Source organism: Heterodontus francisci, chromosome 3 (assembly GCF_036365525.1).
Source record: "Heterodontus francisci isolate sHetFra1 chromosome 3, sHetFra1.hap1, whole genome shotgun sequence".
In the NCBI taxonomy this organism is placed as follows: Eukaryota; Metazoa; Chordata; class Chondrichthyes; order Heterodontiformes; family Heterodontidae; genus Heterodontus; species Heterodontus francisci.
Window position 1 is genome coordinate 107,515,320 of NC_090373.1, and position 144,179 is coordinate 107,659,498.

Genomic DNA, 144,179 nt, shown 5'->3' on the forward strand with positions numbered 1-144,179 from the left:
GAAATTTAATGTCCATGTGGCAAAATTAATGTGCTTCATTCTTGGTAAGTGGAAGCCTGCATGACACTGAAAAGTTTATTGAAAGTAACAGCAATAACATTGTGGAGAATTCACCTTGCTACCTCCATCAATAAAATGGTTCAAATTTACAACTTGTCAACTTCTAAGCTCATATATTGAAATGATGCAAAATGTAGGTAGGCATTTTCATCAAGAAGGAAAACATATACATGCATTTTTTGGTTAAAAAAGCTGTTAGGGGTTCCAGTTGAGGATTGGTCAGCTCCGGAAGGGGCAGATGGATCAGGGCTGGGGATGAAACAGAGCGGAAGTGGTGTGGGTGTAAACAAGCTGTCAGTCACTCGACAAAGCTCCAGCCGTTTCCAGCGCTAGGAGCCGGAGCAGCAGCAGCAACAATAATAACAATAATGGGTGCTGTGCTCGGAGCTTGTTCTTTAGCCAGCTGGGTAGGTGCACGGCTTCAGTGCAGTAGTCTGCAGATAATTAAGCGAAAGCGTTCTTCATAAACCGGTTGGAAATGAATTGCTCTGCGAGAGAATGCGCTGGCTGGGTCTCCGTTATCACTGCGGAGAGAGCAGATAACAAAGAGGGAAAGCAAGTCTTGTGACCAGATTCTGGTAGCTGGGCTTTTCTCTTTGTATTTCTGTCGGTAGCAGGATATAAAAAAAAAATCCTGTTATTGAGCCCCGGTGTATGATTTTTGTTTAGATGCATTGCCTCTGTGTAAAGAGATTTTCCTGGGCTGGTGATGTCATTGGCTTGTGGCACTGAAGAACTGAGTCATGGTGGACATCATGGCCTTTAAATAGCGAGCGGTCATGATCCGATCATGTAAAATTCTAGTTAGCTTTCAGAACCCGTTCAGTGTTTTAAAAGCTGTTAGTTGGTAAGGGGAATGTGCATGTGATCCGCAAAATGTCTACCAGATCCCCAAATTTAATGCCCCCACCCCAACCCCTCTGTGAGCAAGTTGTGAAGGAAGCTGGATTGAGTGTTGCAATATAAAGTGTGCCAAAGGGTTAAATTTTGAATGTATACAGTCCGTCCCGAAAACCTGACTGCCACGTAATTGCCTGCAGTAAATTGGTGAAAGCAGTCAAGTCTTGCTTTGAAGGGTGTTTGGGCAGCAAGATACCTCCTTTTAACAACGTAGAAACTATGTTGGATGTTAACATTGTTTCAAATTTTTATTTGGCCTTTACTAAAACTGTGTCGAATGAGTACACTGCAGCGAAAGCAGCAACAAGTGTCTCTAAGCTGCCAGTTAGGCCAGGTGACCTGGGTTTTTTGGAGTGGGTTGCTCTGGCCATGGAACCTACCTTGAAAATTCCTAGTTGATCTATTGACTTCCCTTTAATTTCCACTGTATGTCATATATATATATATATATATATATATATATATGTCATATATATATTTGAAAGATTAAATGTGATGGTTGGCCGAGAGATGTGTAAATGAGGTTAGCCAAATGTGAATTATTCACTTGAATATTGTGTTAAAATAGTGGGTATCAGTGGGTATCCAGGTATCAGTTGGACATTGTACTTGTCCAAAGGATGAATGAGACAAAAAAACTTTTGACTTTTGAATAAGAAATATGCAAAAGTGTTAAGGGAATGGAAAATGTACACCTGGGATATTAATTTAATTGCATTGCAATATTAGGTAAAGGAAACATAGGTTCAAACTAGTAGAAGGTCAGTTTGGGACTGATAAAAGGGAATTTTTCTTCTCACAAAGATTGGTCGATATATGGAATAGACTTCCAGACAGCAAAGAAAGCAAAAACATTGGGATCATTTAAGAAACAGATGGATGCTGCAATTGGTGGTGTCTTTTTGGATGGTGATGAACTTAGTTAGATTAATGGCTTTCCTTATCCATAACTCTCTTGTAGTCATGAGTCTGGTCTGCCCATTGGATAAATACCCTACCCAGTGCTTTCTGTTTGTAACTGGGGTGTAGGCTAGCCTTTAATCTTTGAAAGAAAGTCTTGGAATAGTTCGAATGCAACTTTTATGGTAGCAGTAGCCATATTATGTCTCTTTTTATTGAGGGAAAAAAGAAAATCATTGGTTCTGTCATTGCCATGGCTGTAAAAGTTGTTGCGATTGGCCAATGTATTTTTTTCCCCCTCCTTTGTTCACCTACCAACCAGAATTGCAAATATTCCCTTTTTGGTATATCCCTTTTTTCTAATATGTGGGTGAAGGGAACAGCATCAGTGTTTAAAGAGTGAGTATATTCTATAATACATTGAGCAGCATTAGAAATACATAGACGTTACCGTACAGAAAAAGGCCATTTGGCACAATCAGACTGTGCTGCTGTTTACCCTCCACCAAGCAAGTAAACCTAATCGCATTTACTTAGTGTTCTATATACTTGCACCCACCAATTCAATGTAATCTTGGATGTTTGCATAGTTTCTGCCAAAGCTACTATATTGGAAGCAACTTCCACAGCCTTGCAATTTTCAGTGTAAAGAAATTTATCTTGCCCTCTTGTTTTAAATCTCTTGCATTTAACCTTGTGTCTTTGACCTCTTGTTATTGACCCTTTTAATTACTAAAAACAGTCTGCTCTATCTACTTTGCCACATTCTTTCAGAATCTTAAACACTTCAATTATATCACCACATAATTTACAATAGTCTTATTTAAAAGGCCCAATTTTTCAAGTCCTGCTTCATATCACTCGGTAATATCCTAGTGAATCTGCATTGTATTTTCCACGGTTCTCTAGTATACTCTTTAAAGCCTCAAAATCCTTCCTTTAATGTAGAGCACACTGCTAATACACAGTACACGACTGAGGTATTTTTAAGGTTTTACATAGATTCATCATCTTGGCTTTTATGTACAAAGAACAGTACAGCACAGGAACAGGCCATTCGGCCCTCCAAGCCTGCGCTGATCTTGATGCCTGCCTAAACTAGCACCTTCTGCACTTCCGAGGCCCATATCCCTCTATTCCCTTCCTATTCATGTATTTGTCAAGATGTCTCTTAAACGTCGCTATCGTATATGCTTCCATCACCTACCCTGGCAGCAAGTTCCAGGCACTCACCACCCTCTGTGTAAAAAAAACTTGCTTCGCACATCCCCTCTAAACTTTGCCCCTCTCATCTTAAACCTATGTCCCCTAGTAACTGACTCTTCCACCCTGGGAAAAAGCTTCTCACTATCCACTCTGTCCATGCCGCTCATAACTTTGTAAACCTCTATCATGTCGCCCCTCCACCTCCGTCGTTCCAGTGAAAACAATCCGTGTTTTTCCAACCTCTCCTCATAGCTAATGCCCTCCAAACCAGGCAACATCCTGGTAAACCTCCTCTGTACCCTCTCCAAAGCCTCCACGTCCTTCTGGTAGTGTGGCGACCAGAATTGCACGCAATATTCTAAGTGTGGCCTAATTAAAGTTCTGTACAGCTGCAACATGACTTGCCAATTTTTATACTCTATGCCCCGACCGATGAAGGCAAGCATGCCGTGTGCCTTCTTGACTACCTTATCCACCTGCATTGCCACTTTCAGTGACCTGTGGACCTGTACACCCAGATCTCTCTGCCTGTCAATACTCCTAAGGGTTCTGCCGTTTACTGTATACCTCCCACCTGCATTAGACCTTCCAAAATGCATTACCTCACATTTGTCCGGATTAAACTCCATCTGCCATTTCTCCGCCCAAGTCACCAACCGATCAATATCCTGCTGTATCCTCTGACAGTCCTCATCATTATCCACAACTCCACCAACCTTTGTGTCGTCTGCAAACTTACTAATCAGACCAGCTACATTTTCCTCCAAATCATTTATATATACTACAAACAGCAAAGGTCCCAGCACTGATCCCTGCGGAACACCACTAGTCACATCCCTCCATTCAGAAAAACACCCATCCACTGATACCCTCTGCCTTCTATGACCGAGCCAGTTCTGTATCCATCTTGCCAGCTCACCTCTGATCCCGTGCGACTTCACCTTTTGTACCAGTCTGCCATGCGGGACCTTGTCATAGGCTTTACTAAAGTCCATATAGATAACATCCACTGCCCTTCCTTCATCAATCATCCTTGTCACTTCCTCAAAAAACTCAATCAAATTAGTAAGACACAACCTCCCCTTCACAAAACCATGCTGTCTCTCGCTAATAAGTTCGTTTGTTTCCAAATGGGAGTAAATCCTGTCCCGAATAATCCTCTTTAATAGTTTCCCTACCACTGACGTAAGGCTTACTGGCCTATAATTTCCTGGATTATCCTTGCCACCCTTCTTAAACAAAGGAACAACATTGGCTATTCTCCAGTCCTCTGGGACCTCACCTGTAGCCAATGAGGGTGCAAAGTTTTCTGTCAAGGCCCCAGCAATTTCTTCCCTTGCCTCCCTCAGTATTCTAGGGTAGATCCCACCAGGCCCTGGGGACTTATCTAAATGCTTTGCAAGACACCCAACACCACCTCCTTTTTGATAATGAGATGACTGAGACTATCTGCACTCCCTTCCCTAGGCTCATCATCCACCAAGTCCTTCTCTTTGGTGAATACTGATGCAAAGTATGCATTTAGCACCTCGCCCATTTCCTCTGGTTCCACACATAGATTCCCATCTCTGTCCTTGAGTGGGCCAACCCTTTCCCTGGTTACCCTCTTGCTCTTTATATATGTATAAAAAGCCTTGGGATTATCCTTAATCCTGTTTGCCAATGACTTTTCATGACCCCTTTTAGCCCTCCTAACTCCTTGCTTAAGTTCCTTCCTACTGTCTTTATATTCCTCAAGTGTTTCGTCTGTTCCTAGCCTTCCAGCCCTTACAAATGCTTCCTTTTTCTTTTTGACTAGGCTCACAATATCCTGTGTTATCCAAGCTTCCCGAAACTTGCCAAACTTGTCTTTCTTTCTCACAGGAACATGCTGGTCCTGGATTCTAATCAGCTGACGTTTGAAAGACTCCCACATGTCAGATGTTGATTTCCCCTCAAACAGCCGCCCCCAATCTAAATTCTTCAGTTCCTGCCTAATATTGTTATAATTAGCCTTCCCCCAATTTAGCACCTTCACCCGAGGACTACTCTTATCCTTATCCACAAGTACCTTAAAACTTATGGAATTATGGTCACTGCTCCCGAAATGCTCCCCCACTGAAACTTCGACCACCTGGCCGGGCTCATTCCCCAATACCACGTCCAGAATGTACTATTCCTCTTGTGATAAAACCTAGAATTGCATTAGCTTTTTTTTTAACCGTCCTCTAAACCTGAGGCCTTTAATGTCGTATGAACCTGCACGCCCAGGTCCCTCTACTGTTCCACAACACCAAGACAACTTCCATTCAGAGTATAATTACTACTGTTATTTTGTGGGTATCTATTAATCATGTGTTATGGACTAAATAATACATTATATGGTGAATATACATATGAAATTTAGTATGGTCCTGTATAATGTTTGCTGTATGAATGCTAACGGAACACTTTTTGTTGCTGCTTTTTAGTTTGTCTTTCATCTCCCTCATTATAGGTTATGCACACTACTGCATTTTCTGGGTGCCAGGGTGGGAGAGTAACCTATGGTATACCTCTGCCAGTGATGTCTTGAGCTGATTGACAGGTGGTTGTGGCAACTTGCTGTGCGATTTTATTTATTTTGAAGATTTTTCCTTCCCTGTTGGGAAATCACTGGCTGGCTAGCATTCCCATTCTCCCTGCTGACAAATGTGAAATTAAACATTCCCCATTGTATTGAATTTTTGAGTGACCTGCATTCTACCATTCTATGGTATTCTGCTGCACTCTTTCAACTAATTCTTCTGCTTATGCTAAAGTTAAAGATTATGCTTAATTCCCAACCTTTTCTTAGTGAATATTGACTGACTTATTGTGTTCGCTAATTTAAATTACTTTAAAGTTACAGTATGCTTTAATTTTACTTAAACTAAAGAATTATTTACTTTGTTCCAGTCGGCCTGTCTTTTTCTTCACAGATGCTGGCTGACCTGTATATTTCCTACCTTTAGTTTTTAGTTTCCATTATCTATTGGTTTATGACAAAAAATGGGTGTTATTTTTGAATAGACATGGTTTCTGATTCCTACTTCACAGTGCGTCACTCTAAACTGACCCACATTCCATTCCATGTGCCTTTCTTAGCTGAACCATTTAATGTGCCCAAACCTTTTAAAATATTATCAGTGCTCTCTGTGCAAGTCAACTGATTACTTAATTCTGAGTCATTATCTGGAGAGAGTTTGGATGAGCAGTGGTGGACTTGTGAGGAACCTACCTCCGGGGAGAGGATAAAGAGAGACCCGGGCTCAGGGCCTTCCACTTACCCGGAGAGAGTCGGGAGCAGCGGTGGACCTGTGAGGAACCTACCTCTACGTGCCAGAGTTTGGAAAAAAAAAAGGAAAAAATCAAACTGACACATCACAGGAAAGCAGTGAGTTGATTGGCTGGTGAGTATTTGCTGCTTAGGAACTCAGTCTAAACAACTAGAAGTTTAAAGACATTAAAAAAAATTCAGTATTAATCAGAGGTGATTCTTATCTTTTATTTTAAAATAAGGTTTATTACTATTTGTGAGGTTTTTATTAGTGCTTTATTATTGGTAGGGTATATTAATAATGATACGGTAGATTAGGATTGGTAAAGTTTAGTATTAGCAGTAGTAAGGTTATTCTTACTATTGGTAGGGTTATTAGTATTAGTAGTAGCAGGGTTTATTTGTAGTACCAAGGTTTATTATCTAATAGGTAGTGGAATGGCAGGACTGCTCCAGCCTCAGGGGTGTGCATCCTGTACTATGGGAATTCCAGGAAACTTCTTGGGTCCTGGATAACCATATGTGCAGGATGTGCCATCAGTTGCAGCAGCTTGAGCTCTTGGTTGTGGTTATGTTGAATTTATATAAGACGCTAGTTCGGCCTCAGCTGGAGTATTGCGTCCAGTTTTGGGCGCCACGCTTTAGGAAAGATGTGAGGGCATTGGAGAGAGTACAGAAAAGATTCACGAGAATGGTTCCAGGGATGAGGAACTCGGTTATGAAGATAGATTGGAGAAGTTGGGAATGTTTTCCTTGGAGAAGAGAAGGCTGAGAGGTGATTTGATAGAGGTATTCAAAATCATGAGGGTGGATAGACAGAGTAGATAGAGAGAAACTGTTCCCACTTGTGAAAAGATCGAGAATGAGAGGGCACAGATTTAAAGTATTTGGTCAGACTAGCAAAAGTGACATGAGGAAAAACCTTTTCACGCAGCGAGTGGTCAAGGTCTGGAATGCGCTGCCTGAGAATGTGGTGAAGGCAGGTTCAACTGAAGCATTCAAAAGGGAATTAGATAGTTCCATGAAAAGGAAGAATGTGTAGAGTTATGGGGGAATGGCACTAAGTGAATTGTTGTTTCAGAGAGCCGGTGTGGACATGATGGGCCGAATGACATCCCCCCCCCGCCCCCCACTGCCGCACTGTAACAATTCTGTGATTCTGTGAACAGATGTTACACTACAAGAAGTGTCCCCCTTTATATATTTTGGAAATAATAACTTATATTTGTAAAGCACCTTGAGTATGTAGATGCAGCAAGCAATTAGGAAGGCAAATGGTATGTTGACCTTCATTGCAAGGGGGTTTGAGTACAGGAGTAAAGATGTCTTGCTGCAATTGTAAAAAGCCTTGGTGAGACTGCACCGAGAGTACTGTGTACAGTTTTGATCTCCTTATCTAAGGATGGATATACTTCGTGTAGAGGGAGTGCAACGGAGGTTCACCAGACTAATCCCTGGGATGGCGGGATTGACTTATGAGGGGAGATTGCAGAAACTGGAGCTGTATTCTCTAGAGTTTTCGAATAATAAGAGGTGATCTCATTGCCACTTACAAAAGTGGGCGGCGCAGTGGCTAGTACCGCAGCCTCACAGCTCCAGCGACCCAGGTTCAATTCTGGGTACTGCCTGTGCGGAGTTTGCAAGTTCTCCCTGTGAACCGCATGGGTTTTCGCCGGGTGCTCCGGTTTCCTCCCACAGCCAAAGACCTGCAGGTTGATAGGTAAATTGGCCATTATAAATTGCCCCTAGTATAGGTAGGGGGATGTGGTAGGAATATGGGATTGGTGTAGGATTAGTATAAATGGGTGGTTGATGGTCGGCACAGACTCGGTGGGCCGAAGGGCCTGTTTCAGTGCTGTATCTCTAAATTAAAAAAAATAAATAAATTCTTACAGGGTGTGACAGGGTGGGCGTGAATAGGATGTTTCCTCTGGCTATTGAGTTTAGAACCAGGCGACACAGTCTCAAAATAAGCGGCAGGCCATTTAATACTGAGATGAGGAGGAATTTCTTTACTCAGAGGGTGGTGAATCTTTGGAATTCTCTTCCCCAGAGGGTCGTGGAAGCTCAATCGTTGAGCATGTTCCAGACAGAAATCGATAGATTTCTGGGTACTACTGATATCAAGGGATAAGGGTTTAGTGGGGAAGAATGGTGTAGAGGTAGATGATCAGCCTTGATCTGTTTGAGTGGCGGAGCAGGCTCGACGGGATAAATGGCCTACTGCTGCTCCTGTTTCCTATGTTTAATGTAATTAACGTCCCAAGGCGCTTCACAGGAGCATTATAAAACACAGGATGACACCGAGCCACAAGAGATATTAGGTCAGATGACCAAAAGCTTAGTCAAAGAGGTAGATTTTAAGGAGTGTCTTAAAGGAGGAAACTGAGGTGGAGAGGTGAAAAGGTGTAGGGAGGGTATTCATTTCAGAGCTTAGAGCCTAGGCAACAAGGCATAGCCACCAGTGGTGGAACGATTAAAATCGGGGATGCACAAGAGGCCATAATTAGAGGAGCGCAGATGTCTTGGAGGGTTAAGGGGCTGGAGAGATTAGAGATGAGAGGGGCACGGTTATTGAGGGATTTGAAAACAAGGATGAGAATTTTAAAATCAAGATGTTGCTTGACCGGGAGCCAATGTAGGTCAGTGAGTATAGGGGTGATAGGGGAACGTGGCCTGGTGCAAGTTACAACAGGGCAACAGAGTTTTGGATAACCTCAAGGTTATGGAGAGTTGAATATGGGAGACCAGTCAAGGGTTTTGGAATAATAACGTGAATACCTAGAAGCCCCGAATAAATCTGTGCCGATGAGTAATCTGCACAAATAGATAGGACTGAATTTTACGCCGTTCCAGCAGGTTGGATGGTGGTGTGGGGACGGCGTAAAATTGAGCGTGAGGCTCCGGGAGGCCTACCAGCCCCACTTCCACCTCTGGTCAAGTTTATGGCATCTGGGGGGGTGGAGGCTGCCACAGTGTCTCACTGCCGCTGGGAAGATCGGGCCCAGCCCTTCTGGTGTCGGGCTCCGTGGCAGGCTGCTGCCGGTACAGTCTACCGGCCACCCCCCCCGCCCCCCCATCATCACGGATCCTGACGTTGGGACCTCAACAAAATGCAGCCCTGATTATGGTCTCTTGCATGTGTTCTTACTTGCACTAATGCCAGCCTTCACTGACCATGCTATGCTATTTTTTGGCATTGACATGCTGAAAAATGTTGGCTTGGCAGAAATATAGTATAACTGCAGTGCCAATTCGATATCGTTCTGGTCTTTGTGCATGCAGGACCTGTTAAACTGTAGATTTCTTCATGGAATTTAAAGCACTTTTAAAAAGTTTTGAAGTCAGACTTCTCTTTCCTACCTCATTCAGAGCTATGGTACTTTATAAAAGAATCATAGAATTTTAAAGAATGATTCAAGCCTTTTGGTCCATTTCATCTGTACTAGCTGTCTGACAGAGGTGTTCACTTTGTTCCATTTTCCTGTTTTTTTTTCCCACCTATCCTTATTTTTTTCCTTTACAAATATTTATCAACTGTTGGTTTTAAAAACCTATACAGATTCTACTTCCTTCACTTTTTCTGGTAAGCCATCAGCCTTCATTCACCCTTCTGTTTGGCAATTTTGATTACCTTTAGCTTTCATAATCATAACTGCTCGAAGAATTGCAAATATAAGAGGTGGGCTAGAGGCATAAATTGCTATTGGGGGGTATGACATAATAGTGTTACTTCCCACTGCTCCCTGTATTTTTCTCGTTCTTTATGAAACTGTTCCAAGGTTTAAAAAAAAATGCCCTGTTTGTAGAGGCAAATTATTTATCCAAATGAGCCAATCTTCATTTCAGGAATGTCTGAAAATAATTATGTATATGCCCTTTTCAGTAAGAAAGGAGGGAGCATTAATTTAGTCTAGAGATACAGCACTGAAACAGGCCCTTCGGCCCACCAAGTCTGTGCCGACCATCAACCACCCATATATACTAATCCTACACTAATCCCATATTCCTACCACATCCCCACCTGTCCCTATATTTCCCTACCACCTACCTACTAGGGGTAATTTACGACGGCCAATTTACCTACCAACCTGCAAGTCTTTTGGCTTGTGGGAGGAAACCGGAGCACCCGGAGAAAACCCACGCAGACACAGGGAGAACTTGCAAACTCCACCCAGGCAGTACCCAGAATTGAACCCGGGGTGCTGGAGCTGTGAGGCTGCGGTGCTAACCACTGCGCCACTGTGCCGCCCTAATGAAAGAGTAAAAAAGTATACAATTTCTTTCTTCTTGTTACAGTGCAGAATGGCACATTTCACTTACAATTACTACCTTCAGTGAGGGTTAAAGAATGTTAATTGCAAAAATTCATATTACAAGTAGTTGGAAAACACCATCCAACATCAAATACTGTTATTATAGTCTGACTGTATGGAACTACAGTTCCATGGATTCTTTTCTCTCTTTGCAGATACCTTGTTTATGTGGCAGTGCACCATGCCTTCTATGTGGATGCTGCCCAAGTGGGAAGAATTCAACAGTGACTCGTTTGATCTTTGCATTCTTTCTGCTGCTTGGAGTTGGAGTGGCTTGTATTATGTTAATGCCAGGAATGGAAGAGCAACTGAAGAAGGTTGGGTATCTGTTGGCAGTTTACAGTATACTCCACTTGTATGTGTAACCTGGTTGACAAGTGCAAGGCACACAAATACATCTTTTATATTTTATGCGTAGGGAATTCAGAAGCAACTTCGTTACTCAGAGAGTGACGAGAATGTGGAACTTGCTACCACAGGATGTAGTTGAAGTAAATAGTATAGTTGCATATAAGCGGAAGCCAGATATTCACAGGGAATAGAGGGTTGTACTGATAGAATGGGAGAGGGCTTGAGTGGACATAAACACAAGGTACCATCCCACTCCCTGATCTAGCTACCTCTACTAGACTTTCTGATATCATAACAGTAGGGGTTGCCCTATATGCAACATTAGTGGTTTGGTTGCTTGCCATTGTCAGGCAAATATGGGAACTTCCTTCTGATCCCAGAAAATCTACTGGTATAATCAGCACAGGTTCTCTGGCTGCATTTGCCACATCAGATTTTCAGCACTTCAGAGGTCAGTTAAGAATCATCTATGTTGGTGTGGGACTGCCATCCCAGGCCACACTGGGTAAAGTCTGCAGATTTCCTTCCACACAGGACAGTAATAAACCATTTGTGGTCACTTCCACTAATTCTAGTTTACTTTATTTAAATTCAACTGATCAAACTGCAGTGCTGGGATTTGAACCCATGTTTTCTGGTTTATTAGTCCAGGCCTCTGCATTACCAGTTCAAGAACATAACCACTATGCTACCATGCTCCTTACTTACTAAGGGACACAGACATCCTTGTACTCCTACTTCATGCTAAACAGAAACAAAGGATCGAGAGTCGAGTTCCGTTTTATTAGTAAATGGACTTGTTTGAACTTTGCTGTAAGTGTTTTAAAAAAAATCTTAGTGTTAAATTTGTGTGTTGAAAGGGGTTCTTTTAGGCTACAAGGTAATCCTTGGCTTCTTTTCTCTACTAAAGCCATCTTCTTAAACTCCTCTCCCCTGTCTCCTCCGCTGTCACCTCCAACAAGTATGAGAAGCTCATGGATTTCTTTATTACTTCCTTTATCATTCTCCAGTTTCTCTCCTATCTCTGCTTATGTCCTCTCTGAGCTCATCTTGTCCTGCTCTCTTGACCCTATTCCCACTAAACTACTGACCATCCAGCTTCCCTCCTTGGCTCCCTTGTTAGCTGACATTGTTAATGATTCCCTCTCTTCGGATTTTGCCACTTCTTCAAATCTGCCGTCATCATCCCTCTCCTCAAGAAACCAACACTTGACCTCTCCGTCCTTGGAAACTATCCCCTCATGTCCGACCTTCCTTTCCTCTTCAAAATCCTTGAACATGCTGCCACTGCCCAAATCTGTGCCATCATTCCCAAAACTCCGTTTGAATCCCTCCAGTTAGGTTTCCGCCCCTGCCACAGTATTGAAACGGCTCTTACCCAAGTCACAAATGATGTCTTATTCGACTGTGGCAAAGGTAAACTATCCCTCCTCGTCCTTGTCACCCTGTCTGCAGCTTTTGATGTAGTTGATCGCACCATCCTCCTCTAACACCCTCTCCACTGTTGTCCAGCTAGATGGGACTGCTGTCGCTTGTTTCCATTCTTATCCATATAATCTTAGCCAGAGAATCGTTGTCAGTGGCTTCTCGCAGAGTTCCCTCTAGTGCCCTAATTCTTGGCTACCTTCTATTTCTCATCTACGTGCTGCCCCTCGGCGACATCATCTGAAAACATTACCTCAATTTTCACATGAACGCTGACAACAACCAGCTTTATCTCACCACCACCTCTCTCAACCCCTCCACTATCTCTAAATTGTCAGATTGCTCATCTGACATTCAATACTGGATGAGCAGAAATCTCCTCCAATTAAATTTTGGGAAGACTGAAGTCATTGCCTGTGGTCCATGCCACAAACTCCGATCCATCACACAAACTCCATCCCTCTCCCTGGCAACTGTCTGACTGTTTGCAGCCTTGAGATGACCCCGAGATTAACTTTCAACCACATATCCGCACTGTCACTAAGACCACCGATTTCCACCTTCGTAACATCACCTGACTTCGCCCCTGCCTCAGCTCTTCTGCTGCTGAAACCTTCATCCATGCCTTTGTTACCTTTAGACTTGAATATTCTAATACACTCCTGGCTGGTCCTCCACATTCCACCCTCCATAAACTTGAGGTCAGCCAAATCTCTGCTGCCCGCGTTCTAACTCTCACCAAATCCCTTTTACCCGTCACCCCTGTGGTTGCTGACCTACACTGGCTCCCGGTTAATCAATGCCTCGTTTTTCTTTAAATTCTCATCCTTGTTTTCAGTTCCCTTCAGGCTTGGCCCCTCCCTATCTTTCTAATCTGCCCCAGCACTACAGCCCTCAGATATTTGAGCTCGACTTCTGGCCTCTTGAGCAACTTGGTTTTAATCGCTCCACCCTTGGTGGCCGGGCTGTCAGCTGCTTAGGCCCTAAGCTCTGGAATACCCTCCCTACACCTCTCTGCCTCTTCACCTCGCTTTCCTCCTTTAAGACACTCCTTTTAAAACCTCACAGAATCACGGAATTGTTACATTGCAGAAGGAGGCCATTCGGCCCATCGTGTCACATCAGCTCTCTGAAAGAGCAACTCCCTCAGTTCCATTCCTCTGCCTTCTCCCCGTAACTCTGCACATTCTTCTTTTTCATATAACTGTCTAATTCCCCTTTGCTTCAATTGAACCTACCTCTTCGATCAAGCTCCATATATGGCTCCGTGTCATTTTGTTATATATTGCCTCTGTGAAGTGCCTTGGGACATTTTATTACATTAAAGGCAGTATATAAATAGTTGTTGTACAACAGCAAGACTTTTAAGTAGAACGCAGACTTGTATGAGTTCACCATTTCCATTTCAGATGTTGTTGTAGTGGCAGTGAGATGGATGCTGCCCGTACAGTGAGCATTGTGGTAACAATGCCTATCTATGTCCTGTTTCAGGCAGTTCATATCTTCCTCGCTGTTTACAGGCATCCTAGTTTGGTGTCATTGGCAAATTTTGAGATTCTACTCTGTATTCCAAGATCCAAGTCATTTATATATAGCAAAAAAAGCAGTGGTCCCAGCACTGGGACCCTTGGGGAACGGCACTGTCTACCATCCTCCAGTCTGAAAAGCAACCATTTACTACGACTCGCTGTTTTCTGTCATTAAGCTAATTTTTTATCCAAGTGGACAATTACCCTCCTATTCCACGAGCCTCAATTTTGTTAACCAGTCTTTTACATGGTACCTCATAAAACACTTTCTTAAAATCCATATAAACAACGTCCATCGCATTCCCTCCATCAACCTTCTCTGTTACTTCATCAAAAATTTCAATTAGATTAGTCAAGCATGATCTGCCTTTTATCAACTCGAACCCCTCAAAGTGTCAGTTGATATTTTCCCTGATTATCGTTTCTAAAACCTAACCCACCACTGATGTTAAACTAACTGGCCGAGAGTTGCTAGGACTGTCCTTGCTCCCTTTAACTACTTCCATACAAGAAAAGTGTTTTTAGTTATACTTTGTGCTAATGTGTTTTTTTAAAATACCACTTAAATACGTGTAAATAAAACAAGTCTGAGTAGTTTTAATTTTTCCCATCGCCTCTTCTTTCCTATGTAGATTCCTGGATTTTGTGATGGTGGAATGGCCACATCCATTCCTGGAGTCCATGGACAGGTGAACTGTGATGTGCTGGTTGGATATAAGGCTGTGTACCGGGTTTGCTTTGGCATGGCAATGTTCTTCCTCCTTTTTTCCTTGCTGATGATTAAAGTGAAGAGCAGTCAGGATCCAAGGGCTGCAATACACAATGGGTAATATGCACCATTCCCATTTTAAAAAGGGGTTGTGGGCTGCAAGCCAGTGCTTATTTCAGGGACTCAGTTACTAGCAATTTAATTTCATATAACAATTAGGTAATCAGCTAAAAGCTGTGTAATATGCTTATTAGTCTTGTGGTGGGAAGTAAATTTGTTATGGTTCTACCTGCAAATCTACTCTTGAGCCAAAGTTGGTTATCACATTTTTATTTTTTGGTGCCTTTGTTCTCCCAGGCCATATCATGACTGGAGTAAAAAGGGTAAGTGATCTGCTCCCAGGCTGTGCCAGTAGCACTCAGCTCCAGCTGTAAGGAGGTTTGTAAGTGGGAGTCTAGTGTAATGAATATTCATTCCAAATGTCGCTAAGAGTAGAAATATGATTTAATCTTGTTTTGTAATTAAGTTGCCTTGAGTAATGAAGATTAGTAGATTAACACAATAAATGTGCATGCTTGCCTCTGGCCTCTTGTGCATTGCCCCTTTCTTCGCTCCATCATTGGTGTTTGTCTTTAACCACCCTGGTCCCAAGCTCTGAAATTCTTTCCTTAAACCTTTCACCTCTTCATCTTGCTCTCCTTGAAACCCTCTTCTTTGATGGTTTTTGGTCACCCCATCCAATTTTATTTGGTTTGGTGTCCATTTTTTCTTTACACCTTTATGAAAAATTCTGGAACATTCTTTACATTAAAGGCACCATATTTTGCAAGTTGCTGTTGATTGTTTTGCATAGCGGGATAAGATTACCTCTAAGATCCCTCCTTTTCAGGTTGAGAAGCCCAAGTTTCTTCAGCTTTTCCTTATAGCTCAAACTTCTGACAATACTGATCAGCCTTGTGATTCTTCTAAGGGCTTCCTCCCAATGCTGTAATATCTGCCTTTATTTATCTGCCTTTATTTCTCAGTGACCGGAAGTCCAGAGCAGTTGTTGCCAGACTGCTTTGCCTGTGGCATTTTTCTTTTGATAATTTGACTTTGATATTGGTCAAGTAAGGTGTGTCTGGATGTGTTTGTGCCCATAATGTTTGACATCGTAGAGATCCTGAAGATCACTCCTAAGTTCCCTTCCCTTAAATGAAAGCTCTCTATTGATTGATCGGGTTTTACACTTGCAGGCATCTGCAAAGGGACAGAACTTTTATCTCTCCAGTAGCTGGTTGCATCTTTATCAAAACTTATAGAATGGGAAGACTTGACAGTTTTAGATCTGGGTGAACAGTATAATGAGACATTGAAGGGAATAGCAGTGATTAAAGATCAAGATGTACTGCTGACTACCAAATCTGTTATCTTCCTGTCCTCTTACATTGCAACAATACTGTCATGGTTCTATAAATGTATTTTACTATTTTAACAAAAGATGTATTATTGAATGGAATGAAACGTTGATCTGAGATACGGAAACATTGTGCAGACACATTAAAATACATTTTCCTTTCTGCTTCCAGTGTTTGTTGCAGCAGTGATAAGAATAATACATAGTCCTGTATTTTAGAATCATCCATTGCCAATGATAATCTGACCAACCTTTTTTCTTTTAGATTTTGGTTTTTTAAATTTGCCACAGTGGTTGCTATCACAGTGGGTGCTTTCTTCATTCCAGAAGGACCCTTTACAACAGGTTCGTATAATGGATGTACTGATAAAACTGCTAGTTTATATCACTCTGTTGAGATTTGATTTGATTGCCTTAGACTAAGCATTTTGATTGTGTATTTTTACCATGATATATCTATGGACTAAATCTTGATAGAATTACAATAGTACTAATGCAGCACTGTCATAATAAGTAACTGGGTCTACCAAATTTCACATGATGACAGGTGTTACCTCACATAGTGCAAAGCAACACAGAAAGGGATCTATGTAAGGTCAACCAGGAGTAGTGAAAATGATTTTTTTTTACCATTAATTTGCTGAAGTAGCAATAAGTGAAACTAGGATTAGAGCTACTTTTACCTGACTTTGAAGAGCTTGATGCTGACACTGAATACAACAACATTGATGAGTATATTTTTTTTTAACATAAAACATAGAAAATAGGAGCAGGAGTCGGCCCTTTGGGCCTGCTCTGCCATTTAAAAAAGATCATGGCTGATCATCTAATTTAGTACCCTATTCCTGCTTTCTCCCCGTATCCCTCGATCCCTTTGGTGTTAAGAAACATATCTATCTCCTTCTTGAATATACTTAATGACTTGGCTTCCATTGCCTTCTGCGGTAGAGAATTCCACAGGTTCACCACCCTCTGAGTGAAAAAATTTCTCCTCATCTCGGTTCTAAATGGCATACCCCATATCTTGAGACTGTGACCCCTGGTTCTGGACTCCCCAGCCATCGGGACCATCCTCCCTGCATCTAACCTGTCTAGTCCTGTTAGAATTTTATAGATTTCTATGAGATCCCCTCTCATTCTTCTAAACTCTAGTGAATATAGGCCTAGTCGACCCAATCTCTCCTCATACGTCAATCCTACCATCCCAGGAATCAGTCTCATAAATCATCTTTGCACTGCCTCCATGGCAAGAACATACTTCCTCAGATAAGGAGATCAAAACAGTACACAATACTCCAGATGTGGTCTCACCAAGGCCCTGTATAACTGCAGTAAGATATCCTTGCTCCTGTACTCAGATCCTTTTGCAATGAAGGCCAGCATACCATTTGCCCTCCTAATTGCTTGCTGCATCTGAATGCTTGCTTTCAGCAGCTGGTGTACAAGGACACCTAGGTCTCGTCGTACCTCCCCCTTTCCCAGTTTATCACCATTCAGATAATCTGCCTTTCTGTTTTTACAACCAAAGTGGATAACCTCACATTTATCCACGTTATGCTGCATCTGCCCACTCACCCAACTTGTCCAAATCATATTGGAGCCTCTTTGCATCCTCCTCACAGTTCTCATTTCCACCCCCCCCCCCCCCCCCCGCCCCAGCTTTGTGTCATCTGCAAACTTGGAAATGTTACATTTAGTTCCCTCACCCAACTCATTAATATATATTGTGAATAGCCGGGGCCCAAGCACTGATCCCTGCGGTACCCTACTAGTCACTGCCTGCCTCCCAGAAAAAGACCCGTTTATTCCTACTCTCTGTTTCCTGTCTGTCAACCAATTCTCAATACATGCCAGTATATTACCCCCAGTCCCACATGCTTTAATTTTGCACACTCACCTCTTATGTGGGACCTTATCAGAAGCCTTCTGAAAATCCAAATACACCACATCCACTAGTTCTCCCTTATCTATTCTACTAGTTACATCCTCAAAAAAACTCCAGTAGATTTGTTAAGCATGATTTCCCTTTTGTAAACCCATGCTGACTTTGCCCAGTCCCATTTCTGCTTTCCAGGTGTTCTGCTGTCACATCCTTTATAATAGACTCTAGCATTTTCCCCACTACTGATGTAAAGCTAACTGGTCTGTAGTTACCTGTTTTTTCTCTCTCTCCTTTCTTAAATAGTGGGGTTACATTTGCCACCCTCCAATCTGTAGGAACTGCTCCAGAGTCTAGAATTTTGGAAGATGACCTGCAGTGCATCCACTATTTCCAGGGCCACTTCCTTTAGTACTGTGGGGTGTAGATTATCAGGCCCTGGGGATTTGTCAGTCTTTAACCCCATTCATTTCCCTCGCACCTTTTTTTTTTACTAATACTGATTTCCTTCAGTTCCTCCCTCTCATTAGACCCTTGGTTCTCTAACATTTCTGGGAAGTTATTTGTGTCCTCCTTTGTGAAGACCGAACCAAAGTATGTGTTTAATTGTTCTGCCATTTCTTTGTTCCCCATTATAATTTCCCCCATTTCTGAACGTTTGTCTTCACTAATCTTTTTCTCTTCACATACTTATAGAAGCTTTTACAATCAGTTTTTATGTTCCTCGCAAGTTTACTCTCATACTCTATTTTCCACTGCTTAATCAACCTCTTTGTCCTCCTTTGCTGAATTCTAAACTGCTCCCAATCCTCAGACTTGCTGCTTTTTCTGGCAATTTTATATGGCTCCTCTTTGGATCTAATACTGTCCCTAACTTCTTTTGTAAGCCATGGTTGAGCCACCTTTCTGGTTTTATTTTTGCGCCAGACAGGAATGAATAATTGTTGTAATTCATGCATACATTCTTTAAATATTATCCATTGCCTATCCACCATCAGCCTTTTTAGTACGGGCGGCACAGTGGCGCAGTGGTTAGCACTGCAGCCTCACAGCTCCAGGGACCCGGGTTCGATTCTGGGTACTGCCTGTGTGGAGTTTGCAAGTTCTCCCTGTGTCTGCGTGGGTTTTCTCCGGGTGCTCCGGTTTCCTCCCACAAGCCAAAAAGACTTGCAGGTTAATAGGTAAATTGGCCATTATAAATTGTCACTAGTATAGGTAGGTGGTAGGGAAATATAGGGACAGGTGGGGATGTTTGGTAAGAATATGGGATTAGTGTAGGATTAGTATAAATGGGTGGTTGATGGTTGGCACAGACTCGGTGGGCCGAAGGGCCTGTTTCAGTGCTGTATCTCTAATCTAAAGTTTCCCAATCATAGCCAACTCGCGCCTCATACCTTCGTAGTTTCCTTTATTTAGATTCAGGGCCCCAGTTTCGGATTCAACTACTTCACTCTCCATCTTAATGAAGAATTCTATCATGTTATGGTCGCTCCTCCCCAAGGGACCACGCACAACAAGGTTGTTAATTCATCCTTTCTCATTGCACAATACCCAGTCTAGGATAGCCTGTTCTCTAGTTGGTTCCTCAACGTATTGGTCTAAAAAACCGTCACAGTTTTAAATTGAAGATCACATGCAAGCCAGCACAGATCTGTTAAAGGACAAATGGTGTTTAGCTAACTTGAATTAGTTTATTGATGAGGTAACAGAGGGTCAATGTGGTCTACATGGACTTACAGAAGATGTTTGATAAAGTGCCCTATATTAGGCTTGCCAGCAAAGTTGAAACTCTAGGAATAAAAGGGACAGTGGCAGTATGGTTACGAAGTTGGCTGAGTGACAGGAAACAGAATTGTGATGAATGATTGTTTTTCAGACTGGAGGAAGGTATACAGTGGGTCGGTACTAGGACCACTCATAGAGTCATAGTTATACAGCACAGAAACAGGCCCTTCGGCACATTGTGTCTGTGCCGGCCATCAAGCACCGACCTATTCTGATCCCATTTTCCAGCACTTGGCCCGTAGCCTTGTATGCTATGGCGTTTCAAGTGCTCATCTAAATACTACTTAAATGTTGTGAGGGTTCCTGCCTCTACCACCTTTTCAGGCAGTGCATTCCAGATTCCAACCACCCTCTGGGTGAAATAATTTTTCCTCAAATCCCCTCTAAACCACCTGCCCCTTACCTTAAATCTATGCCCCCTAGTTATTGACCCCTCTGCTAAGGGAAAAGGTTTCTTCCTATCTAATCTATCAATGCCCCTCATAATTTTGTATACTTCAATCAGGTCGCCCCTCAGCCTTCTCTGCTCTAAGGAAAACAACCCTAGCCTTTTCAGTCTCTCTTCATAGCTGAAACGCTGCAGCCCGGGCAACATCCTGGTGAATCTCCTCTGCACACTCTCCAGTGCAATCACATCTTTACTATAGTGTGGTGCCCAGAACTGTACACAGTACTCCAGCTGTTGCCTAACTAACATTTTATACAGCGCCATCATAACCTCCCTGCTCTTATATTCTATGTCTTGGCTAATAAAGGCAAGTATCCCATATGCCTTCCTAACCACCTTATCTACCTGTGCTGCTGCCTTCAATGATCTATGGACAAGTACACCAAGGTCCCTCTGACCTTCTGTACTTCCTAGGGTCCTACCATCCATTGTATATTCCCTTACCTTGTTAGTCGTCCCAAAATGCATCACCTCACACTTCTCAGGATTAAATTCCATTTGCCACTGCTTCGCCCATCTTACCAGCTCATCTATATCGTCCTGGAATCTAAGGCTTTCCTCCTCACTATTTACAACACCACCAATTTTCGTGTCATCTGCGAACTTATACCTCCTATATTGACATCTAAATTATTAAAGTACACTACAAACAGCAAGGGTCCCAGCATCGATCCCTGCAGTACACCACTGGTCACAGGCTTCCACTCACAGAAACAGCCCTAAACTATCACCCTCTGCCTCCTGCCACTAAACCAATTTTGGATCCAATTTGCCAAATTGCCCAGGATCCCATGGGCTCTTACCTTCTTAACCAATCTCCCATGCGGGACCTTATCAAAAGCCTTACTGAAGTCCATGTAGACTACATCAACTGCTTTACACTCATCTACACATCTAGTCACCTCCTTGAAAAATTCAATCAAGTTAGTTAGACAAGATCTCCCCCGACAAAGCCATGCTGACTATCCCTGATTAATCCCTGCCTCTCCAAGTAGAGATTATTCCCGTCCCTCAGATTTTTTTCCAGTAGTTTCCCAGCCACTGATGCTAGACTCACAGGCCTGTAATTACCTGGTTTATCCTTGCGACCCTTCTTGAATAATGGTACCACATTCGCTGTCCTCTAGTCTTCTGGTACCTCTCCTGTGGCCAGAGAGAATTTGAAAATTTGTGTCAGAGTCCCTGCTATCTCCTCCCTTGCCTCGCATAACAGCCTGGGATACATCTCATCTGGGCCTGGGGATTTATCCACTTTTAAGCCCGCTAAAACAGCTAATACTTCCTCCCTTTCAATACTAATATGTTCAAGTACATCACAATCCCCCTCAATGATCTGTACACCTACATTGTCCTTCTCCATAGTGAACACAGGTGAAAAGTAATCATTTAAAACCTCACATATATCCTCTGGCTCCACGCACAGATTGCCACTTTGGTCCGTAATGGGCCCTACTCTTTCCCTGCTTATCCTCTTGCCCTTCAGATACTTATAAAATGCCTTAGCATTTTCCTTTATCTTGCCCGCCAATGTTTTTTCATGTCCCCTCTTCGCTCTCCTAATTACTTTAAGTACCCCCCTATACTTTCTATACTCCTCTAGGGCTTCTGCTTTTTTCAGCGCTCTGAATCTGCCATAAGCCTCTTTTTTTTTTTTCCTGATGCAATCCTCTATATTCCTTGACATCCAGGGTTTCCTGGACTTGGTAGTCCTACCCTTCACCTAACGGGTACATGTTGGCTCTGAACTCTCATTATTTCCTCTGACTCCCACTGGTCTGATGTAGACTTTCCTACAAGGAACTGCTTCCAGTCCACTTTGGCCAGATCCTGTTTTATCATCCTGAAATCGGCCTTCCCCCAATTCAGTACCTGTATTTCTGGTCCACCTTTGTCCTTTTCCGTAACTACCTTAAATCTTAGAGTTATGGTCACTATCCCTGAAATGCTCCCCCACTGACAATTCTACCACTTGTCCAGCTTCATTTCCTAGGATTAGGTCCAGTACTCATAGAATCATCGAATCATATAAAGTTTACGGCACAGAAAGAGACCACTTGGCTCATTGTGTCTGTGCCAGCTGAAAAATGTTACACCCTTTCTTTGATGACTCTTTCAAAGCCTTCAAAAGCCTCCTTAAATCTGCTTTTGCCTAATATTTCTAACTATGTTACAATCAATTGGGTATCTGCTATATTCAATATGAATTTCCTTGGGATATTTTATTTTGTTAGGAGCGCAATATAAATACAAACTGCTCATCTTTGGGAAGGATGAATGCTGGATGCAACCCGTAGTTCTCCAATATAAGAAGCTTATTTTAGTGGCGTAATTTTCAAAAATAAGCTCTCGCGATCGACACTGTTGAATGTTGATCACGATTTGCGAAGAGAGAGGAGGAAAAAAGCTGGCCTTGTGTGATACTGGTTTCTGCGGGAGATGGGATCCGTTTTAAACCAGCCGTATTCCAGAGGGCCGGGTAAAGGTGGTGGAGACAAAAAAGGAAAACTGACAGAAAGAAGAGTCTTAAATCCAGCAGGGAGCAGGCCACTGTAAATGGTTCAATGTTAGAATAGGATTCGGATTTATCTCTATGACCTCTCGGGAAGGCACCCCGTTGGAAACGCCAGTGAATGTTTTCGTACACCAAAGCAAACTTTACATGGATGGGTTCAGGAGTTTAAAAGGAGAGCCTGTGGAATTTACCTTCAAAAAAATCTTCCAAAGGCCTGGAGTCAATACAGGTAACAGGTCCAGGAGGTACCCCTTGTTCAGGCAGTGAGAGGCGGCCAAAAGGGAAGACAGTACAAAAACGGAAGCCAAAGGGAGACCGATGTTCTAACTGTGGTGGCCTTGATCATCACGCTAGGGAATGTAACCTACCTCCTCAGCCAAAGAAGTGCCATTACTGCCAGAGCATCATGCACATGGTAGCTAACTGCCCCCTCAAAACTGTTCCACCACAGTCCCTTATTCCTCAGGGAAGATATGAAGCAGATCCTCAACCTTCCACCTCTGTATATGCTGCTTTCCCTAGAGAAATAGGAGGGGCCCAAGGCTACCCAGCTCTGTCGCATCTTCAGGAGGGAAAACCAGAGACTGAACACTCTGGTAAGACATCCCATGAAGCTTCATCGAGCAAGTTGTCTGCATTCCCTGAAGAACCAAGCAGAAAGGGGCCTTCCATTCAGAAATGGAAAAAAAACATAAAGGCAAGCTACATGATCACTTTTGACTTTTTTAATAGGATCCCAAACTACCTCATACTTGCAAAAGTTCAGGGGAAGTAAATTCACATACTGCAGCTCCTTTTTTGGGGGGGGAAAAAAAGACCTAGTGAATCAGTACTGCCCCTTCTCTTGTTGGACTTTCTACGTACTGGCTCAAAAAGCTCTCCTGTATACATTTTAAGAATTCTGCCCCCTTTACGCCTTTGGCACTAAGACTATCCCAGTTGATATTAGGGAAGTTGAAATCCCCTACTATTATTACCCTATTATTTTTACACCTCTCTGAGATTTGCCCCTACATATCTGCTCCTCTATCTCTCCCTGACTGTTTGTTTGGAGGCCTGTAGTATACTCCCAGCCAAGTGATTGCCCCTTTTTTGTTTTAAGTTCTACCCATATGGCCTCATTTGAGGAACCTTCGAAGATATCATCCCTCCTTACTTCAGTAATTGATTCCTTGATCAACAGTGTAATACCACCTCCTCTTTTATCCCCTCCCCTGTCACGCCTGAAGATTCTATATCCTGAAATATTGAGTTGCCAGTCCTGCCCCTCGCTCAACCATGTCTTTGTGATAGAAATAATATAATAATGCCATGTGCTAATCAATGCCCTCAATTCATCTGCCTTACTAGTAAGACTCCTTGCATTAAAATAAGATGTAATCCAGCCTTGCATTTTTCACTTGTGCCATAACAGGTCGATATTTTCTCTGCCTTCCAGACTGACACTGTTTCTCTTCTATATTTGACTGTGAATCATTTGACTGCTTTTCTTGATCTATATTAAGGACTTGGGTGTACAGGGCACAATTTCAAAATGTGCAGATGGCACAAAATTTGGAACTGTGAGGAAGATCGTGACAGACTTCAAAAGAACAGGCTGGTGGAATGGGCAGACATGTGGCAGATGTAATTTAATACCGGGAAGTGTGAAGTGATACATTTTGGTAGGAAGAAAGGGGCAATGCAATGTAAGCTAAAGGGTACAATTCTAAAGGGGTGCAGGGTCAGAGAGATCTGGGGGTCTATGTGCAAAAATTGTTGAAGGTGTTGGGGCAGGTTGGGAAAGTGGTTAAAAAGACAGATGGGCTTTATAAATAGAGGCATAAAGTACAAAAACAAGGAAGTTATTATGAACCTTTATACAACACTGGCATGGACATGTTGGTCCGAATGGCCTTCTGTGCTGTAATCATTCTGTGGTCTGTTTCTCTTCATATTACCTATTTGATATTCAATATTCAGTGCCTGTGAATTTGTGTTTTTACACAACCACTAAACATACCTATTGTAAAAAGATGCCCAATTTTTCTCAGAACACTTTAACGTGTATTGCTGTCAAGGCCTTTTACTTTTCACTTTAAAATTTATGCTTAGTGAGCTATGATTTTTATCATAAGTGATTCAAAATATTTTCATGCTATAAATATGTGCTAAAATGATTTTACATATTCCCATACCTTAAATGAAATGTAAGCTAAACCAACTTTTGAGCCTTTTGTTTATTTGCAGTCTGGTTCTATGTTGGAATGGCTGGTGCATTTTGTTTCATCTTGATCCAACTGGTTCTACTCATTGACTTTGCCCACTCCTGGAATGAATCATGGGTTGAAAAAATGGAAGAGGGCAACTCTAGGTGCTGGTATGCAGGTAGGCAAAGCAAACTGAGGATCAGTAACTCCTGAGCGTGATGCTGTAGTGGTGTTGATGTATAGTTTGGGTTTGGGAAAGGCAAGTTAAGGGTTTTTTTGCTGAATACTGATATTCCGTGTTTTCATTGGCTTGTTTGGTTAAACTGTTGTTTCCCATGGGGATCCTCTTGAAGAACATTTGCTTTGTACCTTTCTTACCACCAAGGCTATGTGCTCCTTCCCTTTCTTCAAATCTTGAAAAATGTCTACCCTAAAACTAAATTGTTCTAAAATGGTGATTTAAAAAAAACATAGTTTGCTGAAGTTACTGTTCTGGAACCTAGAGAACTAGTTGGCTAAACAATTTACATAATCTTTCTTATAGCACTGCTGTCTGCAACGGGCATGAACTACCTGCTATCGCTGGTTGCCATAGTTCTCTTCTACTGTTATTACACTCATCCTGAGGGCTGCACTGAAAACAAGGTCTTCATCAGCTTAAATATGCTCCTATGCATAGCTTCCTCTGTCATGTCCATACTCCCAAAGATACAGGTATGACCTAGAAACTTTGGAACAATTGACCTGAATTTTGGAGCTTGAATCAAAAAATACAGCAACCTAATTTTTTTGTTTTGCCTAAATAAATGCTGTCTCGACCAGATGAGAATGGTGTCTAGGGGTCTTTTCAGCCTTCACCTGGTCTTATTCTAACAGGGTTTAATTTTTAAGCACACTGTGACTTGAGCTCTCCCTTGGTGAATCCTTGTTCACCATTTTTCAATTATACAGCAAAGAAATGAGCATAAACAGTCTTTCTTAGGTTTAAAGAAGAAAGATGAAATTCATTAAAACTTAAACTCTAATACGGTTAACGCCTAGGGATATATGATGCACCCATGCTAGCATACACACGCGATACATGCATGCAAATAGGAACAGAAAAGAGCAGAAGAAAAAAATAAAATCGAGAGGTTTGAGGCAATATCAGATGAGTTTCTTGCTACTGTGCTTCGAGCTCACTGTAGTCCTTTTTGTAAGTAGTCCTGATTTTTGTTGGGGCCCAGTATTCTTCTTAAACCTTGTTCACTGTAGGAAACTTTTCTCTCTTGGGGTTCCTGTGTCTTCAATGGGTCTTCAGTTCCATGAGAAAGAGATGAGAGCAGACAGGAGAGAGATCTTTTCAGTCCAGGAGCAAACTGCTTTATGCAAGTTCAAATTCAAAAAAACTCCAACAGTCAGTCATGTGACTAAACTGGTCTGACCATGTCTGTTTGTGTATTTGGCCATCTTAGCAGTTAACCTGGAATGCTAGCCTCTCCACCTTCAGTGTCTGGTAATCAAAAGTCCATTGTGGATTAAATTGGAGCAGGGAGTGACCACTTTATCCATTCCAAGTACGGTCTTGCTATGCAAAAATGATCTTTCCGGTGAGGGGCCTGGTAATTCCTTGTGATAGGCCCTCTTTTCGTCCCTACAGCAATTTTAAATGTTAGTGTTCCTGTGGTGAAATCATTCTTGGCAGGTGGGGGCCTGCATGACCCTGTCCCATGGTCTTGTGTTGTAAATTTATTTGCTACTCTAAGATAGACAACAAAAAAAACTTTAATGGAAAAAATTAAAGCAATGCCAAAGGAATTGTGTTCAAAAAAGGTACTTAATCAGTTTAGTTTTAGACTTTTTATTGCAACTACTTTCAAACGTAGCCCTTTATTATATTTTGAAATCCCAGTGAACTGAGCTGTGACTGATGGTCACCAATGTTTATAGGAACAGGAGTAGCCCATTCAGCCCTCAGAGCCTTTTCTGCCATATTATATTGTGGTTGTTGTGTACCTCAACACCATATTTTTATCTATATTCCTTTATACCTCTACCTTTAAAAATTTCAGTTGACCAGAATCCACAGCATTTTGGAGTGATGAGTTCCAGATTTCCACTACCTTTTATGTGGGGATAAAAAGCTTCCTTATTTCACTCCTAACTAGCCTAATTCTTAGATTACGTTCTCTTGTTGTGGGTTCCCCACCGGAGGAAATAACACTTCCTTGTTCACTCTATCAAATCCTTTTTAATTTTAAATACATGTACACTAGCTTTTGGTAATTTTTTGTACATTGACAACTAAATCCCTTTGCTCCTCTACAGCTTCCAGGATCCACCAGAAGAACATATTGAATGCCATCTGCCACGGTTTTGCCCACTCAATTAATCTGTATACTCCTTTGGAGCTTCCTTCTCCTATCTACACAACTTACTGTGCCTCCTAACTTAAAGACAGCTGCAGATTTTGGATTCACAACCCTATTCCTTCATCAGTCATTTTATATGCTGAATAACTGAGATCTTAGTAAAGATCCCAGGGGAACACCATCTGTCACATCCTGCCAATTAAAGAATGTTCCCTTTATCCCTGCTTTGTCTCTGATCTCCCAACTAATTGTCAACCCATGTTACAAGTTTACTTCAAATTCCATGTGTTGCCATTTTTGACAAACTCTTGTGCAAAACCTTATCAAATGCCTTCTGGTAATTGAATAGAAAATATCTATAAACACTTGCCTATCTATTGTGCCAGTGACCTTCCCAAAAAATTAAACTAGATTAGCCAGACATGGCCTAATTTTCACAAAATTGCAAGTGAGATGTGTATGTGAAACGTGCACAGATCTCCTGAGGAAGACAAAGCAGTGGGCCGACTGACAAGTTAGGCTATTAGAATCAGATGGCAAGTGTATGCTGCCTGTATCAATGGAGCATGCATATAAAAACACAATTGAAAATAAATAAATGATACACCTCGTGTGAAATGCATATTTTGTAAATATATTGAAGAGATTGCTTATGTATTTTTTTAGGAGTCCCAGCCTCGATCTGGTTTGCTGCAATCCTCCATCATCACCTTGTATACCATGTATCTAACATGGTCTGCTATGACTAATGAACCAGGTATTCATTTTTGGTTATTGTGTTTTATTTCCTGCTTTTCACCCTCCATAAATAATGTCATATAGGAGATTATTTTTGTGTGTATTATAAATATGTCCCATGATACAATCTAAGCCAATTTGAAAAAAATTGCCTCTGAGGTCCAGTGGTCCTTTAGTAGTGAAGGACAATGTTTTCATTGTATATCATAACACTGGCTTCGAGAAATTGTACCAGACTGAAAATGAATGGGAAAGTGCAGCTCATGCTGCCTCAGCCTGCTGCACTGAAAATGGTGATTGATGGAGTAACACTGTTAACATTTTTTTCAAATTTAATAAAACTGTTTCTTTTGGCAGTTGCTGATAGGATTACAGTTTTGCTGCCAACATTCTCAGATTAAAAGCTTGTTGCCCCAGTATTTAGGTTTAGTTGTTTGGCTGATTAGAGCTGTTCACTTGGGTAAATTGAATATTAACCTGCTTCTGCTTATTACCCTTTAATATGATTACACAAGTTTATGATAATTTTAATTTACATCAGCAGAGTGAAAATTCTTGAATAATTCATTAAAAGGAACAGGATGGTGGCTGAGATTTACTATGCTTTGTACATTATAAATGAATAGAAAATGCATCTGAGACTACTGGAAGTCAGAAGCACTTCTCAAGATTATATAGTAGCTAAAATTGCTGCACTGAACAGGAGTGAGTAAAGCACAGATGCCCCCTCAGGCTTTCTTCATGGTCCATGGCCTTCTGTGTTCATCTTTAAATTATTCATGAAGTTTGTTAATTTAGTTGATTTTTTTTTTGTGGTCAGCTTGGAAACACTGGCATAAGGAGAATGCTTTGCCTTCTTTGTAATTCAGTTGTCAGTCTTTAAAGCACATTGCTTTCAAAAATGGTTCTTAAAAGGAAATGTTATGTACTTGAATATCTAGATTTAATGAGAAGTTAAAGAATAGAGGGCAAGTTGAGAATTCAGTTAATCATATCAAGGGGAATTTACTTTGCATGTTTAATGTCTTACAGACCGAAAATGCAATCCCAGTTTGCTGAGCATGATTGGGTACAACAGCACAGGAACTCATGTCCCTGGTCAGGTCATCCAGTGGTGGGATGCACAAGGAATTGTTGGACTGGTTCTATTTTTGCTTTGTGTTCTTTATTCAAGGTAACCATCAGATCTATGCTTTTGTTAATAGTGGTCTTTTTCCCCCAATGATTTCACTTTGATTAGGAGGTGGTTTTTTTTTTTAAAATCTACTTGTCCGAAGGATAACAACAAAGTAAATGTTAGTTAAAGTCATATTGTGCATATGAATTGTACTTGCATTTTATAAAATAATGTGGGGGTTTCAGTTTACTTGTCATTTAGATGCTCAGATGCTGCCATAGTCGACTTGTGTTGTCACTTCCTCAAAGAAATCGAGGAGTATATCAAAAGGATCTTCTCCATCTGAAGCCATGTTGATTGAATCTTAGAGTCATTGCAGCATAGAAGGAGACTATTCGTCTCATCGTGCCCATGCCAGCTCTCTAGAACAATCCAGTCAGTCCCATTCCCCTGCTTTGTCCTTGTACTTCTGCAAGTTTATTTCCCTCAAATAGAATCATAGAATGGTTACAGCACAGAAGGAGGCCATTCCTATGTTCCTTCCTAGCTTCAGCCATTGTGTCTGTAAGTGCCTATCCAATTTCCTTCTGGAAACATTGATCTTCTCCACTTCCACCACCCTTGTAGGCAGCAAGTTCCAATTTGTTACTAACTTCTTAAAAAAATGTTCTTCCTCACATCCCCCTTGTATCTTTTGCCCAAACCTTAAATCTATGTACCTAGTCCTTGTACCATCAACTAATGAGAACAGCTTTTCTTTGCCTACCTTATCTAAACATGTCATAATCTTGTACACCTCTAGCAAATCTCCCCTCAATATCCTTTGCTCCAGGGAGAACAACACTAGCTTCTCCAGTCTAACCTTCTAGCTAAAATCCCCCATCCTTGGCAACATTCTGGTAAATCTCCTCTGCACCCGCTCAAGGACCCTCACATTCCTCCTAAAGTGTTGTGGCCAGAACTGGACACAATATCCTAGTTATGGCCTAACCACAGCTTTATAAATGTTCAGCATAACTTCCTTGCTTTTGTACTCAATGTCTCTCTTTATGAAGCCCAAGATCCCATGTGCTTTGCTAACCAGTCTCTCAATATGTCCTGCCACCTTCAAAGCTCTATGCACATTAATTCCCAGGTCTCTCTCTTTCCCTGCACACTCTTTGGAACTGTGCCATTTAGTCTATATCACCTCTCCCTTTCCCTTCTACCAAAATGCATCACCTCACACTTGTCTGTTAAATTCCATCTACCATTTGTCTGCCCATAATTCTGGCCTATCTATGTCCAGTTGCAGTTGATTGGTATGAACCTCACTGTTTGCCACAACTTCAACTTTGGTATCATTGGCTAATTTTGAAATTTTACTCTGTATTTTAATATCCAAGCCTATATATCAAAAAAGCAGTGGTCCGAGCACTGACTCTTGGGGAATACCACTGTCTACCGTCCTCCAGTCTGAAAAACAACCATTTACCACAACTCGCTATTTTCTGTCCTTGAGCCATTTTTTTTTTTAATCCAAGCTGATACTGACCCTCCTATTCCAGGAGCCTCAATTTTGTTAACTAATCTTTTATGCGGTACTTTGTCAAACGGTTTCTTAAAATCAATGATAAACTGGAAAGGGAAGACTTCTTTGAGTCAGAGTAAGCAGTTTTTTTTTAGACAGACAGCCCACATTCTCAGCTCTCCAAAGACCCTGGTTTATCGGAGTGCGAGGCAGGCATCAAGCGGCAATGTGTTTCTGTTCCCGGTGCATGGGGAGAGTGGGAGGACATAGAGGGGGGAGCGAGAGAGAGATGGTGGGACACAGAGGGGGGTACAGAGGGAGGACATGGAGAGAGAAGGTGGGACTCAGGGATGGGGGTGGCACGGTGGGGGGAGGGGGAAAGAGAGAGGGGGGCGCAGGGAGAGAGGAACACTGGGGAGAGAAGGCCACAGTGAGAGGAGAGGGTGGAGAGGAGGGGTTGGGGGTAGAGAGTGGGGGTGGGGGGGAAACGAGTTGGACGTGGAAGAGAGAGAGATGGACACGGGGTGGGGGGGGTGCGGGGAGGGGGATGAGAGGAGAGCGGGATGGACAGAGTGGTGGGGGTGGGCGGGAAGAGAAAGAGATCAAGATCACTCCTGACAGATGGACATCTATCCGAATTCTCTGCATTGCTATATCAAGTGTGTGGGCAGTCATTGACTACTTTGCAAACAAAAACAATGAAGGTATCTCACTAAATAGAGAGAAATGTGTTTTAAATTGGAGTGTATTTTGATATTAGGTTTAATACAGATTAATTTCCCCCATATCCATGGCTGATTCAATAATGTTGTCAAATGTCTGCAGTGCAACATGTTGGTGCCTATCCCTGCTTCCATATTGTTTAATGTTCTCACCATTTCTGTGATTGTCCCCTTGCTACTGTCATACTGGAGTCATGTTTTACTGTTATACTTTGCTTCTGCTGGTCTCTTTTTTTTTCTAAGTCTTCCTTTGACCCTCTTATCAACCTTTTTAACTTTTTATGTGATCCTAAATTCATCTCAGTGAGGCCCTTTTTCTCCCTGCAGGATTTATAGAGCTCATTTTTCCTCTTTATTTCATTTTTAATTTGCTAATCCATCTTGGGACATGCTTGTTTAGTCTGAGTGTGCCTAATTTTAGACAGGTACTTTTTTTTTTCTTAAGTTTAATTCCTGGTAAAATTGTGCTGCAGAAGTAAATTATAACATGCAATCTTGTTAATTAATGACTGGAGGGAATAGAAATGACTGACTCCTCTGCAATTTTCCCCTCCTGTGCACCAAGTGCAATCCTTTTTTATTTCAGTAGTAAATTTGGTCTGTAACATTTGCTTGGTTATCCTGCAGAGGTGAAAGTTAGAACTATTTATTTGTAGAACATTAAATGCAGCAGTTTTTTGTGTGGGAGTTCCAAAAGCTGATTAAATTTCTGGCGTATATGGCATACAAATCATCCGATGAAGGGAAACAGCAAAGTTCTTTATTTTAAGCCAGTTACCTATACTCGAACTACTCATCACCAATGAGAACAAGGAGAAACACTGCGGGTGGGCAACCACAATACAGACCAAGGCACTGTGACTCAGAAGGCAGTCTGGAGGGGAGAACAGGGGGAAGAACAGAACAGAATAGAAATGTGGTAGTGATAGGGAATTGTATAACTATGGGAATAGATAGCATCCTCTGCAGACGTGAACAAGAGTCTTGAAAGATGTGTTGCCTACCCGGTACCAGAGTTCGGTGGTATCTCGAGGCAGCTGCAGAGGAATTTGGAAAGGGAGGGAGAAAATCCTGTTGTTTGTTCCAACATGGACCACAACAACACACGTAGAACAGGGAGGAGGTCCTGCTGAGGTAGTATCAGAAATTAGGAGCTAAATTAAAAAGCAGGACCTCGAAGGTAATGATTTCTGGACTATTGCCTAAACAATGTGCAAATTAGCATAGAGACCGACAGATCAGGAGAATTAACGTGGTTAAAGGACTGGTGTGAGAAAAAGGAGTTCCTTTTCATATGACAACCCCACCAATACTGGATCAGGAAGGAGCTGTACTGAAGGGAAGGACTGCACCCTGAACTGGAATGGGACCAGTGTCCTAGTGGGAAGGATAAATAGGGAGGTGGCAAAGACTAGTACGATGGGGCGGGTGGGAGAGGAGAGGGATCTGCAAGAATTGAAACAAGCTTTAAAAAAAAAAAATAGGAAAGGACAGACTAAACTAAGGGAGGACATAAATGGCCAGTTAATAGTTACAGAACAGGAGTGTAAAAAGGTGTTTAAAAATGTGAGAGGAAGTTTTGGGTCAATGTCCTGGAAAACCATCCTTAACAATACTATGGATATACATACACCAAACAGACTGCAGTGGTTTAAGAAGGCAGCTCACCTTCTCAAGGGCAGTCAGAAATGGGCAAAATATGCTGGCCTTGCCAGTGATGCACACGTACCATGGAACAAATTTTTAAAAAAAGTTCAATTGTCTGTACAATAATGCACAGAGTCCATAATAAAACCGAGAACTGGAGGCAATGATACTTGTGAGGAACCAGATATATAAGGAATTACTGAGCAATGGCTACAGAAAATCAGGATTGGGACTTAACCATTACATGGTATATTTAGAAATGATAGAGAGAGAAAAAGGGGAGATGGAGTAGCTCTAATTATTGCAGATAACATAATGGCAGTAGAAAAAAGCAACACAGCCATCAGTAAGACAGAAATGTGGATTGAGATAAAAGATAATAAAGAATCAATCACACTCGTAAGAGTAGTCTACAGATCATCTAATAGTGGAAGGGAGGTGGAGGAAGAAATATGCAACAAATTAGGGAAATGAGTAAAGGAATTTCAACTACCCTGAAATTAATTGGCCAGAAGAGGTAGGTAAAGAGAATAAGGGAATGGAGTTCCTACAATATGTACTGGACTTCTTATTAACCTAGTATGTAAGCAGGCCCACAAGGGAGGATTTGCTACTGGATATAGTAATGAGGAATGAACCAGAGCAAATAAGTAAAGATAGGGAAACATCTAGGCAATAGTGACCATAGTATATGCTTTAAGATAATAATTGAAAGGGACATATGCATGACAAAGACCAGAGTAATAGATTTGAGAAAAGCTGATTTTGTGGGGCTGAGAATAGAACTTGGGGAAATAAAATGGACAACAATATGGACGATGTTGTAGAGCAACAATGGGAGACATTTAAAATGGTGTTCAACAGAACCCAGAAAAATTATATTCTGCTAATAAACAAGAATAGACAAATAACTAATGGATGAATAAAGACATAAGGGGAAAAACTCAGGGTAAAGAAAGGGACAATACACTAACTATATGGCCAGCAGAGGAAAACATGACTAGGCAGAATACAAAGGGCTGGGTTTTATAAATGGTGGCCCGCCTGTGTGAGCTGCATGCCGAAGAGCTGTCGCGATCTCAAGTGTGGCAGCTAATTTAAATAGCTGGGGTGGGCTGTCCATCCCCAGCAATGGCATCAGTTGCCTGTGTGCAGGCATTGATGCCATTTTTAAAGGGCAGTCAGCCCTACCTGCTTATTTTAATAGTTAAAGGAATATTCAATAAAATTACATAAATACATTTCTTTTGCCCCTCTCCCATCCCCCCCCCCAGCAACAATTAAATTAACTATTTACTATTTACCCTTCCCCCCCAAAACACTTACCTTTACCATCTGACCTTCTCTCCCCCCCCGCCCACCCCTCCCCAAACTGTGCAAAGTTTAAAGTACAACCCTTCCCAGCATTCCCTACACCCATGACGTTAATTTGACCCCATCCCCCCCTGCACTGATAAACTTACCTCCTCCCCCCTCACCACCAGTGTGGCGCCACGGTTCCCCGGACGGGGATCCGAAAGCGTGGGAGTGCTGGCCGCTGGGCTAAAAGTGGCGGCGGGCCATCAAAATTAAGGGTAAGTACCTGTAAATGTAATAATTTTCTTCATTTGCATATGCTGATTGTGGTCCTGTTGCCGAGCGGCAGGGAGGGCCGCCACAGTGCCTCGCTGCCACCGGGAGGATTGGGCCGAGCCCTGCTAGTGCCGAAGTCCGTGGCGGGCCTCATCTGGGACCATCTTCAGGCACCCCCCCCCCCCCCCCCGCTATGGATCTCGATGTCAAGAACTGCTTAAAATCCAGCCCAAGGAGATGAGAAGTCAAAAAAGGAAGGCAAGAGAAAATATAAAATTACTTTATCAAGGAACAGAAAGTAAAATAATAAAATATTCTACAGGCACGTAAACACTAGGAAAGTTGGGATGGGAATAGGTCCACTAAAGGTGGAAAGGAGAAAATCACAAGTGGCGATAGCGAAATGGCAGAAATATTTAAAAAAAAAATTACTTTGCTTCAATATTTACCAAGGATGCGGTTCAGGTGGCCATGACATTGGAAGCTGAGATTAGAAATGATATAACGTTTACAATAATAAGAGGAGAAATATTAAATAAACTGATAAAACTCAATAAAATCCCTGGTTTGGATAGATTGCATCTGTGCATTTTAAATGAATCTAGAGAAGGGATAGCAGTGGCACTATTGCTCTTTAAATAATTCATTAGAAAAAGGTGTACCAGAAGAATGGTAGATAGCTAGTATTATACGTATATTTAAGGGAGATGGAACGTGTCCAGGAAACTATAGACCAGTCATCTTAATAACAGTAGTAGAAAAAATAATGGAATCCCAACTAAAGGAGAAAATAGAAAAACATCCAGAAACCAAAAATATAAATGCTTGTCAAATCTTATTTAAGAGAATAGTCAAGGCTAATGCAGTACATGTAATTTATTGAGATTACCAAAAGCGGTAAAGCCAAATGGGATCCAGGGCTTTATAAATAGAGGCATAGAGTATAAAAGCTTGGAAGTTCTGATAAACCTTTATAAAACACTGGTTCAGTCTCACATGAAATATTGTCAAGTTCTGGGCAGCACACTTGAAGGATGTGAAGGCTTTAGAGAGGGTTCAGTAAAGATATGAGACAGGTTCCAGTTACTTGGATAGATTGGAGAAGCTGGGGCTGTTCTCCTTAGAGAAGAGAAAGTTGAGAGGTGATTTGATGAGAAGTTTTCAAAATCATGAGGGGTCTAGGCAGAGTCGATAGAGAGAAATTGTTTCCCATTGGCAGGAGGGTCGAGAATCCGAACACCAGCAAAAGTTAAATGGCAAAAGAACCTACGGCAACATAAGGAAAAATGTTTTTATACAGAGTGGTTGGAATCTGGAATGCACTGCTTGACGGTGTTGTGGAGGCTGATTCAATCATGGTTTTCAAAAGGATCGGCACTTGAAGAGAAAATAATTGCAGGGCTACAGGGAAAGTGCAGGGTTGTGGGACGAGTTGATTTTCTCTTGCATGGATAGGCCGAGTAGCTTCCTTCTGTGCTGTAACCATTCTGTGAACTCTGACACATGCCTGGAGCTGCTAGCAAAATAGAATTTCAGCTGTTTCTCATCACCTTCCGCAAAGTACCCATCTTCCAAAACAAGCTTCTCACTTATTTCAATTCCTGTCCCTTTCATCCTCCAAATAAACTGTCCTTAAAACATTAATTCTGGATCCTTATTTTGGGTTGTAAAAGTAATGGGTGAGAATGCCAGGTTTTCCATAAAGGTCCCATGTCATACAGCTTGAACACCAAGGTGAATGCTGCAACCCACGATGATAAATTATTTTTGTTAGTTAATATTTCCCTATTTAGAGTGAAGTGTTCATGAGTAATTACAAGCAAGAGAAAACTAATATAGGGTACCCAAGCATAACTACTATTCAGTAACTGCTCAGTTGCACGAAGTGATTTTGTATGTTGATTTTATATGATCCCTTAATGTGATTTTAAGCTTTTAAATTTTCACACAGCATCCGGACATCAAACAATAGCCAGGTCAACAAACTGACTCTTACTAGTGATGAATCTACACTGATAGACGAAGGAGTTGGTCGAAGTGATGGTTCCTTGGATGATGGTAACAATGCACATCGTGCAGAGGATAATGAGAAAGATGGTGTCACCTACAGCTACTCCTTCTTTCACTTCATGCTGTTTTTGGCTTCCCTTTATATCATGATGACACTAACCAACTGGTATAGGTATGTAAGCATTTTAAGTTTAAAAAAAAATCTTTACTGCTACTAGACTAGTACCAAAAAAAAGGTAGTTTTCTGTACATTATTAGTTTAGTACTTTGTATGTTGCTCGTTCTCCTAAGCAAAAAATGTGAGCAGTGTATATATGTAAAACATAATTTAAGATGCACATTACCAAAACAACCATTTATAGCAGTTGGTTCAACATTTAAAACAAATATAAAAATAAACTCTATTCTGACACCAAAGAATTTAAGATTATAGGCAAATATTTAAAAATATAAACTTTTTTGTTACATTAGGAAGTGTTTTAGAATGAAATAAATGAAATGTCTCAATGAGATAAATTTTGTGTTTGTATCTTTGACTTAGTTGTTAAATTTGCTGTCCATTGTGAAACTAAGCCATAAAGATGAGGTAATTTTAAGATTTGATCTTAGTTTGTGCTGAATACTTGCTTTCATCTTGGGGTTGTAGTGGTGATGCTATATTTTGTCTCAGTGGCCCTTATCAGTATGGTTCCTAGTGTTGATGACTACTTGGTTGCTCTTGCTAGAAAGTATGCATATGTGGAATTCGGTGACAGTGTCCCTCTTACAGCTGATCAGCATCATAATGCTCACCATCTGAGTTTACATGAAAGGATAATTTGCTGACTTTGTGCTCCTGGTGGTAACCTTTCCAGCTGAGAGCACATAACAGAAATTCCAGTGTGTTCTGTACACCATCTTCTAAACATAAATACTTGGAAAATCATCCTTAGAATTTCTGAAGTCTGCACTCTTGGGGGAGGGGTGTAGGAATCTGAATAGCCACTTGGCCAACATAGTGGAGGGAACTTGCACCTGTTGCCAAAGACAAGGAGGGGATAGGAGTTAGCAGCTGGATACGTTAGTAACTTAATTATTTACTGCTCTTAATGCATTATTTTTTTTTCTGCTTCTCAGCCCTGATTCCTCATATGAAATGATGACTAGTAAATGGCCATCAGTTTGGGTGAAGATTTCTTCCAGCTGGCTCTGCATCATGCTCTATGGGTGGACCCTGATTGCTCCACTTATTTTGACAACTCGTGATTTTGATTGAAGAGCCTAAATTTGAGAAGCATGTGGTTTTCTGTTGCCATGCCTAGGTTTGTCTTGTGACTAAAATTCAAATTAAACACTGTATTTGAAGATGACTATTATCATAAGTATGGGTGTGCTACCATGTGGTAGAATTTATTTTCCTTCCATTTTATTGCATAACTCATGATTTGAAGGGGATTTTGCTGAACTCTTACCTTAAATGCAGATAATCCTTGTGATGAGAAATATGGAAAACACAAATGTTTTACATCTGTAAAGATAAAGTGTGACTGTTTCCAAATGAAGTGAAATGTGCACATTTTAGTAAATATGTCTTTAGAAGTGGAAGGCAACTTATTTGTTTGCTTTAAAATAGCTAAGTCTTGAGAAATGTGTAACTGCTGTCAGTATTGTGGAAATTAGATGACACTGTGCAAAATAAATTTGACTATTGGTATGCTTTTACAAATATAACACTTTAAATATTATAGGAAGTTTCACTGGCTTTTTGAGTGCACGAACTTAACCTACATGTGAATTTAGTAATTGACTGGCCTTGCTTTAATCTAACCTGAGCTTGATGCAGCTATTTAGCAGAAGATCCCTTTTACTAAGTGAATTTGGTTGTGGATTTTATTGTAAACAATAAATCTTGCTTGTTATGAACTGTAGTGAATGAGTTGATAATGTCTACACAGATCACTGGACTCTTGGCTTGTTAGCTTCAGTATAAATTTACAATCTATATTAGTTGGTCAGTTTTATTTGTATTACTGGATTTCCAGACATAGAAACTCCATGTTGCTTACTGCCTGTCTAATTGTCAGTGTGCTTTGAAGTTCCACCATCCTTGCTACATGCATTTGGTTAATTGAGACACCCTTCATAATCACATGAAGTAACTCTACATCTGCTTACAAGTGATGAGTTAGACTTTAGTACTATAGTTTAAGTTATTGATCCTGGTGAGGCCTTTTCAGGTCCTGGGATAAAATGTTGGCATTGAATTGATGGTCTTGAAAGCATCCTTTCCATTTAAATTTTAAAAATTCAACATTACTGTTTCAATTGACCTATTTTAAAGAGAACAAATCTTATCACCTGCTCAGTCTTGTCTGAATTTAATTGCTGCTGTATGTGATTGCATTGTCACTTTGGAGGGGGGATGGATAACTAGATAGATGACTGGACAAGGATTTTAATTAAAAGTTAGACTGTATTAGTCACTTTGAAATAATGCAATTTAGTTAAGTATTTTTGCAAGACTAAGTGTTGATTTATGTGAACCATGTATTGTAACTGTTTCAAATAAACTTTGACAAAGCAAAGTGAGTGTGTAACATTGTATCTCTCTGAAGCACAATATTAACTGCCGTGTGAGAGTACAACCATTTTATAATTACTACTCTGCTGTAGCATTGCTCACTAGTAGTTTTAGCTTAGAACTGCAGCTGGACTAAATCATGTACCTAGCACTTAATGATATGCCACCAATGCTTGTATTATATTAACCTATTTTATGCTAATAACCTTATTTCCAATTTACATTGAGGAAGATCAGTCACACTCACTATAAACAGTCTTTGTTCCCATTATTTTACATGATTAAAAGGTATATATACAAGTTTTCCTCTACTGCCAGGGTGGATGATGCATAGTTCTTACTGGTGGAAGAGTACTGCCCATAACTTTTTGTGCAAGTAATAAGCACTGGACCAAGTACACACATGGTCCAAACTTAGCTGACTGCCAAAAGACACTCTAGCAAGAGTTGTCTTTAACAAAATTAACAAGACACAAGGGCCAAAATAATCACATTTTACTATGAATAAAAACAGAGATTTCAGAAGTGTGACTGTTTAGACAAGACAAAATAAAGTCTTACTATAGCACTCTAGCCCAACATTAAAGGGAATACATTATTCTTTACACTTTAAGTAATCTATACCTATTCTAATTTCCTTCTTGCCCCTCAAAATAAAATTTAGACACTAACTACCTTTAAGAAATGTAAGGAATCTTTTGTAGGTGAGATGTAACATTTCTACACTTCAAAAATGATTGCTAAGGTGTTCATGAATCTGATTACATCAGCTATAATACAAATGAACAATGCCCAAGCTTCATCTAAAATATAACCGTATAGTTGTAAATTTTTTTTAAATGGTCATGGAATGTCAGTTTTCAGTTGTCCCAAGATAGTTTTGGGGCAAATGTGATGATTTCAGTTTGCTGTCATCGGTAACAAAAATAAAACAATGCAATGTAATGTAACAGCAATAGTACAAAAAGGTCACTTGACAAACTTACATAAATAAAGCTGCATTTCTGAAGCAATTTTTAGAATGCAGGAACAAGGTACTTTGTATATATTAGCAAAAAAATGAATACAACATATTTACAAGAATCATAATACAGGACATGAACTACACAAACCAATATTACAGTATAAATTAAACATTTCAAGTTTTAAGTCAGTCATTAGCTGGATGTTTGGATAAGAACCTTTTAACTTTTTGGCTAACTGTCCAGTAATGAATTTTCACCATCTAGAGTATTTGAAGGAGCCAATTCACACAAGTAAAACAGTGTTTCTTCTCTTGCTTCTTCTTCTGTTAGAGGTTCTAATTTAAAAAGTTGACTTGTCTTTTTTTTCTCATTTTCCCCTTCTAACTCATTTTTCTGTAGATGATTGTCTTCATATGTACACTTAAGGCCTGAAATAGTGTGTTCTTTTTCCAATATAGATGTATTTCCGTCCATGAAAGTCAGTACAGGGTACATATTATATTGCATCAATTGCTTTCCTGCAAATAAAGCAAAAATAAATGCAGCTTTTATTTTAAAAAAGGACAGAAAACCAAATCGAGCAATCTTCCAACACACCTTTTGTACAAAAGTATTCTGTAATAAACTAATGCCAGTGTTTAAATGTTTTTTCTGAATAGATAATTGTTAAACACTTGTAGGAGGGAAGTGTTTAGATTAGATAAGAGATACAGCACTGAAACAGGCCCTTCGGCCCACCAAGTCTGTGCCGACCATCAACCACCCATTTATACTAATCCCATATTCCTACCAAACATCCCCACCTGTCCCTATATTTCCCTACCACCTACCTACACTAGTGACAATTTATAATGGCCAATTTACCTATCAACTGCAAGTCTTTTGGCTTGTGGGAGGAAACCGGAGCACCCGGCAAAAACCCACGCAGACACAGTAATTACTGGCCCAGTAATTTAGAGGTTTAGATTAGCGCTCCAGAGACACAAGTAATGTTCTCTTTACAAATTAGTTGTTTGGTGGGACCCATTTTTTTGCACAGCTATGCACACGTGTCGTTTAGGAAACAAGGTCTACGCTGCAACTTTCAGCTTAACAGGAACATTGGACATAAGTCCAAATACTGCCATGGCAGCTGAGGAATTTAAATTCAGTCTGACATAAATCTGGAATAAAAAGATAGCATCAGTAATGGTGACCGTACAACTATCGGATTGTAATAAAACCCAACTGGTTCACTATAATGTCGCTGAGGGAAGGAAATATGCTGTCCATACCTGGTCTGGTCTGTGAGATTCCAGACCAACAGCAATGTGCTTAACTCTTAACTGCCCTAGCAATCCATGGAGTTGTATCTAATCGCTACGTAAAACTAATTAAACCATTGAGTCACCTGACATTGACCTAGGCACTGGACACAAGGGCATTACCAGCCCAGTCAATCCTGCAAAGTCCTCTTCACTATCAGGGGATTTGTACCAAAATTAGAGGGGTCCCACAGATTAGCCGAGCAACAGCCTGACAAATACAGAATCATACCTTTCAGCCAACGTCCCAAATTTTTCCATCACCATCCCGCCAGAGGTGTTAGCACAGTGGCCCTGAGAATCTTTAACATTGACTCTGGACCCACAATGTAGTGATGTAGTGGGGACACACAATGTCAATCACCAACAATGCCTCAGTAGCACCACTATTGACCAAGCCCTCAAGGACACAAGTGGGGATTATGGCAAGAATTAAACGAACAGGAGTGAATAAGCCTGTGACCAGTGGTGTACCGCAGGGATCGGTGCTAGGACCCTTGCTGCTTGTAGTGTACATTAATGATTTAGACGGGAATATAGGAGGTATGATCAATAAGTTCGCAGATGACACAAAAATTGGTGGTGTCATAAATAGTGAGGAAAGCCTTAGATTACAGGATGATATATATGGGCTGGTAAGATAGGCAGAGCAGTGGCAAATGGAATTTAATCCTGAGAAGTGTGAGGTGATGCATTTTGGGAGGACTAACAAGACAAGGGAATATACAATGGGTTGTAGGATCCTCAGAAGTACAGAGGGACCTTGGTGTACTTGTCCATAGATCACTGAAGGCAGCAGCACAGGTAGATAAGGTGGTTAGGAAGGCATTTGAGATACTTGTTTTTATTAGTTGAGGCACAGAATACAAGAGCAAGGAGGTTATGATGGATCTGTATAAAATGCTAGTTAGGCCACAGCTGGAGTACTGTGTACAGTTCTGGCCGCCACACTATAGGAAGGATGTGATTGCACTGGAGGGTGCAGAGGAGATTCACCAGGATGTTGCCTGGGCTGGAGCATCTGAGCTATGAAGAGAGACTGGATAGCCTAGGGTTGTTTTCCTTAGAGCGGAGAAGGCTGAGGGGAGACGGGATAGTTATACAAAATTATGAGACGCATAGATAGGGTAGATAGAAATAAACTTTTTCCCTTAGCGGAGGTGTCAATAACCAGGGGGCATAGATTTAAAGTAAGGGGCAGAAGGTTCAGAGGGGATTTGAGGAAAAACTTTTTCACTCAGAGGGTGGCTGGAATCTGGAACACACTGCCTGAAGGGGTGGTCGAGGCAGGAACCTTCACAACATTTAAGAAGAATTTAGATGAGCACTTGAAATGCCATAGCATACAAGGCTACAGGACAAGTACTGGAAAATGGGATTAGGGTAGGTGCTTGATGGCCAGCACAGACACGCTGGGCCTGTTTCTGTGCTGTATAACTCTATGACTCTAATAATCTACTAGACCTCATTCTCACCAATCTACCTGTCGCATTTGCATTGTTCCTTGACAATATTGGTCAAAGTGACCAAGTCCCATCTTCACACTGAGGGTGAACACCCTCCATCATGTTGTCCAGCACTACCATTGTGCTAAATGGGATGGATTCAGAACATATCTAGCAGGAAAGAGCGCACTGTGGGAGCACTGGGAGGTCCGAAAGCAGAGCAAGGTTAAAGCAGCAGTAGGGAAAGAGTGCGTGCACTGCAAGAACAAATTCACAAAATAAAAGGAGTGATGTCACAGGACAGCACAAAAGTGATTGGTTGGCGAGTATAAAGTTCTTTCCCCTCTCTAAGCTTGGGCAGTGGTTTACCAGTAACAGGAAACTACAAAGTACCGTATTAAATTTACAGCTTAGCTAGTTTAATTAATTAAACTACAAATAAGTAAAACATTCAAGTTAACTCCCTATAAAATAGTGACACCAGCACAAGGGAAGCAGCTGGGGAGTTCCTAAGTCTTAAATTTATTTTAGTTAAGGTCAGTTAATAATCTAATAAATAGAGGCATGGCAGGATATGGGTGTCGGTGGCTAGGCCAGCATTTATTGCCCATCCCTAACTGCTCTCGAGAAGGTGGTGGTGAGCTGCCTTCTTGAACCGCTGCAGTCCATGTGGTATTGTTACACCCACAGTGCTGCTAGGAAGGGAGTTCCAGGATTTTGACCCAGCAACTGTGAAGGAACGGCGACATAGTTCCAAATCAGGATTGTGGGTGACTTGGAGGGGAATTTGCAGGTGGTGGTGTTCCCATGCATCTTCTGCCCTTGTCCTAGGTGGTAGAGGTCGTGGGTTTGGAGGTTGCTGTCAAAGGAGCCTTGGTGAGTTGCCACTGTGCGACGGTGGTCGAGGGAATGAATGTTGAAGGTGGTGGAAGGAGTGCCAATCAAGCAGGCTGCTTTGTCCTGGATGGTGTCGAGCTTCTTGAGTGTTGTTGGAGCTGCACTTATCCAGGCAAGTGGAGAGTATTTCATCACACTCCTGACTTGTGCCCTGTAGATGGTGGACAGGCTTTGGGGAGTCAGGTGGTGAGTTATTCACTGCAAATTTCCCACCCTCTGACCTGCCCTTGTCGCACAGTATTTATATGCCTGGTCCAATTCAGTTTCTGGTCAATGGTAACCCCCCAGGATGTTGATAGTGGAGGATTCAGCAATGGTAACGCCATTGAATGTCAAGGGGAGATGATTGGATTTTTTCTTGTTGGAGATGGTCATTGCTTGGCACTTGTGTGTGGCGAATGTAACTTGCCACTTATCAGCCCAAGCCTGGTTGTTGTCCATGTCTTGTTGCATATGGACATGGAATGCTTCAGTATCTGAGGAGTCGCGAATGGTGCTGAACATTACGCAATCATCTGTGAACATTCCCACCACTGACCTTATGATGGAGAGAAGGTGATGAAGCAGCTGAGGATGGTTAGGCCTAGAACACTACCCTGAGGAACTCCTGCAGTGATATCCTGTGGCTGAGATGATTAACCTCCAACAACTACAACCATCTTCCTTTGTGCTAAGTATGATTCCAACCAGTGGAGAATTTTCCTCCTGATTCCCATTTGCTCCAGTTTTGCTTGGGCTCCTTGATGCCACACTCGGTCAAATGCTGCCTTGATGTCAAGGGCAGTCACTCTCACCTCACCTCTAGAATTCAGCTCTTTTGTCAATGTTTTGACCAAGGCTGTCATAACGTCAGGAGCTGAGTGGCCCTGGCAGAACTCAAACGGAGAGTCAGTGAGCATGTTATTGCTCAGTAAGTGCTGCTTGATAGCATTGTTAGTGCCACCTTCCATCACTTTGCTGATGATCGAGAGTAGACTGATGGGGCGGTAATTAGCCGGGTTGAATTTGTCCTGCTGCGTGTGTTCAGGACATACCAGGGCAATTTTCCACATTGTGGGGTAGATGCCAATGTTGTAGCTGTACTGGAACAGCTTGGCTAGGGGCACAGTCAGTTCTGGAGCACAAGTCTTCAGTACTATTGCTGGAATGTCAGAGCCCGTAGCCTTTGCAGTATCAGGTGCCTTCAGGCATTTCTTGATATCATGTGGAGTGAATCGAATTGGCTGAAGACTGACATCTGTGATGCTGGGGATTTCATGAGGAGGCCGAGATGGATCATCCGCTCAGCACTTCCGGCTGACGATCGATGCAAATGCTTCAGCCTTATCTTATGCACTGATGTGCTGGGCTCCCCCATCTTTGAGCATGAGGATATTTATGGAACCTCCTCCTCCTGTTAGTTGTTTAATTGTCCACCGCTATGCATGACTGGATGTGGCAGGACTGCACAGCTTAGATATGATCTGCTGGTTGTGGGATTGCTTAGCTCTGTCTATCACATGCTGCTTCCAGTTTGGCATTCTTTTAGTCCTGTGTTGTTGCTTCACCAGGTTCACACCTCATTTTTAGTTATGCCTGGTGCTGCTCCTGGCATGCCCTTGTGCACTCATCATTGAACCAGGATTGATGCCCTGGCTTGATTGTAATGGCAGAGTGAGAGAAATATCAGGCCATGAGGTTACAGATTGTGGTTGAATGCAATTCTGCTGCTGTTGATGGCCCACAGCACCTCATGGATGCCCAGTTTGTTCGGCGGAGAGTTCATCAGTTGTGACTTTTTTTTATTAAAATAAATCCAGCCAGTTTGCATATTCGAGATCTGTCCCATTTAGCAGGTGGTAGTGCCACACAACACGATAGAGGGTATCCTCAATGTGAAGATGGGACTTGTCTCCATGAGGACTGCAGTGGGCACTCCTACCAATACTATCATGGACAGATGCATCTGTGACAGCTAGATTGGTGAGGACGAGTTTAAGTAGGACTTTCTGCTTGTATTCTCTCTCATCACCTGCTGTAGATCCAGTCTGGCAGCAGTGTCCTTCAGGACTCAGCCAGCCACCCTTGTGCCAGGGTTAAGGATGTCACTGAACGGCTGCAGAGCACTCTGAGGGGGGAGGGTGAACAGCCAGCAGTTGTGGTCAACGACAAATAGAAAAAGGATGAGGTCCTGCATACAGAACGAGCAACCAGGGCCTCAAAGGAAGTAATCTCTGGATTACTCCTGTTGCCACACGCTGGTGAGTATAGAAATAGGAGGATAGAAGTAGATGAATGTGGGGCTGGAGAGATGGTGCAGCAGGGAGGACATTAGGACCAGTTCTGGGGCAGATGGGACATGGGCAGGCTGGACTGGTTAGACCTGAACTGAGCCAGGCACTAATGTCTTTGCAGGGTGATTTGCTAGTGCTTTGGAGGAGGGTTTAAACTAATTTGGCAGGGGGATGGGAACCAGGAGGTAACATTAGAGAGGAAAAACAAGGTGCAGAAGTCATTGGGTGAGACACATAGCACTATAGTAAGAAATAGTAAGAAATAGTAAGATATTAGATGGGGTCAGAAAGAGAGGGAAAGCAATAGGTATCTAGTAGGTTTTCAGTGCATGTATGTGAAGACACGGACTGCGATAAATAAGGTTGGTAAGCTGCAGGCACAAGTAGCCAGGTGGGAGTTTGATGATGTGGTGATAACGGAGACCTGGCTCAAAAAAGACTGAGTTTTTTGATGAGGTAACAGAGAGGGTTCATGGGGTAATGTGGTTGATGTCATATACACAGACTTCCAAAAGGAATTTGATGAAGTGCCACATAATAGGCTTGCCAGCAAATTTAAAGCCCATGGAATAAAAGGGACAATGGAAGCATGGATACAATGAGTGATAGGGAACAGAGAATAGTGTTGAACGGTTGTTTTACGGACTGAAGGAAGGTATATAGTGGTTCCCCAGAGGTCAGTATTAGGACCCTTTTATTCTTGATCTGTAGTAATGACCTAGACTTGGGTGTACAAGGCACAATTTCAAAATAAGATGACACAAAACCTGGACATAATGTAAACTGTGACAAGGATAGTGATAGACTTCAAGAGGACATGGATGGACATGTGGCAGATGAAATTTATGCAGAGATGGGTGAAGTGATACATTTTGGTATGAAGGAGGAAAGGAAATATAAAATAAATGATACAATTCTAAAGGGGGTACAGAAGCAGAGGGACCTAGGGGTATATGTGCACAAATCATTAAAGGTGGCAGGACAGGTTGAGAGAGCAGTTCAAACACAACATAAAAAATGGGAGCAGGAGGAGGTCATTCTGCCCTTCGAGCCCACTCCGCCATTCAATGAGATCATGGCTGATGATCTACTTCAATACCATTTTCCTGCGCTATCTCCATAACCACTGATGTTTTTAATATGTAGAAATCTATCCATCTCAGTCTTGAACTTGCTCAACGACGGAGCCTCCATAGCCCTCTGGGGCAGAGAATTCCAAAGATTCACCACCCTCTGAGTGAAGAAATTCCTCCTCAGCTCAGTCATAAATGGCCTTCCCCTTATACGGACACTGTGTCCCCTGGTTCTAGATTCCCCAGCCAAAGGAAACATCCTTCCTGCATCAACCTTGTCTAGTCCTGTAAGAATTTTCTAAGTTTGAATGAGATCACCTCTGATTCTTGTAAACGCAAGAGAATAAAGGCCAATTTATTTCATCCTTCCTCATAGGACAATCCCTCCATCCCAGGAATTAGTTTTCTGAACCTTTGTTGCACTCCCCCTATGGCAAGTATATCTTTCCTTAGGTAAGGAGACCAAAACTGCACACAACACTCAAGGCTCTATATAACTACAGTAAGACATCTTTACTTCTGTGCTCAAATACTCTTGTAATGAAGGCCAACATACCATTTGCCTTAATTGCTTGCTGTACCTGCATGTTAGTAAGCCATAGGGTTTCCTGGGCTTTATAAATAGAGGCATAGAGGAGACAAGAGACTTCAATTACAAGGATTGATTGGCATAGCTGGGACTGTTCTCTTGAGAGGAGATAGGTGTCAAAATCATAAGCTGTCTACAGAGTAGATAGAGAAATTGTTCCCATTGGCAGAAGGGTCGAGAACCAGAAGACACCGATTTAAGGTTATTGGCAAAAGCAGCAACAGCAACATGAGAAAATACATTTTGATGCAGCAGGTGATTAGGATCTGGAATGCATTGCCTGATAGTGTGGTGGAGGCAGATTCAATTGTGGCTTTCAAAAAGGGAATACAATAATTATCTGAAGAGAAAACAATGCAGAGCTATGGAGAAAGGTTAGGGGAGTAGGACTAGCTAAGAAGCTCTCACAGAGAGCTGCTATGGACATGATGAGCCAAATCATCTCCTCGTGCTGTAATCATTTAACAGTGATTCCTGACAACGCTGGCCACCACTGACGTCATCAGGCTGCGTTGCGGTGCGCACATGACGGTGCAGACGGGCTCCTGCTCTCTGCGCATGCGTGGAGTTCCGGCTTGCCAGGACTGGTTAGCGCACGCGCCGATGACGTCATCGCGTGACATGTGCATCTTCGCTCCGCTCCCCCCCCCCCCCGCTGCTCTGTCCGGCCGCTCCGCTCTCCACCCCACCGGACCGCTCCGCTCCCCCCCACAACCCCGTCCCCGGCCCGCTGGGCTCCGCTCTTCACCACCCCACCCCCATCCCGCTCCACTCCCTGGCCCACTCGCTCTCACTCCGGCCATCGTGTGCTGCCATGTGTTTGTTAGGTTGCCTCCGTGTGATTATTTGAGCAGCGCCATCTTTAGTCCTGGCAGCTGCCTAAAGTCGCAGACTGTGACGTTTTAGTGGCATATGCTGCATTTGCGCATGTGCCACAGCAGCGCCAGCTAGTGGTAGCATTTACAGCAAATGCAGCTCCTCCTGTGCTGTAATCACTTTATGATTCTAGTTCAAAACTAGGCATCAGAATTGTATCCCACCACAATCTGTAATCTCATGGCCCAGCGTATCATTCATTTTACCATTAATGGTTTAATGAGTGTAGAAGAACAGCACCAGGCATACCAAAAAATTGGGGGCCAACCTGGTAAAACACAGGACTACATGCAGGCTACCAATAGAAGAAGCAGCATGCTGTAGCTAGAGCTGAGCGATTCCACAATCAATGGATCAGATCAAAGCTCTGCAGTTCTGCCATATCCAGTCGTGAACAGTGGGGGACAATTAACAAGAGGTGGTGATTTTAAAAAAAAAATTAATTTATGGGATGTAGTTGTCACTGGCCAGGCCAGCATTTATTGCCCATCCCCAATTGCCCTTGAGGAGGTGGAGGTGAGCTGCCTTCTTGAACCGCTGCAGTCCATTTGGGGTAGGTACACCCACAATGCTGTTAGGAAGGGAGTTCCAGGATTTTGACCTAGCGACACTGAAGGAACGGCGATATAGTTCCAAGTCAGGATGGTGTGTGACTTGGAGGGGAACTTGCAGCTGGTGGTGTTCCCATGTATTTGCTGCCCTTGTCCTTCTCGTTGGTAGAGGTCGCGGGTTTGGAAGGTGCTGTCTAAGGAGCCTTGGTGCATTGCTGCAGTGCATCTTGACCACTGTGCGTCAGTGGTGGAGGGAGTGAATCTTTGTAGATGGGGTGCCAATCAAGCGGGCTGCTTTGTCCTGGATGGTGTCGAGCTTCTTGAGTGTTGTTGGAGCTGCACCCATCCAGGCAAGTGGAGAGTATTCCATCACACTCCTGACTTGTGCCTTGTAGATGGCGGACAGGCTTTGGGGAGTCAGGAGGTGTGTTACTCGCCTCAGGATTCCTAACCTCTGACCTGCTCTTGTAGCCACGATATTTATATGGCTACTCCAGTTCAGTTTCTAGTTAATGGTAGCCCCTAGGATGTTGATAGAGGGGGATTCAGCGATGGTAATGCCGTTGAAGGTCAAGGGGAGATGGTTAGATTCTCTCTTTTTGGAGATGGTCATTGCCTGGCATTTGTGTGGTGCGAATGTTACCTGCCACTTATCAGCCCAAGCCTGGATATTGTCCAGGTCTTGCTGCATTTCTAAACGGACTGCTTCAGTATCTGAGGAGTCACGAATGGTGCTGAACATTGTGCAATCATCAGTGAACATCCCCACTTCTGACCTTATGATTGAAGGAAGGTCATTGATGAAGCAGCTGAAGATCCCATTGACCTCAGTTTTGTTGGGGCTCCTTGATGCCGTACTCGGTCAAATGCTGCCTTGATGTCAAGGGCAGTCACTCTCACCTCACCTCGAGTTCAGCTCTTTTGTCCATGTTTGAACCAAGGCTGTAATGAGGTCAGGAGCTGAGTGGCCCTGGCGGAACCCAAACTGAGCTGAGTGATTCCATGAAATCTTCATCCTCAACGATGCAGAGTCCAGAACGTGACTGCAAAAGGCAATACTGATGTGTTCGCAGCCATCTTCAGCCAGAAGTGCAAAGCAAATGATAAACCTCAGCCACCACTCGAGGTCCCCACCACTGAAGCCAGTCTTCGGTCAATTCAATTTACTCCACGTGGCATCAAGAGATGCCTGAGCACATTGGATGCAGCAAAGGCTACAGGCACCAACAACATCATGACTGTAGTGCTGAAGAATGGTGCTCCAGAACTAGCTGCACCTCTAGCCAAGCTGTTCCAGCACAGCTACAACGCTGGCATCTATCTATGAAAAATTGCCAAGGTATGTCCTTTCTACAAAAAGTAGGACAATACAATTAGGCCAACCACCACCCCATCAGTTCTCTCTCAATCAGCAGCAAACATTATTGACAGAACACAAGAAATAGGAGAAATGGACCATCGGGCCTATCGAGCCTGCTCCGCCATTCAAAACGATCATGGCAGATCTTAAGATTTCAACTCCACTTTCCTGCCCACTTGCCATATCCCTCGATTCCCTGAAACACCAAAAATGTGTCTATCTCAGCCTTAAATGTATTAAACGACGGAGCATCCACAATCCTCTGGGATAGAGAATTCCAAAGATTCACATTCCTTTGAGTGAAGTAATTTTTCCTCATCTCAGATCTAAATGATCGTCCCCTTATCCTAAGCCATGATCTTATTGAATGGCGGAGCAGGCACGAAGGGCTGAATGGCCTACTCCTGCTCCTAAGTCCTATATTCCTAGATACAACAAATCCTACAACCACTAACCAGTATCAGAAGACTTGCTTTCATCCACTTTAGATTCTGTTCCATTATGGTTTTCTTTAGCTCCTGATACCTGGCATTAGAAAAAGAGATCCACACGTGAACATAATATTAAACTTAAATGATGGCATGTCTGTGAAAATTATATGTATCTCTAACATGTTTAGAAGTACACAGTTTATCTTCCTCACCATCCTTTCAGTTACATTCCATTTTGTTCAGGAGAGACTTAAATTTGCATTTAAGGTTCCCAATGTGACCCTAATACTATTAGGATTAATATTGTACCTGCAAATCTCAGTTTTATCTACAACAGGCTCATCCTTTTTGAATCATTATTACCAGAGGTGAAGAAAAAACTTCAGAACTATGCTTTAACTTCATTACGTTAACAAATCAGATGGTATTCAGTGCACAGCACATGATCAAATGCTCATGTAGGACAAAAATAAAGTTTACAGATGATTTTATGTAAAATATGAGAAATCAAGAAGCTATTCTCTCAACTGGTAGACATCAGATGCACAACTCGAAGGGGTGGTGGTGGTGAGATTTAGGAATAAGCATCACATTCCACAATTTTTCCTTTGGAACTGGATTCCAGAACCCAAGCATCACATAAACAAAGTTACAACCAGCTTTGTATATGATAACAAAACCCAAGAGGCTATATTTTCCTATATGCTGATGGTAGGCACGATGCCTTGCTGCTTCAATGTACTCAGAAAATTATCTCTCGAATGATTTGATTTAGGTAAACAATATGGTATATCAGTAAATTATATCCTAGTTCCACAAGAAACCAATTGATATGAAAGGTGATCATAAGCAACATAGATACTTATCCATCTATATGTACAAAAGTACAATTTGTCAAGAGGAATGCAGTCATCTTGACTGTACTTTTTATAACTGTTGAAAACCTTGACATTCAACGCCATATTTATTTATATATAATGGGCCCACTGCTTTCCTCAGTTACTTCCACAAATCAATAGTATTGCATCTTTTTCTAAAAAAAAATGCTCCACTGTAGGGAAAATTCAGCTATGCAACAAACTTGTACGCATGGTTTACTTTACATTTCTCAATAAGAAAACAAGTAGTTATCTTAAAATATATTTCCAAGAGTGAAGGCAGCATGGTATTTCAATACCCAGTTATTTCCAATTTGAGCCAGAGGAAACACCAAATCAGAAGTGGCAAAGTCACTTTCATCCAGTTCTTTAGAGGTGTTTTCAGAGCACCGCTGGTAGAACCTGGAAATGGATTAATTATCCTTATTTGTGAATGGCATAAGCTCCCTCCCCCGCAAATAGGAAACTGCTATACTCCCTCACACCAAAAACAACAGTGTGATGAGTTGCTTAGTACCAACTGGCCCAGCTGCATTTTAGAAACTTCCAAGTCATCAATAAACACTTAATTGGTAATTTAAAAAAAATCTATAATCAAGGCATTCTTGGGTGGCTGTTGCGCTGGATTATCTAGACTGGATCAAAAACACTGGGAAAGGGTATGTGTTGTAACCAAATCCTTCAAATTGGGTTGCTTATGCATCAATTGGAATCTATGAGTCTGATTGGAGGGGCATTTATATTTGGAATGTGTTCTGGATACAAAATGTTATTAATTTCAATTGTAGAAGTAATTGACTTTGCTGTACCTGAAAAGTTAGGAGGAATGCATATGTAATTAGAAACCCACTTGAAGCCTGCAAGGCTCCACTAATCTTTTCTGGGGAGGATTCGGTCTCAAAGAGTTGCAATTTCTCCCATATGATTGTTGACTACCTATGACATGGGCAAAGCCAACAAAAATATTTGATGAGCAGATAGGTCCACCTCAAGCCTATGAAAGCAGCCAGCTGGACTTCTAGATGAGACATCATAAACTCATGTGTACTAAACCTCTGCCAGGTCTTATGAAAAAACAAGCTCCAACATCACCCAACTTAACTGAAATAATCATCCTTCTCATCTAGGAAAAAGGGTAACTCTATGAAGTCCTCCTAAACAGGGCCAGTCATTGACCTTTTGGCGGACAGAGTCTCCAGTGCATTAAAGTATCCTCACCATCAGTTAACATTAACTTTTGACATGAGATGAAAAACACAATGAAGCAACCCTGCCAACCCAGTATTGAAGATAAACTGACTATGGGAGAAATGAAAACCTACCTATGGATTTCTGAGCAAGACCCAGTAAGTAACGAGAAAGCAATGTGATCTACTGTATGAAGTTAGCAAATTTATGATATAAATGATATGAAGCTGGTTATCAGCTCACAAAGGGTTTATGAAACAAGATTACCACTCATCAGCATAAAATATGGCAAAATTCCATTCTTCCTCATTTTGTGTTTATGCATTCGAACTGAATCACATCAAGCTTCTATATACATATTGGGTAAAGTGACAGACCTTTGCAACAATAGGCAAAAAACATTAAATGCCACAAACTTAATTAAAAAAAATAAGACTGTGAAGCAATCATCTAGGGTGCAGTTTTAGCTCATATACAGAAGATGAAAACCCAGTTCAGATTTGGATTTTCAAATAAATCAAAGGCCTAACTCTATGACGGATACTTACATCTGACAGAACATCTGGATCCATGTTGAACTGCTTTCCTGATAACGTAGCCTGAAAATCTTCTAAACTACAGTCAATACTGTCCAAATAGTCCATAAGTTCAATCCTGCAAGACCAAAGATTGTTTAATACTCATTAAAAAGTTAATTGCTTACTGAATCGCATGGCAGCTTTCAAAGAACTGATTGACTGGCTATATATGAACTGTAGCCAGAATGACTGTTAACTTTGATTAAATAGCAACATGCAAGAGTTTATGCATGCACACATCATCTACAGAAAAATTACACTCATGAAGCGATTTAGAGTCAGTTGTGTACAGTTCAGCATCATGCAATCCACTGTGCTGATCTACCCAATAAGTTCAAATCCAAACAGACTTTAGCATGTTATATTAAGATAAATTACACAATAACAAAATCAACCCTCAGGTGATCATTTATAGACATTGTTCTTAACATGAACATACTTTCAGACTACATACAGACTTCTAAATATGATGGTGCAGGCTGATACTACATTGCACAGAAAGAACAAACTTGAATTTACATACCAATTTAGGACACCACAAAGCACTTCATAACCAATGAATGAGTGCAAATCATTTAAGCAGGAAAATACAGCAAACAATTTGCACATAGCACGATCTTCCATTTAGTAAATTAATGAATGACTAGATAATTTATTTTCAATGATGTTGGCTAAATAGAAAATATTGGCCAGGACACCAGGAGAACTCATAATACATCAAAATGGCACATCACAACATTCCTCACATTTACTCACTTGCCAAGAAGGTTTATGTTCTGCGAAATAACTGCATTCTCATTCAAAATAGAGTCCATCATGGAGATAGGATCTTCAGAACTGATTGATGATTCAGTGTTTGTTGTTTCAACATTGTCATTCATTATAGTGTTCATAACATGGTCGGTACTGCATACATCCATTACCTCAGATGATGAAAGTTGTTTCCGATTTTTAGCATTCTCTTCACGCAAAGAATTGTCCTGTTCTACGACTCTGGACAGGTCACAAAGTACACAAAATTTGATTTTAACAGTTGATACAGGGAACATTTCTTTATGCCATGTATGAAAAACTATATACTAAAACTACAAAATAGAATTTTTTTATATGAACAAATCCCTTCTTCCATCAAGAGCTATAGAAGTATCCATAACCTATCAAGAACTCAGTCTTTAAACAAAAAGTAACTAACACGATAATAAGGTTAGTCAATTTAAATGTCATTTAGCAGATTTCACAAGATTCCCCTCCCCGCTGGTCCATAGGTTTTGTTGAGCCTTTCTGCAAGTTGTTGAATATTTTTCTTCCCACATACCATTACTAGCACCATTGAGTTTCCTCCATTTGAATTTTCAGAAGGAACAGATTACTGAAGGAATGCTCAACAGTATAAGAGATAACCTGTGCCTACTGCAGAACAGTAGACAGAAGCACCGAATACCAAAGAAAACTGGAATGGCATCAGTAAGACGTGGAAACGTTTGGCAGTATTCTCAGAAGCACCCGAGATACAGTAGGTTACATTTTCAATGATATACTGCATGAAACCTGGCATACAGCCTACTGATTGGCCACATTCACCAAGACTGCACCGACCAATTCTGTCGGCCCCAGCACACTTCTCAAATGACTGTGGGAAACAAATTTTTAGTCTAGGTCAGACAGCCATCTGCAGAGTATCGACATTGGCTGTAGAGACACCTATACCACCGAGCAGTACAGGGCACACCCATCAACAATTAACAGTCTGCTACTGCCTGAACTATTCTGATGCTGATAGTAAGTTAGAAAATGTGCACTTTTACAAGGCCATTATACCATGCAAAACAATGTTGGCAGGATTCAGCATGTTTGTGCTCATTATCCTGCAGTTTTCGACCCAATCTGAAAGACTGAAAATTATCGCTGGTGAATGCAGAAGTGGAAAACCCTGGCCTACATGCTTACTTGCAGTTATGTGTTCTTTTAAGGTATCGCAAGCACTTTGCAGCCACTTATGCAGCAAAACACAGCAGCTGATTTGTGCAAAGCAATGTCCCACCAACAGCAGAGGTGATGAATGGCCAGTTAAACCTGTTTTTGTAGTGTTGCTCATTGGAGGAATTGCTGGTTGGGGCATACTCAAAGAGTAGCGCAACTTTTGTATCCGCCTAAATAGGTGGACGCACCCTCAAGCTAATACTGCTTCCAAAACAGTACGCTTTCAAAACAGCCTTTCATTACTGCACAGAATTATCAGCCTAGATTGTGCTCAATCATGGAGTGGATCTTGAATTCATGAACTTCTGACTAATGTCTGCTGAAGGCACAAACCTTATAATGTACTGATAAAAGTGCTACCAACCAAGTCATGCTGACACTGATTACATTAAGTTGGTAATCAATCATGCAACTCTACAAGAGGCAGATTATTGATAAAAACTAAAGCTGGATCATGAGACAGATCCATTTATAGGACTTGTTTCAATCCAGCGAGTCAAGTGCACTGCATAGACTCCAAGATAAAAAAAAATTAAAACTTTTAGGAATTAAACAGTATAAAGGTAGTCGATGAAAACAAGAAAACCTCAGCTTACTAGTTAGACAATGGTATGAATTAATCAGAGAATGGGATACCAATAGCACTGTTTCTTTAAGGCAATATTCTACCAACAAAATTATAGTGCAATGGCATTTCTACTTGAGAAATTATTTCTATAATTGAGTGCTGTAATTTGGTGGTTGAAGTACAAAAGACATATCAAAGCAACCAGGAACTGAATTCATACTCATTAACAGTAAAGGTAGATACTTCCTCCTCTTCAATTTTTTCTGTTTGTGTGTCTGTGATGTCACAAATAACAATGTCATCTAAGGTTCTGACACACTGCTTTACACCATTGGGTCCATGCACAGGTACCTACCAGGAGAAAGGATATGTATTGTAACTTCAAGTCACATCTTTTAAAAAAAAAAATTAAAACTACAAAAGGTTTTTATTTACATGGGTTGTATCATCTGGTTCTTTTACTATGTGATGAAAATATTTTGGCTTAGAAGGTCCAGTGGTATTAATCATTATTGGCCTAGGAACAAAGAAAACATAGTTAAATATGTATAACCTCTTAGAGATAACGAAGCACATTCAACCATGCGACACCCTATAGTTGTACCTCAGTCAAAATGAGCTAACCAGGTTAAATGATTTTTGCTTCCTGATTAATAGGCATATGGGAAAACCCAGAAACTGCAAGGTAAGTGCTACACTGGTCTACAATGATCTTTATCATTTTTTTCCCCATTCATTCATGGGATGTGGGCGTCACTGGCAACGCCAGCATTTATTGCCCATCCTTAATTGCCCTCGAGAAGATGGTGATGAGCTGCCTTCTTGAACTACTGCAGTCCTTGGGGTGTAGGTACACCACAGTGCAGTTATGAATGGAATTTCAGGACTTTGACCCGGCGACAGTGAGGAAACAGCGATATAGTTCCAAGTCAGGATGGTGTGTGGCTTAGAGGGGAACTTGCAGGTGGCGTTCCAATGCATCAGCTGCCCTCGTCCTTGTAGGTGTAGAGGTCGTAGGCTTGGATGGTGCTGTCGGAAGAGCCTTAGCGAGTTGCTGCGTGCATCTTATAGATGGTACACACTGCTGCCACTTTGTAGTGGTGAAAGCAGTGAATGTTGAAGGTGGTAAATGGGGTGCCAATCAAGCAGGCTGCTTTGCCCTTGACAGCGTTGAGCTTCCGGAGTGCTGTTGGAGCTGCACCCATCCAGGCAAGTGGCAAGTATTCCATTACACTCCCGACTTGTGCCTTGTAGATGGTGGACAGGCACTGGGGAGACAGGAGGCGAGTTACTCACCACAGAATTCCCAGCCTCTGAACTGCTCTTGTAGCCACAGCATTTATGTGGCTGGTTCAGTTCAGTTTCTGGTCAATGGTAACCCCCAGGATGTTGATTGTGGGGGATTCAGCAATAGTAATGTCATTGAACGTCAAGGGGAGACGGTTAGATTATCTACTTTGAGATGGACATCGCCTGGCACTTGTGTGGCATGAATGTTATTTGTCACTTATCAGGCCGAGCTTGAACGTTCTCCAGGTCTTGGTGCATCTGGACATAGGCTGCTTTAGTATCTGAGGAGTCGTGAATGGCGTTGAACCTTTTGCAATCATCAGCGAACATCCTCACTTCTAACCTTATGGTGGAGGGAAGGTCTTTGATGAAGCAGCTGAAGATGGTTGGGCCTAGGACACTACCCTGAGGAACCCCTGGAATGCAGATGATTGACCTCCAACCACAACTATCTTTTTTTTTTAATATAGAGAGGTACAGCACTGAAACAGGCCCTTCGGCCCACCGAGTCTGTGCCGACCAACAACCACCCATTTATACTAATCCTACATTAATCCCATATTCCTTACCACATCCCCACCATTCTCCTACCATCTACCTACACTAGGGGAAATTGACAATGGCCAATTTACCCATCAACCGGCAAGTCTTTGGCTGTGGGAGGAAATCTTCCTTTGTGCCAGATCAGATTCTAATCTGTGAAGAGTTTTCCCCTGATTTCGATAGACCCTAGTTTTGCCAGGGCTTCTTTGAGGCCATACTCCATAAAATGCTGCCTTGATGTCAAGGGCAGTCACTCACCTCACCTCTGGAGTTCGCTCTTTTGTCCATGTTTGGACCAAGGCTGTAATAAGATCAGGAGCTGAGTGGTTCTGGCAGAACCCAAATTGAGTGTCAGTGAGCAGGTTATTGCTGAGCAAATGCCATATGATAGCGCTGTTGACGACCCCTTCCATCACTTTGCTGATGTTCGAGAGTAGACTGATGGGGTGGTAACTGGCTGAGTTGGATTTGTCCTGCTTTTTGTGTACAGGACATACCTGGGCAATTTTCCACATTGTGGGGAAGATGCCAGTGTTGTAGCTGGACTGGAACAGCTTGGCTAGCGATGCGGCTATTTCTGGAGCACAAGTCTTCGATACTATTGCCGGAATGTTATCAGCCATTTCTTCATATCACGTGGAGTGAATCAGATTGACTGAAAACTGGCATGTGTGATGCTGGGGACCTCAGGAGGCGGCCAAGATGGATCATCTTCTCAATACTTCTGGCTGAAGATTGTTGCAAATGCTTCAGCCTAGTCTTTTGCACTAATGTACTGGGCTCCCCCATCGTTGAGGATGGGGATATTTGTAGAACGCACTCCTCCAGTTAGCTGTTTAATTGTCCACCACTATTCAAGACTGGATGTGGCAGGACTGCAAAGCTTAGATCTGATCCGTTGGTTGTGGGATCGTTTAGCCCTGTCTATTGCATGCTGCGTCCGCTGTTTGGCATGCAAGTAGTTCGGTGTTGTAGCTTCACCAGGCTGCCCTCCTGCACTCTTCACTGAACCAGGGCTGATGCTCTGGCTTACTGGTAATGGTAGAGTGTGGGATATGCCGTGCCATTAGGTTACAGATAGTGGTTGATGTTATGACCAGGTGAGAAAGGGGTCTAGGGCTCCCCTATCAGCCTTTTACTGGTTTGGCCAGAACAGGGTTTAATTTTTTAAAACCATGTTTTATCTTCCCTCTCAGTGAGTCCTTGCTCACTGCAAATTGTGATTGCAAAGAAATCAACCAGACAGGTTTTCTCACATTTAAACAAGAAAGGTGTAAGTTTATTAACCTTAAAACTCTAATTCAGTTAAAACTACTACAAATATGCACGCGACCAGCTACCATGCATATGCGCTAAACACACACGCAAATAGAGACAGAGGAGGAGAAAGAAGAGGAAAGGTTTGATCTAATAGCTGGAATTCGGTTACTGGTTTTGGATTGGATGTAAAGTCTTTGATTGAAGTTAAATCTTGCAGTTCTCGTTGGGGCCCAGTGCATACTTTCAAACTTGTTTCGCTGGTCTTCTGCCTTGACGCTCGAGTTACTTCTGTGCATCCCTGGAAATTTGCTAGAGACAGGGAGAAACTTTCCTGCTCTTTTGTCTTCAAATTGCAGTCTGTTCCTTTCCGTGTGATACAATTCAAACAACCCCCAGGTTGGCTAGCAGGTTAGTCATGTGACTAGCTCCTTATTTGGAACAGTCTCTCCTGCGAGGTTTGTGGATTCCCCCAAGCTTATTAGACACTAGGGAGGGGGGGATGGAATGCTGGATCTTACACATTCAATGTCCCTTGATCATCACTTTTGACAAAAATCCAGCTGGCTAAATGAATCAGGGAGGCACTCCCATTGTCTTCTTAATGCAACTGCCTTTTAGAATGCAAAAGTGCAGTCATATTTTCAGCCACTGGTGATGGTTGCATCTGGGATATTGTCTGTAAAGTATGATTCCATGAGTATGACAGTGTCGGGCTGTTGCTCGACTAGTCTGTGGGACAGCTCTCCCTATTTTGGCACAAGCCACCAGATGTTAGTATGGAGGACTTTGCAGGATTGACAGGGCTGGGTTTGCCATTGTTGTTTCCAGTGCCTATGTCGATGGCGAGTAGTCCGTCCGGTTTCATTGCTTTTCTTCGACATCGTAGCGGTTTGATACAACCGAGTGGCTTGCTCAGCCATTTCAGAGAGTATTTAAGAGTCAACCACATTGTTATGGGTCTGGAGTCACACGTAAGCGAGACCAGGTAAGGAAAGCAGATTTCCTTCCCTAAAGGACATTAGTGAACCAGATGGACTTTTACAACAATCGACAATGGTTTCATGGTCACTGTTTGACTAGATTTGAGTTCCAGATTTATTAATTGAATTCAAATTTCACCATCTGCCGTGGTGGGATTTGAACCCATGTACCTAAAGCATTAGCCTGGGCCACTGGATTACTAATCTAGTGACATTACCGCTACTCCACCGTCTCCCCCTATCCAGTGAATATAATACATTCTAATGATAAAAGTGGTTGAACATCTTTTAGGTCCCTGCGAAGGTCCGTGAGACACCAAAGTGGTTGCACAACTTGGGATCATCCGACTCTCAAGCACTGTGAGGTGAGCATTTCACAAGTAATTTAACTACAGCCTGATACGCAACATAAAGTAATGCACAGATAATCTATTAGACCTCTTGGAAACTATAAATTTGCTTACAACCCTCTAATTTATCAGAAGATACATACCTTCCACCAAATTTCTTGTAATAATTTCCATATAAACATTCAAAGATGCAAGTTCTCACCTAGCCCAATGGAATCCAAATATTGTGCTGCCAACTGTGCAACCTGGGTCTCCTAGCTGTGCATTGCATGTTTACAGATTCCAGCCTTGGGCCAATCTGTAATGCAATGGCAGCCTAACACACAGCCTTTCAAATCTCATTAACATTTTAGAAAAATCAGCACCAAATTAGTGGCAGGAGGCAGAGGGTGATGGTTGAGGGTTGTTTTTGTGATTGGAAGCCTGTGACCAGTGGTGCACCACAGGGATCGGTGCTGGAACCCTTGCTGTTTGTAGTGTACATTAATGATTTGGACGTGAATATAGGAGGTATGATCAGTAAGTTCGCAGATGACACGAAAATTAGTGTCGTAAATAGTGAGGAGGAAAGCCTTAGATTACAGGACGATATAGATGGGCTGGTAAGATGGGCAGAGCAGTGGCAAATGGAATTTAGTCCTGAGACGTGTGAGGTGATGCATTTTGGGAGGACTAACAAGGCAAGGGAATATACAATGGATGGTAGGACCCTAGGAAGGACAGAGGGTCAGAGGAGCCTAGGTGTACTTGTCCATAGATCACTGAAGGCAGCAACACAGGAAGATAAGGTGGTTAGAAAGGCATATGGGATACTTGCCTTTAATAGCCGAGGCATAGAATATAACAGCAGGGAGGTTATGATGGAGCTGTATAAAATGTTAGTTAGGCCACAGCTGGAGTACTATGTACAGTACAGTCGCCACACTATAGGAAGGATGTGACTGCACTGGAGAGTGTAGAGGAGGAGATTCACCAGGATGTTGCCTGGGCTGGAGCTATGAAGAGAGATTGGATAGGCTAGGATTGTTTTCCTTAGAGCTGAGAAGGCTGAGGGGGGATCTGATTGGGGGATACAAAATTATGAGGGGCATGGATAGGGTAGATAGGAAGAAACTTTATCTCTTAGCGGAAGTATCAATAATCAGGGGGCATAGATTTAAGGTAAGGGTCGGGAGGTTTAGTGGGGATTTGGGGTAATATTTTTTCACCCAGATGGTGGTTGGAATCTGGAACGCACTGCCTGAGGGGGTGGTAGAGACAGGAACCCTCATAACATTTAAGTATTTATACGAGCACTTGAAACGCCATAGCACACAAGACTATGGGCCAAGTGCTGGAAACTGCGATTAGAATAGATAGGTGCTTGACGGCCGATGTGGACACAGCGGGCTGAAGGGCCCGATCCTGTGCTTTTTAGCTCTATAATAGGAGGAATAGGAGGATAGAGCAGATGAATGCGTGGCTGAGGAGATGGTGCAGGAGGGAGGGCTTTAGGTTCCTGGATCACTGGGTCTGTTTCTGGCAAAGGTGGGACCTGTACAAGTTGGACGGGTTGCACCTGAACCGGACCAACATCCTTGCTGGGAGGTTTGCTAGTGCTGTTGGGGGATGGTTTAAACTAATTTGGCAGGTGGATAAGATACAGAGTGGAGGTACAGTAGGGGGTGAGGCACAGCCAAATATAGAAGAGAAACTGAGTCAGTCTGGAAGGCAGAGCAAATATAGACCTGTTGAGGCACAAGTGAAAAATGCAAGGTTGGATTGCATATATTTTAATGCAAGGAGTCTTAATAATAAGGCAGATGAATTAAGGATATTGATTAGCACATGGCATTATGATGTTATTGCTATCACAGAGACATGGTTGAAGGAGGGGCAGGACTGGCAACTCAATATTTCAGGGTATAGAATCTTCAGGCGTGACAGGGGAGGGGATAAAAGCGGAGGTGGCATTGCACTGTTGATCAAGGAATCAGTTGCTGCACTAAGGAGGGATGATATCTTAAAAGGTTCCTCAAATGAAAGCGCTGGAAAACGATAGTTCAGCCACAGCTGGAGTACTGTGTACAGTTCTGGGCACCACACTATAGGACGGATGTGATTGCACTGGAGAGGGTGCAGAGGAGATTCACCAGGATGTTGCCCGGGCTGCAGCGTTTCAGGTATGAAGAGAGACTGAAAAGGCTAGGGTTGTTTTCCTTAGAGCAGAGAAGGCTGAGGGGCGACCTGATTGAGGCATACACAATTATGAGGGACATTAATAGGTTAGATAGGAAGAAGCTTTTTCCCTTAGAAGAGGGCTCAATAACCAGGGGGCATAGATTTAAGGTAAGGGGCAGGTGGTTTGCAGGGGATTTGAGGAAAAAGCTCTTCATCCAGAGGGTGGTTGGAATCTGGAATACATTGCCTGAAGTGGTGGTAGAGGCAGGAACCCTCACAACATTTAAGAAGTATTTAGATGAGCACTTGAAACGCCATAGCATACAAGGCTACAGGCCAAGTGCTGGAAAATGGGACTAGAATAGTTAGGTGCTTGATGTCCGGCACTGACACGATGGGCCGAAGGGCCTGTTTCTGTGCTGTATAACTCTATGACTCTATTTGCAATTCAGGTTAAAAGAACTGATTGTGGACAGTTGTACGGTGTGGAGAGCTCTGTACTTTTAGTCTAGGATTTTTAAACATTCACTGGCTATTTTACAATGCAATTCATTAATAACGAGCACTCAATCAGGTTTCTAAAAGTATAGCTCAAATTTATAAAGTTCTAATTCGAATCAGTATCAGATTTTTAAAAATTAGCAGAGCTTACAAAACACTTTTAAAGATGAAGCTTTCTGTTTCCAACTTTATTTATTTATATTTAGAGATACAGCACTGAAACAGGCCCTTCGGCCCACCGAGTCTGTGCCGACCAACCACCATCCATTTATACTAACCCTACAGTAATTCCATATTCCCGACCACCTACCTACACTGGGGGCAATTTACAATGGCCAATTTACCTATCAACCTGCAAGTCTTTGGCTGTGGGAGGAAACCAGAGCACCTGGCGAAAACCCACAGTCACAGAGAGAACTTGCAAACTCCACACAGGCAGTACCCAGAATCGAACCCAGGTCCCTGGAGCTGTGAGGCTGCGGTGCTAACCACTGCGCCGCTGTGCCGCCCATATTAATATTAAACTGCTTTGGCATTTGTTCAGTAAAGTAACATACACAAGAAAAGTTAATTTATAGATGTGTATGTTTCATAAACAGCAAATTCCAATAACAGAGTGACTGATTGAGTTTAACAAACATTTACTCCAGAACAAACCGTAAGACATGCAAGTAGATAATTTCAGTATTAGAAGGCAGAACATAACCTAACTGGAAAATTGCAACATATTATAGTGCTGTGATTGTTGAATTTTTATAATGCAATTATTTGAGTGTTTGAAATGTGACAACATCTGCAATTACCTTGAAGAGTTGCAGATTAATGTTTAACTTTTAAATTTAAAATTAGCTGTGAACATGTATATTGTGGTCCTTTCAGGAAATTAACCAACCTTGAGCAATGTCACAATGTTTCAAATAATGTACAGAATGCTTGCTGTACAAATACTTTGTATTTTCTTAAGGGAAATAAAGTAAATTCATTAACCACCTCAGGAACTTGAATGACAAAAGAACCAAATACTTAATAAAGCCAGATGAATTAAGTTACCAGTATAACAATTGCTGTTTGCAATCTAAAAGCTCTACTTACAAAGGCCATCACTTTTATTATATTTACAAATTAAATAAGTACATCAGTTGTGTGGAAACTCAATGTTTCCAAACAGCAAAGAAAATCAGACACTACATTATTAAACATCAATAGTAATGCATACCTTTTCCGCTTCAGGGTAACAATTTGGTTATTCTGGACCAGACTAACGATAAATTTAATAATCTGAAAACAAGAAGTATAACCATTTATAATCAAAAATCCAAAATGCAGTCTGAAATGAAGTCAACATCTTTGTTCTAATAGAAAGTCATACAATAGGTCAGTCAAGCAAGTAGAAACATACTGAAAATAACAGTGAAGAAATTAACATAGTTTACCAAATATCAATCCATTTTTTTGTTTTCAGTACCCAGCAGAACTCAATGATGCCGAGTTAAAGGGACGTTAAACAGATCTCAAAAATACAAGACCCCCCAGACAACTTGCATTCATACACTGCCTTTAAGGAAGGAAAACATCTCAAGGCAATTCAAAGGACTGTAATCAGACAAAAATTGACACCAAGCCAAAGTAGGTGGTGATTAAGTTTAGTCAAATAGGTAGATTTTTTCCCCCCTTCATTTCCTTCAAGTGGCCATCCAATTTCCTTTGAAGTCATTGATTGTCTCCACCACTCGTAAGCAGCGAGTTCCAGGTCATTACCATCTGCTGCGTAAAAAGGTTCTTCCAAGACTTTCAATCTGTGTCCCCTAGTCCTTGTACCATTAGTTAATGGGAACAGCTTTTCCTTGTCTAACTTATCTAAGCCTGTCATAATCTTGTACACCTCTATTAAATCTCCCCTCAATCTCCTTTGCTCTAAGGGGAATAACCCTAGCTTTTCCAACCTTGTAACTAAAATCCCCCATCCCTGGAACCGTTCTGGCAAATCTGCTCTGCACCCTCACATCATTCCTTAAGTGTGGTGACCAGAACTGGCCACAATACTGCAGTTGGGGCCCGACTAAAGCTTTTACAAAGGTTCAGCATACCTTCCCTGCTTTTGTACTCAATGTCTCTATTTTTGAAGCCCAAGATCCCATTTGCTTTACTCACCACTCTCTCAATATATCCAGTCACCTTCAAAGATCGATGCACATGCACCCCCAGGTCCTTCTGTTCTGGCACTCTCTTTAGAGTTGTGCCATCATGGATATATTGCCTCTCCCTAGTCCTTCTGCCAAAATGCATCACCTCACACTTCTCAGTATTAAATTCCATCTGCCATCTCTCTGCCCACTCTGCTAGCCTATGTCCTGTTGCGTTGTTGGTTATTTAACTATAGGCAGAGTGGGGAAACACCGGACTGCACAATATGAATATTTTCCAAGGGCATTTTTCTCCAGTCAAATGTCCAAATTGTAGGTGAAAGTTGAGCAGATGAGGAAAAACCTTACCTGACGGATTACTTGCTGTTGCTGTGCATGTTTCTGTCTAAGATCTGCAATCTCTCTCCAAAGTGTTTCATTCTCCCTGTTGGTACACAAATAAAAACAAAACCTCTTGACTGACCAAACTGATGCTACCTTAATAGTTGAGGACTAAAATGGAGATAATCAAATATCCATGGAATATCACGGCTTGCTGCAGCTTGAAGTGGAAGGAGGAGAAAGGCAAGGTAATATTGATAGATACTGGCTCCTCTGTATAAGGCTTTGAATTTTTACCTCCAAACTTAAACAGTGAAAATTCTACCAGCTGCACCAAGCTGCCATTAGGCATTTAGCACCTTTTACAGAAAGTTTTTTGTTATTTGATTTAAAATTTCCATTTCACAAGTTTATAACTTATGGTCTCTCTAGCCTGCCACGCTTTGAAGTAATATTTTGCTTCTCGAAGGCATTATACTCTGTAGGCACTGGTCATCCTCCAGTACATCATCCAATCATCATTCTTGTGTCAACCTTGACAATGAGTGCTGGCGGTATATTTGACAATGGTGGGGACACCATATTCAAGCCCTTGACCACTGTCCACATGCACATATCCTGGAGGCATCACTTCAAAGCAAGCATGGAAATTTTGGTAAACAACTGATCCAGAGGCACAGTTTTAAATTCAGGCACCATACTGCTAGCCTGGCTGAGAATACCTAACTCAATAAAGACTAGGGATCGAGTCTGGGACTGACTGTCTGTCTGTTACTGATTTAACCAAATCACTGAGCTGTCAGCAATCACCAGGCAATGTACCTTAGGTGATCTGGAAACAGATACACAACAAATGGATCCTATTCTAAAAAGGGATTGTAAATTGTACGATGACGAAACAAAACCTGCAAGATGCATCAAGATGGGCGGCACAGTGGTTAGCACCGCAGCCTCACAGCTCCAGCGACCCGGGTTCAATTCTGGGTACTGCCTGTGTGGAGTTTGCAAGTTCTCCCTGTGTCTGCGTGGGTTTCCTCCGGGTGCTCCGGTTTCCTCCCACAGCCAAAAGACTTGCAGGTTGATAGGTAAATTGGCCATTATAAATTGCCCCAAGTATAGTTAGGGGAATATAGGGACAGGTGAGGATGTGTAGGGACAGGTGAGGATGTGGTAGGAATATGGGATTAGTGTAAAATTAGTACAAATGGGTGGTTAATGGTCGGCACAGACTCGGTGGGCCGAAGGGCCTGTTTCAGTGCTGTATCTCTAAATCTAAAAAAAATGTGCCTCCGTACTGGAAATTCAGAAAGAGCTCAAACTGATACTTCAAAACAATTTTTGAAATCGTAAAATTCAGGCAAATACAAAACATTTCACATGGTGCCCAATGGTCATTGAAGCATTCAGGGAAATCTAACACTTGTAAGGGAGCCCAATTTTCACTTCATTTTTGTAATTGCTGCACCAAAGTGAACCAAGCCCAGGAGCAGAAAATTCTTCCCCTATTTTGGCTGTCTAGCTAACACAAGCTGCTTTTTATTAAGAATGCAGTTGCAAAAGAACAGAACATAGCAATACCATTTCAAGGAAGTTAATCTTGAATCGAGATTTTCTTGTTTTCCTTGTATTTCTTGAACACTGGATAAAATTGCATTCAAGCCTTCTTGCTGGATTTTAGCTTCTTCTGGCTTAATTGAAGATACCTAAGATAATGTAAGCACAGTTAAGTAAGCTGAGTAAGCACAAGCATCAAAACAGACAAATGGTTAACTGTTGCACTTCCATTGGCATATCTTCTCTACTGGCCACTGAGATCCAAATTCAATTGGAAAAAGATACTGGGATAGTTAGAAGCATTAGAGCATCACTAATAAAATGGAGAATAATTTGAGTTTAAGGCATAATATTGGATCATGTAGAGTTTTATACCACCTCTAATCTACACTATACAAGATATGACCTACTTAAACACAAAATTGAAATGTGCAAATGTTCAAATAAACTTATGTATGCTCATTTCGCTGGAGGAAGACTTATAGCAAACTTCAAACTCAAATCTGCCCAATTTTTTTGACAGATATGATATTGAGCTAAGTAGAGTAATATCCCCATTGTTCATGCACTCATGGAATTGTTAAAATTATGCATCCACTTTGCTCTTGCTGCAGCTGGTCTAGCAAGGAAGCAGGAGATTGAGTAAGCTACTTTTTTTTTTAATTAAAAAAAGGATAGCGGTAAATAAATCATGTTAATTTCACTATAAATTTGTACAATTTTGCAGACACAAAAAATGCAAAATAAAAGTTTAAGAAGTGATGCAGAACGCAAGCGCACAAAGTTAAAATAGATGAGGTGGCAAAAAGCTGCAAATGGTGGTTTCTGTAGATTACAGGGGAAGGCAAAAAGACTGCAGACAGCCAAACTAAGAGAAAAGTGTTACAAATAAATAAAACTGGACTACAATAAAATGCTAAAAGGTTGGTGTTTGTCTATTTCTTACTTTTACAGTTTCAGTACCTTGATCGAGGTGCAGTAGGATCATAGGAAATAGGAGCAGAAGGCCATTTGGCCCGCTGTGCCTGCTCCGTCATTCAAACAGATCATGGCTGATCATCTTCCTCCACGCCATTTCTCCCCAGTATCCCCATATCCCTTGATCTCGTTAGCATTCAGAAATTATCGATTACTGTCTTGAACATGCTCAATGATTGAGCTTCCACTGGCCTCTGGGGTAGAGAATTCCACAGATTCACCACCCTCTGAGTAAAGAAATTCCTCCTCATCTCAGTCTTATATGGCCTGCCCCTTATTCTGAAACTGTGCCCCCTTGTTCTAGACTCACCAGCCAGAGGAAACATCCTATCCACATCCACCCTGTCACTCCCTGTAAGAATTTTGTGCAAATCCAAACTATAGATTCATGGGAAAGCAGCTTAAAAGACACATTTTGATTTTTTTTAACTCTCACGGGACGTGCGCATCGCTGGCTAGGCCAGCATTTATTGACCATCCCTAATTGCCCTTGAGGTGAGCCGCCTCCTTGAACCGCTGCAATCCATGTGGTGTACGTACACACACAGTGCTGTTAGGAAGGGAGTTCTAGGATTTTCATCCAGCGACAGTGAAGAAACGGCATGTTAGTTCCAAGTCAGGATGGTGTGTGGCTTGGAGGGGAACTTGCAGGTGGTGGCGTTTCTGTGCATCTGCTGCCCTTCTCCTTTGAGGTGGTAGAGGTCGCAGGTTTGGAAGCTGCCGTCAAAGTAGCCTTGGCGAGTTACCACAGTGCATCTTATAGATAGTACACACTGCTACATCTGTGTCAGTGGTGGAGGGAGTAAATGCTGAAGGTGATGGGTGGGGTTCCAATCAAGCAGGCTGCTTTGTTCTGAATGGGGTCAAACTACTTGAGTGTTGTTGGAGCTGCACTCATCTAGACAAGTGGAGTGTATTCGATCACATTCCTGACTTGTGTCTAGATGACGGACAGGCTTTGGGGAGTCAGGTGTCGAGTTACTCACCGCAGAATCTCCAGCTTCTGACCCGTCCTTGTAGCCACAGTATCTATGCGGCTAGTCCAGTTCAGTTTCTGGTCAATGGTAACACCCAGGATGTTGATAGTAGGACATTCAGCGATGGTAATGCCATTAAATGCCAAAGGGAGATGGTTAGATTCTCTTGTTTGAGATGGACGTTGCCTGGTACTTGAGAGGCACGAGTGTAACTTGCCACTAATTAGCCCAAGCCTGGATGTTGTCCAGGTCTTGCTGCATATGGACACGGGCTGCTTCAGTATCTGAGGAGTCACGAACAGTGCTGAACATTGTGCAATCAGCGAATTTCCCCACTTCTGACCTTATGATGGAAGGAAAGTCACTGATGAAACAGCTGAATGTGGTTAAGCCTAGGACACTACCCTGAGGAACTCCTGTAGTGATGTCCTGGGACAGATTATTGACCTCCAACAACCAGAACCACCTTCCTTTGTGTTAGGAATGACTCCAACTGGAGAGTTTCCCCCCAATTCCAATTTTGCTAGGGCTTCTTGATGTCATACTCTGTCAAATGCTGCCCTGATGTCAAGGCCAGTCACTCACACCCCACCTCTGGTGTTCAGCTCTTTTGTCCATGTTTGGACCAAGGTTGTAATGAGGTCAGGAGCTGATTGGACCTGCTGGAACCCAAACTGAGCGTCACTGAGCAGATTATTGCTGAGTAAGTGATAGCACTGTCGACAATGCCTTCCATCACTTTGCTCATGATCGACAGTAGACTGATGGGCGGTAATTGGCTGGGTTAGATTTGTCCTGCTATGTATGTACAGGATAGACCTGGGCAATTTTCCACAATGTTAGGTAGATGCCAGTGTTGTAGCTGTACTGGAACAGTTTGGCTAGGGGCGTGGCCAATTCTGGAGCACAGGTCTTCAGTACTATTGCCAGAATGTTGTCAGGGCCATAGCCTTTGCAGTATCCAGTGCCTTCAGCCGTTTCTTGATATCACATGGAGCGAATTGGATTGGCTGAAGACTGGCATCTGTGATGCTGGAGACCTCAGGAGGAGGCCAAGATGGATCATCAAATTGGCAGTTCTGGCTGAAGATAGTTGCAGATACTCCAGCTTTGTCTTTTGCACTGATGTACTGGGCTCCCCATCGTTGAGGATAGGGCTATTTGTGGAGCCCTCTCCTCCTGATAGTTGTTTAATTGTCCACCACCATGGACAAATGCATCTGTGACTAGTAGTTTAGTGAGGACGAGGTCAAGTAGGTTTTTCCCTCTTGTTGGCTGTTCTACCACCAGTCACAGACCCAGTCTAGCAGCTAAATCCTTTAGGTCTCAGCCAGCTCAGTCAGTAGTGGTGCTGCCGAACCACTCTTGGTGATGGACATTGGAGTCCCCCACACAGAGTACCACTGTGCCGCCACCTCTGGGTACATACCCAGGGATGGCGACGGTGGTGGTGTCTGGAACATTGTCTGCAAGGTATCAGTATGACTATGTCAGGCTGTTGTTTGACTAGTCTGTGAGACAGCTCTCCCAATTTTGGCACAAGACCCCAGATGTTAGTAAGGAGGATTTCACAGTGTCGACTGGGCTGGGTGTGCAGTTGTCATTTCCGGTGCCCAGGTCAATGCCGGGTGGTCCATCCTGTCTCATTCCTTTCAGATTTTTCTCCAGCAATTTAGTACAACTTATTGGCTTGCTGGGCCATTTCAGAGGGCCTTTAAGAGTCAACCACATTGCTGTGAGTCTGGAGTCACATGTAGGTAGACCAGACCATGTAAGGGCAGCAGATTTCCTTCCCAGATGGGTTTTTATGACAATGCAACAAAAGGACTCACTTAAGAGACCCAGGACCAAATTTATGAAATGGATTTAGGACATAAAAGGGAAACTTACATCACTTCTGAGTAAGTAGCCATATGAAGACATTGATATTTCAATTATTGACACAGCGATTTGACCACTTCCTCATCTACCTTTCCACCCAGAGCCCCAAGCCTCCTCAAATTTTCTCCCATCCACCACTGGAAAAACTCTCATTCAACTCCTAAAGCCTTTGGCCTTCAACCCACTTTACCTCTGTTACTGAACTATTCCCAAGCCTCTGCATTTGACATTCATATTCTCAGCAAGTAAATCACCATCGTCCCTCCTTGTTTCTCTCCTGGTAAAGTTCAATATTCACCTCAAGTCAGAAAGTTTTAGATTTGGACTTAGAAGCTAAATTCATGTATTACAAATTTAGGGGTCAAATGTGACACCAAGGCTGCAAACAATCTGCCTCAGCCTCATACAGTTGCCATGGAGAAGGATGGAGTCAGGGGGTTAGCGAAAGCAGTTTGTGGCGGGACCAAAGACAGGGGCTTCCATTTTCCCAATATTTAGTTCAACGAAATTTATGCTCATTCAGTACAAAATACCAAGCAAGCAGTGCAATAATTGAGACAGAGAAGGGGATTGAAAGAGGTAATGATGAGGTAGAGCTGGACGTTGTCAGCGTACACATGGAAACTGATGCTATGTTTTCAGTTGATGTCGCCAAGGGGCAATATGCAGATGGAAAATAGGAGGGAGGCCAAGGATAGATCCTTGGAAGACACCAGACATAACAGTGCGGGAGCAGGAAGGGAAGCCATTGCAGGTGATTCTCTGTTTACAAGTGGATAGTTAAGAACAGAACTAAGCGAATGCAGTCCCACCTAGTTGGATGATGGCGGAGACATTGGAGGAGTATGGTGTGGTCAACCATGTCAAAGACATGCACACATTGGTTGTGTGTGTCCAACCAGAATAGAAACTTGGATAGCGTCAATGAGATAATGATGTTTAACGACCCACTTGTACCCACCCCTGTAGTGCAAAACAAATTAAGGCAATCTCAGAATTAGTCCCATTGTGTAACCGACCCCAAAAATCATTTTTTTTTTTAGATATTACATACAAACAAACATATGAATTAGGTACAGGACTAAGTCCCTCAAGCCTACTCGACCATACAATAAGATCATGGCTGATCTGATTGTAACCTCAACTCTACACTCCCGCCTACCCCCATAACCTTTCACCCCCTTAACAAGAATCTATCTACCTCTGCCTTAAAAATATTCAAAGGCTCTGCTTCTACTGTGTTTTGAGGAAGAGTTCCAAAGACTCACGACCCTTTGAGAAAAAAATTTCCCATCTGTCTTAAATGGGCGACCCCTTATTTTTAAACAGTGACCCCTAGTTTTAGATACTCCCACAAGAGGAAGCATACTTTCCACATCAACCCTGTCAAGACCTCTCAGAATCTCATATATTTCAATCAAGTCGCCTCTTACTCTTCTAAACTTTATTTTACAATAAAGGCACACATAATTTACATGCACAAGATGATTCAAATTTCAACAGGCTATAGGTATCATCTGAACTCCAGGCGTACTTTTAGAAACACCTTCAGTTCCTTCAAGCCTTTAAATCTTCAATTATCTGCTCAAAAGAATGACCCTCCAGTATTCAGCAAACAAAATACAGTATACTCCCAATTTAAAACCTTTTGGTTAAAGCTCACAATGTAGCTGGCCTACTCACGGGAGATACTATCATTTCAGGTTAACACAAGTTCAGATTAGTTGCTATATCTCTTTAGCCTCAGGTAACACTTTCTTCTATTTCCAACCCCAACCTCCCACTACCAACTACTTGTTTCTTAAGCTGCTCAATATCACAAGCTCCTGAAAGGAACATAAGGAGAACAGTGAAAAGTCAGCAAAACATCCTGGCAGGCAAGCAAGCAACAAATTAAATGGAAAACAAAAAAAGGACAAGGCACAAAAGAAAACTAACAAAAATGTTTTCTGCAGTACACTTCAAGCAATGGAACTCACCTTTCTTTTTATGTTTTCCAGTAACTCATCTTGCCCTTGCTTGAAATAAGGATGTTGAAATTCTACAGGTCCATCACGTTCCTGTTTAACTATACCTGCGTCAACATTCAGTACTTTACGAAAGCCATCTGTAAGGCAATTACAGGTTACTTCATCTTTAGTTAGGATTCCTCTAAGTTTCATTACGCTACTTTGTTCCTGATAGCTGGAGGCAGACCAGTGGTGGGTGGAATTTAATACAGAGAAGAGTGAGGTGATGAATTTTGACAGAAGGTATAGGGAGAGGCAACATAGACTAAATGGCACAGTTCGAAAGAGTGTACAAGAACAGAGGGTCCTGGGGGTTCATATGCATAGATCTTTAAAGGTGGCAGGACATATTGAGAAAGTAGTAAGCAAAGCATATGGGATCTTGGCTTTCATAAATAGAAGCATTGAGTAGAAAAGCATGGAAGTTACGTAGAACCTTTATAAAGCTCTGGTTAGGCCACAACAGGAGTACTGCATCCAGTTCTGGTCACAACACTTTAGGAAGAATGTGAAGGTCCTTGAGAGGGTGCAGAAGAAATTTACAAAAATGGTTCCGGGGATGAGCAATTTTAGCTACAAGGTTAGGCTCGAGAAGCTGGGGTCATTCTCTTTTGAGCAAAGGAGATTGAGGGGAGATTTAATGTAAGTGTAGAAGTTTAGACAGGTTTAGATAAGGTAGACAAAAAAAAGCTGTCCCCATTAGTTGATGGTACAAGGACTAGGGGACAAATTGAAAGTTTTAGGCAAGTGACATAGGGGTATGAGAGGAAGAACTTTTTTTTTTTTACACAGCAAGTGGTAATGACCTGGAACTCGCTGTCTGCATATTTCAAAAGGAAATTGGATGGGCGCTTGAGGGAAATAAATTTGCAGGGCCACAAGAATAAATCAGGGAACGAGACTGATTGGATTGCTCTACAGAGAGCTGGCATGAACCTGACAGGCTGGATGGCCTCCTTCTGCGCCGTAATGATCATGACTCAAATAAACTCACTTGTTACTTGAGTCATCCCAAAATTAACAGACTCCACAGCCATGAAGATTTTTGGGAAAACTTGTCAGACATGTAACAAATACAGTTATATATTTAAAAATCTACATAAATGGTAGATTTTAAGAAAAAAAACAGAACATTAATGCATTAGTTGTTTTTTTTAAAATCTTCATTCTTTGGCTGTGGACATCACTAGCAAGGCAAACATTTATTGCCACTCTGAAGGTGGTGGTGGGACGACTTATTGATCCATTGCAGACCCTGCAGTCAAGGTGCTCCCACAATATTGTTAGGTATGGATTTTGACACAGTGACAATGAAGAATAGCAAATAAATATCCAAGTCAGAATGATGTGTTAATTTGGAGGGAAACTTGGAGATGATGGTGTTCCCATGCGCTTACTTCCCTAGTCCTTCTGGGTTGATGACTCCTTCCTCTGTTTTCTGATGATCATTGACTTACTCAGGGAGGTAACTGTCCTGTCTTTTACGGACTGGGAATTTTTCACATTGTCAGGTAGTTGCCAATGCTAGCTGTACTTCAACAGCTTGGCTAGAAGTGCAGCTAGTTCTGGAGCACGAGTCTTTTGCATAATAGCTGAAGCACTGTATTCAATTTGAGGCACCACAGTTTAGGATGGATGTCAAAGTTTCGAGAGGGCGCAGAAGAGATTTACGAGAATGGTACCAGAGATCAGGAACTTCAGTTACGTGCAGAGACTGAAGAAGCTTCGGTTAGCTTCTTTGTTCCAAGGAGAAGAGAAGTGATAGAAGTGTTCAAAATCATGAATGGTTTTGACAGTTTCTCCTCATTTACTGTTTCCAGTGGCAGAAGGATCAGCAACCAGAGGACACAGATTTAAGGTGGCTGACAAAAAAAAGAGGGGACACGAGGATTACTTTTTATAAGCACAGTGAGCTGTTGTGATTTTGAATACAATACCCGAAAGGGTGGTACAAGCAGATTCGACAGTAACACTCACAGATTTGGATAAATATTTGAGGTGAAAAATTTACAGGTTATGGTGAAAAGAGCAGGGGGCTGGGATTAATTGGACAACTCCACCAAAGAACTAGCACAGGCAAAATGGGTCAATTGCTGCATCCAGTGCACTCAGACGTTTCTTGATGTTTGATGGAGTGCATTAATTTTGCTGAAGATTGCCATCCATGAAGATCAGGAGGCAGAGATGGATCATCCACTTGATACTTCTGGCTTAATATGGTTGAGTCCCTGATAATATTCAGGATTGGAATGTTTATGGAACTTCCTCCGCTCATTAGTTGATCAATGTCCACCAACATTCATGGCCGGATGTGACAGGGCTGCAGAGCTTTGATCTGATCTGTTGGCTGTGGGGTTACTTAGCTTTGTCTGTACCATGCTGCTTAGCATGCATGTAGCCCTATATGTGCCAAGCCTGCTATACTCTCAGCACTACATGAACTGCTATGCCTGTGCTGGGACGAGGGAGCAGTACCCCAGGACATGCGCGATGCCAACATCATCACCCTCTATAAAAACAAAGGTGACCGCGGTGACTGCAACAACTACCGTGGAATCTCCCTGCTCAGCATAGTGGGGAAAGTCTTTGCTCGAGTCGCTCTGAACAGGCTCCAGAAGCTGGCCGAGCGCGTCTACCCTGAGGCACAGTGTGGCTTTCGTGCAGAGAGATCGACTATTGACATGCTGTTCTCCCTTCGTCAGATACAGGAGAAATGCCGTGAACAACAGATGCCCCTCTACATTGCTTTCATTGATCTCACCAAAGCCTTTGACCTCGGCAGCAGACGTGGTCTCTTCAGACTACTAGAAAAGATCGGATGTCCACCAAAGCTACTAAGTATCATCACCTCATTCCATGACAATATGAAAGGCACAATTCAACATGGTGGCTCCTCATCAGAGCCCTTTCCTATCCTGAGTGGTGTGAAACAGGGCTGTGTTCTCGCACCCACACTTTTTGGGATTTTCTTCTCCCTGCTGCTTTCACATGCGTTCAAATCCTCTGAAGAAGGAATTTTCCTCCACACAAGATCAGGGGGCAGGTTGTTCAACCTTGCCCGTCTAAGAGCGAAGTCCAAAGTACGGAAAGTCCTCATCAGAGAACTCCTCTTTGCTGACGATGCTGCTTTAACATCTCACACTGAAGAATGCCTGCAGAGTCTCATCGACAGGTTTGCGTCTGCCTGCAATAAATTTGGCCTAACCATCAGCCTCAAGAAAACGAACATCATGGGGCAGGATGTCAGAAATGCTCCATCCATCAATATTGGCGACCACGCTCTGGAAGTGGTTCAAGAGTTCACCTACCTTGGCTCAACTATCACCAGTAACCTGTCTCTAGATGCAGAAATCAACAAGCGCATGGGTAAGGCTTCCACTGCTATGTCCAGACTGGCCAAGAGAGTGTGGGAAAATGGCGCACTGACACGGAACACAAAAGTCCGAGTGTATCAGGCCTGTGTCCTCAGTACCTTGCTCTACGGCAGCGAGGCCTGGACAACGTATGCCAGCCAAGAGCGACGTCTCAATTCATTCCATCTTCGCTGCCTTCGGAGAATACTTGGCATCAGGTGGCAGGACTATATCTCCAACACAGAAGTCCTTGAAGCGGCCAACACCCCCAGCTTATACACACTACTGAGTCAGCGGCGCTTGAGATGGCTTGGCCATGTGAGCCGCATGGAAGATGGCAGGATCCCCAAAGACACATTGTACAGCGAGCTCGCCACTGGTATCAGACCCACCGGCCGTCCATGTCTCCGTTATAAAGACGTCTGCAAACGCGACATGAAATCGTGTGACATTGATCACAAGTCGTGGGAGTCAGTTGCCAGCATTCGCCAGAGCTGGCGGGCAGCCATAAAGACAGGGCTAAATTGTGGCGAGTCGAAGAGACTTAGTAGTTGGCAGGAAAAAAGACAGAGGCGCAAGGGGAGAGCCAACTGTGCAACAGCCCCAACAAACAAATTTCTCTGCAGCACCTGTGGAAGAGCCTGTCACTCCAGAATTGGCCTTTATAGCCACTCCAGGCGCTGCTTCACAAACCACTGACCACCTCCAGGCGCGTATCCATTGTCTCTCGAGATAAGGAGGCCCAAAAGAAAAGAAAAAAGAAAGAAAGCCCTATATAGCTTCAATGGATCAGCATATCATGCTCAGGTATGCCTGGTGCAGTTCCTTGCATGCTCTTCTACATCCCTCATTGGATCAGGGTTGGTGATCTGGCTTGATGACAGTGGAGGTGCTAGGAAATGTGCCAGGCTAGGAAATTACAGATTTTAATAGTATACAATTCTATTGCTGCTGGTGGCCCATAGTGCCTCATGCATGCCCAGTTTTGAGAAAATGAAGTAGACACAAACAAAAAAGGGGGAAACAATTTCAGTCTGTGTACTCAAAAATGACCTCTGCTTTTCTTTGGCCAACACGTAGCCCAAAATAGGAGAGTAAAATATATTGCTAGATAACAGATTTACATAATCCCAAAAAACAACTTTACTTCATAACATAATGAACCAAATGAAAAACAGGAAAAGACTAACTGGTCCACTTAGCCTGTCCCATGCAGACACATTACAGCTTACATGCATCCTTAATCCACCAGCATCCCCAACATCTCACCACTTCAATTACAGTATCTACTAGGAGAGATGAAAGGAGAAAAAGTTTTAGGCTATTCAGCAGAAAAAAAAACACACTTGGAAATTCCCCTCCAACCATTCCAGTAGTTGATATCCTAAGTACAGCTAAACCTCATCCACTTTTTATAACTTGAGAACTCTTCAGGAACTCACCTAGCTTCCTTTTGAAAGCCTGTAGTGAATCTATATCTATTGGATGTTCTATCTATTCCAGAGGTCAATGATACATTGTAAAAAGAATTTGTTTCCTGACTTCTAACCTAACTGTTTTTGTATTTTGATGGTGATACCCTCTGGTCCTCTCCTTCCCACCTGCTGCAAATAAACTATAAACCAAACGGAATCTAATCAGAGTCATAACAACACAGAAGGAGGCCATTCAGCCCATCGGGTCCATGCTGGCTCTCTGCAGACCAATCCAGTCAGTGCCATTCCCCCGCTCCATCCTTGTAGCCTTGCAAGTTTTTAGTCCCATTATTATTTTAAAGACAGGGATCATATCACCTCAAAGCCTATATTCCTCCAATGAAAAGGTGTCCCAACTTTCAAGTCTAACCTGCTAAGCAAAAGCTCAAGACTACATATCAATTTGATAGCACTTCTCTAGTACCACAATGCCTTTCCCGTGAGGGGACCCAAACTAGGCACAGTATCTAAGAAGCAGCCATACCAAAGCCTTATATAAAAGGACAATCATAACTGTCCTGGCTCTAACCTGTTTTGTGACCTCCTCTAATACCCACTTTAACAGGCCTCAGAGAAGAACAACAACTTAAATGAGATTCCAATTTTTTTCCCCCAGCTCCCACTCCTGAGATATCGTAGCTTCACAGGAACATAGAAACAACAGTAAGCCATTGAGCCCTTCTAGCCTGCTCCGCCATTCGATAAGATCATTACCGATCTGGTTGTGGCCTCAACTCCGCTTTCTTGTCTGCCCCCCATAACCCTTGATTCCCTAGTCTATCAAAAATCTAATTTAGTCTTGAATAAATTCAATGACTCAACTTCCACTGCTTTCTGGGGAGAAGTCCACAGACTAACGATGCTTTGAGAAAAAAAATTCTCATCTCAGTCTTAAAAGGGAGGCTTTTTATTCTTAAACTGTGTCCCCTAGTTCTAGTCTCCCCCACAAGAGGAAACATCCTCCTGGTATCCATTCTATCGAGGATCTTATATGTTTCAATCAGATTACCACTCATTCTTCAAAACTCCAATGGATATCGGCCCAATCTGTTCAACGTTTCTTCATCTGATACCTTTGCTTGACTCAGATTCAGAACTTAGTGAAGGGGGATTAGCTTCAAATGAATTGCAATTTTACTGCACTACATAACATTACCATTACTATATCAACTTATTTTAAAGACACAACCATTGATTACAGCTTGAACTCACCTTAGCTACATCATACACACACAAAATTCAGTGCGTGGGCTCCTATCTACATTATAATGCAGGTGCCTATTTTTCACTTCTAAACCCCACTGTTATGGCAATCCTTCAAATTCAAACTCCCCTCGGTTTCTCAAAATACTTCCTTTCTGGCATTTTCAAGAAGTAAAAGACTAAGGCCATGATTTCTGCAGCTTTTTAGCACCTTGCCACATTATCCATTCTACTTCTAAAGTTGATCACTTTTGGCCATCAATCTCTGTTAACTACAAGTACTTGAGAGCAGAATGCAAAAAAAAAAGGGGTTGCGTACTGCTCCAGATATTAGAAAACAGAAATATTCATTTTCTTTTAAAACATTCGCAAGAAAATCTTCAAAACAGGTAAATTTCTTGATCTTCCTTTCTTTATGGCTGAAATATTTATCAGATTATGCGTGACAGATAAAAGAGAGCGAGCGTCATCCACGAAAAGATGCCACCACCGCCTCTCTCCAAACTTGTGTAGGTGAGTAAAGTTTTGGGCGAGAGGGTCTTGAAAAATGAAATCACGGGTGCATCGTCCCTCAGCAATGTGGTCAAGTTTTGATACCCAAGCAGCAAATAACGGGTCAAGGCGCGTTTATACTTACACATATTCAGCTGCCGCACGAAGCTAGCCATGTTGTTGTGTTTGAAATACTTGGGCAGGATTTCTTTGGCGAACCTCTGCTCGTCCAGAACCAGGAATCCGTGGCCATTCTAGTGAGGAGAAAGGAAGCAACAAAAAAATGAACCATCAGCGAGGATTCAGGGCCTCATTCCGCAGCGAAACTTCAGGGAAACTCCTGCCGGCAACTGATGCCGCCTCGCTGCCCAGCCCAGCCCAGCACAGCCCGCCCGCTGCTCTGTGAAGGGCCGCCTCCACCCGCGGACCAGAGCCCAGGCTCCTGTAGGCCGAGGCCGGCCCTCATTGCCTTTGTTTTCCTTCCGGGCCCTCGCTCCATTGCAGGGAATGAGGCCGAGGAGCCGCCGCTACCAATCAGCGCAGCCTGGGGGCCCCCGGTAACTGAGGGAAGTGGACAGTGCTGCTGACCGGTCCAGTTACCTGGTTCCAGCAGATGAACTCGTTGGTGTCAAGATCCTCCACCAAGGCCCACAGCTTGGTGAGAAAGGCCGGAACAGGCACCGACTGCTTCATCCCCGCAGCCTTCGCTCGCTCCCGCCCGCACACGTGACCTGGAAGCGACAGCAGACAAACCGTTGGGGCCGCGCGCGCGCCCTGACGTCACAATCAGCGGCTCGGGGAGGGGACAGGGAGGGAAGAGTGGATGCTGGCTGACGTCACAATCAGCGGCTCGGGGAGGGGACAGGGAGGGAAGAGTGGATGCTGGCTGACGTCACAATCAGCGGCTCGGGGAGGGGACAGGGAGGGAAGAGTGGATGCTGGTGGGAGTGAGAGGAGGGGCTAAGGGGAGTATTGAGGGGCGTTTAGCGGAGGAGGGATTAAAAGGGGGGGTTAGTGGGGGAGGGGTTAGTGAGCTGAGTGAATTCATGCACAAATTCATGCACCTTTGTGGATGTGATGAAGGGATAGTCTCAGAATCAGCACAGAGGTAGTGGAGGCAAGGTGCAGAGAGATAGGACTGGGAATCAAGAAAAGGGAAGCTACGCTGACAATTGTCCACAAGTACAATGCCCCACTCTTTGAAATGGGCAGATAGGTGGCAGGTGAAATTTAACAGTGTGAAGTGATTCATTTTGTTTGGAAGAATGAAGAGAGGCAACAATCATGATAGAATAAATAAGGAGAAACTGTTTCTAGTGGCAGAAGGATCAGACACTAGAGGACACAGATTAAAGGTAATTGGCAAAAAAAAAACAGAGGTGACCTGAGGAAAAAGACATTTTACACTGCGAGTTGTTGTGATTTCAAATGCGCTGTCTGAAAGGTGGTGGAAGCGGATTAAACAGTAACTCTGAAAGGGAAATTGGATAAATACTTGAAAGGGAAAAAAGTGCAGGGTGGGGGGACGAATTGCATAGCTCTTTCAAAGAGGTGGCACAGGTATGATGGGCCAAATGGCCTTGTGTGCAATATCATTCTTTGATACAATGTAAATATTTAGATTTAAGAGCTCCACCCACTATCCATAGTAAATACTCACTGCAGACTGATTTCCTCAACAGCTTCCAAAAATCTGACACAGCCCTCCCAAATGGTCAATAACTCGAACAGCCCTGAATATAAGTCTACACAATGTCAAAACAAGTAATTACACTGAAAGTGATGGGGACAGAGACTTGTAAGTTAAGTAGATACATCCAACATTCCTTCGCTCGGGGTAGAAAAAGCATTATAAGCACATGAAACCTGAAAGGGGATCAAATGTTGACAACAGGTTTCTTTTCCAGTGATATCTGACTTGCCAATGCTCTGAATAATTTGATTATTGACACTTTTATGTGATGCATTTTAGAATCTACAATGAACATGGACATTGCATTTGTTTCATCTAAAAAGGAAAGTATATAATTTCAAGTCTCAAGTCAAGCTGATACTTCTGCAATCTTCCTGCCTTCCCCTCATACCTGTGCTGCTGTCACTTTGCTGCTCCTCCCCGAAGCGTCTACTTTCCAAAAGTGCTGCTTCTGGCCCTCTTTCCCTGCCCCCAACTCTGCTCCCTGCATTTTCTTCCCTATTCCTCAAAATACCAATCTCTATCTGCCCATCTTCCTCCCGCAAAGCATCACGTCCAATTGTCGGCTTGTCTTAGTTGGTAGCACTGTTGTATTTGTGTTCTAGCTGCACCATTCTTTGCACCTTCTCTTTCTCCCCATCTCCCAAGTGATACTCCCAGCTTTTGCCTTCTTGTCCTGTCTCCCAAGTTTATGCACAAAGTATCCATCCTCTTTCCCCCTCCCCCAATGCCACTCTTACCTGAGTCCTACTACTGTATACTGAGGGTGGGAACTCTTTAGCGATTTTCATGGGGCCAGGAGGAACATTAGTATTCTTCATGGCCCCATAATAATTGCCCTGCCCATTACCCAACCCTCCACACTCCTTAACTTTGGCTCAGCTCTTGGAGGAGCTGTTGGATTTCTCACCTTTCAACCCCCATCCCCCACCCTCTGCAATTTATTAGCTGCTCAGTATGCAAATGCTTCACCATTACAAAGGCTTAGGCCTCCAACGGCTGTCATCGAGTAGGTGGTGGCCTCACTCTACCTGATGAAAGGGGCCACATCAAAATTGGTCTCCTCATTCCCAGGTTGCATAAACTTGGCTTGTATTCCATTGAGTTTAGAAGATTGAGGGATGACCTAATCAAAGTGTTTAAAGTGATAAAGAATTCAATAGGGAAGATACAGAGAAACTATTCCCTTTAATGGGAGAATCCAGAACAAAAGAACATAATCTTAAAATTAGGGTTAGGTCATTTAGGAGTGAAAGCAGGAAATATTTTCACATAAAGGGTAGCGAAAATCTGGAACTTGTTTCTCCAAATGTTTGTGGATGCTGTGTCAATTGCATTTTTCAAGACTGAGATTGATGGATTTTTATAAAAGCAAAATACTGCGGATGCTGGAAATCTGAAATAAAAACAAGAAATGCTGGAACCACTCAGCAGGTCTGGCAGCATCTGTGGAAAGAGAAGCAGAGTTAACGTTTCGGGTCAGTGACCCTTCTTCGGAACTGACAAATATTAGAAATGTCAACAGTTATAAGCAAGTGAGCTGGGGGTGGGGCAAGAGATAACAAAGGAGAAGGTGTAGATTGGACAAGGCCACATAGCTGACCAAGAGGTCATGGAGCAAAGGCAAACAATATTTTAATGGTGTGTTGAAAGACAAAGCATTCGTACAGATAGGGTGTTAACGAACTGAAGATTGAACAGCAGCAAGTACAAACATGAAAAAAAAAACAGTGGGTAAGCAAACTGAACAAACTACAATGAAATGAAATAAACAAAGGAAAAAAAATTGTAAAAAATGTAAAAAAGAAAAAATAACTAAAAATAAAAATAAAATGGGGGGCCCGTCATGCTCTGAAATTATTGAACTCAATGTTCAGTCCGGCAGGCTGTAGTGTGCCTAATCGGTAAATGAGATGCTGTTCCTCGAGCTTGCGTTGATGTTCAGTGGAACACTGCAGCAAGCCCAGGATAGAGATGTGAGCATAAAAGCAGGGGGGAGTGTTGAAATGGCAAGCAACCGGAAGCTCAGGGTCCTGCTTGCAGACTGAGCAGAGGTGTTCCGCAAAGCAGTCACCCAGTCTGCGTTTGGTCTCCCCAATGTAGAGGAGACCACATTGTGAGCAGCGAATACAGTATACTACATTGAAAGAAGTACAAGTAAATCGCTGCTTCACCTGAAAGGAGTGTTTGGGGCCTGGGATAGTGAGGAGAGAGGAGGTAAATGGGCAGGTATTACACCTCCTGCGATTGCAGGGGAAGGTGCCATGGGACGGGGACAAGGTGGTGGGGGTAATGGAGGAGTGGACCAGGGTGTGGCGGAGGGAACGATCCCTTCGGAATGCTGACGGGAAGGGAGGGGGAGATGCGTTTGGTAGTGGTATCACGCTGGAGGTGGCGGAAATGGCGGAGGATGATCCTTTGGATATGGAGGCTGATGGGGTGGAAAGTGAGGACAAGGGGAACCCTGTCACGGTTCTGGGAGGGAGGAGAAGGGGTGAGGGTAGAGGTGCGAGAAATGGGCCGGACACAGTTGAGGGCCCCGTCAACAACAGTGGGGGGGAATCCTCGGTTGAGGAAAAAGGAAGTCATATCAGAAGCACCATCATGGAAGGTAGCATCATCAGAGCAGATGCGTCGGAGACGGAGAAACTGGGAGAATGGAATGGAGTCCTTACAGGAGGTAGGGTGTGAAGAAGTGTAGTCCAGGTAGCTGTGGGAGTCGGTGGGCTTATAATGGATATTAGTAGACAACCTATCCCCAGAGATGGAGACAGAGAGGTCGAGGAAGGGAAGGGAAGTGTCAGAGATGGACCATGTAAAGGTGAGAGAAGGGTGGAAATTGGAAGCAAAGTTGATAAAGTTTTCCAGTTCAGGGCGGGAGCAGGAAACGGCACCGATACAGTCATCAATGTACCGGAAAAAGAGTTGGGGGAGGGGGCCTGAGTAGGACTGGAACAAAGAATGTTCGACATATCCCACAAAAAGACAGGCATAACTAGGACCCATGCGGATACCCATAGCAACACCTTTTACTTGAAGGAAGTGAGCGGAGTTGAAGGAGAAGTTGTTCAATGTGAGAACAAGTTCAGCCAGGCGGAGGAGGGTGGTGGTGGATGGGGACTGGTTGGGCCTCTGTTCAAGGAAGAAGCGAAGAGCCCTCAAACCGTCCTGATGGGGGATGGAGGTGTAGAGAGATTGGACGTCCATAGTGAAGAGGAGGCGGTTGGGACCAGGAAACTGGAAATTGTCAAAATGACGTAGGGCGTCAGAAGAGTCACGGATGTAGGTGGGAAGAGACTGGACCAGCGGAGAAAAGATAGACTCAAGATAGGAAGAAATAAGTTCAGTGGGGCAGGAGCAGGCTGACACAATGGGTCTGCCGGGACAGTCCCGTTTGTGGATTTTGGGAAGGAGGTAGTAGCGGGCTGTCCGGGGTTGCAGGACTATGAGGTTGGAAGCTGTAGATGGATGGATTTTTGTTGGGTAAGTGTATCAGAGAATATGGTACAAAGGAGGGTGAATGGAATTGAGATACAAGTTCTCCATGAACTAACTGAATAGTGGAATATGTTCAAAGGGATGGAAGGTCTATTCCTGTTCCAATACTCCTATGTATTTGTGACAAAATCCATTATAAGAATGGAGTTGCCTGGACACTATGACAGCAGTTTCCAATGTAATGAACTGTTCTGTTTGAGAATGAATTTTATGTAACAGCCTAACTCTTTATAATGTATTTAAATTTAGTGTATATATATTATGGTTAAAAAAGCTATCATTGTATCTGCAATTTTGGACTCTGGACACTGAGTGGCACTGTGTTGCGACAGTGGCCTCTGATACTGATTCACCTACCCAATCGTTCTCTTTCTCTACAAAAGCAAAATACTACAGATACTGGAAATCTGAAATACAAACAGAAAACGCTAGAAACATTCAGCAGGTCTGGCAGCAACTGGACAGAGAAACAGTATAAATGCTTCAGGTGGATGAAAGGTCACACCAATGACTATAGGCCTGTTTTGGGCAGAAGTTGAAGATGAAATCTGGGAATAATACTTTTAATCCTCAATTGTTTTATGCTTGGTTATATATTGTGTAGTTGTCACACAAACGTGCTATTTCGAATTATGTTTTTAATCCAGTGGCTAGAAACCTGAATTAAATTTAAAAGAAAAAGAAATAGATAAAAGGTGACTCTACTAGCAGGTAAGATGGCCAGCCCAATTTGCATCACTATACCCCACGTTCCAATGCATCGAGGTGGAGACGAATTTGTGTGCACGGTCCCAGCAAGAACAATGACCTGAGGAATCTGAGTGAACTACCTATCCTGCTCCCATTGGCAAGACATTAAGGTCATCATTTGCACATTAAACTGGTGGAGATGAACTACTCAAACCTAATCATTTTAACAAAGGGATCCTGGTTGAGAGAAGGCAATTCTCAGCCATGGATTGTTTAAGTTGCAAGAGGGAATACACACTGGTCACCATCATGTTGAATCACTGGGTGATGGTCATGTGACAGGCCCACTATATGTGTGCTTAAGCTGGTGTTGTCTCTTCCGTAACCAGACAAGCAGCTAGAGACTGACAAGAGAAGACCCAAGTGGGGTCCCTCCTCCCTCTCTCTCCAATCCACCTTGCAAGCTTTGAACCCTGCCTGCTGGCGAAACCACCTGAGCATATCACTGCTGTAGACAGAGACCCTTTGAAGGAAATCATCCGCATCACTGTCACCAGGAGAACCTCTGGACTCTAATTCGACCAATCTATCCTTATCCACTCTGTAACCTATTTGTGTATGTGTGTGAACCTCAAGTGTGCCTGTGTGAAAGTTGGAGCGTAGTTTATTATTTTAGTTAATCGGTTTAAGTACAATAAAGCTAACCTCTTTCTTTGTTAACATTTAAGAATCAGTTAGATGGGTGATTGAAGGAAAAGAGAATGTGCAGAAAAGGCAGGCACGTGGGTTGAAGGACTATTGCTCGTGTAGAAGAACATCAACTTGCGCTGAACAGCTTGTTGCAATATTGTGATTTCTATGTAATTCTGAGCTACTTTCACTTGTGCATTATTTTTTGTGTTGCCAACTTTTTTGAAGCAATTTTTTGCGATTTGGAGGCTGGTATGTATGTACCACAGCCTGTGCTGGTTAACTTTGGGGTATTCCTATAAAGAATTGACTTTTGTCAACCCACATTTAAATTCTTCAGGTTGGAGTAAATAATCTATGTCACTATTGGGAGAGAATATGTATTCTATATCAGGCAAAGAGAAGCTCTTACCATGTGGCTTTTCTGCAGCTTAATTTGATGATAGGTTTTTGCACAATCTGCTGACAAAAAAAGTCAAATCTTAAAATAAGAATGAAATTATTCCTGCCATGTAGGATTAAATTGCCTCCTCATTGAATATATGTAGCCAGATTAGTCCAGTACTGTGTCAAATTTCATTTGTTCAGATTGCTGCAGTGAAATAGTCAACCAAATAGTCAAGCTTGGATATAACACCATGGGATAGAAATTGGTTAGCCCGGGGCTTTTTGGGTGCAGAGCTCACGATTCGCAACGTGCCTGTGCCTATTCAGATAGAGGTGGGCAGCACACAAACTTTGTGTAAGCATCTCATCTGAATGATTGTAACATTGGTCCAAGCAGCTCCCCACGCTTTCTACTCCTGAATGCTACCTGTGGTCCCTGTGCGCAGCAGGAGGGCCTGGTTGGGTTGTTTGCAGACCATGTGGTACAGCCAGCCAGCTCTTCTTAAGAGCCAGCTGTACCTTTAATAAAAGCTGCATTAAAATATTGCTGTAATGTAAATTATTGCAAAGTGAACACCAGGGAAGACAGAGGGATCCAGAGTGACAGATAGACCGCAGGAGGTATTAATGGTGCAGGTAGGCAGGCGGAGAGACACCATGGGTCTGTGACATCAGGGACCAGGAGACCCTCAAGGACCACTCTCAGAAGGGAGTGGGAGCAAGTGGCCAGGAAGGGCAGCACAGTGGCACAGTGGTTAGCACCACAACCTCACAGCTCCGGTGACCTGGGTTCAATTCTGTGTACTGCCTGTGTGGCATTTGCAAGTTCTCCCTGTGACTGCGTGGGTTTCCGCCGGGTGCTCTGGTTTCCTCCCACAGCCAAAGACTTGTAGGCTGATAGGTAAATTGGCCATTGTAAATTGCCCGTAGTGTAGGTAGGTGGTAGGAGAATGGTGGGGATGTAGTAGGGAATATGGGATTAATGTAGGATTAGTATAAAATGGGTGGTTGTTGGTCAGCACAGACTTGGTGGGCCGAAGGGCCTGTTTCAGTGCTGTATTTCTAAATAAAATAAATAAGGCCAAAACCTGGAGTCTGGACCCGAGGACCTGGCAGCAGTGCAATGAGAAATCTAATGACCTCAAGTTGGTGATCAAGATCAATGAATGCATCTTCACATGACATCTCCTACTGACCACACCACTGGCTTCTCACACTAATCAATGCACCATACCCCTTCACTCACCCAGCAGTACTCCCTGGCACTCAGGATTCATGCCTAACATCCAGATACTCCACCTCACCCTCACACATTTACCAATTCTGCCAGCCTCACACCCACCTCTCACTACCTCCACAACATATCCAGCTGTGGCAGGCACAGCATCCAAACATAGTGCGACACAACCATTGGCATTGTATTCCCTCTCTTGCAGGACAAGGTGGCAGACAATAGGAGGAAGCAGACTGGCAGGGGACAAGGATGCCTGCATCTCCAGAAGAGCTGGTGCCTTGCATCAAGGGGCTAGTTGCAACGGGGCCACTGGCATCTGATGTAATTGAAAACATTGAGTACAGCAGCATGTTCCTGACTTATATGCCTTCTCAACTCCCAGCACACCCTCATCCTGCTATCTGGCCTAATGAGCAAGCTGCTGATGGTATGACCATGGACCTCTTGCTTCTCACCCCACCCCACTTCCCTCACAACACCTTCCCCTTCTGAGTTGCTGCTTTCAGACACCCAAGAGCCGTCACCTTCCTAGCCACAGGAGCCCCAGGAGGAGGTAAGAGAGCAATAGCACAGCACTAATGAAGAGGCCCCATCACTTGATCTGACATTCGCAGCCACCAGCTCAGATGCTGGCACTGTGCAAACTTTAGAGGGTAGTATAGAGTCAAGATTAGCAGGTGGTGAGTTATCTGGGCGCAAGTGGCCTGCAGCCACGCCAGAGGTAAAGGATGGTTCATTTGCCAGCTCACCTGAGGGCGAGGTGGCAGACGGGCCCTGCTACAGACAATTCAGGTGAGGACCTCAATGGGGAGCATACAGGAAAGTACAGAATGGGCATGCACACCAAGATGTTGGGTGCATTGGTTGGCCAGCCAGCAACCTCCTATCACTGTCAAGAAGTATGGAAGAGTCTGGCTCCAACTTAGCAAAGGGGATGGCACAGAGTTTTCTCTCTCTGCATCCTCTGCTCCATCCCCTGGTTGTGTTGCAGACCCAGAGGCGCTGTCTCTGCTGTCCCCGCCCCCTACCTGTTCCAGCCTTTGTGTGCACAAGTCGCCTACTCCGCTGGCCACCCCTGCGGGAATGTAGAAACACTCTCTGGCAAATCTAGGAACTCATTAAAACATCCCCAAAAACACTTGAGATACTTACAGACCTTACTTGCAATAGAAAAAGTTCCAAAGATTTAACTTACCTACAATCATGGTGCCTGGCCCCTAAAATAACCTGCTGCAGGGCCCATCTTGCAGCTTCACGTTTGTTTTTTCTTATGTAAATAACAGACACTGTCTGGACATTCATTGACCAAATTTAGGATCCTGGCATCACAGCAATCAGTTGGGCTGAATCAGAGTCTTCCAACGCATGCAGGGTATGCACCTGCGTACATCCTTATCCTAACAGAACACTGCATAGGCCATGCAGGAAGCAGCTGGCAGTGCGTGGGACATCGGTTCAGTCCATATGTTAAACTTATTCCTAAGCAAAATCTTGAAAAAATTGTTTAGCACACAATTAAAGTGTGTGTTCTTGCATGGGAGTGCCCTCTGCTGACAGACTCAAATATTTCTTCTCAATTATCTACATTTAGGACATTAACCAACTAGTTTTTACCCATTTCAATTTTATTGGCATTCCATGTATGTGGCCAGAATGATTTATAACACCTTTAGTAGATTTTATTTTCCTTTTCTTTTTGGTTATTCTTGATGTAGAGGTTAGATTTATACTGTGATATTGAAATGGCTTGAACTGTGCAATTCCACTCTGGAATAGAACTTTACACACCAGCACTATTATAACTAGAAAAGAAACCTTTACACATACATCTCATCATTTTACTTACAGGAAGTCCAGAACTAGTATATGTTTTTTGATGTTTACCATGGTTCACTGCTGTTGAAGTTACAGAGGGAGTAGGGAGGAACCCCATGCAATTTCAGGGCTTGAGCTCCAAAAATCAGCGCCATTCACTATGCTTTGACCTGGCTTGCAGATAGCAGTTGTAGTGCCAAAGGTCACCATCAAAGCACCTCATTAATCCCCTCCGGCCCCAGCACAAATTAAAATTGTTTTCAGAAGCACAGAATAAAAATTCATCTTAAAGAATTTCATCCATCTAGATCTTTGATTAATAGCTTACATCAGGTGAACTACATGCATAACAAATGATGGAAATCAATTTCTACTTTTTTTCTACTATCTGATCTTCCACAATTGCTGCTTCTAAATTTTGATGCCTGATCATAATACTCTTCAGGTTTTACAAAATTGTGTTTCTAATAGGGAGCCTCTATGCTGGAAGTTGTGATATCCTTGGGACTGGAATGAGGTTTAGCCATGTTTGGTATAAGACATTTGAGACAGAGGCAACAAGCTGTTGAACATAATGGAATCTTCTCTATTCTGGTTTACTTTTGCTTTCCTTTTGTTAGCATGTGTGTTCTACATCAGCCCCAAGGGTACAGAATGCACAATGCAATTACAATTTTCAAAACACTACAACATTACATCCCTCCCCTTCTTAGTAAATGAGAGACATCGCATGTTTCAATGGTTTGTTTCCAAAAAAGTAAACAGTAAACTTAAACAGAAATAGTTCACTTCGTAACATAGTCACTTGGTGGGCGTTTTTCTGTCGCAGGTAGGATATTGTCTGACATCAGATGTCTCATTTGACTCATGTTCTTCATTTGAAGTGTCGATGTTGGAATCGGATTCAATGCTTGCGAGTGATGTTTTCAGTGCTTTGAAGAATGATGCGCTTCTTGAGATGATTTGTGAATAGCGCTTAGCAGTGATCAGTAATCCTTTTATGTTGGTCACAACAAATGGTTTGATGTCATAAGGGGTTGTTTGTTTTCCAACGTGACCATTACGTTTCACAACTACTTTATCTCCTGGCTTTAGCAGTGTAACTCTAAATTTCATGTTTTGTTCTGCATTTTCTTTCATTCAATTCTTCTATTCTTGATCATGTTCGTGTACATGTTGATCATTAGCTCCACAGGGTAGCTCAGGTAGACATGTACGCATAGGATGTGCAAAGATGTGTGTAGCTGAGGTTTTCTAGTAGTCAAGTGAGGAGTCACTTTGTAATTACGAAGAAAAATTACAGCTGCAGCTGTACGTATCATTTTTTTCAAGGTTTGCATAAATCTCTTGACTTCTCCATTAGCTCCTAACCAACAGGGTGTGATTTTCTGATAAGTGTATCCTAGGTAGTTCATGAATTTACTGAACTCATCGCTGTTAAATGGGGGCCCATCGTCACTTCTTAGCGTTTGAACGATTCAATGAAGTTGACAACTAATTCCACGATTGGGAATCTGCTGTAGTCGTCAGTGACAACAAACAGGTGTGTTCACCTGTGGGCAAATCTGTAAAGTTAATAATGACTTCAATCCATGGTCCTGGAGGTAATTCAGACATCTTGAGAGGATCATGAAGATTTGACGTTATCGTTGCTTGACATGGAAAACACTGATTGATTTTTTTGCTGTACCATCCAGTCAATTCCTGGGAACCATACCTTTTCCCTAAAGAGTTGTCTGGTCTTGACAATTCTTTGGTGTCCTTTATGTGCTATATCGATAACACATTCCCTCAATGAGTGTCGAATGACAATACACTTGTTGCATAATACAAGATCAGATGTGGTTGTAAGGGTTTGCTCATTTCGAACATTGTGAAGACCTTGTAGTGTGTGAGCGATTTCGTTTGTAGATGATTTCTGGATCACATCTTTCCAGTTTTGAGATTCCATAACTTCCATACATAATTGCAAAGCCGAATCTTGTTTTGTTGCTGCTTTAATGCCAGCTAGTTTTAGCGGCTTTGGCACTGCATTTAGGCTTGCATAGTTAAGATGTTGTTCAGCAATGTTTTCCTCATGTCTGGTAGGACTGACTGTAAGCAACGGATATCATGAAAGGTAGTTTGCTGGGTTGAGCTTGCCTGTCTGATACTCAACATGAAACTTCTATTCTTGCAGTTGGAGTATCCAACGTTCTATTTGAGTGGTGGTTTGCTATGGGGATTGTTGAACAAGCTCACTGGTGGTCTATGATGGGTTATTACTTTAAATTCGCTTCCATATAGTGTTATGAAAGTGATTCTGTTTTGTTAAAAAATTTTTTTTAAAGAATTTATGGTTAAACTGAATAAATGTTGGACCAGTTTTTTTAAAATAGAGAGCCATCAAGAGGACACTGAGGGAGACAGATTGGCAACAATGTTGCAGGTTGTCACATGACTTGGGTGAGGGATGGAACAGAAACCCTGGTAACAGGGGCAGAGAAGTGACAAGTGCACCTTTGATTGGACAAGCCCAGTAGCAGCAGAGCACCTGGAAGGGCAGAAAACTTAAGCTTTCTGGTTGTGTGTCAGAGTGAGTGTGTTTTACCTTCCGGAATGAGATAAACTCAAGTCTGCTGCAGAAGAAGGAGAGAATTCCAAGGAAGAACTGAAGACTACAACCCAGCTTGCTTTCCAGCAATTCTCTAAAAGACTCTGAGAAGTCCATTGTGTCAATTCATCTTGTTTCCTGTACTTGAAGAAAGCCTGCTGAAAATAAGTCTCACCAGCGCCTGAAGAGAACTGTTCAAGGTGGCCTGTCTGCATGTGCTCAGAGATTGGACTGTGTGCCAGTTTTGGTGCAGCATGTCTCATCTGCTGTTTTCTTCAGGAGTGGGCAAGTCATCTGCACAGGTGTTTTTTTGTCTGTAACAGAGCTCTAATCCAGAAATCCCTTTATTTTGGTGTGTGTGTGTGTGTGTGTGTGTGTGTGTGTGTGTGTGTGTGTGTGTGTGTGTGTGTGTGTGTGTGTGTGTGTGTGTGTGTGTGTGAGAGAGAGAGTGTGCAGGGGCTAAGGTAAAAAAGGGAACTTTTAAAATTTAATGTTGGGACTTAAAAAATTTTAATCTCTGTGTTTATGTTTTACTTCATTACTAGTTAAGACTTGTTCTATAATAAACTGTTAATGTTGTTGTTCATTAAAGAAACCTGGTTAGTGTGTTCTATTCTGCGGAAAAATAGAGTATATGATTAACCATATCGATAAGTGGGAAAATTAAAAAAGATATGTTGTCACCTGTGGTGAAGTGGGACTGAATTAACAGTGCACTCCTCCCACCTCAGTTGTAACAATAAGTAGAGATGAAAGTGTAAGATACCCATTTGATTGAGAGCGCTTCTCTCTCTGTTTGCAGATAATGATGCTCTACAAACATTAGCAATCTGCTTGCCATCGCAACGACTGATGGGTTACCTGTCTTGTCTCTCTGCACGAGAACTGCACCTAAGCCAACCAGACTTGTATCCATGACTAGTTGGGTGGTTTTCTCAGGGTCAAAATAGGCATTTGTGCAACTTTCTGACAAACGTCATTTGATCTGGTGTACCACCTGTTTGTGTGATTTCGTCAATTGGTGGTCTCTTCTTTCAGATTGTGTAGGGAGGCAGATAGCATAGCGAGGTCAGGAATGAAACAACTACAGTACGTGACGAGTTCCAGCAGGCTCTGGACGTCCTGCACATTTATAGGATCGGCAGCATTTGCCATTGCTTCAACTTTCTGCAGAGCAGGTGATACTCCTTCACCTCTGAGCACATGACCGAAGAATTCAACTCTGGATTCATTAAACAAACTTTATTCAAGGTGAGGTTACATTCTCTGAGACGTTGTAAGCATGCATGTAGGCATATCATGAGTTGCGACCATAGATGTGAATATCATCACTGATGTTCAGTGTGTTTTCAAGTCCTTGAAGTTCAGATTGAATCATGTGCTGAAATACCTCAGCTGCTGAGCTCACTCCAAAGCTGAGCCTCTTGTATCAGAAAAGATTTATGTGAGTAGAAAATACAGTAAGGTATCTTGATTTTTCTGCAAGCTCGATATGATGGTAGCCTGCATTGAGGTCAAGTTTAGCAAAGTGTTCAGCACCATTCACTTTCTCTATGATGTCACCGTTGTTCGGTGTAAAATGCCTTTCTTATTGTATGTCTTGGTTCGGTTCTCACATATCAATGCAGCTTCTAATCTGGTTCTCACTCTTGAGTTTCTTGACGACTTGTATGGGTGAGACCCAAGGGTAGGCTCATCCCCAAATTTCTTAATAATGTCAAGGTCGAGCAAGCATTGAAATTCCTTCTCTGTTTGTTTCCTGACATGAATTCGTCGCCATTGGTGTGCAACTGGGGGAACATTAGGGTTGACATGCAGCTTGCATGTAACACCTTTCAGCTTGCTGATACCAGTGAACCAATCAGCATACAGATCAAGAATGCTTTTTGTTGTGCGAAGGAATTGTACACGTGACTGCAATCATGTGCAGTTCTGCTGCTGTGTGGAAACAAACTGAACAAGAATTCACAAAAGGGGAAGCTCAAAATACAGTGTGTTTAAAAATGAAACCCTGTTACAATAAGACCAGGTGAAGATTGTAAAATACCCTTGGACACCTTTCTCACCTGGTCATAACAACACTAAAACGAAAACTCCAGATGTGATGTAGAATACAGTTTTTTTCATCCACTTTCATCCACTGAGCAGGTAGGATGAACTTCTTGTGCGCAGCCTTATTCAGCTGAGTTAAGCCTACACAAATGTAAAGATCACCATTTGGTTTAAGAACTGGACCATTCCTGAACACCAATCCGTAGGCTCAGTAACAAGAGAAGTGATTCCTACCTGGTCATGTCTTCTAGTTGATGTTGGACTTACTTCATTAGTGGGTGTGGAATCTTCCTAGGCATGAAGAAACAAAGTGGTTTCACATTTTTCACAAAGTAATGGGAGGCACAGTGGCGCAGTGGTTAGCACTGCAGCCTCACAGCTCCAGGGACTCGGGTTCGATTCTGGGTACTGCCCGTGCTGAGTTTGCAAGTTCTCCCTGTGTCTGCGTGGGTTTTCACCGGGTGCTGCGGTTTCCTCCCACATCCAAAAGACTTGCAGGTGATAGGTAAATTGGCCGTTGTAAATTGCCCCTAGTGTAGGGAGGTGATAGGGAATATGGGATTACTGTTGGGTTAGTATAAATGGGAGGTTGTTGGTTGGCACAGACTCGGTGGGCCGAAGGGCCTGTTTCAGTGCTGTATCTCTAAATAAATAAAAATAAAAAAATACTATATTCGGTCTGCAGTCTCCCTAGAACTGTGACCAATTTTGGGAATTCCTTGTGGAAGTGACTCTTGGATTCTTGTTGTTTAACTTCTTCTACTTTCTCCAGAAGATGAAGGTCAATACAAGCTCTTTTACTTAAGAGTGAGAACTCGTGATTTCTTAGGACATACAGTGTTTCTAGCATCTGCTTTCCCTTGTACTGGAGTGTTGCCGGTAACTTCCCCTTTACTTCAAGTTGAACCCCTCCTGGGCCATGTAACTGAGTTTCCATTGGTTGCAAAAAATGTGTGGCTAGCAACGGTTCTTTGTCTGATAAGACCATTACACTTGCTCCGGTGTTGAGTTTGAAATTAGTGATAAGTCTGTTGACATATATGTCTGCAGACCAAAATGCCTGATTCAGATCATTGATCTCGCCAAGAAAATTTTTCAATTGCTCTGCTGTTGGAGGTTGTTTAACTTTGTTAACCACTCTATTTCTTAAATACTTTACCTTTAGAGCTTGAGGTAGTCGAGATTTTATTTTGGTACATTTTACTGGAATTTCCTTATTTTTCTGCAATAAAAACATTCTGCTCTATCTGCAGGGTATTGTTAATGCCTGTGGGTACTTTTAGCACCACATCGCTGGCAGGGTGCAATGACGTCTTTCGCTTCCACCCCCAGTGTAACTTTTTTCCAGGTGCCTCTTTTTCAACCCACTGGTGAAGGAACTGAACAGTTGCAGGAGGTTTCCTGAACCAAAGTCTTTCTTCACCTCACAGGATTTCTCTGTTGTTCTTTTGGACCTCAGCTTGCCTCACCAGCTGAATTGCTTTATCCAAGGTGAGGAATTCTTTAGACTGCAAAAAATCTGATAGGGATTTATCAGCAACACCCACAACAATAGTCTCTTATCAATTCTGCTTTCACATCCCTCTGCAAGCCTGTAAAGGTCATTGATAAAAACATCGACTGTTTTGCCTGGTTGCTGGATCCTTTTGTTGAATCTTGCTCTTTCTAAAATCTTATTACTTCGCAAGTTGAAATAAGAATCAAAAGCTTTTAAAAGTTCATCGAATTTGGCAGATGCCTCATTAAGACCTTGTCTGGCGTTGCCAATGGAATATAACACTTGCTCTCATTCAGACTGGCTGTCTAACTTAGATGCAATTCTGTAGCTGAGAAACCTTTTTTTCCATAATACCCAGTTTTGAATCTGATTGGGTCCCTCTGGAAACTCTCTGGCATTCCCAATTTTTGATCCACGTTGCTTTATTTTAGAGACCTTTTTTAGCGTTCTCCTTTATGAAACTCATTTTTTAGGCTAGCTTGCTTTAATGGAGTGTTGCAGGTGCTCTTGAGTGCTCCTTGCTGTTTTTAATAGGCTGTTTTAAGGTTTTCCCCTTTGCTTGAGAACTTCACTGTGTTTGTTTATTCAGCTTCCCTTAATGGAGCGTCCCTGCTGTGTTCGGGGGTTTCCTGCACTTTTCAGCAGTTCGTGCATTTTCAGAGGTTTCATGCTCTTTGCCCTCATGTTCAGCTTGAGTGAAGGATAGGGTTTTTCCCCACTTTTTTCTCTTTCTGTAGCACAATGCCTTCATAAAATTACTTTAAGCCATTCAAAGGCTTTTAATGCGATTCCTTGACCATTGGCACTGTAACTCACCTGATCAATGGAATTGATTTGCAGGCAATCATATTTCTGTGGAGCAGCCTGTCTTTAACCACAGCTGCGGAGCTTCTCTCAGCCTCTCCTGAGACCTGCAGTTTTTTGTTGCATCTCTCCAGATCATGCCTTTTCAGTTAGTTGCTTCAAATTTATCTTGTCGGTGTAGAATGGTAAGAACTTCTGTTGTTCACAATCCCACCACTATGTTATATTTTGGTTCAGTACGCTGCCACCTTATTTAGTCTAGCCAGAGAGATTCTTTGCCTGCAGCAGTTAAACATTAATCTTTATTTCGTTTTTACTATTTACACTCTACTCTAGCCTGTACGATTCCTCCAAAACCCACACTGCATCTATTCTCGAGTCTCTCTCATATGGTCTCTTACATCATCATGGTAGGAGGTATTCTTTACACACTCAAAATTAACCCTTTCAGATCCTTATACTGCAAGTCCCACTTCCCCACCCTTTCCCTATGGTGCTGCAAATTTTGTTCTCTTCAGGTGTTTATCCAATTCCCTTTTGAAAGCCATGATTGAATTTGCCTTCACCGCTCTCTCAGGTAGTGCATTCCAGATCCTAACCGTTACTGCATAAAACTAGTTTTTCCTTATAACGCCTTTTGTTCTTTTGCCAGTCACTGTAAATCTGTGTCCTCTGGTTCTTGACTCTTCTGCCAATGGAAGCAATTTCTCTCTATCTACTCTGTCTAGATGCCTCATAATTTTGAATACCTCTAAATAGATATAATATAAATATATATTACATTATTACGTTATCTACATCTTATATAGATAGTAAAAAAAAATCTAGGGCAATTATTGTGTCCTTAGCACTCTATTTGGGCTCAGAAACAAGTAGTGAACAGAAAACAAAATGGCTGTTTCTCCTGCTCACTTTGCTGCTGTTTTTACAATTGGCCTGACTTTCCGAGAGACATTAATCCTGGTGAATAGAGTTCCCTTCTGAAACAGGCAACAGCCTCATGAAAAAATTCAGATCAGGAACAAGAGACATTATTCCAAAGCCAACATTATTTTCTGATCTCACTGCCTGATGCAAATCACTTCCTGCTTATGACACCAATCATGGATGTTACAAGTCCTGAATCAGCCATTTCAAATGCTTTTTAACTGGACGTTCAGCTGCTTTCAGGTGAAACTATATAGAGCTTTTGTAGGTAATTTTCTTGCAGTAATTTGTGTGTTTTTGGTGTTTACATATTTGAAAGTGCTTATAGTTGTTACTGTAGGTTCTGAACTATGAAGGATCTTGTAGCATTGCAGTTGTTTCTTAAAGGGGATCATTCTAAGAATCCTACACTGGGAAGAAGAAGACAAAGCAAACAGAGCTACAGCTGCAGAGAGAACAAATAGGAGGAGGCATACTCAGAGCAACCTGTACCCTACGAACAGAGTTAATAGGGTCAGCATAATGTACCTACAGTTTTTTGAGAAACAGTGCTTAAGAATGCACAGTTCTCTGGGGAGCCAATGTTAAAGTTGTGTCAGATCGTGCAATGAACTGCCAGAGCTAGCATAACATTGCCTGTCAGTGCATCCCTGCGCTTCTTTGCCTCCGGCTTCTTCCAGGATTCCATGGAGGATATCAATAACAACAGTCAGTGCTTATATTAAACAAATGACTGGGGCCTTGTTTGTTAGAGCAAGCATATTTATCATTTTCTTGATGAATATCTGGAAACAGCAGGATAGGTCTCTGAGGTTCATGCAAATTGTTGTATTTTCCCAAGTCCAGGGTGTCATTAACTGCATTTGACACACTGTGTGCTCCTTCACGCAACATGATTGCCTTCATGAATCTTAAGGGCTTCCACTCCATTAATGTTCAGTTGTGATGGGATAACTAGCACGGCTGTGCCTGCTTTGCTGCAAGCTGTCATGAGACTTTTATACTCTGTTCATTGTCCATCTCTCTACTGTTTGTCTCTATTTAGTAAATTAAAGGCTGGTTACTTGGAGACAAGGGCCATCCTCTGCCAATCTGGCTAATAATTCCTCTCAGAAATCCAAGCTCAGCTGTAGAACTCCATTATAATCAGATCCAAGCATCAACTAAAGCTCTCATTGAGCAGACCAGTAGAGTCCTCAAACAATGATTGCTTGGACAGGCCTGATGGCTTCCTGTAATGTGACCTACTAGAAGAGTCCTGAATGATTGTGGTTTGCTGCATGCTCCTTATGTTTTCTCTGCAATGAGAATGACACAGAGAGCCATTGTTGGACGAGGAACTTCAACATGATGAGGGAGAGGAGACTGAGGACATAGATGATGGTGAAAATGTGAGAAGGGTCCAACAATTAGTTGCAACCAGAGCTGCTGGGCACCAATTCATTGAAAAGAACTTCAATTCAACACTCCATTCCCCCTAAGTCAACATCTATGCCAGTCCTTCCTCTCTAAAAGCAACAGCATCTGCCAAAATACTAAAATTGATATTCATGTCAACTAACATTGCAGGATACAAACATAGAAACCTATGGCCAGCTGGTTCAACAAACCTATCCAATACTGTCATCATGCAATGTATGCACACCTCTGTCTTTCTTATGACCTCTACCATTTGGGGTGGCACAGTGGTGCAGTGGTTAGCACTGCCGCCTCACAGCTCCAGCGACCCGGGTTCGATTCTGGGTACTGCCTGTGCGGAGTTTGCAAGTTCTCCCTGTGACCGCGTGGGTTTTCGCCGGGTGCTCCGGTTTCCTCCCACAGCCAAAGACTTGCAGGTTGATAGGTAAATTAGCCATTATAAATTGCCCCTAGTATAGATAGGTGGTAGGGGAATTGAGGGAAGGTGGGGACGTGGTAGGAATATGGGATTAATGTAGGATTACTATAAATGGGTAGTTGATGGTCGGCACAGACTCGGTGGGCCGAAGGGTTTGTTTCAGTGCTGTATCTCTAAATAAAAAAGGCATGCAATCTCTTGGGAGAGGCCAAAAAAAGGAGAAAAAAGGCCCTAGACCAATTTAGTAGGTAAGAGCTCTGAGAAATTCCTCTCTTATTCCCGAAGGCAATCAATTTCCAGGAGACCACAGAGTAACATCCCCCAATGCCCCATCTACATTTTATACAAGTGATGTTGGTCACACTCAAGAACATGTCCATCTCCCTTTTGAATGTTTGCAGTGAGCGTGCGTAGGACAATAATTTGCTGTGAAAAGAAATAGCTTGTGAGATCTAACCTAGATCTATGTTTATGTAAATTGTACTCATGTTCCTTGCTCCTCCCCATCCTGTATAATTCAAATAAGCTGTTCACATGGACCAAATCTATTTGTTGTTTCAAAATTCTCAGTAAAGACTCAGAAAAGCCTACATCTCTCTAGAGTAAAAAAAAACCCAGTTCTCTAAGCCTACCCCGGTAACCAAGGACCTTGAAGCTTAATATTAATCTCATGCCTTTCATCTGTACCTCTTCTTCTAAATTGCTCACCAAGTGAGGGGACCAAAACTGGACACAGTATTCTAAACAAAGCCTAACTCCAGTCACAGCCAGAATATATGGGTTTGGCAGCTCAGCAGGTAGTGAGAAAACAGAATTTGTGGTAGGATCTGAGATGATGATTTTAGTGTTTAATTGGAGGAAATTGAGGCTCATATAGGACTGGATATCAGCCAAGCATCATAGAAGCCACGGAGAAATCAAGAAAACTGGTGGTTCAGTAGAGATGTATGTCATCAGCATACAAGAAAAACCTGATGACATGTCTTCAGAAGTTGTTGCGAGGAGTGTCCTGCAGACGAGAAATAGGAGTCAGCCAAGGGTAGATCCTTGGGAGATTCCAGAAGTAATAATGCAGTGGCAGGAAGAGAATCCATTGCAGGAGATGATTTTCCTACATTTGGATATGTAAGAGTGGAACCAAGCAAGGGCAGTCCCACCCAGCTCCACAATGGTGAAGAGGCATTGGAGGAGAATGATGTAATCAACTAAGTCAAAGGCTGCAGCCAGGTCAAGAAGGACATGGAGGGATTGTGCAGCATGGTCACATTCACAGAGAATGCCATTTTTTTTCCTTGATTAGAGCGTTGTCAGTGCTGTGTCAGGGATGGAAACTAGATTGGAGAGGTTCAAACATGGAATTTTGTGAAGGATGTACACGAATTTGGGAGGCTGAAACATGTTTGAGGAATTCGAGAGGAGAGGGAAGTTGGAGATGTGGCGGTTGTTTGCAAGAACAATCGGGTCGAGGATGGTTCTTTTAAGGGGGTAGGTGATGACGGGAGATTTAAATGGCAGAGGGACAGTACCTGAAGAGATGAAACTTTAAATCCTCGCTGCTGGGTAGCACATGTCTGCTTATTATGTTGATGGTAGACTCTTCCACTGAGTTGAGTATTTGCTTGTGTTTAAATCTCTTGTCCCTCCCTCTATCTCTAACCTGCTTCAGCCATATAACGGCACACCCAAAATTATTTGTTCCTCTGACTCTGGCCTTTGGTTTATCTTCTTCTCATTGACCCATCATTGGTGGCTGTGCTTCCACCCACTTAGGCCACATGCCCTGGAAATTCCTTCCTAAACCTCAATGCCTCTCTTAAAGAGTCGCCTGTTTCCATGGATGAAGGATTCAGCAGCAAATGGCCTGAGGGAGGGTCAGAGGTGGGAAATTTTATGGAGGTGGAGAGTTGGTCTTTGTAATAGAAAAGATACAGGTTGGAAAGATGCTGACATTGAAAATAGTCTGATTCTGCCTGAAACAGTGGCGGGGAGGGGGACGGAATCAGCAGCGATGGTACGGAGTTTGTCGCATTGGTGAAGCATGCGACTCTGAGTCCTTCAGCAGACTTAGAAAAGGGAGTCATGGTTTCATGAGTTTCATGAGTTGCACCATGGCAGTATGACACAGGCTGAATGGGCCAGCTGGTCTTTATGTTCCTTTGATTGCATGTGTTCATGTGACATTTCCACCATTGCACCTCCAGGTTTGCAACAAAAAGTCTCTTGATAGTGTCTGGCCCTTAACTGCTGCAGGCCTTTAAATCCTGCAGCAGCACACTATTTCCACGCCCCCCCCCCCCACCCCTTCAGCAAGGAGAGGCATTTCCATTACCATTACTCCTTTTATTCAAAGCAAGCTGAACCCAACAAGGTCAGCACAGGTGATGTCATGCGGTGAAAATCCCATGTACCACTTCCTGCAGAGTTCACAGCCACATGGAAAATCAAAGCTGTTGTGTCTCCAGTTGTTGTCAGTGAGTTTGCAAGATTGCCTGTACAAAAATTTACTTGCGTGCATGTTATGAAATTGGAACCAGATTTGTTTCACTGTTTTTGATTAATGCGTTTATGTTACCCATTGAAGTAAAATGCAAGGCATGAGAGGTTGATATTTAGCAGGGCATTGAAATGTTTCTGTCTATGTTTGTGCCAAACCTGCCAGGCATTACCGTCATTCACTGTATGTACTCTTTTGAACTACATTTTTCTGTAAAAGACACAAATCAATTGATGAAAACTTTTCTAATTTGTAGTGACGAAAAATGAAGCCATGTTAAAAATATTCAAAATCCTCAACACAGTACATTCATATATCAGCAGGAAACGATACAAAATCTGTAACAAATACCAACTGTATATATTTCTGTCTCATTCAGTAAAGAGATGATTGATTACCCGCTGGGCATGGAAATATCTACATTATTCCATGAAGGAGTTACTGACATTTTTTTTGAAAATGAAATAAAATCTGTGTGTTTGTCATGTTTCAGGATTTTCTGAACAATTTGATACAGAAAGGATCTGGAAAAAAGTAATTTTAAATGATAGATTTTAAAAACAAAGAATTCCACAAGTTTAAAAAGAGAAGTCACAGGCTACAGACATTTACCTGACATTGACACCGTTACCCAGAACAGTCAGATGCAGGGCGGCACAGTGGCGCAGTGGTTAGCACCGCAGCCTCACAGCTCCAGGGACCCGGGTTCAATTCCGGGTACTGCCTGTGTGGAGTTTGCAAGTTCTCCCTGTGTCTGCGTGGGTTTTCTCCGGGTGCTCCGGTTTCCTCCCACAAGCCAAAAGACTTGCAGGTTGGTACGTAAATTGGCCATTATAAATTGTCACTAGTATAGGTAGGTGGTAGGGAAATATAAGGACAGGTGGGGATGTTTGGTAGGAATATGGGATAAGTGTAAGATTAGTATAAATGCGGGGTTGATGTTCGGCACAGACTCGGTGGGCCGAAGGGCCTGTTTCAGTGCTGTATCTCTAATCTAATCTAATCAATAGGAGAGCCATTATCTCCTCCCAAGTGTGCCCAACAAATATTGGTATAATGCGAAGGTGCTATATTCCTCCTTGTCGAGTTTACATGAAGCTAGTTTCGAAGAGGCAGTGTGGGGTAGCAGGCTTGATTAACAGCTCTTCTGCCTACCCCTGGACAGAGGGAGAGGTCAAGAACCAAGCTTCAACTTCTTGTGGCACCAAGGAAAGAGGTGAACATGTGGGGGCAGTCAGGCTTTGCTAAAGGGGCTCAGTCCAGCAGCAAATATTGCAAGAAAGTTGGAATATAGGGGAGAGAAGTTCAGAAATTAACTTACAGGTCAAGCAAGACAACCAACAGAAGTCGGATAATGTAACCTGTTCACTATTTTTGGACCATTTTAGAACATTACATTTTTCCAATTGAATTAAGTGAATCTGATCATGACTGATACTCGGGATATTCACATATTCACCTTGTTACAGAATAAAGGTGCTTCTGATTCAAAGCAAGTTTTGCCTCCACATGACAGTCTCATAGCAAATGACACAAATTCAGCTCTTAAAATAGTTGTAATAGAATAAAAAAAAACAAGATCAGAAATAAGCTTCGGACTTGTGCTACTAAACCTAATGCTAGGCTCTTTCAATTCTGTAATAAAGCCAGAAAATATTAGAATCACTCAGCTGGTCAGGGAAATTCACCTGTGGAGAGAGAAACAATAAGTCTAACCTAATTCGCAATCAGTTGGAATGCTGATTTTTTTTTAAATTAAGAGATTGAGGGGAGACCGGATCTTAATCTTTGAAATGATTAAGCTAATATGGGACACATAAAAGAGAAGGTCTAGTAATGAAAAGATTTTTGTTCCCTTCCAGAGTACTCAAAACATTGAATTAAGTCCAAACAGAAAAAGTTACTCCTATATATTGATTAAGTTAATCTTTGAAGCGAGAGTGGTCCTTGCTAAACAGGTTCAGGACCAGCCAGGCCCCCATGCAGCCAACCTCCACTGCTGGGGCCTCAGTACAAAGCCCTTCTGCATTTGTGGAGAGACCCAAACAATGCTGCACATTATCGAGGAGTGTTCCCTCTACAGACTAAGCAGTGGACTAATCACATTAAACTCAGCAAATGAGGAGGCTATCACTTGGCTCCAGGGATTTGCATTCGCTAAAAAAGAGTAATAAATTAAGTTATTTGAAGAAAAGGTAGATGAGTATCTGGTGAAGGATGAGTTATATATTATTAAGGTCAGGTAGTCAAAGATTATTAGATGTTGTTGCTTAGATCATGGAATGTTATGTGTGGAATGTAAATGGTCGATTAATGTAGCTTGTAAAGGTTGACTGCTAATTTGGAGTTTCACAAAATTACTTTGAATGATTAAGGGGAAATTCCACAGAAGCTTCACCTGTGTTAATCACCCCAATCTGAGGAATAAATAAATTTGTTTACATCTATAATAAAGCTAAGTATAGTTGTGGAAGGAACAGGCCTGATGAACAAAATGAGCTTTACTTATTTCATTTTGCCTAATATTTGATGGTGTCCATCTAGAAAAAATGATTTGTTACATTTTAATAATTTTTAAATTATTTAACCTAAGTAGAATCAGGTTGTTACACATTCTTTCCTTCATAAGATGTTAATTAATTTGGGGATAAGTTGGTGGAGCATAGCTAACTGACCGGGCCCGACAACATTTGTCAGGTTCAGGTCAGATTGGGTCGCTCTTCCGGGTCCAGCAATCGGGCTCGGGTCCGGTCGAGCTGAGTCGGACACAGTAACAGCCAGGGCGTCAAGACGGGAAACGTACAATTGGATTCCGCACTAGTCTGCAGTGAGCGATTCCATCCAAGGTAGAGCACAACCTCTTTAATATAATCAACTTTATTCCAGTGGTCGGGTCGGGTTGGGTCGGGCGCGGGAAAAAAATCAAAGGACTCGGGCCGGGTCGGGCTGGGGTCGGATGTGACTCTGTCGGGCTCGGGTTGGGTTTAAATTGCAGGCCCAAACAGGCCTTTACAAGGTAGCATTCAAGTTAAAAAAAAGTAATTATCAGCAACTCACTGTTACTATTAATTCAAAAAGTTTCTGGCTGCAAAATTTTACGCCATAGCACTGGTAGTTTTGGTGTCCATTTCTGGCACAGCTTACACCAAATGTCTTGCTGGTGAGGGCATTATCATGGGCATTAAGTGCACCTACCGAAATTGTGCAGATTAGGGAAATTGTGATGTCAGTCAGCATCTAGCACTCATTTGATACCAGACCTGCCATTTTTGACCTCACCGCACTAGTTAACTCCCTTTCTTAAACATGCACAGCTGAACATATGTTCAGCAGCATGAGACAACCCTGTCAGCGCTATTTAAAGGGATCATCAACAACATGCAGCATAGTTGCTTATTACTTTCTACTGGCTCTTGCTGAGTTTCTGGAAGTACTGGGTGTTTGGAGGAGTGAAAAACAGTTGGTAAAATTGGCAGGGTATGTTACTGCAAATGGGTAAGGCATTGACTGGTACTGCAAGGGCTCTGAGCACACGACTTGCTCCCAGTTATGGAGGCTATAGTAGTAGTTCCCCTTGGGCTGCAGGAAATGGATAGCAAAGAAGAAAAGCTGCTGGCAGAAGGAGAGAGAGGAGGCCTTACTCAGTTAGGGTCTTCTTGGAGCACTTCTCCTACCTCCACCTGAGCAAGAAACAGTGTGTTCGGTGGCTGGAATTCACCAAGGAAGTGGTCACATACCTATGTCACCTTGTGGAATCAGACCTGCAGTCTCAGAGTAGGGTGAAGTGAGTGTTGCCAGTGGCTAAGAAGATGACCATGACCCCGAGTTTTTTTGTGAGTGGATCCTTTTAGGCTGGAACAGGCAACATAGCTAGCATCTTCCTGTTCACAATCCATCACTGTAACTAGGAGATGACAGAGGCTCTGTATACTAGGAGAGGAAACAGAGAGAGCAGAACAAGCATGCACATGGCTTTGCAAAGATAGCAAGCTTCCCCACAGTGCAGGGTATCATCAACTGCACACATGTAGCTTTGTGGACGCTGCATCTCAATGCTGTGAAGTACCGAAACCCTAAAGGTCACCACTCAATGTGCAATTGGTGTGCGGCCATGTCCAGCACATCATGCTGTTGGATGCCTGTTATCCTGTGCCAGTCTGTTGTTCCAACAATCTATCAAACACCAGTTCGAACCAGAGGGTCGCTGCTTGGCTAGGCTATCCACTGTACACCTAGATGATGACTCCCTTTCACAACCTAACTACATATGGCCAGCACTCATATAATGAGCTAGGCTGGCACGAGGAATGCCATTGAGCAGAGGATTGTGGTGCTGAAGCAATGGTTCTGCTGTCTCGACCACTTTGGAGGAGCGGAGGACAACTGATTATGTTGCAGTAGGATGCTCTCTTTCCACAATCCCAAGGCTAGAGTGAACCCCTTGACAATTAGACTTTTGAATCTCTTTGTGAAAACATTGATGAAAAATGATTCAGTGATTAAATAATGTTATTATGATATTGTTATAATGAAATAGTAATTTTTTGTTCTTTAATTTTATCAGTGGAGCAGGTGTCTCAAATTGTGATGATCTGTTGCATCCTCCAAAACCTGGCTATTATGAGGGCACAGCCATTGCCAACACAGATTCAGTGAGCACCTCAGCAGGAGGAGGAACAGGAAGAGGAGGAAGGAAGAAGGCAGCCAACACATCCACAGTCTGGACGGGTTGTTTGTGAGCGCATTATTCGATTCTGGTTACCCTGAATAAAATCCCAGATCCCTATTGTTCAACAGTTCCACCCCTTACCATCCTACTGTTATGGACCATTGCAGTGTCCTCTTGACCACAATCCTGCAAAAAACGCCACCACAAAGAAACCATTCCATACCAACTTTTCAACAAAACATCCAGTATTCCATATAATACTCAAATAATCATGCATGTGCATTCCTTATTGCCTGACTTGTGGGTGCCTTTGCCTGGCCTAGTGCTCTTTCTCAGTGCTACCCCAGTGGGCTGAAGTATGGTTAACGGAAGGTTGATGACTTTCAATGGGGAAGATGGCAGATGGCCTTGCAAGATGCCCTCAAGCAGCTCTGGGCCTAGAAGACCCGACTTCGACTCCACCACCTCAGCATGGGCAGCAGCAGTCTGGGCTGACTGGGTGACAGACAACAGCAAGGGCTGTGGCAGAGTGGCAATGGAGGGAGGATGAATGCTGTCATCCTGAGAGAGGACAGCAGGCTTGTGCTCCATGAAGCTACTGCTGCTCCCCTGGGGTGGAGTCTGACCAATCCTTGTAATCTGTTGGAGGACAGACGCTGGATTGCTGACTTCTGCATGTGCTGCGATGGAAGCTGAGATGATGGCTATCAGGTATTGCTTCATGGTTGGGTCTGATACAGTTGACCATGACTTTCACGCTGGAAAGGATGGGCTCCAAGCTCTATGAAAACCCTTGTGCCAAATTTGAGCCAGACACCTCCTTGCTCCTTGACAGGGACAGAAGGCTCTCTGGCAGGCCTGCCATTGCACCAAGCATTTTTATGTACATGCCCTTCAGCCTTTTTCTATATGCCGCCCATCTGAGTTCTCATCTGAGTCCACTGCAGCAGAACTCATGTGCGACTTTGCCCTTCGGGGAGCTGGCACCTGCAGTATGCTTTTCCCCTGGCCTGGCTGCAGTCCACTCATGCCCGGTGACTCATCCAGATCCCGCTTCTACGCTACCCTTAAAGTTTATGCAATGTCAGTATTTAAGCTGGTGGCTGCGACTGTCAGATGGAGTGACAGTGTTTCTTTCTACTCAGTCTGTTCTCCCTCTAGATCTTCAGCATCATGCACCACTGGCTGGCCAGGTGACAGTTCTCGGGTATCTGAAAGCAAAAAGGCACAAGGACGGGGCTGGATTGAGGAAACTTGGGGAGTGTGGGGTGGGGGGGGAAGCAAAAGGTGCATGGTTACAACCATCTGCAGCTTGTACATCATAACAGATTGCGGAATGAGGGTGAACTGAGATTTGACAAGGTGCATTAGGCAGGAACATACCATCCTCGATGGCTTCAGCGATGCCGCTGGCAATGGCCTTAGTAATGGCACTCCAATTATTCCCAGCACTTCCTCCTCCATAGGGATGAGGGCATGCAGCTGTGTCTGTCCCCACCAGTTTACCGTCTATTATGAACACCTTATCCTTCAAGAGAGAAGGAAGTGTATTAGTGAATGTGGTACATTTGTTTGGGTATGTGCCTAAAACAGTGGAATAGCTGGCAGTGTGTGCAAGCTGTGAGATGTGAACGTGCAACTTCCAACAGTGCTACGTTTGTGAGGATTAAGAGAAGCAAATGAATATGACGTTTGAGTTGTGGTTGATAGGGATTGTTGATAAGCCTGTGAAACCGGTGCTGTGAATGGAGCAGTATTAGGATATGGAATCTGAAGATGCATTCACTGACCTTGACCACTCGTGTGAGGTCATTAAACTTCTTTTGATATGGCATCCAGGTCCTCTGGGCTAGATTACTTGCATTGCCCACTATGGCTACCTGTTCCAACTGTTTTCTCAGTACATGTCTGGAGGGCCTCCTGGTTCCCTGAGGGAAGAGAACCTCTCTTTTCCTGTGTACCTGCTGGATCAAGACCTCCAGTGTGCCATCCGAGAACCCTGGGGCACACTTTCTGGCTTGTTGTGCCATTTCTGTAGCTTCCTGCTGATCTTTCACTCTTTTTAAAACAGTTCCAGCCCCTGCTCAGCTAGAATACACCTTACCTTTAAGAGATGTAGTCTGACTTTAAGTAGTGCAGCCTAGCTTTAATTGGTGCTAGCCTCACATGAACCTGGGTCCCATGATGAGGCAGCAGCCATTCAGCAGTGTGGTTAGTGCAGGGCTGCTTGCCACATAAATAGCAGACAGTACAAGGTTTGTATGCTGCCTGTGTCACTTTGCACAAGTGTGAGGCCTATCCAATTTAGTCTGCTCTAGGTCTTAGAAATTATGCTAAGATGCACACAACATGGAACTGTAGTAGTAAACTTATAAAATAGTGAAAGCAAGCTTTATTAGACAGCTGAATTTCATATCTGAACCAAAGGATACGAGTCATTTTGGGTCATTGTGATGCACTGCAGCAAAAGAAGGGAATGTGTTTATAAAAGGAATAGTTTGCTTTTGCCAGGAATTTCACACTTAAAGCATATTGACTTAAGACTTTAAGCAGTACTAAAGTCTGTCCAAGTGTGACCTATAGCTCATGTGATGTAAAGGTTCACTTACTTAAGTAAATGGGATTTCTCCTCTGCTAATTGGCTCTGTTGGTGTTTTTTTAGTCCATTAACGATAAATGTTTACCGCTGAAATGGGACCATATAGGAAAATATGACGTGGTAAAGCACCATGAGAACATGCTTTCGTGCCAAGCCTGTTAATTTCTGCCTGGCATTAATTCATTGTAAAAAATATTGACAATTGGAATATATGATTTTATTTGGAATCTGAGCAAAAATTTATTCATTTCATTGGAATGCACAGCTGAAAGTCCTCAATTAATTTATGTGAATACAATGGGTATAAACAACAAAAAGAGTTTAAATTTATTAAAGGTTCTATTCACTTAACTTCCCCATATCAACAATGCTTAACCATATCCCTACTAAATACTTTTTCAAGGTTAGGAAGTCACATATTCTGTCATATCATCCACAGATGTGACTCTACATGAATTCCTACGATCTAGTCAAAGTACACATTGTGAATACAAGATCTTCCTTGACTGATTAGAGGTAGCATTAAATGAATAATTTTTTATCAAAATATTTTTATTCACTGAAAAAGACTTCACAATAAAATAGTTTGTTAGAATTACTGCTGCACAAATGTTTTGCATTAGAGGAAAGTTTAGAAAACCAATCCCAATAGTACTAATGAAGAATTACTTGCAATGGAGATAGACAACTTAGGATGTCTTTTTAGGTATTCATTATGTTACGACCAGGTGAGAAAGGTGTCTAGGGGTCTTTTCAGCCTTCACCTGGTTTTATTGTAACAGGATTTAATTTTTTTTTAACACACCATGTTTTGAGCTCCCCCTTGGTGAATCCTTGATCACCACTTTCCAACTATAAGGCAAAGAAATGAGCAAAACAGCCTTTCTTAGGTTTAAAGAAGAGAAGTGAAATTTATTAAAACTTAAAGTCTAATTCGGTTAACGCCTACGGATACACGCTGCGCCCCATGCTAGCATGCAAACGCGATACACACATGCAAATGGAGACAGAAAAGAGCAGAAGAAAAATCATGGAAAGGTTTGAGGTGATATCAGAAGAGTTTCTTGTTTCTGTGCTTCGAGCTCACTGTAGTTCTTTTGTAGGTAGTTCTTGCTTGTAGGTAGTTCTTGCTTTTTGTTGGGGTCTAGTATTCTTCTTAAATCTTGTTCACTGTAGGAGACTTTTGTCTCTTGGGGTTCCTGTGTCTTCAATGGGTCTTCAGTTCAGTGAGAAAGAGATGGGAGCAGACAGGAGAGCCATCTTTTCAGTCCAGGAGCAAACAGCTTTCTGTCCAATTCTCTGTGGCAAGTTCAAATTCAAAAAACTCTAACAGCCAGTTAGTCATGTAAATGAACTGGTCTGACCATGTCTGTTTATGTATTTGGCCATCTTAGCAGTTAACCTGGAATGCTCACCTCTCCACCTTCACCGTCTGGTAATCAAAAGTCCATTGTGGATTAAATTGGAGCAGGGAGTGGCCCCTTTGTCCTTTCCAAGTACTGTCTGTTCCTATGGAAATGTCTTTCCAGTCAAGGGTTTGGTGTTTTTTTTTTAAACAAGTTCTTTCCTTACTGCAGTAACAGTTTAAAAATCAATGTTCGTGTGGCGAAATTAATGTGTCTCAATCTTGGCAGGTGGGGGCCTGCATGACACCTCCGCACCAAGGGTAATGAAATGCGATTTGAAAAAAAACGGCGCATTTCTTTAAAAGGTTTGAGAGAAATATAAGATACAGAAAGAAAAAAACAAGCATTTCTCTCATTCATTTCCATTCATTCATCAATTTTAAAGCCTATTAGAATTGTCTTTTCTGGGTACCAGTGCTGCTTTAATTTCCCCTTTTTTGGCGTCCAGTAGCCATGTGGTTCTTGGGGGAAGCTTTACTGCAGTTTGCCCATTGCCATGACTGCCTTGGGTTTTGTTCCTATTGAGGTAACGTTTTTTTCCAGGTGAGTTAGTAGTGGGCGGGTCTATCCTGAACTCTCTTTCATTGCTTTGTTGAGTCATGCAAAGGCTTTTGGCTTCAAGTGATTCCCTTTTCCTCGAACTGTGGGGGAGGATTTTTTGTTAATCTCCTCTTTATTCTCTGGGACACTCCTACCTGTGGATATTTGTACAGACTTGACTGCACTCTCCTGTGGCACTTTGACTAGGTGCTCCTAGCAGTGGGTTCAGGGAGCCTGGCAAGCGGCCGTGCCGGCCGATGAGTTTGCTTTAATTTATAAGTCGGCATCCCAGGGGAGAACCTTTCCGAATCACCTCCACAAATCCGAAAATGACAAAGGGTGGGAAGGTGATCTCCACCCAGGCAGTCCAGGGAGAGAAAGGAAAGCAGAAGACACAGGGGGCCCTCCTCCAGCCAAAAAGGAAGGTGCTGTGAGCAAGAGTGAGACCGGGAGACCTGTGTGCTTCTATTGTAATAAGGCAGGGCATTTAAAGGCTGCCTTCTGGAAATTAAAGGGAAAACCGGTAGGGTTAATCAGGGCACACCCGCTCGGTGAAGATGGAACCCTGATGGAAAGCACAGAACAAGCTGTGGCTTTAATAATAATAAAAACAAGAAATGCTGGAACCACTCAGCAGGTCTGGCAGCATCTGTGGAAAGAGAAGCAGAGTTAACGTTTCGGGTCAGTGACCCTTCTTCGGAAGGTTCCGAAGAAGGGACACTGACCCGAAACGTTAACTCTGCTTCTCTTTCCACAGATGCTGCCAGACCTGCTGAGTGGTTCCAGCATTTCTTGTTTTTATTTCAGATTTCCAGCATCCGCAGTATTTTGCTTTTATATAAGCTGTGGCTTTAATTGCAGTAAGAGTGCAACCCAGGAAGCTTACTATGGCCAGTACAGGAAATGTTAATAGTATTCCTGAAAGTTATCAGGGTTTTGTGTCTGAAGGGAAAGTAACCCCACACCCCTCAAGTGGGGCCAGCAAGCCCATAGTGATTCTCAAGGACACAGGGGCCACTGGATCCCTTTTACTGGGAAAAGGCCTGACCTTTCCCCCAGAAAGTGCAGTGAACAACACAACCAACTCTTAAATATGAAAATAAATCAGGTTAGTTTGAAAGATAAAGGGCTTTCAATCATGCATTAATTAATTGTGTCTGTTCCAAGCCTAATTTTATTCTAGGTACCTAGCTTAATAAGAAGCAGAAGTGCTTATGTCTGAAAAGGATGATATTTCCATGTAGGTTAATTTTGAAGGGAATTTTAAAAAACCTTTGTGGCCCTGAAGAGCTGAGTCTTGTGATCTGACATTGAATACGTAGCAGGGGGGAAACACCTAGCCCACCCAATGGCCCTGATACTGAAAATGTGGCAGGAGGGAACACCTGACCCACCTAATGGCCCTGACACTGCAAGTGTGGCAGGAAGGAACAACTGGCCCATCCAATGACCCTGACACTGGCCTCACCAGAAATTGCAAGGGCAGCTCATTTTAATAAAAACAAGAAATGCTGGAAATACTCAGCAGGTCTGGTCGCATCTGTGGAGAGAGAAACAGAGCCAACGTTTCAGGTCAGTGACCCTTCTTCAGAACTGCTTCTCGCTCTGCAGATGCTGCCAGACCTGCTGTCTATTTCCAGCATTTCTTGTTGTTATTTCAGACTTCCAGCATCCGCAGTATTTTGCTTTTATTTCAGCACATTTTAATATTGTTTAAATTGGTGAGATGGGCCTGGAAGGCTCAGAAAATGTATTGGGGAGTCAGATGAAGTACTTGTGTCTGCACAACTGCAGAATTGAATGTTGAACTGCTCTTACAGTAAAACTAGCATGCAGGAAGTTGAAGACACTGCTGCAACAAGAACAAGCAGAAAACTTCTCAAAGAGTGATATAAATATTCTGGAACTAGGCACGTGGATGCAATAGTGAGAGTTTGTGACAAGATATGAGCCAATACAGAAGCAAAGACCATGTGGACGAATCTAGACTAATGTCTTCTTTAAGCTGCGTACACGTGTGGTCACACGGCAACCTGGACCGTACTGCCCAAGCCTCTCATAAGTTGTTCTCTTTAAGATACCATGCGTGTGCAACCACACAAAAAAAGTTAAAGGTACTCAGCATTAAAATGAACAGGCTGCACACAATGACAAAAATTTAGAGGTGACATTTGTCTAGATGTATCTACATATACCCAACCACTAGAGTGTATGGCCCCAGAAGGTCCTCAATACATTTGTGGAGTTATGTTTCAAGAGGCCTCTGTCCTGTGGTAAATGTTCAGATGTTTCTGAAGCTGCTACACCCTCCAGGATGCTGTGCATTGTGGAGAAGCCCTCTTTGATAGTGTTGTAGAGGATTTTGCCAGTAGCTCTGCCATCTGCCAGACATCATCAAAGTTATAAGGCACCTGCGCATGAGAGCTACACCCAGAAGGAACACCAACAACTACACTAACCTTGCTTTATTGGACGATGTTAGCCCATTTGTGTTTGTTCTGACTATTTCTGCAGTTACATGCTGAATGCTTTGGGTGGCGCCAAATAAATGCTGATCGCAATAAAAAGATACTATATTAAAACTTGAATATTAATTCTGTTGAATGAGATGTTTGCAGATTTGCTTTAGGATGCAGTTATGCCTGTCAATGTTTTGCACTTGTCTCAGTAGGAAAAATGTGAGTATAAGTCACATTACAGATCTTGATGTAACCCCCAATTGCACTAAATCCAAGTGATGCGTGATCCCTCCAAGAGGGTATCTCACACTGCTTTGTGTCCAGACTTATTGCAGTATAACTCCAACCAATTACAGATCTTCTTGTCAAACGTCACTGGATGGGGTAGATTTTTATTTTTATTATGTTAGAGTAAATAAAGATCTGGAAAGATCTTGAAACAATATGTAGATAGTCCAATTAGGGATGGGGCTGTACTGGACCTGGTATTGGGGAATGAGCCCGGCCAGGTGGTCGAAGTTTCAGTAGGGGAGCATTTCGGGAACAGTGACCATAATTCCATAAGTTTCAAGGTACTTGTGGATAAGGATAAGAGTAGTCCTCGGGTGAAGGTGCTAAATTGGGGGAAGGCTAATTATAACAATATTAGGCAGGAACTGCCTTCGGAGAATACTTGGCATCAGGTGGCAGGACTATATCTCCAACACAGAAGTCCTTGAAGCGGCCAACATCCCCAGCTTATACACACTACTGAGTCAGCGGCGCTTGAGATGGCTTGGCCATGTGAGCCGCATGGAAGATGGCAGGATCCCCAAAGACACATTGTACAGCGAGCTCGCCACTGGTATCAGACCCACCGGCCGTCCATGTCTCTGTTATAAAGACGTCTGCAAACGCGACATGAAATCGTGTGACATTGATCACAAGTCGTGGGAGTCAGTTGCCAGCATTCGCCAGAGCTGGCGGGCAGCCATAAAGACAGGGCTAAATTGTGGCGAGTCGAAGAGACTTAGTAGTTGGCAGGAAAAAAGACAGAGGCGCAAGGGGAGAGCCAACTGTGCAACAGCCCCAACAAACAAATTTCTCTGCAGCACCTGTGGAAGAGCCTGTCACTCCAGAATTGGCCTTTATAGCCACTCCAGGCGCTGCTTCACAAACCACTGACCACCTCCAGGCGCGTATCCATTGTCTCTCGAGATAAGGAGGCTCAAAAGAAAAAAAGAAAAGAAGGCAGGAACTGAAGAATTTAGATTGGGGGCGGCTGTTTGAGGGTAGATCAACATCTGACATGTGGGAGACTTTCAAACGTCAGTTGATTAGAATCCAGGACCAGCATGTTCCTGTGAGGAAGAAGGATAAGTTTGACAAGTTTCGGGAACCTTGGATAACGCGGGATATTGTGAGCCTAGTCAAAAAGAAAAAGGAAGCATTCGTAAGGGCTGGAAGGCTAGGAAGAGACGAATCCCTTGAGGAATATAAAGACAGTAGGAAGGAACTTAAGCAAGGAGTCATGAAAAGTCATTGGCAAACAGGATTAAGGAAAATCCCAAGGCTTTTTATACGTATATAAAGAGCAAGAGGGAAGCAGCTGTACAGAACTTTAGTTAGGCCACACTTAGAATATTGCGTGCAATTCTGGTCGCCACACTACCAGAAGGACGTGGAGGCTTTGGAGAGGGTACAGAAGAGGATTACCAGGATGTTGCCTGGTCTGGAGGGCATTAGCAATGAGGAGAGGTTGGATAAACTGAGATTGTTTTCACTGGAACGACGGAGGTGGAGGGGCGACATGATAGAGGTTTACAAAGTTATGAGTGGCATGGACAGAGTGGATAGTCAGAAGCTTTTTCCCAGGGTGGAAGAGTCAGTTACTAGGGGACATAGGTTTAAGGTGCGAGGGGCAAAGTTTAGAGGGGATGTGCGAGGCAAGTTCTTTACACAGAGGGTGGTGAGTGCCTGGAACTTGCTGCTGGGGGAGGTGGTGGAAGCAGGTACGATAGCGACGTTTAAGAGGCATCTTGGCAAATACATGAATAGGATGGGAATAGAGGGATATTGTCCCCGGAAGTGCAGAAGGTTTTAGTTTAGGCAGGCATCAAGATCGGCGCAGGCTCGAAGGGCCAAATGGCCTGTTCCTGCGCTGTACTGTTCTTTGTTCTTTGAAAGATGGAAAATGGGTTACCAGCTTGCTAACACCCATTTTTCACTATTGCACAAAGTCATAAATGGCATACTTTTGATGTTAGAATTCAGATGATCCCACTGCTGAACTATCAATAAAAATGGGAAGTTCACGGAGCAGAGTTTTTCACACACATCTGCACAGCTCTGTTTAAATGTAAGGCATTTTGTATTTTTGTTATGTCATGAGGCATTTGTTAATATCTCCTGTATTTCTGTTCATAAGTAGAATGTAACCAGTTGGGGTGTGGACCAGTGTGTGGGACTTGCTGGGCGATAAGAATATGCAGGGGGAGGACATTGGGATGAAGGGAGAAGAATCCTGACTGAAGACATCATTGCTGGGGTTTATATTGGACATTTTAAAAATAAAAGACAATGTAATTGAACAAGGACCCCCACATACACACGCACAGACAGACAAGCCAGGACATGCCACTGATGTGGTAGCCTGGGCTGTTAAAACATCAAACAGCCTGACTACAACCACTTTCATGGACAATGGCCTTTTGAAATATATGTGAATGGTTTCCTTCTTGCCTTATCAAGACGCAGATATCACATCCATGGGTGGAAGCACCTACGACTATCACACCCCCCTGCCCCCCATGCTGAGACAGGATATGACCATATGCAGGTGGTCTTGCATAGCCAGGGTGGGATTGATAAGACACTAAAACCCAATCGGATGATCCAATTCAAAATATTACCTTATATGTCAAGGGGCCAAGGTTAGAAAGGGGAATAAAGCCACAACTCATAAGGACATTGTTGCTGCAGCCGGAAGTGTGACTTGGTCAGTCACAAGAACTCGTGCGGGAGAAGTCATTCAGCTGACCTGTCCACCCAGGAATGAGCTCCTGTATGCGAGTCTGCAAAGCAACTGGTGTTGTAAGTATATACTATTGCTTGGTGAGTTAATAAAAGTGTTCCACATAAAGTGGAAATTGTATCCAAAGTCTGTTTTGTGTGAGTGATACTCAGTACAGGGTCAGGATCTTAGAGGGAAATGAGACCCCCTTTTTTAGAGTCTTACATCACTGTACATATGTAGGCCAAAATTGGATCAGCATGCACGATAACTAGGTTCTACTGGTAAATACTGCTCTCAGGTCAATAATTGCAACCTTAAAGATAATTGAATAAACTACAGAACAAGGAATACACCACTACATCAAATGTTTAGTTTCTTTCACAAAAGAGATGCAAGTTAGCAACAATTTTCATTTATATGGCAGCTTTAGCATATAAGGTGTCCCTTTAAGAGAAATAAGAGGAACAGATGCCAACTATGGGAGACAGGTTAGGACAGGTAAATGAAGGGTAAGTTAAAAAGATGGCTTTTGAAAAGGTCTTTAAAGGAAGACAGAAAATGCGGAATTAAGCAGCTCGACTCCAATCTGCCCCTTTCCCGCCTGTTTAAAATTTAACAAAGACAAATCTGGCTACAGCGAGGCTCTTGCAAAAGACAGGCGGGGGCTTAATTAACATTATAAAATCACTGCAACTTAACTTTAACAGTGAGTGAGGGGAGGCTCATGCTGTAAGATACTCAACAGCAGATCTCAGGTGGGAAATGCCGATTGGCTGAGAAAGGTGCCAAAGAAAGCACTCTTTGTGGGCCAGGAGGAGTAGGAATGCTCCCCACGAGGTCTCACAAGGAAGCCTTCAGCTTCCATATGCCTGGATCATGGCCTTGCTGTCCTTTTTCCATTCTCTCACCAAACATGGCCCCGTTGTACCCTCTCACACTTGCCTCCTGTTTGTGCTCCCGCCTGCCGGCCAGACAGTCAACTTGGTCAGCTGCCTGGTGATGTCTGCAGTAGATTATTTACATGATGCCCTGCTGTTAAGATTGGCAGGGCATCTGGCCTTGCCTCTTTTCCCTGCAATTTTAGAATAAAACAAAACAAAAAACAAACTTATTGTAAAAGCTGTTGCAACAATAAATACAATGAGAACAGAATCCCAGTGGGAAATGTGAAAGTGTTACAGCTAAACTCCTGGAGGGTTCTCCTGGCTTTCCCAGCAATGCAGCTTGTCTAAAACACTTTCCAGTATGGTGACAATACTGTTGACATTAACAACTATTTTATTAGAATTTCAAGTTTCCCAACATGCATATAACATTCATTGGATTAAAAATTCATACAGTTAAGAAAAATACAGCACTATTGTTCTTAGAAGGTATTTATTTGATATGATCAGGTAGAATTAATACAAGATGCTTTGCTTTAGTATTGCTCTTCCTGCATTTACAATAATGTAAGTAAGGATCGCTGGCTGGGTCGTTTTGGTGAGTACCGGTGCATGAGATCATTCCCTCAGCTATATTTTTTTGTCTGAACTGCAGGATCCTCCATTTTTGACTCTGGCGCAATTTCTGGGGTTGGAGGATGTTCCCCCAGTACCTTATCAATGATGGGCATACTAAAGGTGTATCTGGGTTGCATGCTGAGTGAAGGAAGCCACAAACTGTGGTGCTGGCTGCAGAACTGGTAGTGCTAGGTCTGAATGGTGCCTGATTGCACTCAGAAGGATGACCCATAAAAAAAAATCTTCAATATTTTGGAATCTAGGCTGCTGAGGTTTCTGGGATGTTCTACCGAGCTAATGAAAGACCAAGAATGTGACAACTCCCTTTGCTGAAACTCATACCTGACCCCTATCCTGTCCTATGCCAATGGCCTTTTTTGGGATGGGCAGAGGATCCACGCTTGATAAGGCCCTGTGGAATTCCCAATGTAAGGTTGATTTCCAGTCCTTCTGAAGCATTCCCACTGGAGTTGCAGTGGAATTGATGTGGAAAAAGCTGTGGATTTTTGCCTCCTAAACAAATATTTTGCATTTGTTTTTACAAAATATGGCAAAGATGAAAATGGAAATGAACTAGAGGTGTATATGGAACAACTGTTAGTGATAACTAGAAAAGGAATTGGTTCTGGAAAAGAAAAGGTCAACTCAGGATGAATAAGCCAACAGGCACATGCATCCTAGACTATTGAAAGAAATCCAAGATTTCTAATTTTTTAAATCTCCATTAAATATTCAAATCCTGCCATTGGACACAATGATTGGGAATTTCCTTGGAGCTGCTCCCACTCTGCTATTGTAATTTCAGAGTTTCTGACACACCTTGGGTGATGTTACAGTGACAGAGTGCATGAAGCTCCAGGATTGCCGGCCAAAGTAAAAGCTTTCTTCAAGTAGAAATATAAAGATAACATGGCTAAATATGGAAGAGTTACCCTAATGTCAGTTGTAGGGCTGGATTCTCCATTCCTCGGCAGGGCACTTTCGCTGTTTTGACCTCACAATAACCCTGAGCCAATGATGTTATGGGGATCCAATATGCATATGTTAAAAAGGAACCTGCTGACTTTGGGTGGGTGTCCTTGCTGCCTGCTCAGGAGAGCAAATGAAACTCAGAACCAATCAGCTTCTGGGCAGCTCCAGGGTGGGTAAGTAACTCAGGTGATTTTAACTGCCTAGCTGCATGGTCTCCCTTGGGTATACCGAAAGAATAAGAGTCACTTTAGAGAAGGGTTGGAAGTGGTGTCCCCCAGGGATAAATACTGGATCCACTTTTGTTCTCAATAAATAGTATTTTAACTTAAGTGTAAGGAATACAATTTCAAAAGCAGGACAGTTGGTAAACAGTGAGGAGGGCGGTGAAAGACTTCAGGAAAGCACAGACATATTAGTGGAATTTAATGTTGAGATTTGTAAGCAAAAGCATTTTGGGAGGAAAAAACAAGGAATAGAAAACTACGCAAAAAGATGCTGAAACGTTTGCATGAACAGAGACACCTAAAGGTACAAATACATAGTTTGAAATGAAGCAGTCAAATGAGCTCCCTTTCCTTGAAGTACCAAATGAGAAATCTGCTAAGGGGTTCTCTACCACGGTCTACTGCAAACCTACCTTCACTGGTCAATAGACATGTTGGGATTCTTACAGTTCCACGCGCTATAAGATTGGCCTTAACGGCAACCTCGTAAATAGGGCTCAAGCCATTTGCTCACCATGCAAGCTTGATTCTGAAATAGGGCGAATCAAAGACATCCTGCGTGACAGTGGCTACCCTGATCAAATCATTTCTCACTGTGTATCACGCAAACTTATGAACTGGCCTAAGGCTATCATTTTGGTCCCTGAAAAGTGCCCAGTCTGCCTCAAATTACCCTGGAAGGGTAATGTATCTCAAAAATTTGAGCAACAGGTGAAGCTAGCTGTTTCACGTTGCTACTATGCAGTAGTAACATGTGGTGTTCACCACTAACAGGATGCTGCCTATCACACAATTGAGTAATGTGATATATGAATTTCAATGCCAGTGTGGTGCTAGGTATATAGGCCGTACGTCCCAAAGACTGGCAGATGCTATCAAACAACATGTCCCTTCTGCTGTTCACAACAGTCAAGGTACAGGCCATACCCAACCAGCCCGCAAAACCCAAAGCACAGTGTCCAACATTAGATGTGATTCCGCGATTGGACAACATATGCTAAATAATTCTCAGCATGCTAAGAATTACGCTGACAATCAATTTAAGATTGTCAGTAGGGCTCACAGTGTGATGCATCTGTGCATACTGGAAGCAACATATATTAAAACACAGGGCCCTGTTCTGTGCAGACAGAAAGAACATGTACAAACATTGCGCCTGTTCCAGCTAAACAAAATAAGTGACAGCCATTCACTGATTCATTCCTCAGGGCAATGCCTTGACCAATCAGAGTCAAGCTGTCTGGTTTAAATTTCAAACAAAATGTGGCACTTAACTGTCATTCACCATAAACTGGTGCATTCTCCATGGCAATGCCTCTACCAATCAGAGTTCATTTGCCAACCAATCAGCACTCTCTTCTCATACAGTATAAAGTTGTTGTTTTACCTTGCATTGGTATTCATGCAGATTGTCCTGATGAGTGCAAGACAAAAAGCTTCGACAACATGTCTTTATTTTCAGCAATTTTCTAAATAGGGGCAGAAAGTACAAGAGTAAAGAAGTAATGATGAATTTCTACAAAGCATTGCAAAGTTCACTATGTGTAAATTTGGTTACTTTATAGTAAAGGGCACACAGCAGAGATTCACCCAGAAGGGCGGCACAGTGGCGCAGTGGTTAGCACCGCAGCCTCACAGCTCCAGGGACCCGGGTTCGATTCAGGGTACTGCCTGTGTGGAGTTTGCAAGTTCTCCCTGTGTCTGCGTGGGTTTTCTCCGGGTGCTCCGGTTTCCTCCCACAAGCCAAAGGACTTGCAGGTTGACAGGTAAATTGGCCATTATAAATTGTCACCAGTATAGGTAGGTAGGTGGTAGGGAAATATAGGGACAGGTGGGGATGTTTGTTGGGAATATGGGATTAGTGTAGGATTAGTATAAATGGGTGGTTGATGTTCGGCACAGACTCGGTGGGCTGAAGGGCCTGTTTCAGTGCTGTATCTCTAATCTAAAAAAAAAATCTAAAAAAGATGTCAGCAATTGTAAACTGTAGCTATAAGGAGTGATGAGAGATTGGCACAATTTCCACTGGAGCAGAAAAGGTTTGAGATTTAATAGAGTTTAAAAAAAAAATGAATATTTGATAGAGCAAATAAGAACGAGTATTTCCTCTGGTTGGGGAATCAGTGACAAGAGATTTTCAGGGAGTGGCATCAGGAGAAATCTCCTGTTCCAGAGGATTATTGGAGAGTGGAATACTTTCCCATAGGGAATGGTTGAGGCAGAGATGGTTATATCTTTTATGGGAAAATTTGATAAATATTTGAAGCAGAAGAAGATACAGCAGTCAGGAGAGGTAATGGTGATGGGATTAGTTTTAGATTGCTCTTTTTCAAGAGGTAGTATGGATACAATGGGCTAAATCCTTCTGTGCTGTAAATTTCTTTGGTTGTATGGTATTACACGGAAAATAATTGGTTAGCTTTTCTGAATAACACTTGTGAAGCTACCTCCTGGGTAACTCTGGCCGAAGGTCAAACTCACAAGTCCAGGGACGTGTTCAGCAGAGGCTGTAGTGGCGCACAGGTCAAAAATCACAAAGAGATAAAAGCAAGCTGGGGATTCTTATTGAAAATTACATGGCTGGAAGTATACTCGGTGGAAGAGAGAAACTCAATGTTCTGGTTGCTGACTGAGCCTTTCACACAGGATGGGGCATGTGCATGATAGAGACAATGAATGATGGTTTTGTGAGAGGATGCAGTGCTGGCCTGATGTTTGGACATAGGGCCTCAAAAGACACAGAAGTCATGTGGACCCATCTTTAGGAAAGAGATTTGCTTTGTCCCAAGTAAAGCAACATATCTTGAAGGAGAAAGGCAGACAGTATATCAGCATGACTGGGAACGTGAGTGACAGGCCAGAGAGGTCATAGTAATGAAGTCTGACTGGATGGGAATTCTTAGCAAAACCATATGAACCATACTGGTAAAGCTTAGATGCTGCAGTGGTTTCTCATCTTTGAGAAGGAGGCCAAGGAAAGTGATAGTTATTGGCAAGCTACCCTGTTCAGCCACTTCATAATTTTGAATGTTTCAATGAGATCACCTCTCATTCTTCCAGAGAATATAGATCCAATTTACTCAGCCTCTCAACATAGGAAACCCTCTCATCCCAGGGGTCAATCTACTGAACCTTCGCTGTACTGCCTCCAATGCAAGTATATCCTTCCTTAAATATGGAGACTAAAAATGCACAGGTGTGGTCTCACCAAAACCCCGTACAATTGTAGCAAGACACCTTTATTCTTGTACTCCAATCCCCTTACAATAAAGGCCAACATACTATTTGCTTTCCAATTGCTTGCTGTACCTGCATAGTAACTTTTTGTGTTCCTTGTATGAGTAGACCCAAGTCTCTCTGAATATCAGCATTTACAAGTTTCACGCCTTTTAAAAAAAATTACGCTTTTCCAGTCTTGTGACCAAAGTGAATAACCTCACACTTCCTCACATTATACTCTATTTGCCACCTTGTTGCCCACTCACTTAACCAGTCTTTATCTCTTTGCAGCCTCTTTGTGTCCTCCTCACACCTTGCATACCCACCTGGCTTTGAATCGTCAGCAAACTCAGATACCATACTCTCTGTCTCTTCGTCTAAGTCATTAATAACTATTGTAAATAGCTGAGGCCCCAGCACTGATCCTTGCGGACCACTAGTCACTGCCTGCCAACTTGAAAATGCCCCATTTATCCCTACCGTCTGCTTCCTGTCCATTAACCAATCCTCTATCCATGCTAATATATAAACCCCAACTCCATGAGCCCTTAACTTGTGTATTAACCTTTTGTGCAGCACATTATCAAGTGTCTTTTGGAAATCTGAGTATACTATATAGTCCCCTTTATCTACCCTACTAGTTACATCCTCAAAAAACTCCAGTAAATTTATCAAACAGGATTTCCCTTTTGTATAACCATCTTGACTTGTTCTAATTATGCTATGCATTTCTAAGTGCAGTGTTAATACTTCCTTAATAAATGGAGCTCAGGTACATATCAGCCATGATCTAATGGAATGGAGGAAAAGGCTTGAGGGGCTGAATATTCTACTACAGTTCTTATGTTCTTTGGGACTCAGTGGTGGCATCTTTATATGTTCACCCACTCTTGACTGCCAGCCCCACATCATTAGTGCCAGGTATGTGTGGAAGTTAGGACTAACTTATTTAAATAAGGCCAGGGAACTCAACCCCCACCCCCCCCCCCCCACCTCCCCCCCACCCCCACCACCCCCAACCCTCACAACAGCAAACTGAGGTAAGTCTGAAGCTTGCACCACTGCCCCAAACTTATCCCTCACCCCAGTTAAAATTGGAGCTAATGTCTTTACCTAACAGAAACACCTTTCTTTGAAAAGACTGCTGCAACCCATAAAAAAGCTGCAGCACTGTATAATCTGTCTCTGTAACCTGCAGTGTTTCAGTATTTGAGAAGCTACCTTGAAGAAGCTCATCTTGAATTCGTGGCATGTGAGCATCACTGGTTAGGACAGCATTTAGTGCCCTTCCTTAATTGCCCTTAAAAAGGTGGTGGTGATCCACCTTCTTGAACCGCTGCAGTCCATATAAGGTACACCCACGGTGCTGTTAGGAAGGCAGTTCCAGGACTTTGACACAGCGACAATGAAGGAACGGCGATGTAGTTCCAAGTCAGGATGGTGTGTGGCTTGGAGGGGAAATTGCAGGCATGATGTTCCCATGCATCTGCTGCCCTTGTCCTTCTGGTTGGTAGAGGTCGCGGGTTTTGAAGGTGTTTTCTAAGGAGCCTTGGTGCATTGCTGCAGTGCATCTTGTAGATGGTACACACCGCTGCCACTGTGTGTTGGTGATGGAGGGAGCGAATGTTCGTGGATGGGGTACAAATCAAGCGGGCTGCTTTGTCCTGGATGGTGCGAGCTTCTTGAATGTTGTTGGAGCTGCACCCATCCAGGCAAGAGGAGAGTATTCCATCACACTCCTGACTTGTGCCTTGTAGATGTTGGACAGACTTTGGGGAGTCAGGAGGTGAGTTACTCGTTGCAGGATTCCTAGCCTCTGACCTGCTCTTGTAGCCACTGTATTTACATAGCTATTCCAGTTCAGTTTCTGGTCGATGGTAACCTCAAAAATGTTAATAGTGGGGGATTCAGCGATCATCATGCCATTGAATGTCAAGGGGAAATGGTTAGATTGTCTCTTGTTTGAGATGGCCATTGCCTGGCACTTGTGTGGCGTGAATGTTACTTGCACTGAGTGCTGCTGGAGGGCACAGAGTGTTAAGGGAGTTGGGTAATTGAGGGAATTCGGTAAGGAGAGGAACATAAGTTAAGAAGAATCTAAATTTGAGTGCACAGAGTGCAAAGTGGGAGTTTGGTGCAAGAGAGAGGGGCTCCTTTCTTTCTTTCTTCCACCTTTTTTCAGCCTCCAGTAGCTGCCTCTCTCTTTGGTACAGGGGAAGAAGTTGATTGGTGAGTCACTAGTAAGTTAATTTACTTCTTATTGTAATAAAAGGTTTTTAAAGTTACAGTATGGCAGGTCAGCCTGGCCAAGTGAAATGTACGTCCTGCGGTATTTGGGAAGTCATGGACACACCTAGATGAACACATCTGCAGGAAGTGTCACTAGCTGCAGAAGCTTGAGCCCCCGGTTTCAGAACTCGAGCGACGGCTGTATCACTGTTGTGCATCCGCGAGGCACAGGACTACGTGGATAGCACACTTAGGGAGGTGGTCACACCGCAGGTTAGGAGCATGCAGACAGAGAGGGAGTGGGTGACCTCCAGGCAGTCTAAGAGAACCAGGCAGGCAGTGCAGGAGTCCCCTGAGTCTATCTTGTTTGCTAATCAGTTTTCCATTTTGGATACTGGTGGGAGCAATGGTTCATTGGTGGAGTGCAGCCAGAACAAAGTCCATCGCACCACGGGTGGCTCAGCTGCACAGGAGGGGGAGGACGAAGAGTGGAAGAGCAATAGTGATAGGGGATTCGATACTCAGTGGATCAGACAGGCATTTCGGCGGCAGTAAACATGACTCCAGGATGGTGTGTTGCCTCCCTGGTGCCAGGGTTAAGGATATCACGGAACGGCTGCAGGACATCCTTCTGGGGGAGGGTGAACAGCCAGAGGTCATGTTCCACATTGATACCAATAACATAGGTAGGAAGAGGGATGAGGTCCTGAAAGAAGATTTTAGGGAGTTAGGAAGGAAATTAAAAAGCAGGACCTCCAAAGCAGTAATCTCAGGATTACTCCCAGTGCCATGTGTTAGTGAGCATAAGAATAGGAGAATTGATTGATTGAACATGTGGCCTGGAGAATTGGTGTAGGAGGGACGGCATCAGATTTCTGAGGTATTGGTACCAGTTCTGGGGTAGGTGGGACCTGTACAAGATGGACGGGCTACACCTTAACAGGACTGAAACTAATATCCTCACAGGGAGATTTGCTGGTTCTGTTGGGGAGGGTTTAAATTAGTTAGTCAGGGGGATGGGAACCTGAGGGGTACCTCATATTGGAAGGAAGTAAAGCTGGTAACAGGAGGTAGAAAAGTAGCAAGTGACATTAGAAGGCAGGCAAAACAAAAGCAAGTATCAACTAGGTTTAGAATGCAGAATGTCAAGAAGACAAGGTTAAGGGCACTCTACCTGAATGCATGCAGCATTTGCAACAAGGTCCATTTTAAGGCCCAAATGGAGGTAAACGGGTATGATTTAATTGCCATAACAGAAACGTGGCTTCAGGGTGACCAGTGCTGGGAACTGAATATTCAATGACATTCGATATTTAGGAAGGACAAGCAAAAAGAAAAAGGAAATGGTGTTGCACGATAATAAGGGATGGGATCAGTACATTAGTAAGGGAGGATCTCAGATCGGAAGAACAAAATGTGGAATCTGTTTGGGTGGAATTAAGAAACATCAAGGGGCAGCAAACATTGGTAGGAGTTGTTTATAGGCCACCAAACAATAGTGGTAGTGTGGGGCATAGTATTAATCAGGAGATTAGTGAAGCATGTGGCATGCGTAATACAGTAATCATGGGTGACTTCAATCTGCATATAGACTGGGTAAACCTAATGGGCATGAATGCTGTGGAGGACAAGTTTCTGGAGTGTGTTAGGGATGGTTTTCTAGAGCAGTATGTTGAGGAACCGACAAGAGAACAGGCTATTTTAGATCTAGTATTATGTAATGAGAAAGGGCCAATTAATAATCTTGTTGTAAAAGAACCTTTAGGGATGAGTGACCATAATATCAAAGAATTTTACATTATGTTTGAAAGTGAGGTAGTTCAATCTAAAGTCAGGGTGTTAAATTTGAACAAAGGAAATTATGAAGGTATGAGGTGCAAATTTGCAGAGGTGGATTGGGAAAATACATTAAAAGGTATGACAGTACAGAGGCAATGGATAGTCTTTAAAGAAATATTACATAGTTTACAGCAACTATACATTCCTTCAAGGCACCAACCCCAAAAGTAAAGTCAGACAACAGTGGATAACAAAGGAAGTTAAGGATCGTATAAAATTAAAAGAAAAGGCTTCGAAAGTTGGCAGACATAGTAGTAAACCTGAGGATTGGGAGGATTTTAGAATACAGCAAAGGAGGATGAAGAACCTGATAAAGAAAGGGAGAATAGAATATGAATGTAAGCTAGCAAAAAATATAAAAACGGACTGTAAAAGCTTCTACAGGTACGTAAAAAGAAAATGTTTGGCTAAGACAAATGTACAGGCAGAGTCAGGAGAATTTATAATGGGGAATAGAGGAATGGCAGAGAAGCTAAATGATTACTTTGTTTCTGTCTTCACTGAGGGAGATACAAGAAATCGCCCAGAATAAGAGATCCAAGGGATTGGGGAAATGAGGAATTGAAAGAAATTAGTATTAGTAAGAAAGTTGTATTGGAGAAATTAATGGGGCTGAAGGTTGATAAATCCCAAGGACCTGATATTCTACATCCCAGAGTGTTGAAAGAGGTAGCTATGGGGATGGTGGATGCATTGGTGATCATCCTCCAAAATTCTATAGATTCTGGAGCGGTTCCTGCAGATTGGAAGGTCACAAATGTCACCCCACTATTTAAGAAGGGAGGGAGAGAGAAAACAGGGAATTACAGACCTGTTAGCCTTACATCAGTCATTGGGAAAATACTAGAATCTATTCTAAAGGATGTGATAAATGGACACTTGGATAATAATGATCTGATTGGGCATAGTCAACATGGATTTCTGAATGGAAAATCATGTTTGATGAACCTGTTGGAGTTTTTTGAGGATGTTATTAACAGAATTGATAAAGGGGAGCCGGTGTACGTGGTATACTTGAATTTTCAGAAGGCTTTTTATAAAGTCCCCCACAGGAGATTGGTTAGCAAAATTAAAGCACATGGGATAGGAAGTAATATACTGGCATGGATTAGGGATTGATTAACAGGCAGAAAGCAGAGAGTAGGAATAAATGGGTCATTCTCACATTGGCAGGCTGTGACCAGTGGGGTACCACAGGGATCAGTGCTTGGGCCCCAGCTGTTCACAATATCTGTCAATGATTTGGATGTGGGGACCAAATGTTATATTTTCAAGTTTGCGGATGACACAGAACTAGGTGGGAATGTGAGGAAGATGCAAAGCGGCTTCAAGGGCATTTGGACAGACTTAGTGAGTGGGCAAAAACGTGGCAGATGGAATATAATGTGGAAAAATATGAGGTTATCCACTTTGGTAGGAGGAATAGATGTGCAGAGTATTTCTTAAATGGTAAGAGATTAGAAAGTGTAGGTGTACAAAGGGACCTAGCTGTCCTTGTCAATAAGTCACTGAAAGGTAATAAGCAGGTGCAGCAAGCAATTAAGAAGGCTAATAGTATGTTAGCCTTTATCACAAGATGATTTGAGTACAGGAGTAGTGAAGTCTTGCTTCAATCGTAGAGAACCTTGGTTAGACTGCACCTGGAGTACTGTTTGATGTTTTGGTCCCCTTGCCTTGTGAAGGATATTATTGCCAAAGAGGGAGTGCAACGAGGATTAACCAGACTTGTTCCCGGGATGGTGGGACTGTTCTTATGAAGAGAGATTGGGAAAACTGGGCCTGTATTCTCTAGAGTTTCGAAGAATGAGAAGTGATCTCATTGAAACCTACAAAATACTTAAAGGGATAGACAAGTTAGATGCAGCTAAGATGTTTCCCCTGGTTGGGGAGTCTAGAACCAGGGGACAATTTCAAAATAAGGGGGAAGCTACTTAGGACAGAGATGCGGAGAAGATTTTTTACTCAGAGGGTTGTGAATCTTTGGAATTCCCTACCCCAGAGGGCCGTGGAAGCTCAGTCATTGAGTATATTTAAAGCAGAGATTGACAGATTTCTAAATATAAATGACATAAGGGGATTTAAGAATAGTGTGGGAAAAAGGCATTGAAGTGGATGATCAGCCATGATCATATTTAATGGCAGGGCAGGCTCGATGGCCTACTCCTGCTTCTATGTTCCTGTGTTCCTTTGCCACTTTTCAGCCCAAGCCTGGCTATTGTCCAGGTCTTGCTGTATTTCTGCATGAACTGCTTCAGTATCTGAGGAGTCGCAAATGGTGCTGAACATTGTGTAATCATCAATGAACATCCCCACTTCTGACCTTATGATTGAGAAAAGGTCATTGATGAAGCAGCTGAAGATGTTTAGGCCTAGGACACTATCCTGAGGAGCTCCTGCAGTGATGTACTGGAGCTCAGATGATTGATCTCCGACAACCACAACCATCCTCCTTTAAATTAGTTATGACTCCAACCAGCGGTGAGTATTCCCCCTGATTCCCATTGACTCCAGATTTGCTCCGGCTCCCTGCTGCCATACTCGGTCAAATGCTGCCTTGATGTCAAGGGCAGCCACTCTCACCTCACCTCTGGAGTTCTGCTCTTTTGTCCATGTTTGAACCAAGGCTGTAATGAGGTCAGGAGCTGAGTGCCCTGGCGGAACCCAAACTGAGTGTCAGTGAGCAGGTTATTGCTAAGCAAGTGCCGCTTGATAGCACAGTCGCCGACACCTTCCATCACTTTACTGATGATCAAGAGTGGACTGATGGGACGGTAATTGGCTGTGTTGGATTTGTCCTGCTTTTTGTGTACAGGACATACCTGGGCAATTTTCCACATTACTGGGTAGATGCCAGCATTGTAGCTGTACTGGAACAGCTTGGATAGTGGTGTGGCAAATTCTGGATCACAGACCTTCAGTACTATTGCCAGAATGTTGTCAGGGACCATAGCCTTTGCAGTATCCAGTGCCTTCTGTTGTTTCTTGATATCATGTGGAGTGAATCGAATTGGCTGAAGAGTATCATCTGTGATGCTGGGGACTTCAGGAGGAGGCCGAGATGGATCATCCACTCGGCACTTCTGGCTGAAGGTTGTTGCAAATGCGTCAGCCTTATCTTTTGCACTGATGTGCTGGGCTTCCCCATCATTGAGGATGGGGATATTTGTGGAGCCACCTCCTCCTGTTAGTCGTTTAATTGTCCGCCAACATTCACAACTGGATATGGCAGGACTGCAGAGCTTAGATCTGATCCGTTGGTTGGAGGATTGCTTCGCTCTGTCTATCACATGCTGCTTACGGTGTTTGGCACACAAGTAGTCCTGGGTTGTAGCTTCCGATGGGGTCAGTTCCGATGAAGGGTCACTGACCCGAAACGTTAACTCTGCTTCTCTTTCCACAGATGCTGCCAGACCTCCTGAGTGGTTCCAGCATTTCTTGTTTTTATTATTGTAGCTTCCACAGGTTGACACCTCATTTTGAGGTATGCCTGGGTCTGCTTCTGGCATGCCCTCCTAATTAACCAGGGTTGATCCCCTGGCTTGACAGTAGTGGTAGAGTGGAGGATATGCCAGGCCACAAGGTTACAGATTCTGCTGCTGCCCTACAGTGCCTCACGGAAAGCCAGTTTTGAGTTGCCAGATCAGTTCGCAATCTATCCCAGTGAGCATGGTGGTAGTGCCACACAATATGGTGGAGGGTATCCTCAATGTGAAGACGGGCCTTTGTCTCTAAATGGCTGTGTGGTGGTCACTCCTATCGATACTATCATGGACAGATGCATCTGCAGCAGGCAGGTTGGTCAGGATGAGGTCAAGTATGTTTTTCCCTCACCACCTGCTGCAGACCTAGTTGAGCAGCTATGTCCTTTAGGTGATGGACATTGAAGTCCCCCACCTTGCCACCCTCAGTGCTTCATCCAAGTGCTGTTCAACATGGAGAAGTACTGATTCATCAGCTGGGGGTTGGGGGGGGTTGCAGTAGGTGGAAATCAGCAGGAGGTTTCCTTGCCCATATTTGTCATGATGCCATGAGACTTCATGGGGTCTGGAGCTGATGTTGAGGACTCCCAGGCCAACTCCCTCCCAACTGTATACCACCTCTGCTGTGTCCTTCTTGCCAGTGGAACAGGACATACCCAGCGATGGTGATGGTGTGTCTGGGACATTTTCTGTAATGTATGTTTCAGTGAATATGACTATGTCAGAATATTGCTTGATTAGTCTGTAGGACAGCTCTCCCAACTTTGACACAAGCCCCCAGATGTTAGTAAGGAGGACTTTGCCATTGTCTTTTCCAGTACCTATGTTGATGCCAGGTGGTCCGAGCACTTTCATTTCTTCTTGACTTTGTAGCAGTTTGATACAACTGAGTGGCTTGCTCGGCCATTTCAGAGTCAACCACATTGCTGTGGGTCTGGTGCCATATGTAGGTCAGACCACGTAAGGACAGCAGATTTCCTTCCCTAAAGGACATCAGTGAACTAGATGTGTTTTTAACAACCATCAGTAGACTGTTTTTTTTAAAATTCCACATTTATTAGTTGAATTCAAATTCCACCTTCTACTGTGATGGGATTCAAACCCATGTCTCCAGAGCAATACCCAGGGTCTCTGGGTTACTAGTCCAGTGACAATACCACTACGCCACCGCTTCCCACTGAAGAGTGGGCAATACAAGATCCAACCTGTAAACTTTAATAGGAATTATATATTTTTTGTAATGGAATAGCATTAAATATTTTCTATTACTGATTCGTACATTCAGGATAGGCCTGCCAAGCTGGATCTCTATACTTTGGAGAAGATTAGATGTGGTGATTTTATCAAGGTTTATAAAGTAATGCAAAAACTCCATTATGTTTATGCTGATCAAATATTTTAACTGAAAATGTCAGGGAGAACAAGTTATGTAAAAGCAGGACTAAGTTGATTGTTAGGTGGATTTTCTTTTCCCAGAGAATAGTGGATATGTAGAACTGGTGCTTGCTCAAGCAGTGAATGCTGATTCACTGTTCTCTTTCAAACGAGAGCTGGAACAGAGACCACGTCATAGAATGATGTAGGTATCCTGCAATGGAAATCAGGGCCAATGTGATCTCCAGGACCAGCTTTGATCACCAGTACTTTTCCCTAATTGTCCTGGTTTTTAAAAATCTGATTTTTCGCATTTCTCAGGAGATTACATGGCTCTGAGGCAGATAGTTTATGTATTTAATGCATAATGCACAACAGTGTGGGACTGACTAAATTCACCAGTATTTTCAGTTTTGGTATGTAGTTCAAACTGTCTTTTCTGTTAATAACTCTACAGGACCGATACGATTTAGGAACCTGTCTGTTGTACAGTCATTTTTTAATGTACTAGCAGAGACCCAAAAAACATTTGCAGCCAAATTAGTATCTTCATTGCAACAGTACTTCTTTAAATTCAGTATTTCTAGTTATTCTTTCACAGAATCAAAACTTCTCACTCTGGAAAAGCTACATAAATCTGTCCATGTGTAAATATAAATACAAATTTTGTCAAGAATCTGGCCTTGTGTCTTTATTGTCATAGAACATGAAGTCTAATTGGGAACTGTTTTCTCCAGAGTTGAAAAGGCAGGTATACATCTGATGGGTTCAATATTATTCAAGGAATAAAGCTCTATTTATCTGTGGGATTCACTACCCCAGAATGCGGTGGATGCCGGGACATTGAGTAAATTTAAGGAGGAGATAGACAGATTTTTAATTAGTAATGGGTTGAAGGGTTATGGAGAATGGGCAGGAAAGTGGAGTTGAGGCCGAGATGAGATCAGCCATGATCGTATTGAATGGCGGAGCAGGCTCGAGGGGCTGAATTGCCTACTCCTGCTCCTAGTTCTTCTGTTCTTATGTTCTATTTCACTAAAATCTGCCTGTTATAAATTCAGCACCTATCATCAAAGAAAACAGTTTCCTAACTCACAATCTTGTTCCATGAAAAAGTCCTAGTTTAGGATTCAAGTTTGTGTTGTGGCATGCCCATTGGAGTTAGACTGTGTAGAAACTCTGGAGGGTATGGACTATGATCATCTTCTTCGTCTATAGATTCAAAGCTGATGTATTTTTATAATTTACCTGACAGCAGTTAAATCTACTGAATCTTCATTTTTAACACAAAGAATAGCTTTCAAATAATAAGTTGCATTAAAACTTTGTCCCTGCCATTTTGCCACACTTAACCAATTCCATCATCTTATCCAACCCACCCATGCCACCCTTCCCATACTATCTTCATCCCATGTCATTCCATTCTTCCCATGCCATCTTTGTCATGCCATCCCCATCCCATTCCTTCCATCCATCACCATCCCACTCTTGCTATCCTCATCCCTCCTATCAATCCCATCCCTCACAGAAACAATCTCTCCAGCCAGGGTACCTTGTCGTTTAGCTTCCTTTACCTTCTATTGTTTTTGTTCTCCACCAATACTCTCCCTCCAACACCCCCCCCCCACCCACTGCCCCTGCTGCTACCAACCATTGGCAGTTGCACACATGTCACGGTCTCCAGTCCTCTGCGTGCCCTACATGCCTCCATGTGGGCCAGGTACCGACAACCAACTAAACCCACCAACAGACACGCCCCTTAAAGTGACCAATCAAAACAGTCTGGACAGACAAAAACTGAGTATTATTATAGATTGTGTCCCACAATAAAAATAAATCAACTTTTTAAATAATTGTTATTGTAAATCTCTTCTGCATATAAAATTACTAAATAAAAACAGATAAGCATGGTCACACCAATATACATTTTTTGGTGTTGTTTTGGTGATGAGCCTTCTTAGAAAAATTTACTAAAATTGAAGCATTTTTTTCAATGACTGTACTTCTTATTTCAAAATGGACTTGATCTTCAATTCTATGTTGAACCTAGGGAGCCATTTTAAAAAGTGTCTACAATAATCCAAAAGTTTAAGTTTATCACATTTTTTAAACTTACTTTCACTGGCCTTTCTGTGACTTTAAGCCAGTCAATTTTTGGGGCTCATTACAATGCTGATTAAATATATTGATGCGAATCCTACTGCTTAGCAGAACTATTTCTTTAAAGAGGCTGATGCCTTTAAAGTCATGGTGACCATGAAATTATTGATTATCATAAAAACCCATCTGGTTCACTAATGTCCTTTAGGGAAGGAAATCTGCCGTCCTTGCCTACTCTGGCTTGCATGTGACTCCAGACCCCAAAAAATGTGGTTGGCTCTTAAATGCCCTCTGAAATGGCCCAGCAGACCACTCAGTTGTACTAAACCGCTCGAGAAAAGTCTAAAAGAAATGAAACAGGATGGACCACCCGGCAACGACCTAGGCACCGGAAATGACAATGGCATACCCAACCCTGCCGACCCTGCAAAGTCGTCCTTACTAACATCTGGGGGCTTGTGCCAAAATTGGGAGAGCTGTCCCACAGACATAGTCATACCCACAGAATCATACCTTACGAATCATACCTTACAGACAATGCCCCAGACACCACCATCACCATCCATGGGTGTGTTCTGACCCACCGACAGGACAGACCCACCAGAGATGGCAGCACAGTCGTATACAGTCGAGAGGAAGTTGCCTTGGGAGACCTCAATATTGACTCTGGACCCCATGATGTCTCATGGCATTAGGTCAAACACAGACAAGGAAACCTCCTGCTGATTAAATATGTGTGGAGGGGAAGATGTGGATATAGTTCTTAATGAATACTTTGCGACTGTCATCACAAAGGAGGGGGACGATGCAGATATTGTAGTTAAGGAGGCGGAGTGTGAAGTATTGGATGTGATAAGCGTAGGGTGAGAGGAAATATTAAGGGGATTAGCATCCTAGAAAGTGGATAAATCACAAGGTCCAGTTGAAATCTACCCCAGGCTGTTAAAAGAAGTCAGGGAGGAAATAGCAGAAGGTCTGACCATCATTTTCCCATCCTCACTGGATACAGGTGTGGTGCCGGAGGATTGGAGGTCTCATAACATTGTACCTTTGTTTAAAAAGGGAGCAAGGAATAATTACAGGCCGGCCAGTCTAACCTGAGTAGTGGGCAAATTATTGGAATCAATTCTGAGAGGCAGGATGAGCTGTCATTTAGCAAGGTATGAATTAAACAAGGATAGTCAGCATGGATTTGTTAAGGGAAGGTCATGTCTGACGGACAACTGAATTTTTTGAGGAAGTAACAAGGAGGATTGTTGAGGGTAGTGCAGTTGATGTGGTCTACGTGGATTTAGCGTGGCTTTTGACAAGGTCCCACATGGCACACTAGTTAAAAAAAAAACGGCAATTGGATCCAGGGGCATGTAACAAGCAGGATAAAAAATTAGCTCAGTGGCAGGAAACAAAGGGTAACTGTTGACCTGTGTTTTTGAGACTGGAAGGCAGTTTCCAGTGGCGTTTCACAGGGCTCAGTACTGGGTCCCCTGTTTTTTGTGGTATATATGAGCAATTTCTACGTAAATGCAGGGGGAATGATCAAGAAGTTTGCAGACAAAACAAAATTTGGCTGCGTGGTTGATAGCGAGGAGGATGGCTGTAGAAAGCAGGAAGATATCAATGGGCTGGTCAGGTGGGCAGTAAAGTGGCAAATGGAATTTAACCCAGAGAAGTGTGAGGTGATGCATTTGGAGAAGTCAAACAAGGCAAAGGAATGCACATTTAAATGGGGGGATACTGAGAGGTTTAGAGGAAGTGAATGTCTACAGATCCCTGAAGGTAGCAGGACAGATTGATAAGGTGGTTAAGAAGGCATATGGAATCTTTTCCTTTATTAGCCGAGCTATGAATATAGGAGTAGGGAGGTTATGTTGGAACTATAGAAAACATTAGTAAGGCCACAACTTGAGTGTTGTGTGCAGTTCTGTTCGCCTTATTACAGAAAGAATGTAATTGCTCTAGGGAGGGTACAGAGGAGATTTACGAGGATATTGCCAGGAATGGAAAATTGCAGCTGTGAGGAAAGATTGAATAGGCTGGGGTTGTTCTCCTTGGAACAGAGGTGGCTGAGGGGAGATTTGATTGAGATGTACAAAATTGTGAGTGGATGGGAAGGGCCTAATTACCTTAGCGGAGGGGTCAGTGATGAGCGGGCATGGATTTAAAATGATTGGTAGAAAGATTAGAGGGGAGATGAGGAAATTTTTTTCACCCAGCGGGTGGTGAGGGTCTGGAACTCATTGCCTGAAAGGTTGGCAGAGGCAGAAGACCTCATCTCATTTAAAAGGGGCCTGGATGTACACCTGAAGTGCCGTAATCTGCAGGACTACAGACCAAATGCTGGAAAGTGGGATGAGGCTGTTTTTTTTTCGGTTGGTGCAGACATGATGGGCCAAGTGGCCTCTTTCTGAGCCATAAACTTTCTATGATTCTATGATTACTACCTACCACCCCCACCCCCAACCCCCTTAGCTGATGAATCAGTACTTCTCCATGTTGAAAACCACTTGGAAGAAGCACTGAGGATGGCAAGGGAACAGAATGTACTCTGTTTTTTTTAAATTCATTCATGGGATGTGGGCGTCACTGGCGATGCCAGCATTTATTGCCCATCCCTAATTGCCCTTGAGAAGGTGGTGGTGAGCTGCCTTCTTGAACCGCTGCAGTCCATGTGAGGTAGGTACACCCACAATGCTGTTAGGAAGAGAGTTCCAGGATTTTGACCCAGCGACAGTGAAGGAATGGCGATATAGTTCCAAGTCAGGATGGTGGGTGACTTGGACGGGAACTTGCAGGTGGTGATGTTCCCATGCGTCTGCTGCTCTTGTAACTTCGAGGTGGTAGAGGTCGTGGGTTTGGAAGGTGCTGTCTAAGGAGCCTTGGTGCATTGCTGCAGTGCATCTTGTAGATGGTACACACAGCTGCTACTGTGCGTCGGTGGTGGAGGGAGTGAATGTTTGTGCATGGTGTGCCAATCAAGTGGGCTGCTTTGTTCTGGATGGTGTCGAGTTTCTTGAGTGTTGTTGGAGCTGCACCCATCCAGGCAAGTGGAGAGTATTCCATCACACTCCTGACTTGTGCCTTGTAGATGGTGGACAGGCTTTGGGGAGGCAGGAGGTAAGTTACTCGCCACAGGATTCCTAACCTCTGACCTGCCCTTGTAGCCACAGTATTTATATGGCTACTCCAGTTCAGTTTCTGGTCAATGGTAAGCCCCTAAGATGTTGATAGTGGGGGATTCAGCGATGGTAATGCCATTGAATGTCAAGGGGAGATGGTTAGATTCTCTCTTGTTGGAGATGGTCATTGTCTGGCACTTGTGTGGTGAAAATGTTACTTGCCACTTATCAGCCCAAGCCTGGATATTGTCCAGGTCTTGCTGCATTTCTACACGGACTGCTTCAGTATTTGAGGAGTCGCGAATGGTGCTGAACATTGTGCACGCTTCAGCGAACATCCCCACTTCTGACCTTTTGATTGAAGGAAGGTCATTGATGAAGCAGCTGAAGATGGTTGTGCCCAGGACACTACCTTGAGGAACTCCTGCAGTGATGTCCTGGAGCTTAGATGATTGACCTCCAACAACCACAGCCATCTTCGTTTGTGCTAGGTATGACTCCGACCAGCAGAGAGTTTCCCCCTTGATTCCCATTGACTCCAGTTTTTCTCCTTGATGCCATACTCAATCAAATGGTGCCTTGATGTCAAGGGCAGTCACTCACCTCATGTCTTGAGTTCAGCTCTTTTGTCCATGTTTGAAACAATGCTGTAATGAGGTCAGGAGCTGAGTGGCCCTTGCGGAACCCAAACTGAGCATCACTGAGCAGGTTATTGCTAAGCAAGTGCCGCTTGATGGCACTGTTGATGACACCTTCCATCACTTTACTGATGATTGAGAGTAGACTGATGGGGCGGTAATTGGCGGGTTTGGACTTGCCCTGCTTTTTGGGCAATTTTCCACATTGCAGGGTAAATGCCAGTATTGTAGCTGTACTGGAACAGCTTGGCTAGGGGTGCGGCAAGTTCTGGAGAACAGGTCTTCAGTACTATTGCCGGTATATTGTCAGAACCCATAGCCTTTGCAGTATCCAGTGCCTTCAGTTGCTTCTTGATATCACGCGGAGTGACTCGAATTGGCTGAAGTCTGGCATCTGTAATGCTGGGGACTTCAAGAAGGGGCCGAGATGGATCATCAACTCGGCACTTCTGGCTGAAGATTGTTGCAAATGCTTCTGCCTTATCTTTCGCACTGATGTGCTGGGCTCCCCCACCATTGAGGATGGGGATTTTTGTGGAGCCACCTCCTCCAGTTAATTGTTTAATTGTCCACCACCATTCACGACTGGATGTAGCAGGACTGCAGAATTTAGATCTGATCCGTTGGTTATGGGATCGCTTAGCTCTGTATATTGCATGCTGCTTATGGAGTTTGGCATGCAAGTAGTCCTGGGTTGTAGCTTCACCAGGTTGACACCTCAGTGGGGAACTTCAATGTTCATCACCAAGAGAGGCTCGGTAGCACCACTACTGACCAAGCTGGCCAAGCCCTAAAGGATATTGCTGCTAGACTGTGTCTGCAGCAGGTGGTAGAGGAGCCAACAAGAGGGAGAAACCTATTTGATCTTGTCCTCATCAATCCCAGATGCATCAGTCCATGAGGAGTGACCACCACACAGTCTTTGTGGAGACAAAGTCTTCACATTGAGGATACCCTCCTTCGTATTGTGTGGCACTACCACTGTGCTAAATGGGATAGATTTTGAATGGATCTAGCAACTCAAATATGGGCATCCATACGGCACTGTGGGCCATCAGCAGCAGAATTGTATTCAATCACAATCTGTAATCTCATGGCCTGGCATATCCCCCACTCTACCATTACCATCAAAGCGGGGGATCAACATAGGTTCAATGAAGAGTGCAGGAGTGCATGCCAGGAGCAGCATCAGACATACCTAAAAATGAGTTCTCATCCATGTGAAACTACAACACAGGACTACATGCATGCGAAACAGCGGAAGCAGCATGTGATAGACAGTGCGAAGCGATCCCACAACCAAAGAGTCAAATCAAAGCTCTGCAGTCCTGCCACATCTCATCGTGAATTGTGGTGGACAACTAAACAACTAACAGGAGGAGGAGGCTCCACAAATATCCCCATCCTCAATGATGGGGGAACCCAACACATCAGTGTAAAAGACAAGGCTGAATTATTTTCAACCATCTTCAGTCAAAGTCAAAGGTGCCAAGTGGATGATTCATTTCGGTCTCCTCCTGAGTTCCCCAGTGTCACAGATGCCAGTGTTCAGCCAATTTGATTCATTCCACGTGATATCAAGAAACTGTTGAAGGCACTGCATACTGCAAAGGCTATGGGTCCTGACAACATTCCAGCAATAGTACTGAAGACTTGTACTCCGGAACTGGCTGTGCTCCTAGCCAAGCTGTTCCAGTACAGCTACAACACTGGCATGTACCTGACAATGTGGAAGGTAGCTCACCACCACCTTCTCAAGGGAAATTAGGGATGGGCAATAAATGCTGGCCCAGCCAGTGATGCCAATATCCCATGAATGAATATAAAAAAAAATCGCATTGGTCTCAAGTCCTCCTCCAGCATTCCGCACAGCTCTGCAACCACATGCCTGGACAGGTGCAGCCTTCGGACACACTAGTGCTCCGACATCTCTATGAAGCAGCGTCTCTGTCTGTAAACCCTTTCAACTGGTTAGCACATTCTATGAACATTAGCCTGCATTTTTGGCTCGATGTGCCTTCCCCATCCCCGTCCCCTCGCACCTTCAAGAGGCTGCTGCACTTCTGGCTGTTGCAGCTCTGCTCCATGTTGTTGAACCTGTCTCTCTCTCTCCTCCTCACTGGAGGAGTCAACCTCTGAGTCTGTACCACCTAATGAGAATTGGAGCCCTCATGGCTCAAAGCCTCTCCCCTAAGTGCTGCTGCACTAGATGAGGTGGACCTGGGACAGACCCCTCTGATATGGGCTCCTACTTTGCTATCCCGCCACCTTTTCACTCCCTTGCTTAACTGAATCGCAGCCTATCAGATTGACAATGCAGCTGTAGTCAATGGCTGCCACCTCCAGCCACCACTCAACTTCTGCTGAGCTCTCACCTCATTTTAGCAAGCAAGCTGCTAATGTTGTATGAAATGTGTGCACCCCCAGTAAAATTTAAAATGCACCTCAAAGTTGCTGTCAATTGGCTGCTGAACAGCTTCAATTGCCTGCCCGCTGCCATTATGCGTGATCACAATCCAGCTGCCCGACTGCCTCTGAGAAATTTGCCTGGTGGCGGAAAAAAGTCAGGATTCCGCTCTGGCACAGCCCCTGCCATTTTACTGGCCATCCCACCTCCAAGACTTTTGCCATGGCACCAGTAAAATTCTGCCATTACTTTGATGTTTATTTTTATAACTTTTAACAACTATGTCGAAAAAGACATCACAGCAAGCCTAAGAGTGTTCTACCAGCTTGCAATACATTAAAATGGCCTCAGCTGTTGTCACAAGTATGGAGAGCTGTGTAGTTAGAAAAAATGCTGTTGTAGCAAATGTAAACCTCCTGTGCTTTCAGTGGTTCTTGCAATTTTTCAGACAAGATCATGTCTATTTTCTTGAAATTCTCAGTCATTAATCATTGGCATTGGCAATAATATTTCACATCTGTAAACAATAAAAAAATGACAACCTGCATTGATTGCTAGCAGTAGGATGAGTCCCTGTACTTGATCCATTTTGAAAGATAGAGTAGCCATTTAAAACACAACCTGACAGACAATCCTATCCTACAGATTGTGAATCATCTCCTCGACAATGAAAAAGCTATACACAATTCATTTTGCTGTGGTGAAATTTGTTCTGACAAAACTGAAGTATAGCATTTAACCTGAGTAAAAAATGGTTGGAACATCAACAGGGGATAATATTAACCAATTACTCATTGATTCCCGAAGGTGAAAGTGAGAAGGACTCTGTGTAGCTTTAGTTGTAAGCAAAAGTCTGACCTTGCTGTTCCAGTAAAGCATCTCTTGAAAAACCTTGCCTGGGTTAAATCATATGAAATGTTGGTCTGCTGCAAAATCATTTGTCTTTGTTCGTATTGTTGATGGTAACTTGATTTATATGACTCAGCAGCCAGGAGAAATCCAAAGTAAGATAATCAACAGAACTTAATGGGCTGCTATGCCAACAAGCCAGGAAACACTCAACATCACCTAAAACCGGTGACACACTCAATACTCTCCATTTTCCAATATTAAATGAAGAGACATGTTTGCACACTATGGGCCCAGTCTTGGTTATTTGCGTCTTCGACTAGGAATGAATTTTGAATCTTTGGATTTTCTCACCTTAGGTTTTTTCTATACGGCGGGATCAATTTCGGGTTGCGAATCCAATTGCTGCAGCAGCAGGACTGCCGGTACATACTACCAGGATGTGTCCAATTAAGAGACCGCCTCTGGGATCGCTGTCCAATTAAGGACAGCGGGCGGTGGAGAAAGTGGGAGGGTGATTCAATGCGCGCGATTGCATGGCAGCCTTCACTGTGTCTGCAGTGAGAATGCTGCTGAGGTGAGTGGGACGAGAGAGGGCAGGACAAAATATAGGTGTGAAACGGCTGGAGGAAATGCAGTCATTTCTTCACCACCAGCACTACCTGTGACATCAGTCTACATGAGATAATCATGCAATTGCAAGCCTCTGCCTGAGGACGACTTCAGGCTTTCTGATTTGCATCTTTAAGGCAGAATTTATTAATCCTGTCACGTGTCCTGGTGGCATACCAGGAAGTGGGCACCATCACTGCTCATCATGTGTGGGGTCGGCCCACTGTGATCACGCAACCGGCGGCCAATTATCATAATGGAGGCGTGGCACTCAGCCAATCATGTGCCTGGGCAGGCAGCGAGGCGCCAATGGCGTCGTCAGTAGAGATAACGCAGGTGCTGGTGCTATCTTTAAAGCGCTACCAACATTGCCTAAACTGCTGTTACACTGACTGACTTTGCTGCCACTTTGCCTTTGAAGTTTTGCCATTGCTGAACTGCTGTGCTGCTGCCCCCATGCCTGGAGTCCCTCTGCTGCTGTACTGCTGACACCCCCCACATGGAGTCCTCTGCTGCTGTACTACTGTTCTGCCTGGAGTCCCTTTGCTGCTGTACTGCTGTGTTGCTGACACCCCCACGCCCCCAACCCCCACATGGAGTCTCCATGCTGCTGTACTGCTGTGCTGCCTGCAGTCCCTCTGCTGCTGAACTGCTGTCCTGGTGACTAAAGGCTCAGAAGTGCAGGAACTCTCCAGAAATCAGGAGGGGCCATGTCAAGCGCAAGACATCAGGTGGCCCCATGATTCAGCGATGCCTCCGTGGATGTTCTCCTCCAGACTGCAAGAGAAAGGTGGACGATCCACTTCCTCAGTGATGGCAAGAAGAGTTCCTCCAGCCTGACCAAGCAAGCCTGGATGGAGATAGCTGAGGAGGCTAGCAGTCATGGGGTCACCCAACGCAGCTGAGTCCAGTGCCGTAAGAGGGTCAACTACCTTCTTCATTCTACCAAAGTGACTGCGTCATAACTCTCTCCTTTTTAGGGATAGCAAGTGGCTGTGCAGGAGGATGTGGGACATGGGGAAGGAGGCAGTACAACTACTCTGGCACAGGGAGTCAGGTTTCACCTCATCCTGATGGTTGCATGGCTCTCAACCACAGGTCACCTTCTTTCATAGCTTACCCCCATTAACTCCCCTGAGAGTGGGTGGCAGCATGAGCTATATAGGAAACCCCAGTAGGGGATGAATAACACTAGCAGAACTGTCATGTTGATCTCTCTGCAAAGTATGCCTATCTCCACCTTTCCATTTGCAGGACGAGAAGGCAGCCTGAACTGGTGGAGGAATCCCAGATCTTTGGCCTCTCTCTGCAGCTGAGGAAGAGGCCTTAGAATAGATAGGGACCCAGTGTTGCCACGTCACAGCCAATGGAGAGACTGGAATCTTCATGCAAGAGAATGAAGATTGGCTTCCATCGACATGCAGTTCACTTTTGGAGATCCACAGCACTTATGTTTGACATGACGTGATCTGCACAGCCTAACCCACTCATGCTTGTATTTTCTCACGTAGGTCGGCATTCACAAAAGACTTAGCCAGAAGGGGGCCAGACGTCCACCTCTGAGGAGGAGGACCATTCAGAAGATGCGTCTCATGACTCTCCTACACCTTCCACCAGCGCAGATAATTGCACCTCGATGAGTTTGCGCTCGGCTGACCCACAGTGAAGGGATAGCGATATAGTTCCAAGTCAGGATGGTGTGTGGTTTGGAGGGGAACTTGCAGGTGTTGGTGTTCCCATGCATTTGTTGCCCTTGTCCCTCTTGGTGGTAGAGATTGCAGATTCGGAAGGTGCTGTCGAAGGAGCCTTGGTGAGATGCTGCAGTGCATCTTGTAGATGGTACACACTGCTGCCACTGTGCATCGTTGGTGAAGGGAGTGAATGTTGAAGGTTGTCAATCAAGCGGGCTGCTTTGTCCTGGATGGTGTCGAGCTTCTTGAGTGTTGTTGGAGCTGCACCCATCCAGGCAAGTGGAGAGTATTCCATCACACTCCTGACTTGTGCCTTGTAGATGGTGGACAGGCGTTGGGGAGGCAGGAGGTGAGTTACTCGCTACAGAATCCTAGCCTCTGACCTGCTCTTGTAGCCACAGTATTTATGTGGCTAGACAATTTCAGTTTCTGGTAACCCCAGAAAGTTGATAGTGGGGGATTCAGCAATTATAACGCCATTGAACATCAAGGGGAGATGGTTAGATTCTCTCTTGTTGTAGATGGTCATTACCTGGCTCTTGTGTGGCATGAATGTTACTTGCCATTTATCAGCCCAAGCCTGGATATTGTCCAGGTCTTGCTGCATCTGGACACGGGCTGCTTCAATATCTGAGGAGTCACAAATGGTGCTGAACCTTTTGCAATCATCAGCGAACATCCCCACTTCTAACCCTATGATGGAGGGATGGTCATTGATGAAGCAGCTGAAGATGGTTAGGCCTAGGACACTACCCTGAGGAACTCCTGCAGTGATGTCCTGGAGCTGAGATGATTGACTTCCAACAACCACAGCCATCTTCCTTTGTGTTAGGTATGACTCCAAGCGGCGGAGAGTATTCCGCCTGATTCCCATTGATCCCAGTTTTGCTAGGGCTCCTTGATGCCATACTCGGTCAAATCGTGCCTTGATGTCAAGAACAGTCACTCTCTTCCATTGCCTATGGCGGTGAAGGTGATGGATTGGCGACATCTGTGGGATATCCCAGTCAGTGGCCCATCACTCACCTAGCAGGTGGCCGATGCCATATACCAGGGGACATAATACACCAATCAGATCAGTCGGGCCGAGAAGAAAATAGGATTCAGGGCATCACTGAATTCCCTCAGGTACAAGGGGTAATCAACTGAATCCATGTGACCATCAAGGCTCCTGTAGAGCAGCCAGGAGCCTTCGTGAACAGGAAGGGGTTCCACTTGCTGAATGTTTAATTATTCTGCAACTACTGCAAATGGATCCTGCAGCTGTGTGCACGGTTCCCAGGAAGCTGCCATGACTTGTACATGCTTAGACAATCCCAAGTGACTCAGCTCTTCAGGCCACCTGAACACCTTCGTGGATGGATACTGGCTGACAAGGGGCTATGCACTGAAGACATGGCTGCTTATACCTGTGCAGATCCCCAACACAGAGGCAGAGGACATGTACAACAGCTGCCATGTGACTACAAGGGCCATCATTGAACAGGCCATTGGCCTTCTGAAAATGAGGAT

At 43.1% G+C, this 144,179-nt stretch overlaps 2 protein-coding genes and 1 pseudogene across 3 annotated transcripts; 2 read left to right on the plus strand and 1 right to left on the minus strand.

Annotated features, from left to right (window-relative positions):
* The first annotated feature begins 346 nt into the window (after positions 1–346).
* Positions 347–39,105, plus strand: serinc1 (serine incorporator 1). Of its 2 annotated transcripts, none has more exons than XM_068025388.1 (10): positions 347–467; positions 10,815–10,976; positions 14,597–14,790; positions 16,335–16,414; positions 24,923–25,060; positions 25,427–25,596; positions 27,900–27,990; positions 29,004–29,145; positions 36,491–36,721; positions 37,666–39,105. In XM_068025388.1, exons 1-10 carry the CDS (start codon positions 429–431, stop codon positions 37,802–37,804), a joined length of 1,386 nt encoding a protein of 461 aa, XP_067881489.1. In that variant the 5' UTR covers positions 347–428; the 3' UTR covers positions 37,805–39,105. The 2 variants fall into 2 exon arrangements, with proteins under 2 accessions (XP_067881489.1, XP_067881495.1); XM_068025394.1 differs by lacking the exon at positions 347–467 and adding an exon at positions 11,657–11,823 and having other exon boundaries at positions 10,890–10,976.
* Positions 22,618–23,468, plus strand: LOC137353519 (protein lin-28 homolog B pseudogene; annotated as a pseudogene).
* A 484-nt stretch (positions 39,106–39,589) lies between the features above and the next one.
* On the minus strand, positions 39,590–80,276 carry hsf2 (heat shock transcription factor 2). The gene is made up of 12 exons (XM_068025404.1): positions 80,137–80,276; positions 79,682–79,790; positions 72,984–73,111; positions 67,193–67,317; positions 65,642–65,717; positions 64,366–64,427; positions 56,501–56,582; positions 56,286–56,416; positions 54,274–54,510; positions 53,488–53,593; positions 50,898–50,967; positions 39,590–40,592 (listed from the first exon to the last, which is right to left on the minus strand). The coding sequence occupies exons 1-12, from the start codon at positions 80,227–80,229 to the stop codon at positions 40,306–40,308; spliced, it is 1,506 nt and encodes a 501-aa protein (XP_067881505.1). The 5' UTR covers positions 80,230–80,276; the 3' UTR covers positions 39,590–40,305.
* Between the last annotated feature and the right edge of the window lie 63,903 nt (positions 80,277–144,179).

Bases quoted from the DNA above. Each gene is read 5' to 3' on its own strand.
- serinc1 (XM_068025388.1), top strand. From the start codon at position 429: ATGGGTGCTGTGCTCGGAGCTTGTTCTTTAGCCAGCTGG. The intron at 25,597-27,899 runs GTATGACCTAGA...GTATTTTTTTAG, and splicing joins CCATACTCCCAAAGATACAG to GAGTCCCAGCCTCGATCTGG. The intron at 36,722-37,665 runs GTATGTAAGCAT...TCTGCTTCTCAG, and splicing joins ACACTAACCAACTGGTATAG to CCCTGATTCCTCATATGAAA.
- hsf2 (XM_068025404.1), bottom strand. From the start codon at position 80,229: ATGAAGCAGTCGGTGCCTGTTCCGGCCTTTCTCACCAAGCTGTGGGCC. The intron at 73,112-79,681 runs GTAAGTATAAAC...ATTGCCTTACAG, and splicing joins CGTGCGGCAGCTGAATATGT to ATGGCTTTCGTAAAGTACTG. The intron at 64,428-65,641 runs GTAAGGTTTTTC...TCTTGTTTTCAG, and splicing joins AACAGCAAGTAATCCGTCAG to ATTATTAAATTTATCGTTAG.